General features: G+C 38.6%; 3 protein-coding genes across 6 annotated transcripts; all 3 read left to right on the top strand.

The window, feature by feature from the left end:
• Positions 1-28,752: 28,752 nt before the first annotated feature.
• Positions 28,753-29,856, top strand: LOC149140988 (uncharacterized). Its single transcript, XM_089451119.1, has one exon. It carries the CDS (start codon positions 28,753-28,755, stop codon positions 29,854-29,856), a length of 1,104 nt encoding a protein of 367 aa, XP_089307245.1.
• Positions 29,857-30,898: 1,042 nt separating this feature from the next.
• Positions 30,899-31,297, top strand: LOC149140987 (uncharacterized). Its single transcript, XM_089451118.1, has one exon. The coding sequence runs from the start codon at positions 30,899-30,901 to the stop codon at positions 31,295-31,297; it is 399 nt and encodes a 132-aa protein (XP_089307244.1).
• An 11,375-nt stretch (positions 31,298-42,672) lies between these two features.
• LOC149140986 (nucleoporin) lies at positions 42,673-137,006 on the top strand. Of its 4 annotated transcripts, none has more exons than XM_089453351.1 (10): positions 42,673-43,135; positions 43,686-43,840; positions 44,151-44,897; positions 45,064-51,603; positions 83,671-84,580; positions 84,684-85,369; positions 90,447-90,576; positions 90,712-90,793; positions 90,898-91,017; positions 136,624-137,006. In XM_089453351.1, the coding sequence occupies exons 2-9, from the start codon at positions 43,790-43,792 to the stop codon at positions 90,998-91,000; spliced, it is 9,249 nt and encodes a 3,082-aa protein (XP_089309477.1). In that variant the 5' UTR covers positions 42,673-43,135; positions 43,686-43,789; the 3' UTR covers positions 91,001-91,017; positions 136,624-137,006. The 4 variants fall into 4 exon arrangements, with proteins under 4 accessions (XP_089309477.1, XP_089309476.1, XP_089309478.1 ...); XM_089453350.1 differs by having other exon boundaries at positions 43,569-43,840; XM_089453352.1 differs by having other exon boundaries at positions 43,569-43,840; positions 133,748-136,662.
• The last annotated feature ends 7,173 nt before the right edge of the window (positions 137,007-144,179 follow it).

Genomic DNA, 144,179 nt, shown 5'->3' with positions numbered 1-144,179 from the left:
TACTAGAAACCAGGGGAAAGACATTATCATATGTCAAATGTGGCAAAGAATTATAGTATGAAAATTGATCAATGGTGACAATGCATCCTTCATGCAAAATTTGCATCAGCAAAAAAGCAAAGACATCATGACTTTCATGGCATTCATGTAATCATGCCGAAGGAGAAAGATGAAGTCTCTTAAAGGTTCCACAATTGTTGCAATGACTAAAACATTGTTAATGCCTACCATAATTGGGAGATTAGGCAAAATTCCTACCAATTCACATATTCTACCATTAATGGTCCATTGTAAGTTGGTCTTTAATGGAAATATGGTAAGAAAACCAAATTTCTTTCATGGAAATAAGGACGTGATGAGGAAGGGGCTCTTTTGACCAATATACATTGATGAACAATGAAATTCTCAATGATGACCGTTGTGTGGAAAGGGATGCATAAATGGAGATATAACTCAATAGGGATATTTACATCAAAGATATTGGCTTTAGAATCTGAACTATGCAAGCTTCCATTTTCTTTGTAATGGGTAGGTCTGTAGAAAATGGGAAGTAGAAGTACCCCCCTTGTTTAGATGATTTCAACTTATCAATGAGATGGATTCATTGGGGGGGCTAGTAATGATGTCAATATCCAATTAAAGAGCTCAAAGCAAGTGAAGCCTCAACTTTAAAGAAAAATGTAAATCGGGAGGCAAGGGTTACAATATTGTTACAAACTCTATTGGGGTTGTATGTTTTGGAAATTTGGCTCATAATTATCAAAATTCCACAAGAATAAGACACAAGTGAATGTAATTATTTGTCCATGAATGACATAAGAGTGTTTATCCCTAAACCCTTGTTGAGGTTGTATTTGACCCTAATTGGCACTAGAATTAGCATTCCCCCCTTACTCTCCCCCTCCCCCTGAAAAATTATTAGCAACACCCTCTCATGTTTGAATCCCATTTTTACATTTCTTAGACTTCCTCTATCTCCTCTTGGATGATTCCTAGCTATTAGCTTGGTTTTGATTAGCAGAAAACTTTGGCCATGTTAGGAAGGAAGAGATATGATTAAGTTGTTGAGAAATCTATGGCATTAGCATTAGGTGATTTCTCTTTGATTAGCATCTGCTTGTGAATTATTTTTACCTATTTAGATTATAATCTTCTTCTTCTTAGATTATTAGTGTTCTTCTTCATCAAACAGTAACCAATGCATGAACATGAATAGACGAGAGACATATAATGTAGGCTATCAGGTAGGACGAAAACCTCTCACTCTTTGAGAGAAAAACCCGTAGAAATTCTTCTTATAGAGATTCCAATTGACGAATACGAAGATCAAGACCCTTGACCTATTAGCCACTCTAAGACCAAGACACTAGTTCTCTTGATTGTATTCTGCTCTTTCACTTCTTCTTCGTTCCTCTTTCCTTTGACCTTCTTATCACCGTGACATCATCATGACACTAAGATCTTCTTCTTGTAGTTGTACTGAGACTGTAATAGACATGAACCATAGCACATAACTTATCAAAGCATTGTCTCCATTATAGCTTCTAATTGTAGCTTATATTATATTCTACTCTTTCACTTCTTCTTCATTCCTCTTTCATTGTCCCTTCATTACTGATCTGAGTTTATTCTATACTTTGTCATCCAAACTGTCTTCTTTTATGTTACTTTAGTTCCTCCTTGATGTCCCTTTAAAATTATTCATTGTCCTTTCATCATGAAAGACCCTCATTGTCCCTTAAACATCTCTCCAAGCTTCATCTGAACTTTCCTCTTCTCTGTGATCGAAATTTCTAAGGATGCGAAGAGCCTTCACCTAAATTTATAGTGGTTGCCTTCTATAAATAAGTCAACATGAATATCTGAATAGGTGTGTCTTTCATAAGGTGAGTCAACATGAGTTCTGCTTCATCTTGAGGCCAACATACGAAGAGGAGGACTAGTGTTTGTCGTTGGAGGGATTGTAGACACCTTTATAGACATATATATATTCCATACATGACATCAACTCTATTGCAACTCCTAAAGGCTCACAATGGGAGCCATCAAAATAAAATCCCTTGCTCATGAAACCCATGAAGAAAGTCTTACAAAAATAATTTTATTTTCCTTCTTTACATCGTTTAAAAAAAGTCATAGTTACATGTCATTATGAATACCGAACCTAGTTATACTTTCCAACACTCCCTCTTAACTAGTGAGGTATTCATAATGGTACATAGTCATTCTCAATCTAAAGAATTTCTCATAAGAAGAATCAGATTGGTAACCCATCTATATAACATCATATCAACCAACATTGTTACATAGAAAGGCCTTGACTAACAACTCTATCCACGTGATCAAAGCACAATTTTGGCGAGACCAATGATTCATAGACACCATAATCATTGTCTCTCAAGGTACATTCTCCACCCGGGTGTTCGCAGAGTATGACCTACTTTGGACTATTCTTACCTTAGGTATCCAATCCTCAAAGAATATCAGTCCTCTATGACTACTCTTATCTCTCTTATCTTGGATGCCCTATCCCATCTTCAAAGAGCATTAGATTCCAGATGTTTACCCTATTATCAACCAGGCTAGTGGGGGTTGGGCTGTGTCAACCTGTCAACTTAGAGTAACTATTTCAAACCAGATTTTGATTGGAAGTTAGCCCTTCCAATCTGAGAGGGATCTCTCAATTTTTTTTAAGAATGCAGATGGCTAACTCTCATTTTCTATTTGATTTTTCAGGTGAAAGAGTGTGAGGGCAGCTACCGTTGGGCATGGAGTCAGTTAAAGAAAAACAACAGCAAACAACATTGTCTTATGGAAGCTGAGGAGTCTTTAGTTTACTAATGTGGATAGGAGATTCACAGTAATCATAGCAAATTGAAGGAAGTTGGAGAAATACAACATTAAATTCCAAGTAATCAATAAACTATGAAAACTAATAACAACATAGGAGTAGGATAGGATGGGACTGAAACCGAAATGAATCTCGGGTTAAAACAAAGTATGCAACAACTGATATTTCTATCAACTGAAAACAATACAACAATTGTTCTCACATCATCGATCCCCCCTTATGGAGAGTCAAAAGTATACCTATTTATAGAGAAGAGATCCCTTTACATAATATGCCACCTGGGCTAGATCCGATCAATAACTATGAGAATTATTCCTATCTGATTAATTAAAAATTTGAGACTTCATAGTATTTTCTGTTACAACAGAGTTCGAATACAAATGGGATTCGTATGAACTGTTACAATAATTTAAAGTGTGGCACTGTGTTTGTGGAAACTTGAACATCTGGCCCTTCGAAATCTGTTGTGTTGTTTGTTGTTGAAATGTGATAAAAGTGCCTCATTGTCTTTGTGTCTTGTTTCCCTCTTGGTTTTGTTGCCTTATGTGTCTTGCTGCCCCATTTTCTTCATGTTCTGTTTAATGACCATGCTGCTGGAAATACGTCGAGAAACACCTTTGTTGTCTCATGGAGCGGAAGCGGAATGGATATTTTAACATTTGTTGATCTGGGCTTATTCAATCTGGGTCATTGATCCTAGCCTTTTTCAACCTGAGTCATTGTTCTGAGCCTTTTTTACATCATAATCGCAATAGAAAAGAGGGTCCCCTTAACATTGATTTCATGGAAGTTCCCTGACGATCCGTACGTGACTGTTTATAGAATGTGTTACATAAAAATATCACATCTAGGAGGGTCTTCGCATATCGCAATCACAATACGGAAAGGATTTCGGGGAGCAGGAACTAAGACTGTGCGATCATCGATTGCGATATCGCAATCGAGAGGCGGAACAATATATCGCAATCGGCGAGCGGAAAATATCACAATTGGTGGAATGTGGCGATATGTGATATCAACGAAAGGTTTTGCGATATGCGATATCAGCAGAGGGTTGCGATATGCGATATCGGTGGAGGGTTGTGATATCGCAATCGATGGGAGATGTAATATCGCAATCGGCTAGTGGAGGAGGACTATGATATCAGCGAGCAGAATGATTTGCGATATGCGATATCGCAATCGCAAGGGAAGGGGGACGGGTGGAGATGAATGTAAAAGGGAAAAGGGATGATAGCAATGTAATTTGCGGGTCCAGCCTTACAAAGGATTGCGGCATTTTTATTAAGTATTTCAAAGGGGAATGGGTCACGGCTAGAGTTTGGAAATGGATTAAGTGAGAGAAATGGGTTTGCGGCTAGAGTAGGAATGACAAAGGATGAATGCGGTTAAAGGGGAATGGGTTATGGCTAAGGTTGGAAATGGATCTGCAGATGAAATGGGATGAGAATATCGGAATATGGGAATTTATCCAAAACAATTAGAATAGACCTGTCCTTCCTTATTTAATCTCCAAATGTGAAGCACAAAAACCTCTTTCAGAAAAATACAGATAGATACAAAGATCAATGATGGAAAATCTTGAATAATAAAACTAAAATTTATTTGTGAACCGCTCTCCTCTGCTGTTGTGCTGAATGCGTGACCTAACCTGGGGTCACACTGCTCACAGCCGCCCACCAGAGGCCTCTTGCCACATCAATGGAGCAAATGGACTCTCCAAAAGATGGAGATCCATCATCAAACCATCAACAGGAACATGAAGACTCTGCAAATGCATTTGCATCCCTCATCTCAGTAATGGGACCTCCAAAAAATAGGCCATCATTAACCAAGTTTGTAAAGAGATTGGATGATATTCCTGAGATCTCCCTTCCGCCGACTCTCCCTCGATAAGAAGCATTGTCCCTTGCAGAACGTGGCTTGGTTGGCCAGTTCACAGGTTTATGGCCATCACCCAAATCTGTTCAGAAATGGGTAGAAAGAAACTGGACATCGTCAATCAATGGGAAAATCTCCATAAGGTTTTGTGGAAGAGGGTATTATACCTTCCATTTCGAAACAAAAGAAGATCGTGATTTAAACTTCAAGAATGGCCCATACTTCATGGACATGAGAGGATTATATTTAAACCAATGGACTCCTGATTTTGACCCTGAAATGGATGTCACCAGCGTTGTGCCAGTATGGGTCAGATTACCACGTCTTCCTCTTCACTACTGGGGAGATGAATCAGTAAAAGATATTGGGAATGCAGTGGGGAAATACATTGATAGATGTGAACCAAAGGAGAACATGCATGTGTGTGCTAGGATCTGCGTAGAAGTGGACTTAGGGGAAGGCCTCCTCGAAGAAATGAAGATCAAAGTCGACCAATGGATGCATATACAACAGTTGGACTACGAACAAATCCCCTTCAAGTGAAAGGTATGTCATGAATACGGTCATTTTGCAAATAGATGTCCAAAAAAAGAAAGAAAATGAAAATGCAGAAGAACCCAAAAACAAATGGGAACAAGTCAAGCAGAAGAAATCATCCAACAAACAACCCCTTCCTTCCTCATCACAACCTCAAGCATCCATTGAACCTTCCCCGTCCTCACCTAACACAGAAATCCCCTCATCCCTTATAAACCCCAACCCCTTTGGTCCCTTAGAAGAGCCCTCAGCTCCCCCCTCTCCACGATCCCCCCACATCCACCCAGCTCCCCTATCATACCATCAATCCCTATAAACCTCCGCTCTCCCCCTCCCCCATCAGTGGATCGAATATTAACCAGAAACCAATCCAAGGAGTCCCTCCAAACCTTTGAACACCAAAAAAAAGCAAGAAGAAAATCTAACAAGGAGCTGACAGATGAAGCAGAAGCTAAGGAGATGGCACTAGGCACGCAGCAACCCATGGATTCCTTCTTTGGAAAAAGCTCTAGGAGTAATGAAAAAAATCAAAATCAGCATAGAGGGAAAGGTCGCTCATCCCATCAAACAAACAAGTAATGATCGTGGTCTCCTGGAATTGTTGTGGATTGGGAACACCCTTCAAAGTGAATGCAGCAAGAGATATATTAGCAAAATAAACCCCAAATATATTTATGATCCAGGAGACCAAAACAAACAGCCAAGAAAAAACAAACAAATAAACAAACAAAACAAAAGCTATGAAGAAACGCCAGTACAGGCCATAAGGGCCTCAGGAGGAATCTATACACTATGTAAGAAAGGAAAATGGAAAATGATGCAGCAAAAAAAGGAGTAACATTGGATCCGAACAGACCTAAAGGAAATAAACACCAAGAAGCAATACAACTTTATCAACATTTATGCCCCAAACCACTATAGGGAAAAAGAACAATGTTGGAGCACAGTGCAACAAACTCTAAATGAAACTCAAAATAAAAAAGTGAGCTTGGGAGGGGACCTTAACTTGGTTCGAAATATTGAGGAGAAATTTGGAGGGTCCTACCATGAAGATCCATCCAGGGAGGCTTTGGAAACGATCATGGAATAGAACAAGTTAATTGATATCCCACCAAGCAATATAAAAGAGAGGTTGGACCGTATATTGGTTCAAGAAAACATCATCTCAAGTTTCAACTCAGCAAGATCAAAAATTCTTCACACCACGGCATCTGACCACAAGTCGGTGGCAATCATTCTGGGAAAAATGGATAACCAAGGGCCTTTACCTTTTAAATACTACCCAATATGGGACAACAATGAAGATTTTAGAAATCTAATTTCAGAAGTGTGGGCACAGAAGGTCACAGGTTCGCCTCACTTTGTGTGGGAAACCAAATTAAAAAATTTGAGAATAGAAGTGAAAACTTGGGCAAGGGAAAATGAAAAGAAAAATAAAAAAAGAAAAGTTGAGCTGATTAAAAAAATGGACAGCATGCAAGAGGCAAAGGAAAATAAGGAGGAGGATAAACAAGACTATTTACAAGAAAAGGAACTTTTTTGGGAAATTTACAGAGAAAATAGAAAAGAAGAAGAAGAGATGAGATTGAAATCAAGAAGTCTTTGGCTGAATGCAGGGGACAAAAACACAACATTTTTTCACAATTCCATGCAAATAAGAAGAGCAAGAAACCAAATTGACAAAATCCAAGTGGATGGACAAGAAATTAAGGGAGCGGAGGAGCTGAAAAAAGCAACACATAATCACTTTAAAAACCTCCTGACAACGAATGAAGAAACAACAGACTATGAGAATTTCCTACAGCACACTCAAAAAAAGATAAGAGAAGGACATAATGCAGAAATAATGAAAGAAATCTCAGAAGAAGAAGTAAAGGCAGCAATATGGAGCCTCCACCCAGATAAGGCACCAGGCCCAGATGGATTCACAATAGCCTTTTATAGGCAGCACTGGCAAACTATAAAAAAAGACTTCTTAAGAATGGTAAGGAACGTATTCAAAAAAAAAAAATGGAGGCAACACAAAATCTTCTTATCTGGCATTAATTCCAAAGGAATCCAATCCCTCCACTTTCAGTAGATTTCGACCAATCTCCCTATGCAACTCTTCCTATAAGATAGTAACAAAGATCATAGCAAATAGAATCAAGAAAGTGCTTCCGGAAATAATATCGGAAAATCAGGGAGGCTTTGTTCCAAGCAGGAAGATCATCGATAATGTTATTGTTGTCCAGGAAGCCATTCACTCAAGCATGCAGAGAAAAGAAAAAGGAATTATCATAAAACTAGATATGGCTAATGCTTTTGACAGGGTCAGCCTACCATATCTCATGGTTGTTCTAAAGAAATTCAGGTTCTCAAAAGAAATTATAGAGGTCATCCAGACATGCATCACGAACCCTTGGATAGCACCACTTATAAATGGAAGACCAAGTGACTTCTTCCAAAGTTCAATAGGATTGAGACAGGGGTACCCTCTATCTCCTTTCCTCTATATCATAATGGCAGATACTCTAAGTAGAGCACTGGAAAGACAAAGGAGAGAAAGAACCATAACTGGACTACAAATCTCAAAAGGAATCAAAAGCATTAACCACTCTCTGTTTGCGGATGACACACTCTTGTTGGGAGGTGCCTCAAGCATAATTTCTCGAAGATTTAAAAAAGTTTTGGTTTTTTTTGCAGATCTCTAACGGTCTCTTAAACAATACTAAGTGGAGAATTTATGGCTGGAATAACTCTCCCAAAACCATGCAACAAATCTCACAATACCTTGAGATCCCTATCCAAGAAAGATGGACTCACTTCTTTTATCTTGGACTACCTATCTCAAAAGAGAATCTAGAAGTAGAGCTATGGATCAAACAAATTGAAAAAAAAGAAAGAGAAAATCCAAAAGTGGGGTATGATGTGGCTAAACATGGTAGGCAGGGTAATTCAAGTTAAAGCCTTACTCACAGCGCACCCAATATATCAGTATGCTACAATTTTGGCACCGGAAAGTGCACATAAGCAAATGGAATTAATAGTAAGAGGCTTTCTCTGGCAGGGAGGGAAACAGGAGAAAAAAAAGTTTAGTTTGGTAAAATGGGAGCAAGTAACTTTGTCGTATGAAAAATGAGGCGTATCTATAAGACTGCCTGGCCTAATGAATGTTGCATTAGGAATGAAAATCATATGGAGAATGATAACGAGTAAGGAGAGCTGGTGGAAAAAATCTTTAGCCGCAAAATACATGAACCACCCAAGAACAAATTTACTGACTGAAAACATTCCAACAAGACCATGCACACAAGTTTGGCAGCTTGTGAAGAAGATGATACCTCTAATCAGCAAACATATCTCTAAAATCCCAGGCAATGGTAAAACTGTCTTGATATGGGAGGATATAATTATGGGGAAGGAGTCACTATCCCTCCACTCGGGCCATGGGGACATTCAAATGGATAAATAATAGAGGCCTGAAAACTCTAAATTCAATCTCCATATGGGAAAAACGAAATTGGCAAGAATGGCACATTACAAGAGTTCCCCCAAATCTGAAAGGTCAATGGGATAGCCTTCGGTAGCACCAACAAGCATTGAGCAAGAAGTCACTTTTGCATGGGATCCAAGTGGAGGATGCTACACAGTTAAGACAGGCTACACAACCCTTCAAGAACAGCAAAACCAACAAGAGTGGACACCATGGAAGTCAGTATGGAAGATTGAAATCCTCCCTAAAATCAAAATCTTCATATGGACCCTGTTAAAAGGGAAAATTCTCACCACTGAAAACCTTAAAAAAAAAGGTTTCTATGTGTAGGTTTTAACCCCGTATAGAAATTACGTGCATACGAATTCTAAAACACAGAAAATAAACAATGCGAGAGCATAACACATAAAACACATATGATCCCAAAACCGTGACTACCAACTTGATTTTTCATTATGTTCCTTTCAATGTTACAATACATATTTATACATGCCGAAGCATCCAATACCATGGACCGAAAACCATCGCGTCCAAAACCATGGACCGAAAACCATCGCGTCCAAAACCATGTGCGAAAATCATGCACAAAACCATAGGTAGGTCCGCCCAGCCTAATATAGAGGGGGGTTACCTGCACCCCTCAAAACCCCTATGACCCCCCCCCCCCGCTACGCAATCGGCACAACGAAGGGGGGGCTCCACACCCCCCCCCCCCCCCCCCTCTAACCCCCCGGTTAACTATGTGGGCTAGTCGTGGAAAGAATATAACACAATCCAACACTATGGTCCATCCAAGTGTCCAATGTGCCTGAAGGAAGAAGAGACTATTCAGCATCTCTTTCTGGACTGCATGGTAACAAAAGAGTGCTGGAAACAACTATCAAGCCCCTTGGAAATCAACCTAAATTTCTCCAAAAGAAAATTTGATTTCTTCCAAGAATGGAAAAAGACATACCCCTACTCGACAAAGAAAAAGGCAATGATAAATAGGTTCTGGGAATGTCTCCCAGCAGTTCTTTGTTGGCAAATTTGGCTCTCAAGGAACAAGAGCATCTTCAAAGATCAGGCACCAAAAATAGGGAGAATATTATAAAAAACATGGGGTCTTACATCTAAATTCCTAAATATGAAAGGCACTACAACAATTGACAACAATCTCCTACAGCAAGAAGAAAGGGACTGGATCAGTAAAGCAACAATAAAAAACAATGGAAATAAAAGTCTCAGGAACACTCCTACAGCCTAGAACTGGGAGATCCGACTAAATGAAGAAGAATTTACAACCTGGAAAGAAAACCAAAAAATATTTTGCTTGTTCTTTTATGGGGCATCTAAAAATAACCTGGGGAAAGCAGGTGCTGGAGGTATTATAATTGACCCCTGGGGGGAAACAATGGTCTTCTATGAATGGGGACTGGGGGAAACTACAAACAACAAAGCATAAGCCTACAGTTTGTTGTTGGGCTCACAAATACTTAAAAAAAGAGCCATCAAAGACCCAATAATATTGGGAGACTCAGCGATCATTATTGAAGCAATGGAAAGCAATAAAAATCCCACAAATGCAGCCATGAATAGGATATTTAAACAAATAAGGAACAACGTGGACAATGCAGGCAAGTCACATTTAAGCATATATTAAGAGAGCATAACAAAACAGCAGACCATTATGCTAATAAGGCAATAAACAAAATGGAAGGAGATATCAGAGAAAATGAGGAGTTCTATCACAATTCAATCACTTAGTTCTATCAAATCAGTTATCATGATAAAAGACACACACCCCAAAAAAAGTTAGAAGATCAACAAAAAGATTATTCAAAGGACAACAACAAATCTGTTCAAAGATATTCCAGTAGCTCGCTCCACAAGGAAATCACGTGAACCACACTAAAAAATCTTGAGAGTATCCAACTTTGATATCAGTCCAAAGACTAAGGTGGATAAGCATCTTGTTCACTCGCACGCACGAATCATTTTCTCCATGAAATTCATTGTTGTAGGCTCCCCTCTTTAACTCACGAGCATTCCCCTTCATCTCTCAATTACAGCCTTGTCAAAGAGAAATCTGAAGCCATTGTTTTTCATCCCTCTCATCAACCTCAAGAAATATTTGCCTCACATTCTCCCCATTTGATTAATACTCTGAGACCCTCCCCCATTAATTCCCATCCATCAATTCATCGCAAAGAGCCTTCCTCCATAAGCATATAAACTAGATATATTTCTCTGTGTGCAAAGGATATTAAGAAGGGTTCATATGTCAGTCATCTCCACTGCCCTCCCTTTTCAAAGCACAAGATTTCCCCTCCCTCACTCAACTGTAATTACGCTAAGGAGATCATTGTAGTCTCTATTTCTAGTTTGCCCCATCGACTCCCCGGATCCTTAATACATAAAAATTTGAGCTCCTCTCCCATCTATCCTCTTTCAATCATCCATATCGACCATTCTGCCTCTGTGTGATAATGATATTAAGAAAGAGCTCTCTTTCAATCTTGAAGTCTTCAGGGTAGCTCAATTCAAAGCCAGCAGAGCTCCTAAGCCCAACAGTAAGTAAGTTTTACAACGCTCTTCAACAGCACAAAGGGAGGGGAAAAATAAATCAGATAGCAAAAAGTAGAGGAAGAGTCACCATTTCAAGGGAAGTGAAAAAAGACTAAGGAACAACACACACAGGAAATACAGGAAGCATTACAAAACCACAAAGAAACAAGCTGTAAAGATGGAATTTAATCCGGTGGAGAAAGCTGCTAGGAATGACAGTTGTGCCACCTGCAAAGCCAACAAATTCATGATAAGCAGGCTCAAAGAAACGATACAGGATCTTAGATCAGAGATGAAGATGGAGATTAGCTACCAAAAGAAGAACTTTGAAAACCAGAAAGCAGAAATCATTGCATTAAAAAACAAGTGTGTGCATCTGGAAGAGGTTGTGGCTTTCATAAAAAACTCCACTCTGAGTCAGGAGGGAGAAAACTCAGTTTGTCAAGGCAAAAAGCAGAGATCCTATCAGGAGCACTCAGTAAACCAAAATTAAGCAATTTCAAGCACTACAATAGATATCAAGTAATATGTTTTGTAAATTTGTCTTGTTAGCAGGCCAATATGTAAGGCAATATGCCAGAATAGTCTTAGGCACTAAAAGAATTTTGGGATTCAAGCACTCAAGTATCAGGGACTACACTCCCATTTTCCTTCTAAAGCTTGACTCCAAGCTCTCTCGAATGTAACAGGAGCACGCTCCTCTTTTTCTTTTTGGAAATACAAACTTAACTGATATTAAAAAAAATAATATATATATATATATATTAGTGAGTTATCATGGATAACATTGGCTCCAATAGGGATGTTGCGCCCCTGTGGTGCAGTAAAGAACCAGCAGACCAATTGCCTGACCATTGGGCTGATCCCAATATGAAGACTACATTCAAACCCACGTCACCAAACTGGAAAGAAAATTGCAAACCAACTGGAACTGTGAACTGCAAAATGTAACCTAAAACTAAAGGAAATGCTTGTTCAACAAGCGTATTTCTGTCCTACTCTAACATCTGAAAATCCACCTGCTTAATTCAAGTAACATAAAATCTCCAATATAACCAGTCAAACAACAGATTTGACGCTTGGGCTTTTTAACTGTGATTGAACAACATCAGTAGTGGATCATATATGGGCAACTTAGAATAAAAACTGAATCCATCACCTGAGCTTGTAAATGGAAGAGACCTCACCTTCATTGATGACTGGAATAGACTTGTGGTAGAACTCATCTTGAAAAGTCTTCAAGCTACTGATCTGTAAATAGTGGAGTCACCATGAAACTTCAATCTTCAATATCTTTTAAGAGTGGAGTTGCCAGGGTAATATCACAACCTTTAGAACACTCTAATTTCATGTTATCATCAAGAATAAAAAAGAAGAGACTCGAAGAGAATCCTGGAAAAAGGAGCTTTTTCGGCTCTTGGCAGACGCACCAAAATGTTATCAACTGGGCTGGTGGGGGTTGGGCTATGTCAACCTGTCAACCCAGAGTAACTATTTCAAACCAGATTTTGATTGTAAGTTAGCCCTTCCAATCTGAGAGGGCTCTCTCAATATTTTTTAAGAATGCAGATGGCTAACTCTGGTTTTCTATTTGATTTTTCGGGTGAAAGAGTGTGAGGGTAGCTACCATTGGCATGGATTCAGATAAAGAAAAACAACAACAAACAACATTGTTTTATGGAAGATGAGACATCTTTAGTTTACTAATGTGGATAGGACATTTACAGTAATCACAACAAATTGAAGGAAGTTGGAGCAATGCAACATTGAATTTGAAGTAATCAATAAACTATGAAAACTAATAACAACACAGGAGTAGGATAGGATGGGACTGAAACCGAAATGAATCTCGAGTTAAAACAGAGTATGTTGCAACTGCTATTTCTATTAACTGAAAATAATACAACAGTGGTTCTCACATCATCGATCCCCCCTTTGGAGAGTCGAAAGTCTACCTATTTATAGAGAAGAGATCCCTTTACATAATCTACCACCTAGGCTAGATCCGATCAAAAACTATGAGATTTGTTCCTATCTGATTAATTAAAACTTTGAGACTTCATAGGATTTCCTGTTACAACAGAGTTCAAATAAAAATGGGAGTCGTATGAACTGTTACAATAATTTAAAGCGTGACATTATGTTTGTGGAAACTCACATTTGGCCCTTCGATATTTGTTATGATGTTTCTTGTTGAAACGTGCTGAAAGTGCCTCACTGTCTCTGTGTCTCGCTGCCCTCTTGGTTTCACTGCCTTCTGTGTCTCGCTACCCTTTTTTCTCTGCATTTTGTTTAATGACCATGCTGCTAGAAATATGCCAAGAAACACCTTCGCTATCTCATAGAGCGGAAGTGAAATGCATACTTTAAAATTTGTTGATATAGGCCATTGATCCGGGCTTATTCAATCTAGGTCGTTGATCCCAGCCTTTTTCAACTTGGGTCATTGATCCGAGCCTTTTTTACATCGCAATCGCAAACAAAAGAGGATCCCCTTAACACCGATTTCATGGAAATTCCCCGACGGTACGGACGTGACGATTTATAGAATGTGTTACATAAAAATATTGCATCCATGAGGGTCTTCGCATATCGCAATCACAATATGGAAAGGATTTTGGGGAGCAGGAACTAAGAATATGCAATCACTGAATGCGATATTGCAATCGGCAGGCAGAGGATTATCGCAATTGGCAGGAAGAACAATATATCGCAATTGGCGAGGAGGGGGGATATCGCAATCGGCAGAATGTGGCAATATGTGATATAGACGAGAGGTTTTGCAATATGCGATATCGTCAAAAGGGTTGCGATATGCGATATTGGCAGAGGGTTGCGTTATGCGATATTAGTGGACGGTTGCGATATTGCAATAGACAGGAGATGTAATATCACAATCGGCCAGCGGAGGAGGACTGTGATATCGGGGAGCGGAATGATTTGCGATATGTGATATCACAATTGCAATCGGGAAGGGGGATGGGCGGAGATGCATGTAAAATGGAAAAGGGTCAATAGCGATGTAATTTGTGGATCCAACCTTATAAAGAATTGCGGCATGTTTTATTAAGTATTTCAAAGGGGAATGGGTCATGGCTAGAGTTTGGAAATGGATTAAGTGAGAGAAATGGGTTTTTGGCTAGAGTAGGAATGACAAAGGATGAATGCGGTTAAAGGGGAATGGGTTACAACTATAGTTGGAAATGGACCTGCAAATGAAATGGGATGAGAATATGGGAATGTGGGAATTTCTCCAAAACAATTGGAATAGACCTGTCCTTCATTCTTTAATCACCAAATGCAAAGCACAACAACCTCTTTCAGAAAAACAATAGATAGATACAAAGCTCAGTGATGGAAAACCTTGACTAATAAAACTAAAATTTATTTTAGTGAGTTATCATGGATAACATACCCAATCCTCCATTCTATCTTCCCAGGTGAAGACTAGAATGATGTGTCTATCTCTGCCTCTCAATTAGGGAGGACATATCAATTCCAATAACGGAATGTACTCATTCCTACGGAAGGAATGTACCTAAGCTCCCTCTTGGCTTAGGAATTTTCAAGTTTCTTCCAAGTAAGAAACTTGTTTTTAGGCTCCCTCTTAATTATGGACCTATAACAACTCCTCAACCAACTGCTTGAAGAGATCCTTCCTTCGATGTCATGAATTTCTTTGTCAAGGAGTCTTCATCTTTTGTGGCTTCTTCATAGGGAACAGACCATCCATGGGTCAGTCATGTCATTATTCCTTTCATGAGAAAGTGATCCATTAATCTCCATCTGGCCTTGCTTCATGTCATGCTGCCTTCTTCATGCCATGTTTTCCGAAAGGATATTACATCCTTTTCTATGGTCCTCTGGGAAGACATCCACAGTTCTTCCTTTGGCAATCCTGCATAAGCCCATTTAGATATTTGTTCAAAAATAAGAAACGAACACTTAAATCAAAATTACCTTTGTGATGGTTTTTCATCAAGACATCTTCCAGTTTGCATCAGCGTCCTGCATACATGTTGACATATATCCTAAAGATATTCATTGACAAGGGTATCCATCTTTTTCAAATTTCCATGAGAGTCTTCATATCTTTCTAGGAGATTTCCTAGTGAAGTCTTCTTGATCTTCTGGATGTTCATTTCCTTTACCATGGTTGCATATCTCACGATCTCTTCCTTCCTTTCTTCAAACATTTCGTTCCCAAGAGATTACAATCAGAGTTCCTTAATTGTAGTCACCCACCTCATACTTCATATGAGGTCATATTATGTTGATTTCATCTAGTGTAACTCACGTCTTCCGACATCCTTTCATAGGAGGAGATTCCTTTCTTTTGATCATGCTTCTCAAGATAGAGCAATGATCCATGTTACCTGCAATCATACAACATGACTTTATAATATTAAAAACAAGCATACAAACCTCATTTAACTTTAGGTCATCTAGGCTTCTTTCAACAGCGTCATTGATTGAAAAGAGCTTCAATTCCTTGATCTGTGTCATCTCTTATCTCATCATACCATCATCCCAACACTTGCTTCCACTCTAGATTGGTGAACCTTCCAATTCCATAAGATAATCTTGAGGATCTTGCATATCCCTATCCAGCAAATGTTAAATTTTTTATGTATGATGAGCCTTGTCCTCGATGACTTCTTCCTTTTCTTAGGTTTTTCAATGAGGTTCCCAAGAGATATATCCTTCATAGTTGACTACCATCGATTTTGTTCCAGACATCCTTCATGTTTCCTATGGTTATGTCATGAGCTCTTACTTCTAATGCTTTTCTTCTTTCTTTCAGCTTCCTCCACTTCTTCGGTGAAATGGACTTATTTTCTATCTTCCTTGTTATTGCCTTTCTTGAGCTTAGGACAATCTGTAACGCTCATAAAATTGAATCTTAGCTATGTTCTTCTTTCCTTTCAACAAATGTCTGGATTCTTTTTGCCCTCAACTTGTCTTCTCCTATCTTGCATAGAGACCATACTTTGTTGAATGGGATGGCCTCCTTATGCTCATAGACATTTGTTACATTGTTCACTAGTTAGTGTATTTAGAACAATGAGGATTATCTCTCCTAGATCTTGCAATTGAGATCTTATGAAGATAACCCTTTATCCTTTGATACCTTCAATTTGTGTAGATCAGATCTAAGTGATGTGACCATCTTATCATTTATCTCTTTTGATGTATCCAATTTTTCTATATAGGGAATGAAGGAACCTTTAACTGATTTCATAAGAATCACTTGAGCCCTTTGATCCCTTTCCATTTTATTCAGATAATTCTTGACCTTCGAATTGTTTGGAAACTTTTCCATAGATATGTTCAATGACTTCATTTTCTTTGAGGACTATGTCTATCCTCCTTTCCCATGGAAGGAAGTTCGATGACCCAACCAACTTATAAATCTCCTTACAAAATGAAGTCATTTTACTATAATAGATTATAGAATAAAATATACTTACTTGACAAGTGAAGATTGAATCTTCAACTTGATTCCTTTGATGAAGATGTATTAGTGTCCTTTTGGATGATCTTCTTTCAAATGAAATCCCTTCTTCAATAAAAGGATATTGTCCCTTTTATGATGACAATGTCTTTGATCTAGCTCCCTTTGATGATGGTGATTGATGGAGATGCCTTGATGCTTCCTCGGATGATCTTCTTTAAGGATAAGGAGGTCCTTGCTTCAATTGGAGGGAACTTGCCTTATAACCTTTTTTGACTTCAAGATACTTCGACTTCTCGGTGGTGAATGAGTGCAGATCAAAAATGTTTCTAGGATTTTGACTCTTTCCAAGTTGATGTGATCTTAGTCCTAGAAGTTCTTCTCTTGAGTGTATGTACTTTGGGCTACCTTGCTTTGTAGATCTCTTCAACTTGATGAGGGTCTTTGTGGTCTTTTGATAGTGACTAGAGGATCCAACACTTTTGCTGGTGTAGACTCATAGTTGCCTTGATTTGATTGATGATCCCAAGACTTCCTTGAAACTCGGTCCTTGACTGTCTCTTTGATTAGATTCCCCTCCTTAACTGCTACCTTAGCTCAGATTCCATGTTGAGAAATCTAGGGCATTAGCTTTAGGTGTTTTCTCTTCGATTAGTAACTGATTATGAATGATTTTTACCTATTTAGATTAGAATCTTCTTCTTCTTAGATTATTAGGGTTCTTCTTCATCAAACAATAACCAATGCATGAACATGAATAGAAAAGAGACACAAAATGTAGGGTATCAGGCAGGGCCAAAACCTCTCACTCTTTGAGAGGAAAACCCTCACAAATTCTTCTTATAGAGATTCCAATTGACGAATACCAAGACCGAGACCCTTGACCTCTTAGCCCCTCCAAGACCAAGACATTAGTTCTCTTGATTGTGTTCTACTATTTCACTTCTTCTTGATTCCTCTTTCCTTTGACCTTCTTATCACCATGACATCATCATGACACCGAGATCTTCTTCCTATATTTGTACCGAGACTGTAATAGACCTGAACCATAGCACATAACTTATCAAAGCATTGTCTCAATTACAGCTTCGAACTATACCTTATATGTACCCTCATTCGAACTGTGTTTCTCTTTATGACCGAGACACTTTCTCAGACATCTGAAGTCTCTAAAATATCTTCATTGTCCCTTCATTACTGATCCAAGTTCCTTCTATACTTTGTCATCCAAACTGTCTTCTTTTATGTTACTGTCCATTCGAAATTCAAAGAGACATCTAAACTATCTTCTGTAGTTCCTCCTTGTTGTCCCTTTAAAAGTATTCGATGTCCTTTCATCATGAAAGACCCTCATTGTCCCTTAAACATCTCTCTGAGCTTCATCCAAACTTTCCTCTTATTTGTGATCTGAATTTTAGAGGAATCCGAGCTTGATTGATTGTCCAAAATGTGAAGAGCCTTCACCTATATTTATAGTGGTTTCCTTCTATAAATAAGCCTACATGAATATATGAATAGGCGTGTCTTTCATAAGGTGAGTCGATATGAGTTTTGTTTCATGTTAAGGCCGACATAGGAAGAGGAGGACTAGTGCTTGTCGTTGGAGGGCTTCTAGACACATTTATAGACTTATATACATTACATACATGACATTAACTCTATGACAATTCCTAAAGGATTGCAATGGGAGTCATCTAAAATAAAATCCCTTACTCACGAAACCCATGAAGCAAGTCTTACAATAATAATTTTATTTTCCTTCTTTACATCATTTACAAAAGTCATAGTTACATGTCATTATGAAGGCCAAACCTAGTTGTACTTTCCAACATAGTTTAATATTTGTTGAAGTAAAGGGATGAGGATTGGGTTTGATTTAAGATAGAAAGTACAATTGAAAGTCTTATGGTCAAGTTTGGGAGGTTTCCAGATAGCCATGATAGGAGCATAAATATTTTGAGGTGGTGGAAGATTGGTATTCCCCAAAATACTAGCTATGTTACAATATGGGACACTACTACAAGGTGCCTATTCATAGGGGAAAGTTAACCAAATTGTAATGATTAAGCTCAGGAGACAACATGAACTTTATGACAATATGAAACTAGTTTGTTAACACTATCTGATTAAGGAAAAAATGGTAAATGAATGAATTAATTAAATAATGGATGAAAATAGGCACCAAGGCACAAGTATGATCCTAATATTATAAGTAAATAATCTATAATCGAACTTTGAAAAGAAGAATTCAATCAAGGACCAATAGTACTAATCCAATGCCAATTACAAGGAATTCAACTAACGAGGACAATATAACCTAGACAATTAAGCCTCTAGATCAAACCCCAATAGAAAATGTGTCATGGTTGATAGGAGTATATTTATTTGAAGCTCAAAAATTGACATTGATACCTCTAAGGACGAATGCACCTCTTCAACCTCCAAGCCTAATTTATTTAAAGGAGTCAAATTCTCATGCTCGATGGGAGTGAAGATTGGGAGAATGGTGGAAGAAACCTTATAATGCATTTGCAAATGATATTTTTCCAACCATATAACAAGAGTAGACTCAATACTATAAACCAAGGGAAAGACATTATCATATGTCAAATGTGGTTGAGAGCTATAGTACAAGAATTGACCAATGGTGGAAATGAATCCTTTGTTCAAAATCTGCATCAAGCAAAAAAACAAAGACGTCATGACTTTCATGGAATTCATGTAATCATGCCTAAGGGGAAATATGAAGTCTCTTGAGGTTGCCACAATTGATGCAATGACTAACACAACTTTAATGCCTAACATTACCGGGAGATTAGGTAAAATTCATACCAATTCACATGTTCTATCATTAATGGTCCATTTCAACTTGGTCATTAATAGAAATGTGGTGAGAAAAACAAAGTTGTTTCATGGAAACAAAAACATGATGAAGAAGAGGATCTTTTGACCACTATACATTGATTAATTACAGAATTCTTAAGGATGACCCTTGTGTGGAAAAGGATGGACAAAAGGAGACATAACTTGACATGGATATCTAAGTCAAAGGTCTTGGCTTTAGAATCTGAAGGGTGCAAACTTCCATTTATTTATAATGGGTAGGTTTGGTGGAAAATGGGCTACTAGAAGTGGAAGTGTACCCTTGTTTAGGTGATTTCAACTTATCATTGAGATAGATTCATTGGGGGGGTTAGTAATGATGTTGGTAGCCAATTAAAGAGATTGAAGCAAGTGAAGCCTAAACTTTAAAGCAAGAGGTCAATGGGGAGGTGAGGGTTAAAAACATGTTACAAACTCCTTTGGGGTTGTATGATTTGGAAATTGGGCTCATAATTGTTAAAATTCTACAATATTAAGACATAGGTGAATCTAATGATCTTGTCCATGACTGAGATGAGAGTGTTTAGCTGTATGCCCTTGTTTAGGTTGTGCTTGACCCTAGTTTCCACCATAATTTTAATTCCACCCCACCCTCCCCTTCCCCCTCCCCCCAATTTTTTTTTTATTAGCAACACCCTCTCACGCTTGGTTCCCATTTTGACATTTCTTAGAATTCCTCCTTTTCATCTTTGATGATTCGTAGTTACTAGCTTGGTTTTGATTGATGGCTAACTTTGGCCATGTTATGAAGGGAAGAATATGATGAATTTACTATTTGGTGAAGGAAAGGGATGAGTATTGGGCTTGATTTAAGGTAAAAAAACACCATTCAAAGTCTTAAGGTCAAGTTTGGGAAGTTTTCAAGTAGCCATAATAGGAGCGGAAATATTTTGAGGTGGTGGATGGTTGGTATTTCCCAAAACACTAGCCATGATACACCGTGAGACACTAATACAAGGTTCCTATTCATAGGGGAAATCTCACCAAATTGTGGTGATCAATATCAAGAGACAACATGAAATCTACGAGAATATGAAACTAATATGCTACACTAGTTCACCACTAGTTGATTAAAATAAAATGGTAAATGAATGAATTAATGAATTAATCTCATGGTTCCTTAATGTCTTGAGGTTAATTTAATGGTAAAAAAAATCAATTGATCTCGTATTCACACAATTAGTTATTGAACATATAGATCAATAACCTAAAGTTATTGTCTAATCTAATCCTAGTCTTTTGTACTAAACAACACGCGTGTTGTTTTTATTAATTCAAGTAAATTTTAAGGTTTGTTATTTAACAAATATTGTACAGTATCATGTTTTTCGTGCTTTCTTATGAAACTCATGCCATGACGAGATCATAAACCAAGAACATTGAAATATTTTACTTAATAAGGTATGTGATGTGTGCTTTTGATGTGCGATGTTATGGAAAAAATGCACCTAGAAGTCAAACATCGAAATTGAAAAGTCCTTCAAAATTAGGCAAAAAAGCCTTTCATTTTCCTCCTTAATCTCTAATTTACAAAAATTGAAAAAGAAAAGAATAGTAGGGAGCACAAGTAGATCTATTTTAGGAAACATAGATATTTCCTAAAAAATGTTTATTTCCTACTTAAAACTCTAAATACTACTCAATATCATGGGACAAAGGTGCTACAATGTTGGAGTAGACCAAAAAATAGCGCCACTAGGTAGATAGACTACAAGAAAGTGAAAAAAGTCCCAAAATTTATTTCCCTAGTTCACGAGTGTTGACATCATTGATTTTCCCAATGATGAGCATTGTAGCACTAAATAGGTTGAAACGACAATGCTACTAAGAGAAAACTAATAAAAATAAAATTTAATTTCAAGGAACACTGACACAACTTTTGGTTGCCATAGATTCTACACAATAAGAGATTAATGATAGAAAACCAAAGAGAAATTTCACACAAGATTGTTCTCAAGACAATATAAGAAAGATATTGAAAACAAAAGAAGCTCTTCGGTAGTGGAGCTATCATTATATTCTTGGGGTTTTTCATACTTTATGTACTACTCCTACTACTGCATTGGTATACTCATGATAAACAACACATAAATAATGTTATACTCTACTAAACAAGATGGGAAAGAAAGTTAGCTAGGGATTTGAAAGAATAAGAGAAGAGAAGAACATGTAGCATGGACATGTGCTTCTTGATGGACCATCAAAACTTGACATGGAAGAGAAAACAAAGGAGTATTAGCTCCAAAAACTCTACACATAAAACAAGAAAAAATATTTTCCCTACTCTACAATGGAAAAAACTTTGGATCAAACTCACAAATCATAGTAGAGACCCTTTTAGATATCGTTGATTTATTCAATGAAAGAAAAACATAAAATGTTACATTAAACTAGTAATAAGTAAGTTTGGCAAGGGTTTTTATTGAGGGGGAAGTTTGGGGGGGGGGGGGGGTTTGTTTTACAAGTAGAAACAATTACGATAATGGATCCATACCTTACTATCATGATATGGCTTCAAGTATTTTCTCCTTGGGGTTTATTCCTTTGAAGGTTTTTTTGTCTAATGGTCTTCAAGGTCTTCAATGGTTTCCTCTCAATCCTCCACAAGCAAATTGAGCAAGTGTAGACAAAGGTATAAATTGGTCATTCCTTTGCATGAACAGAAGAAGTAAACTATCATAAATTTGATGCAATGTTTATCCAAAGAATGAGGTGCAATCCTTAGCCTCGTGCAAAAGAGACATGCTTATATACCTTCTTGTCCTTCTAGGGTTTTTATATGAAGAATAAATCCAAATTCTAAATATTTATTGAAATATTTGTGCTTTGGACGCACCACAAATGATCAACTTTGACAAAATCAACTTAGGGAAGTGTTATGATCAAGTTCAACCTAGTTAACAAGGGCATCATTGTAAATGGCCCAATATGAGCACTAAAAGTGACCATGAAAATGTGTTAATTTTCTATATTTCTAGATCATGTCGGTACCTCCACGCTAAATAAACCATGTGGTAGGGGATTCTTGGGTTTGGACTACTTGGTACAAGTGAGATAAAGTCCATTAATAGCAAGACTCGTTTCCATTGATGTTGCTTCCATTTTCTATCACTTAATCTCCTTTTCAAGGGATTTGAATTAATCCTTAGATAATGTTCCTAATTATTTTTATTTTTATTTATTTATTTATTATTATTATTATTATTATTATTATTATTTTAACGATTTTAACTATTAAACAGATAATTCTAAATAACTTGTCATCCCCTCCCCCTCCTTTGATCTTTTTCCTTTGTGTTCCTTTTTTGCTTCTTCTTCAATTTGTGAACTATGAATTCATGGGTCTTGGTTGCCTCGTTCGAGCTTGATGGAGTAGAGATATCGACTAAAGAATCCATTTATCCTCTTTACTTCTCAAGTTGATCCTTTAGAGAGGGGCTATTTGCAATATGTTCTTCATTTGGCTTTTGATTTTTAGCTCATTAAGATGTCCCCTTCTTCACGTGATTTTCTCCTTCATTACTTTAGAGAATGGCCAAGGTTTGGTACCAACTAACATAGAATTTCGAGATTGTGTATCTGAACTTGTTAAGCCCCTAGCTCTAGCCCTCATTATTATCATTATATTAATTATTGTTTAGTGGGCTTATCACTATATGGTGCCTCCTAACCTCTTCATATCCCATACATACATCAAGGATATTCACTTGAATAATCATCTTGTATTATGCATTTGAATATCTTGTAATATGAGGTTGCCTCATCAAATAAGTTTCTTATTTCTTCACTCTTTTTCCTCGCCTGGGCATGACATCATTGAATTGAGGGTTTCCTATGATTATTTAGTTCATAAAACTTAGTATTAAAGTAGAATATATTGGTTGGCACATTAAAAAACAACGACTTGTACACTTTTCACTACAAATTTTGCAAGGGAACTTAAAATCAAGTCAAATTCCAAGGATAGGAAAGAGGATAGGTTGAACTACATATAGTCGAAATTTTACAAGTAGAGCTGAAAAAAATTGGGAGAGATGCTTCGTACAAATTCATGCTTTGGTTTAGTTCTAAAAGAAGGTTAAAGGTCACAAAGTTCACAAAAACGAGCATATATTGAGATAGAAGTGAGAGTGGTGTTGTTGGAAAGAGAACATTATAGGTTATTACATGTGTGAAAATTGCATAGGTTAATGTGAAATTGGAGGAATTTATATTTGTACAACTTAGCTCTCTAAAAAAGGGTGGAAATCAACAAGTTTTGGTACATTGGACATAATATTTTATTGGAACATCTAAATTGAGTGGGACATATAATAATGGGACAAGACAAATCAAGTTGTTGCAAGATGAAATTCAAATTCGTTGATGCATAAACTTTGGAGATACATCAATTATAGGGTTGGCAAGAAGTTCCCAAATAATGGCTCAAAAGACATAAGAATTTAAATTTGACATAATTATTATTATTATTATTATTATTTTTCGATGAAATATCCAGGCAGATCCACCCGAAGGGATCACATCCTGTCAGCTTATTAGCAAAGCCTAACCCTGAGGATGTCAAGGAGAGTTGACCCTATGACCTCCCATTAGCAAGGTGCATTAGCAACGGGAACTCGACCAATTAAGCTAACCCTCAGAGCTTGACATAACTTTTGATTGGAAGACTTGATTGATGTGATTAAAAAAAAAACAATTAGAAAGATAAAATAGAGGAAAATAATATTGATATACTTTTCTTTTATAGTGGGGATTGTGACACCCCTTTTTCATTTCTAAATATTTGTGATGTAATTAAATACTTGTAATGTTGGGTTATTGGGATTTATATTATGTACTAAACTTTATTATGTGATGTATTGTTCTATTTTATTAATAAAAATTCTAAATCCAAAGGAAGGGAATAGCCAACAGGTCATGATGCCTTCGGGAGGGGAAAAACTTGACTAGGGAGGAAAACATGAGGCGGGTGGGAGAAATCCTAACCGTTCTTGAATAAAAATTATTTCCCCTTTATGTGATTGTTGGTATTCCCAATAAGCTTCTAGTAAAAGATTGGGAAGATGAAGGGTTAAGGTGTGATTATAAAAATAAGAAGGAGAAATCTTCAAGGAGTTCTTGGTTCTTATCTTCTCCTTAGCTTTTCTCTCATACTCTCTCACTCATAATTTCAATTTGGCAAGAGAAATGGTGGCATAACCTAGAGAGGTTTGGACCTTGTGATTGGTTAAGAGCTATGAGTGGTAGCCTATGTGAGAGAGACTGAGTTTTTCCTCTGTGTGTAATGTCTCTTTCTAACTTTTAGAGGAAAAGAGAGGTCGAGCCTTAGCCTATATAGATCCCTTAGGCTATTGATAGGAAAAATAAAGGGGTCGCCATAATAAAACATATAATAATTAAATAAAAAGGGTAAAAAGTCGATTTCTAGGAAACTAAGTGACCCGTGGTATTACCCATTAAAAGGGGAAGGAGATTAAAGGAGGACATGAGAAGAATTATTGGGAATTTGACAAGGAGATTTAGGAGTTGTCAAGTAAAGGGGAAACCCTAATATTCACCAACTTCGGTATTGAGAGATATACACTAGTTGTAGATCGTTGGCTTCAGAGTTGAAAGACACTCCCTGTCCAACTCTTGTATTCCAAGTTAATCCCGTAGCCATGAAAGCTAATCCAAAAGAACAAATTCCCATTTTCCTAAGGCCAAGTTGATTAAATTAGTAGAGATCAAATCATTAGTTTGAAGGGGCTAAGATTTTTGAATTCATAGGCCAAATTGAATATTGCAAAGGGATCAATTTCAACTTTAAACAATTGATTTATGAGGGTTGCATCCCTATGTGTTACGTGGCCACAATTTGCATGAGTAGGGGCTTAATCTATTATCAACCTCAAGGGGTTGAGCTTGTTGATCGTGAGGGAACGAGTTCACCAATTCCTAGGCCAAGTTGTCAATCAAATCGCACTAGTGAGATAGAAGACATCATGAGTCCCTTTGCTAGGAAATCAAATTTAATCATGGTTTCTCTAGAGGTCAACTGCCATTCGTATGGAGGCCAAGTTATATCTATTACGATCCATCTTTGAAGACTGAGTATGATCTAATAACAATAAGGGGCCAAACTGAACCTAGCCAAGAAGCTGATTTTCAATATTAAATAATTAATTCAAGAGAGATGTGTTGTATCTGTTGCATGGCTAGGGCCGAGTTACTATCAATTTCTAGGGCCGAGCATATTGTTCATTAAAGGTGGAATTCCTCAGTTTGTTGGGTCTAACAATCTTCTCAAAACCCAAATCAGATGAGTGGGAATAAAGGGTTGAATTAAATCCATTACAATGGTCAAGTTTCAGCCAATATCATTGACACAATGGAGTCACATTGTTGTATGTAAGGAGGTTGATATTATAGATTTCACAAGGGTCGTGTTCTAATAATTGAGTTCTCCAGTTTCGAGGATGAGTTATAGCTAGAGGTTGGGTTGCCAGTCTATTGAAGTTGAAAATTTGGTGCAGTTGGTGGATGGATAGTGGGGGATATCAAGAGACCAAATCAGTGGCTAGGAGAGATGGGGTCATGAGCCGCACTATCTGACTGAGTTTCTAGTGAGAAGGGTATCAAGATTCAACACATTTGGTTAACAATTTCTCGGAAGCCCATTATGAGGTTTCGTCTCAATCAATTACGTAAATTCCTCACATGAATTCCTAGAATAAAAACTAATATTGGAGTTGCATATCTAGGGTTTGCACAATTTTGTTGTTGGTATTTCTTATTTTGAGAAATTATGTGGGTTTTGGATTTTTTATTTATGATATATTTCTCATAATATAACTTTTAAAAATTAAAACCCTTGAAGTTACTGTAAATTAAATAAGGGAATATTAGTGTGAAGGAGAATGACCTTCATTTTTTTTAAATATGGTTTGACAACTATGTGCTAAATCCTTGAGTTTAGTTTTCTCGCAAGGCATTAAGATCTAGCATGGGGGTGCCCAAATATGAGAAAAATTGTAGCATGGTTGAGCCTACAGTGGGGTGGAATGTGGCTCACCCTACTTCATTTCCAGTGTTTTATGGTTACAATAGATATGTGTTTATTTATGTATTATTGATATTTCTTGCATGAATGATTTAGTGATATGCAGGAATTATTGTTGTTGTTATATTAATACAATAAAGTCTAGAGTAGTGGGTTTGAATTCACTTGGCTATGGAATTTCAATGAATTGGGATGCATAGGAAATGCATGATAATTTTGGGTAAGTGTATGCATTTCTTGTTAATTGCATGCCTTCCCCGTTAATTGCATGATTTCCTTGTTAAATGCATGTTGCATTTGATTTAATTTCCTCTACAGGTTATAAGTGATTTCATGGAGTTTTATGGTGGAATCCCAAACCGCGATTTATGGGGTAAACAAGTCACCTTGGCATTTTCAGTATAACTTTTCTTCTAGGAGGTTCTAGAGGTTGAAACTTGGATCATAGTGAGGGGTAATCTCGTTTATCATCACGTTCAGTTTTTAGATCTTGGTTCACTATATTTTCCAATATATGATATGAGGAAGTTAGACTTTCTGGATCATAGTGAGGGAAAAATTCCACTAATTACCCAGTTCAATTCTCAGATCTTGATTCACTATATTTTTGAAGTTATGCTCTAAGAAAATCGATCTTCGTAAGTGCTCTTGAAATAAGGTCGGTTTGGGGTTTTGAGTTTTTGTGCTTTTTTCTTTTTCTTTTTCTTTTTTCCTGTTGCGCTGGTCCGCTGCAGCTCCCGCGCGCGCCCTTGACCTCCCAGCGATCTGCTTGCGACTGCCTGGGGCCATGGCCCCCGTATTGGACCCCCCGGACCCCCCTTCGGAAGGGATGGATCCTCAAAGCGTGTTTCTGCTCTGGTTAAATCGCTGCCTCCGCAACGCCCCAGGCCTACCCTCTCTAAATTTGTGAAGAAGCTGGATGGGCTCCAAGAGGTTCAGTTACCCCCAGTCTTGCCCCGCATGGCCGCTCTGTCTCTGGCTGAAAAAGGCCTCATAGGTCAATTCACAGGCCTCTGGCCTTCTCCTAGAACCGTTCAAAGATGGGTGGAGAGAAATTGGACTGATAAAATTCAAGGGAAGATTTCCATTAGGTTTTGCGGGAAAGGATATTTCACATTCCACTTCGAATCCAAAGAGGACAAGGATTTAATTTTCAGAAACGGACCCTACTTCATGGACTCCAGGGGCCTCTACCTCAACAAATGGACTCCAGATTTTGACCCTGAACTGGACGTCCCCAGTGCTGTTCCGGTTTGGGTTCGTCTTCCCCACCTCCCACTCCACTGCTGGGGAGACGAATCTGTTCGTGCCATCGGGAATGCAGTTGGCAAATACATCGACCGTAGCGAACCGAAAGAGAACATGCAGGCCTGTGCGAGGATCTGCGTCGAAGTTGATCTTGGCAAAGGACTCCCCGAAGCAATAAAACTGAAGGTGGACGAGTGGAGCCATATTCAGCAGCTCGACTACGAGCAGATCCCCTTCAAATGTAAGGTATGTCACGAATACGACCATTTTTCCAATCGATGTGCTAAACTTGTTGATGCAGAGAGCGGTGATCAAGAAGGCCAATGGGAACCTGTCAAAAAGAAGAAGTCCGCCCCGGCATCCAAAGCTCCTCTGGAATCTGACCCTCCTGTTCCTCCTGCTCCCCGTCCTGCCTCATCATCCCCTCCCCCTTCCTCCCATCCCCCTCCTGATCCGCCCCTCCCCTCCTCTTCTAACCCTTTCTTTGTCTTATCATCCCTAGATCCTCCCCCCGAGGATCCCTCTCTGCCCCCCTCTCTTCCCTCTGATCCTTCAGATCCTTCCCCCCTCCAAATCACCCATTCGCAGGCATCCCTCGATCCCCCCTTTCCTAGGCTCACAAGAAGCTCGTCCAAAGATCATGGTTCCTCCTGTGACTCCTTCAAGAAATCAGGTCCTGGTAGAAAATCTGCCAAGCAGCATAGAGACGAGAACGCTCAGAAAGACATAGCCATGGGCACTCAAACCCCTATAGAAGCTTTCATCCTGGGGCAACACGAGAAGGAGGCAACTCAAGAGAGGCGAGCACCTCTCCGTAAGCCAAACATCCAATGATGAAAATTCTATCTTGGAACAGTAGGGGTTTAGGGCATCCCTCCAAAGTTTTAGCCCTCAGAGAACTTATATATAGCGAAAAGCCAGAAATTATTTTGATTCAGGAGACAAAACTTGAGCAGCAAGATATAAGAGGAATAATAGATCAGCAGAAACACTATATAGGTTGTACCAGCGACTCAAGAGGAGCTTCCGGAGGTATAGCTACCCTTTGGGCTCACAGCAAATGGAACTGCATTTCAGAAAATCTACACCAGCATTGGATCAGAACGGTCTTGGAAAATAAAATAGACAATCAAACAGTAGTTATCTACAATGTATACGCTCCCAACCAATACAGAGAAAAGGAAAGTTGTTGGGACGATTTGAAGGCAAGCATCGATGGGGAAACAACTATAAATATTATAGTGGCTGGCGATTTCAATCTAATACTTCATGCCAATGAAAAAGGAACGGTCTTGGAAAATAAAATAGACAATCAAACAGTAGTTATCTACAATGTATACGCTCCCAACCAATACAGAGAAAAGGAAAGCTGTTGGGACGATTTGAAGGCAAGCATCGATGGGGAAACAACTATAAATATTATAGTGGCTGGCGATTTCAATCTGATACTTCATGCCAATGAAAAAAGGGGAGGATGCTTTTCGCCTGACCCCTTCAGAGGCCGTTTGGAAGCTATCATTCGGGACCATGAATTTGTGGATGTTGTTCCAAAAAATCGCAGGTATACCTGGAGTAACCGTAGGCTTGGATCTGGCAACATAATGGAGCGGCTGGACAGGTTCCTAATAAATGTTTCGTTCCTCTCCTCCTTTTCTGTGGGGTACGCTAACATTCTTTCCACCTCTGCCTCGGATCATTACCCCATAATGCTCACTTTGGAAACTCACTGCCCTCTAGGGCCAATTCCGTTTAAATTCAGTCCGCTCTGGAGTTGGGACCCGGCTGTCAGAGATATTATCCAAAGATCCTGGAACCAACACGTTGAAGGCTCACCAGGTTTCATCTGGGAAACCAAACTAAAGAGAACCAGACAGGCCATCAAAGAGTGGGCACGAGCCAATTACAAAGAACCTGAAGAGATCAAAAAAAAAAAATGATCTTGAATGCATCCAAAGAACGATAGAGGTTCATGGTCTCTCTCAACAGAATAAGGAGCAAGAAGGTGCCCTTTACGCAAAGCTGAGCCATATAAACAGAGAAGAAGAGATAAAATGGAGACTAAAGTCAAGGCAGCTCTGGCTACAAGATGGTGACAAAAATACAGCTTTTTTCCACAAACAGGCCACGGCTAGAAAAATCAGGAACAATGTTAGCTCAATTTTGGACAATGAAGGCAATCAGCATAACACCCAAGAGGCCATCAGAAGGGCTGCCACGGATTACTATAGAGAGCTTTTAAAGGAAACCAAAGGAGAAGAGAATTACACTGACTTCCTTCAATACATGCCCAAGGGAGTTACCAAAGAAATGAATGACAGCCTGGTAAAAGAAATAGAAGAGGAGGAAATCAAAAGAATGATCTGGGCTATGAATCCTGATAAGGCTCCCGGGCCTGATGGATTCCCCATTTGTTTCTATAAGGCCTTTTGGGGTGTAATAAAAAAAGACTTGACTAAGATGATCAGATGGTTTCAGAGAAAGGGCAAAATAGGTGGATATACCAATGCCACTTTTTTGGCTCTCATCCCTAAAGAAAACAGGCCCACTTCTTTTGCTCGGTTTAGACCCATTTCCCTCTGCAACTCCTCATACAAAATTCTGGCTAAAATCCTTGCTGCTCGACTTAAGCCCCTCCTCCCCTCCTTGATTTCGGACAACCAAGGAGGATTCATGGCCAACAGACAAATTACTGACTCCATCCTTTTAGTTCAAGAAGCCATCCACTCAAGCCTCTCTAGGAAGGAGAAAGGATTTATCCTCAAACTCGACCTCACCAACGCCTTTGACAGAGTTAGACACTCCTACCTTACTGCTGTTTTAAAAAAGATGGGTTTTGAGTTGCCCTTCATCAGCCTAATCACTGCTTGCATCTCTGGGCCTTGGATTTCCCCATTGGTTAATGGTAGACTGGGTGAAGCCTTTCAATCCTCCAGGGGTCTCAGATAGGGCTGTCCCCTCTCCCCGTATCTATTTATTCTTATGGCTGAATCTTTTAGCCAAGCTTTGGACTACAACAGAAGAATGGGCCTCATAACTGGAATCAAATTTGGAAATGGAGCCAAGAACATCAATCATTCTCAGTTCGCCGACGACACCTTGCTTATTGGAGGAGCCTCCACCACCATAGCAAGGAGGTTCAAGACACTTCTGGACAAATTTATGGGGTACTCAGGAGGTCTGGTTAACCAGTTGAAAAGCTGTATTTATGGATGGAATGCTTCAAATCAGGTCATTCATAAGATCGCTAATATCTTTGGCGTCACTTGCAACCTTGAGTGGATGCATTTTTCCTATTTGGGCATGCCTGTGAGCCTAAAACCTCTGAAGGCAGGAACTTGGGACATCATCATTGACAAAGTGAAGTGGAAAGTGCAGTAGTGGGGTTCAGTATGGCTTAATCCAGCAGGACGGCTCATCCTCCTTAAATATGGTATTTCTTCTCTCCCCCTTTATAGATTTTCTCTGTATCAAGCCCCTTCTTCTTTTCATAACAAAATGGAAGTTATCCTCTGTCACTTCCTTTGGCAAGGAGGGAAAACTGATAAAAAGAAATTCAATTTAGTCAGCTGGAAACAAGTCATTCAAACCCAGGACAGAGGAGGTCTCGGTGTCAGATCCCCCAAATTTCAAAATCTTGCCTACGGGGGGAAGATAGTCTGGAGGCTCATCACTGGCCCTTCAACATGGTGGAAAAGGGTTTTGGAAACCAAATATCTGAACTGCCCAAGACAACAATTGCTTGATTCGGTCATACCCAATAGAGACTCTTCAAAAATCTGGAGCCTTTGTAAAAAAGCTATTCCGTTCATTGCCCAGAACATATCCAAAGTGCCCAAGGGAGGAGACAGTATAAATATTGGAGCTGATAAAATTCTGGGACAACAACCTATAATAAGTCATGAAGAAACCATCCCTATTCTCTCCTTTCTCAGCAGCAAGGGTATCCATTTTCTGGATCAGATTTCTAGCTGGGATCCTCTATCCCACCTTTGGCTGGGATGGTCCTTCCCTGATGTTCCCACCGCTCTCAATCCTAGCCTTGCCTTTCTGCAGTCTTTCCTTCACAGCAAAGCCCCCATCAAAAAGAATGAGAGGGATGGCTTTCGTTGGGACCCAACTGGCTCTGATTTCTCAGTTCGAGCAGCTCACCAACAAATCTGCCTCAGCACTTTCCCTATGCCAATATGGAACTCCTGGAGAATGGTTTGGAAGTCAGAGCTCTGCCCAAAATTAAATTTTTCATCTGGACCTTACTAAAAGGGAAAATTCTAACAGCAGAGAATTTACAAAAAAGAGGTATCAACGGTCCATCTTGCTGTCCCAACTGCTATGCTGCGGAAGAATCTATGCAACACCTCTTTGTAGACTGTTCTTTTGCTATTGATTGCTGGAAAGAATTGTATCCAATTGATACCCCTTGGATCTCCCAACACTCCATAGGTGAAGTGATACAATACTGGAAAAAGAAATGTCCTTGGAAAAATAAGAACTGCAATTTAGCGCAGAGGGTCTGGAACATTCTTCCATACACCATGTTATGGAGTATTTGGCTGGTAAGAAATAGAAAAATATTTAAGGATAAAAATTCGACCTCCAGATCAGCCTGCAACAAGGCAAAAACTCTAGCTCTTGAAACTATCTCTGTCAAAGCTCATAGCAATATTGATGCAACAGAGTATAGTGTGGAAGAAAGGAACTTCATCAGCTACATCTTGGACAAAAATCACAGCATTCAGAATGGAAAAACAATGAGAGCTCAGAGCAGACAGGGAACCCACAGTTGGAAGATAAGGCTCAAAGAGGAGGAGTTCGCAAGTTGGTTGCAAAAATGTAACTGTTTCTACCTCTTTTTCGATGGAGCATCCAAGTCAAACCCAGGTATTGCAGGGGCAGGGGGTGTGATCTACAATGCCAATGGGGAATGTGTCCTCTTCTATGAATGGGGCTTAGGGAACATCTCCAATAACAGGGCAGAGGCGTTGGCCCTTTTTCAAGGTCTTAAACAACTCAGCAGACTTGGTATAAGATCAGCGAAAGTCTTTGGTGATTCTTCTATAGTCATTAGTTTAATGGCTCAAAAAAAAAATTCTCCGAACGCTCTCCTTCAGCAGGTCATACAGCGCTGCCAATTCCTGCAAATGACAATGGGAACACTGCAGTTCCACCACATCCTTCGATCATTGAATAAGCAAGCAGACAGGCATGCAAATAAGGCCTGCGACAGGACAATCGGCAATCTGTTATGCAATACAGAGGAATCGCTTCAGTCTTTGCCATGAATCATTTCAGTCCTTCCAGCATTTATCCTGACAGCTCTACCAAGTGGAAACAGCATCAGATCCTCCAGGCTTGCAGCAGGATCAGTTTCAGCGATCGAATAAGGCAGAGAAACGCTCCCTTTCTTAAACTTCTGTCTCTAATTCACTTCACTTACTCCTATCAGAATCGTATCTTTTCGCTCCTTGTCAGCGCAGGCTCCAGGCTCCAATGCGACCTGGACGAATTCATTTCTTTGTAAACAACGACATCAAATGGGGATGGCCCTCCCGCTGCTGTTATTGTATCTTAGATGACTTGCAAATGTCAGTTCTTAGGCTTTCAATTTGTTAGAATTTATTCTAGCAAAGACTCTCTCAAAACCGGAACAAGCAGGACTAAGGAGATAATTGCTCTCTGTATCTTCTTAGATCCAGAGCCTCCTCTGCTTCGCATGTATCACAAGAACCTATGTTCCCATTTTTTCTTCTTTTTTTTTTTTTTTCAGTTTTTAATATAACAACCGATTCTGTCAAAAAAAAAAGAAATAAGGTCGGTTTGGCATTTTTGTTATAACTTTTCTTCTAGGTGGTTTCAAAGGTTGAAACTTGGACGATATGTAGGGGAAATCCCTAGGAAATTTTGTAGAGATTTCAGATTTGTTGGTTGTATATTTGATATATGCCCTAAGGAAGTTGGGTCTACTCAAAGCTCCTAAAATCAAACCTCAAAATAGGTTAGCTTGGCATTTGTACCATAACTTTATTTTTGAGAGGTTCCAGACTATGAAACTTGGAGGAGATAGAGAAAATATCTCAAGGTACTTGTGGTAGAAATTTCAGATTTTAGGCCTCTATAATTTCAGATATATACTTCATGGAAGATTGGAGTTTGAGAGAAATAAACAGTGCACACAAACTATTTGATGAAATGCCTCCACAAAATGTGGTTTTGAGGTTGGTTATTAGACAATGTGTGGGAATTGTTTTATAAAATGCTTTAGAGGAAATGTGATGCCCCACGACCCTAATGAAGCATTAAGGAGTTGGGTGCGTTACAAAGTGGTATCGTAATATATTGTTAAGCTCATGAAGAAGAAGAAAAATTGGTACCTCGTATCCTTAATTAAGCATTAAGGCACCAAGTATGTTACAAAGTGGTATCAAAGCATGGTTCAACACTAGACCTAGATGGGCTCAAGAACATATGAAATGGGAGCTCTAATACTATGTTACAAGTGGTATTAGAGATAAGGTTCAACATTGAACCTGGATGGACTCAAGTATAGGAAAGAATTTAAGTTTTAAAATAATATTTATGCATGCATGTGTACTTATGTGAAATTATTTTGATGTATATATGAATACATTGATGCTACTTGAATACCGACTTGAGTTTGATGCAACAAGATAAACATGCAAGCTAATATAGGCATATGAACAAATGAAGTAAAGGCAATAGACATTTTTAATTGTTATTATTTTAATGGCACTAATAGTTGTGTGTGTTATTTCAATAGATAAGAAGACTTTCCAGCAGTGAAAAGAAAGAGAAGGATGTCCAACAAAAAGACACAACTCAGTACTGAAATGATCTCCTCCAAGGAAAAGGGGAGAGAAGAGGGAACATCTCCCAACATTATTGAGACAATGAAGAGTTTGAAGGAAGACCTTCGAAGTTGCAAAGAAGATAATGAAAGACTCATTAGAGAACAAGAAGAGCAGACAAAGCTAAACACAATACTGCTACAAAACCTGTCATACATGCAAGGGTTGTTGCAACATGGACCAACCTCTAGAGACGAAGAGGGGTATCATAATGAAAAGATCAAGGAATTTCACGAACTAAGAATAGGATAACTCACTTTAGACGACTAAGCTAACTAGTTCATAGCATTATTGGAATATGTGTCATTTCTTAAAGATGAAGAGATGAAAATACAATATTTTCTCAATGGATTACCAAGACCATTTCAGGATAAGATAAATTTTGAGGAGCCCAAGACACTTGATGACATCATTCAAAAGGAAAAACATTGTTATAAGCAATTAAAAATCGAGGCAAAACCCCATAAGGATTGGAAGAAGGAAAGTCCATTGGAATGTTGGCGTTGTGGAGGAGAACACCTGCTCCATGAATGCCCTCACCAACAAAAAATGAAGGATAGCCCATTTAAACTCCAGACACATGGGCCAACAACCAAAAATACAAAAAGAAGTAAATCAAAGAGGAAGACTTTGAAATGTTGGGGTTGCAAAAAGGAACACCCACTTCGTTACTACCCTTATAGGCAGCATGAGGGCAGTGAAATCTCTGTTGTCCAAGACACTACCTCAAAGAGAAAAGCATACATAAGTGCATTATAGATTGGTACAACAATGGGAAATCAAAATGAAGAATCCTTAGTAGTGGCAATACAGCTTGCCAGGAGTTGGCGGGTGCCTGGAGAAATTAAGAAGGATGAGTCACCCACCTTTGGTGGTGAGGTGAAGAGAAATGAGGGAGCACCCCAAGCTCTCTAATATAATTAAGAACTCAATGAGAGACTCTCATTAAATTTTGTGCATATGATAGTATGTTAAGTTCCCTTGTTGCAATAATTGTAGAGGGAATATTTTGAATAGGTAAAACCAAGTGTACATGTGGGTAGATAGAGAATATGTATATGTGGTGGGTTCTTGGATGAGAGAGGAATATCTGGTCTATCATGATGTGAAGTAGCTCCTGCCAAGAAGTGTAAAAGGGTAAGGTTGCATTACAAAACACCATAATCATGAGAAGGTTTGGTTTGTTGCAAATATCTAATATATAATTGACATACTAAAATCAAAATTTAATAAGATTGAATTGGTTGTTGAATTGAGATGTTATAGCTCATGCATAAATTAATTAACTAACAATTGATGTGTGTATGAATGGCATGGAATATGTGCAAGTATGACACATGCATGACAATATGTACATGTTTGGGTGCATGATTTAAGGCTGTGCTTGAATGCATGAATTGGGTACATAGTGTAAGTGTCCTTTTTGAATATTCGTTGAAATTTGTATGTAAGTAAGATGAAATGATTATATTGTGACTAACATGTGAGATTGAGATTGTTTCAGGGGTTGTTGAGTGTTGCAACATCAAGTATGCTAAGGTAGTCACATGAGAATGGACCTCATGGAAATTCTATTGAGGGGGCACAATTATGAATGATGAAGATAATGATAATAGATGCAGGTCAAGAAAATCATAGATGGAGCCAGTTGGACTCCTTGAAAAGATTTTAGCTGAGAATGCATGTTGATGGTAGCCAAGTAAGTAGGGAAAACAACAAGTGAAACTAAAAATGTAAAGGAATTGGGTAAGAATTCTTTTTAGTTGAATTTGATATCTTTTGTTTATTCAATTTAATGCATGTATTGCGTGGATGCCCAAGAAGGGGTATGGTTAAGGCAGAAAATTGTCAGCACATAAATATTTAGTAAAATCTTACTAATATGTGCATGCATTGAGTTGCCATGTTGAACATAAATTAAATGAATGAATAATACACTCATGAGATAAAATATGTTTGGTAATGCATTGAGAGATTGCATGAAAATGTGGGAGGTATGAAGTAAATGTAGGGACTGCATTGTGTTCATGAGTCCATGAGTATTGGCCCAATAGTTTCTAAGCTTAAGACAAGTGATTCCATCATATAATGTTGAGTTTGTTGATAAGGAACATGTAGTTGAAGGATTGGTTTTTCCTAGTCAATGTGAGAATTGTATGGAATTGTTGATATATGAAAGCAAATTTGTCATTAATACCTAGTGGATTATGACAAAGACAAGAAGCCTTTAGTCTGTAAAGATCACTAGAATCCTCATGATGCATCCATGAATCGCTACAATATGATTTGTTCATGACACTCATATTATGAATCATGATGATACATATGCTTGGTGCATTGAGTGCATGCATGCTTGTATGGAACAATCAATTGCATGATTGAATGTCATGAAAGGAAATAACTTCTAATACTCTTAAGGAATTTTTGAGTAGTGAAATGAGTGGCATGAATCCCTCATCTTGCAAAACAAAGTGGAAACTAATTACTCATGAATTTAGAGATATGTATCTTAGTGGAGAAAGTGGTTATGTAACTCTCAGTTTTGACCCTTTGGGTTGCTGGAATAAATGTTTGATTGCATTATGAAATGCTTAGAATGATTGTGATGCAAATATATAATGCAATGATAGTTTCATTTCAATCTATCTGAAATCAATTGAAAGTGATAGAATTATTATGTGTGTAATAATTCTGAGATCACTTTAGGGGATGTTGTAAATTTTTCAATGAAAAGATTTTATGTATGAACACTTACCACTATTTGGTTGATTGAAAGTTTAGATTGCAGGTAGAGTGTTGGAATGGGGTGTGAGATAGAAGCCACTATGATAGATAAAAATATCACCACTTGCAAAGGAGCCCAACATCATAACTAAAAGTCTCATGTTTGTGAGATCTGACTTTTGAATGAAGCAAATTTGGGCAATTAAAATTTATGATTTGATTTTTTTTAGTATATTTCATGGGAATTGAATGTTGTGATACACATGAAATGAAAAAATAAAGAGCCTTGGAAGAAGGCCACTGTGGTGACATTACAACCCTATGATATAGTTTGATTACCCCATGGGAGCAAGTCATAAAGGGCACCTTAACTATAAGATTGCATGAGTGATGTAGTGTAATTTGTATTAGAGTGCGCCATAAGGGAACTTGCCTATAAAACTCTAATAATATCTTCAATAATCCCATACAAGAAATCCCTGAGACAAATAGATCACCCAAGGATGGCAGTTTCCTAGCACTGGAAGGGTGAGTAGCTGTCGGGAGAAGAAATTTGTCACATGTTCATTGGGATGTGAGTGTGAGAGGGCATGCCCAATGCAGACAATGAGTTGAACTTGTTACATGTGGAGGCAATGGAGGCAAAGAATAACCATACAGATAAGTATTGGTTTAAAACCTTACCTGCTAGAAATTCAACTTATTTTGGGGAAAAATCCAAGTTTCCTATAGAAGGATTACTGGTTGAGCAAGAAAATGAATTGTAACACATATGTGATGTTGATCTTTTGGTGTAGGTACTAAATGGAACATTGTTGGAAGTAAGCATGTTGATACACAAGAGTAGAGAGGCATTATGTGCCTAAGACTATAAGCAATGAAACAATGGTTTTCACATATAAAACTTATGATGTCATTTTGCAATACTGAACACTGCTAATATATATTTTATTGCAAGAAAATTTGGTCTTGTACAAGGAAATTATATAAGGTCCAAAGGTAGCCAAACCAAACATAACATACACAATGATAAAAGGAGAACAATTGAAGAGAACCAGATTTTTTATGTAGCTAAGGAAATGATGAACATTGTTATTGTAGCGAAATACAACGCCTAGGCTGGTGCTGATGAGAACACCAAGGACAATGTTCCTTTAAGGGGGAGGGGATTGTGACACCCCCTTTTCATTTCCCCAAAATTTATGATGTAATTAAATACTTGTAATGTTGGGTTACCAACATTTATATTATGTACTAAAATTTATTATGCAATGTATTGTTTTATTTTATTAATAAAAATTATAGAGTTGAAGGAAGGGAGTAGCCAATAAATCACGTTACCTTGGGGAAGGGGAAAACTTTACTAGGGAGGAAAATATGCAAGGGGGTGGGACAAATCCTAGCCTTGTTTGAATAAATATTATTTTCCCTTGATATGATGGTTGGTATTCATAAGAAGCTTCTAGAAAAAGATTGGGAAGATGAAGGGTCAAGGTCTAATTATAAAAATAAGGAGGATAGATCATCAAGGGGTTCTTGGTTCTTATCTTATCCTTAGCTTTTCTCTCATATTCTTTCACTTAGAAATTCGATTTGGAAAGAGAAATGGTGGTAGAACCCAAAGAGGTTCAGACCTCGTGATTGGTTAAGAGTTGTGAGTGACAAAGACTGGTTTTTTCCAGTGTGTGAAGGAGAGTGGCCTTCACTTTTTGTGTTAAATCTGGTTTGAAAACTTTATTTTCCCCCAAGGCATCAAGATCCAGCATGGGGGTGATCAACTGTGATAAAAATTACAACACAACTGAGCCTAACGCAGGGTGGAATGTGGCTCACCCTACTTTAGTTCCAATATTTTTTGGTTACAATAGATATATGCTTATTTTTGTGTTATTGATATTTCTTGCATGGATGATTTAACGATATGTAGGAATTATTGTTTTTGTCATATTATTTCATTTATGATCATTTTCCTAGTTACGATAGTAAATTATGGAGCAGTGGGTTTGAATTCACTTGGATATGGATTTAAAGGAATTGGTATGCATGATAATTTTGGGTAATTGCATGCATTCCCTAGTAATTGTGTGTTGCATTTTCTTTAATTTCCTCTACATGCCATAAATGATTTCATGGAGTTTAATGGTGGAAGCCTATAATGAAATTTATGGGGTAAAAAATCATCTTGGCATTTTTCGCTATAATTTTTCTTCTAGGATGTTGTAGAGGCTAAAGCTTAGACCATAGTGAGGGGAATTCTCATTGATCATCTAGTTCGATTTTCAAATCTCGATTTGCTATATTTTTAGATATATGATTTGAGGAAATCAAGCTTCCTAAATGCTTCTTCAAACAAGTCATTTGGGCATTTTCACTATAAAGTTTATTTTGAGAGATTTTAGAGGTTAAAACATAGATCATAGTGAGGGGATATCTTGTTGATCTTTACATTCAAATTTCAGATCGTGGTTCCCAAGATTTTCGTAGTTATGGTCTAAGAAATTCGAGCTTCCTGAATGCTCATAAAATAAGGTCAGTTTGGCATTTTCGTTATAATTTTTCTTTTGGGTGGTTTTAGAGGCTGAAACTTGGACCATACTGCGGGGATCACGAGGCAATTTTGGTAGATATTTCATATCTTGGAACATTTAATAAGGTTTTTCTTAGGAGGCAAGGAAATTAAAGTGAAAGGTGTTCAAGGGAGACCATCCAGAGTGGTAAGCTCCAACAACATCACAAAATTGATAAAAAAAATGGACACCTAGGGGTAATAACACATCAAATGTTCAATCATTTAAGCCCTCTTTTTCCATTGATCTCCGTAGAGTTATTGATTGATAATCATTCGAAGGATTTTGTTAAGATGCCCAAAGGTCTTCCACCTCCTCGAGAGCATCATCACAATATTCAACTCATTCTATAGGGCCTCCCTCCTAATGTCCAACTTTATAGATGTCCCTATACTGAAAAGAGAGATTGAATGCATAATCCAAGAAATGCTAGAGGTTGGCATCATTCCACCAAGCCAAAAATATTTCTCTTCTTTAGTGGCGATGGTTCACAAAAATTATTTTTCATGATGCATGTGTCTAGATTCTCGAGAACTCAAGAAATTCACCATCTCTGAAAACTCTCCTATTTATGTAATTAATGAATTTCATGGAGTAGTGTTCTTTCCTATCTTGGGTATTCTTTCATGATATAAAAAATTTGAATCAAGAAACATTTTGTACTAAGTTTCGATGCTATAAAGTCTTTCACCTTCCCTTTTGCATTTATTAAGTCCCAAACACTTGCTTAGTTAACCAAAAGCCCAAATTCTAAATATGATTGCATGGTCTTGCATAAATTGTATATATTGTTTGATTCATGTGATATTATTAAGAAACATAGGTTTTTCAACAATTATTGACTTTCCTTCCATGGAGTATCACACCTCTTTGGTTATCTAACAAAATTGAAGGATGTTTGCATTTTCCTTTAATTACCACAATGCTATAAGAAAGAGGGCTCCATCATTGCTCTCTCCTCCCCCTCAATATGGAAGCCATTAACAAGATTGCTCATCTCAAAACTCTACCACAAAAGTATATTACATTCTCTTTCAATAGTCATACATGTCAATATAAAAATTTATCTACATCACTAAAATAATAAGATACATTCTTACATACCCATTTATTATAAAAACAATAAAATATCATATTAATATATGCAAAGCCATTTAGCCCATCAAAACAATCCCTTTTTATTATAAAAGAAATAAAATATCTTAAACCTTTTCCCACATACAAAAAAGCTTTCAAGGGCCTAGAGTATGCCCTAAAATTGCTTTTGCTTAGCTAAGAGCTCATCTTCCTCATACATAAGGAAGCATGTTAATGACCCAAGACATAGAGGCATTTGGAAGGAGTAAAACTCTGTCCCTTACAAACAACGAGTAATTCCAAGTGACATGGTTTTTCCATTTTGTAATATTGTATGTTAATTAGCATTAGTAAATAACGTTAAAAAAGACACATGATTGAGTAATTCCAAGTGACATGGTTTTTCCCTTTTGTAACATTGTATGTTAATTAGCATTAATAAATAACATTAAGAAAGGACACATGATTTATAATTCTATTATGTTGAATTTTTTCACTTTGTAAAAGAACACTCCCTATTCCTAGTAGTGCTTAAGTATAAATTGTTTGTATAATGATATTCAATCTTAGTCACTAAATAACAACATAAGATAATATAAGATAAGATAATTATATTTATGTCTAACTAATGACCACAAAGTAGGTCAAAGGCACTGTTGAGTACAATGGTGTCCATAAAATGCGGGAGAACCAAACGGTCTCCTATAAAAAAAAATACAGTGCATGAATATAAAAGGTACAATGTAGGAACATAAAAGATACAATGTATGGAATGCCCTGACGAAGAAGATCCAGGGGCTAATGGGTCTGAGGAGCAGACCCATCTCTCCTAACATCTGAGGCTGATTGAAGAGCACTAAAAAAATTCCACAAAGTTTGTTGCCCTCATGAAGGGTCACTGGGAGGTGCACACTGCCCACTAACTCGTTGTCTGGGGGAGTTTGTGCACCGCTGAGGTCTAAAGGACCTAGTCCGTCTCCAGAGAGGATAGTAATATAAATAAAAAAAAACCAGAGGGGGTAGAGCATGTATGCCTTAATAGCCTTAGCAGTCAAATTACTACGCAGAAATAGATACCTTGTCCCATAAACAAGAAAGTACCACTATAATATTTGACTGGACTATAACCTTAAAATAAAATACAATAATATAAACTTATAAAATCATATTTGTGCTGACCAAACCAACGATAACTAACCGAAATCGTATTAGGATTTCTGATTTGATGCTGTGTGAAAGTGCTCCTGCAACGAATGATGATAAAGTTGTTGAAATAAAGCAATCCAAATCAGAATGTGAAAGGCAACCATCCCAACCACAATTCCACGAGTGAGAAAATATTTTAAAAAAATTGCCGCTTTGAGACCCCTTAGCATTTCTTTTTGTTGCGTAACAGCTGCTGTTTCTGTGTTTTTCATCATGGTTATTATAGTTTGAGTTGTCTTAAGTGTTTCATTGATAGGCATATCATTCGCTGTTTGGTGTATAACCTTTTTTTATCAATATCTTCTCCTCTATCCATATTCCTCGCGGCGGGTCAACAAGTTTCCATTGGTGGGCCTTTCTACTTCTGTCCCACTCTTCATGTCCAATTTTCTCCACGCACCGGTTTCGCGTGTTCTCCGATTCCCCGGTTTATATTTCAACCCCCAAACCTTCAAAATAGCAATGGATGGGGTAATGGGCCGTATAAACAGGCGTGGGTGTTCAAAATCAGACTGCTCTGCACTCAATGAAGAAGTATCAGGGAATCACTAAAGTTAAATGAGGTGTCATGCAAGGATTCCCTGTTCTCTCTTGAGTAATAAGCTGGAGAGGGATTTGTAAAGCATCGGAATCGAACTGGCTATTCATGTTTGGAATCGAACTGGCTATTCATTTTTATAACCCTGGCAGGCTAATTGTATATAAAAAACATCAGGGCATTGGATCAGCTCGGACCCTATCAGCAGTCCAGACTGCAATTTTGATCTCAATTCACTGGAGTCAGTATCAAGTCCCTGACCTCTGATTTTAAGTTTGTTTATCAGATCTAACAATTGGACATACATTAATTTGATCTTTCTTTTATTATTTTTATTTTCAATTTGATGGGATTGTCTCTTCCATACATTTAGCCCATCGGCATGGTCAGTGTGGTGGGCTTCTTTCAGCTTTAGGGTTTGGGGCAAGAATTGTGCTAATTGATGCATTTGTAAGGGATACATTGCACACTCGCACCAAATTCATATGTCATTGATCCAACCTGGATGGTTATAATAATTTGGCTCTATGATCGATGAAATTAGGTGTTTTGAATAGGCGCTGACTATATTTAGAAATTGGTTGCAAGCTGGCATTTGTAGAGTATTTTCGACGTCTTTAACGTTTATTCTTCTATCACATATTGATCGACGCAATTAGCTGTATTAAATGCAGGCCCTAGCTTGATGCGTGGTATTTGCTTTCCTTGATTGCAAATGCACAGTTTATGATCCCTTTGGAACACAGTTGCGGCGTCGGGATCACATTTAGTTTATTTATTTGGCTAAGCAGAAGGCATGATCGTCCCTATTGGTCATTTCTTTTGTAAGGATCTAGTGCCTTGTTTTGCCTGTGAAGTGGGTGGGTGAAACACTTCGAAGGCTTGATTCGAAGCAATGGATAAGCAGAAGAGCAAAGTTGATTTGCGAGCCGCTGGTAAAAAAAGAGTACGTATTGCAATGTTTTTCTATTTTGTAAGAAATGAAATGGCACTGAGAAGAGAAATAAATATACAAAAACATTTAATAGAATTTAGGAACCGAAAAGAGCCTATTTTATTTTTTTATTTCAATCAAATGTCTGATATTCTTGTGGAAATTGGAAATGTCATGTAATCTTTTGTAACCTTCCACATACAGCTTGATGTTGTCGATAACAGTTGTCTTGTTCTTTATTTATTTCCGGTCAGTACGGGGATATTTGATATTCTACTTCTTAGTCATGTGTTCATTTTCACATTTGTTTGTGTCTTACCAGCTTGAGGAATTCAGGCAGAAGAAACAGAATAAAGGAAGCCATACTAAGTCTTCAGATAAACCTAAAAATTATGCAGAGGTAACATCGATGGAAACTACCTTGGATCCGGATCATAAACAGGATTCTGAATTGGAGGCTGGCGTTCCTTCCAAATTACCTGAAGATGATGATAATTCCAATACGGGAGTGGATACAAGCAGGATGGAACAGTTGGGAGATGAAAAGGGTACACGTTTGGCCACCGCTGGGCTTTCCACAGATGAGGTTCTATCAAGCGGTGAACCGGTTGGTTTAGATGGGTTGGTTGATGGTGTTCAGCAGGGAAAGTCAGAACCTAGTGAAGGGCATGGGAATTCGACAGCGGAGACTATTGCCATTGATGCTGGTAGGGCAGACTCTGTGAACAATGCAGTTTTCTTCCTTAATCGAGAGGAAGCACATGGAAGTTCAGCTGTTGATCCCCTGCCTGAACATGGGATCTCTTTAGTAAGTTCTAACATGATCACAGTTACAGACCCAGAGAGTACACAAACTGATCCTAGTCACCCTGATCAAGAGAACCTTGGAAAATCTGCTGTAAAGGAGTCTGACCATGAGCTTGTAACTTCTGCATCTGATGCCCTGCAAGAAATAAGGTATATATCCCCTGGTGATGGTGCTTCTGTGGAAAGCCAAGATGCTGATTTTATCGTCAACGAAACCTTCCATGACGGCAAAAGTTTACATTCAGGAAGTCCAAGTAATCAGGTAATAGGGATATCACTTTCAACCAAATAAACCCATTATGATTTCTGGATGTTTGAAATTAGGCTAGGCTCATTTGGCGTTCTAATTGTCTTCATAGGGTTAAAACTTGTGATGAATTTCTCCGTATAATTATATTCTCAGTTTGTGTTGGTTAGGGCCGGTGCAGGAAATGTGTTCTTCAGAGGCTGATCAACAGAAAATCAGAGAGGGATCTTTACTGCAAGTGGCACAGGTTGATGCTGGAGGACCTTTGCTGGTGTTATCTACGGGTGATCCACAACCTTGTGACATGAGTCTGATGCCTCAGCCGGAAGATGAGAAAAGCACAGTTATGGTACTGAAGAAAGCATTTGAGGATGCTCCAGACCAATTGGCAACTGCAGAAGAGAGAAAAGCAGTAGTAGAAATGTCATGTGAGGGTCCTTCAGAACCAGCAACAAATTTTGAAGGAAAAAATACAAACTCTGAACATGTGAACTCGAAGATTGAGAGTAAAGGTCTTTTGTCTGAACTCACTGCATGCAAGGAGGGTTTTATACAAGCAAGTGAAGAGGATATCCATCTTACGGAGCAATCTAGATCCCATGAGCTGAAGGAGGACCAATTTGCAAAAGAGAAATTACTTTTGGATGCTGAACTTAAGCGCCTAATTGGTGAGAATTTCACTCTTAAAAGAGATCTTGAAGAATCTATTAAAAAGCTGCACGAGACACAGGAGCATGAATATTTGGTACTAGCAGAGCAGAGTGCCAATAAAGGATTGGCGGAGGAAAATGCAAAGCTCCTTAGTGAATTACAACGGTGGAAGCTGAAAGAGGACCAATTTACAGAGGATAAATTGCATATGGAAGCTGAACTCAAGGGGCTAGTTGGTGAGAATATCACTCTTAAAAGAGATCTTGAAGAATCTATTCGAAATTTGCATGAGAAACAGGAGCTTGAATATTTGCTTAGAGCTGAGCAGAATGCCAACAAAGGATTGGTAGAGGAAAATACTAAGCTGATTGCTGAATTGCAACTATTGAAGCAGACACTTGCTGACTTAGAAGAGGAAAAAGCACAGCTGGCTTCTGATTTTCAGGAATTGAGAACCAAGATGCTAGCTGAAACGGAAGCAAAAATGTCACTCCTGCTTGAGATAGAAAGTGCTCAGCAGAAAGTTCATGAACTCCTTGAAGAAAGGGGTGTACTCAAGGGGTCTATAGAAGCAAATAATGTTGAAATGGAAAACATGAGAAAGGAAAGGCTTTTAGCATTAGATGATCTTCAAAAATCCCAAGAGCAGGAGAGCACTTTGATAAATTGCATAAATCAAAATGAACTGGAACTTCTGACTTTGCGGCAGAAGCTAAGAGAAATGGAAGCAGAGAAAGTGGCTGTCTTGTGTAAAATGAAGGATGAAGATCAAATTGCTATAGCAGCAGACTCGTTGAATGTTAAAGAGGTAGACAAGATGTCTAAAGAGCCACAATACAATGAACTCTCTCTCATTTATGAGATAGAGAAATTTTCCAGGGAGGTGAATGAAAGAGAAGCAGAATCACTCAATAAATTGGAAAATCTCAGTTGTCAGCTGCAAATGACTATTGATGAAAAGAATGCACTTTTGATGAGACTGGACGAGCAGGCTAGTGTAAAAATGGAGATGGACAAGAATTATAAGCTAGTGGCTCGTGAAATAATTGAAATGAGAGCATTAATTGATAACGTGCATAAAGAAAAAGATAATTTAGTTGGTAGCATTGAAGAGTATGAGCTAGACACATGTTCCATGCTCATGGAAACTGCTCTGGTTGATGGAGAGCAGATAAAGCAACTTGGGGTTCAGACATGTCAACTTAAAGAGGAGCTCCAACAAATACTTGAGGATAAAGTTAAACTAATGGGTGAACTCGATATATTCAAAGCTTCTCTTGAAAAATTAAGCTGTGAGAAAGAAGAATTAAATCAGGATCTTCATTTGACAAGAGATGAACTAGAGCAAATCAAATGTAAATTTGGCATAAAGGTGAAATTTGAAGGAGAAAAAGGTGAACTTGTTGAAGAGGGTACAACTATCGAAAATGTTAAAGAGGAAAATGACCGTTTATTGAAAGATGTAGAGAATCTAACACATCGTATTAGAGAACTTGAAAGTGAATATGCAGAGATGAAGTTCGAGTACAGTTCAATGCAGCAGGAACTCCATGCACTGGAAGCTGCCAGAGAACAATTGCAGAAGGAATGCTCCAATCTGGTGCAAGACTCAACAGGTGCAAATAATCTGCTGGAGGAATTACAGCAGGAGAATGCAGTTTTAAAACAAAAATGTGAATCACTTTTGAAAGAAGTTGAGGATTCCACAGTTGATAGGGCTAGATTAGATTCCGAAATTCATACTCTCAAAGATCAACTTAATGCTTGTGCAGAAGTTAGCGAGTCAGCAAAGCATGGACTACTGGAAGTAGAGAAAGAGGATGCACAACTTGCCACAGATTTTGAGTCATGCAAGAGAAATTTAGGGGAATTGGATTTTTCAAGTAAGTTGGAGAAAGCTGCATTAAACATTGAAGTCATGGACCTGCAGCAACAGATCACCAAGCAAGATCCTGAGCATGCTGATAAAATGTCAGTTCTGAAAGCACACCTGAATGAGGTTCAATCAACTTCAGAAAAGCTTCAGAAAATAGTCCGGGAAATGCTTACAGATCCAGGTAACTTTGGCAAGGGAAGTGCAAGGGTGCGTAAAGGTGTTTCAAAATTAATTCGGGCTTTTGAGTCCAAGGCCCAGCTTGATGATGTAATACTGGAAACAGAGCCTATGCTAGGAACAGAGGATCGATTGCAAGAATTACATGAAAAGGCTCATGAGGCAAGTGTTTCTAGTTCTGTACAGGATGGAAACATTCTGTTGCAACATCTTAGGGAAGCAGATGGTGAGATAGGATGCTTGAAAGCTACTCTGACATTGATTCAAAGCGATGCCGATATAATTAAGCAGCAGCTTATGGAAGAAGAGCAACAGAAAGGGTATTTGACAACCACTCTGAAGCAGGTAGAGGTTGATATTGATATACTTAAGCAAGAAAAGAAAACACAGGAGGAGAATTTGGCAATATTGGCAGAGAAAAATGAGCAACTCATGGAACAGGTATTGCAAGGTACTTCTCAAATTGATGATTTGAATTGTCAACTAAACAATTTGAAGCAGGATACTTTTGAGAATTCAGCAGCATTGGAGAAACAGTTAGAGGCGTTACAGATAGAATTTGGTGAGAAGACATCTTCATTAGAGGAAGAGAAAAGTTTGTGTGTTGCTGCAATGCTTCATGCTGCAGATAGTCTAGAGGAATCCATCCAACAGGTTTCTTCTGATTTCTGTTCTGAATCAGAATGCTCAACTGTTAATCTCCGCCTTGCTACTCTTGTCAACGCTACCATACAAAAAATGAACAACTTGAGGAGCTTGGAGATAAAACTTGAATTGTGTTGTCGTGAGAATATAGAGATACAAAGATCATTTGAAGAACTCACTCAGAAATTTGAACTCATCCAGCAAGAGAGAGAATCAGTTGTTAGGGTACTTAATAAGATTCACAGTAGGCTTAGAGATTTGATTGGACTACAAGATAGAATGAATGCAGAAAATGGAGAGACACATCATTCTCTAAATGTTGAGACTATTGACACGGAAGGAGATGGACAAAGTGCAGACGCTGTCTTATCTTTTGATATCATGTCTGATGAATTAGATAAATTTGCTGAACAGTTGCAGAAGAGAATTGAAGAAAGATCACAGTTTGAAACCATAGTGGGTGAGCTTGAGTCTGCTTTATGTACAAAGAATAAATTTATTCAAGATCTTAATGCCAACTGTGCAGAGCTGTCTAAAAAGTGCATTGAAAATGAGACAGAATTTGAAGGGAAACGTGCTAGCATGGTCTCCCAACTAGCTGAACTCTCTGTGGAGAAGGAAACTTTGTTGTCAGAGTTGGCTGCTGTTCAGAGGGCATTCGTAGAACGGGAAGAACTGATGAAAGACACTTTGGAGATGCAGTCTCAATCAAAAAGGCACTTGGAAGCCATGTCAGAGAAGTTGGTTACTGCCATTAAAGAAGTTATTCAAGATGAAATCTCTGTTGCTGATCCAGACATGCAAATAATTTCTCCTCTAGAAAGTTATGTACATTTGGTTATTGGAAAGTACAAGGCATCTCTTGAACAAAATGACAGGTTTCAGAGATGTGTAGAAGAGTTGGTATCACGACCTGATGATGATTCTAAGGAGGAAACTCAGTTGCCTCTGGATGTTGCCTTGAGAGAAGCCTTCAATTGCAAAGAGAGGGAACTGTCTCAGTTACGTCAGAGACTTGATGAGGTGGATCCAGTAATATCTCAACAGGAGGAACAAATGAGGGAACTCAGAGAAAAAAATTCATCTCTGAGAGAAAAGCTTAGCATGGCTGTATCTAAAGGCAAGGCATTGGTTCAGCAACGTGATGCATTGAAACATTCATTGACTGAGAAGTCAAATGAGCTAGATATGTGTTGGCAAGAACTGCAGGCGAAAACTGCTGCATTGCATGAGGCTGAAACAAAGATCAAATCATATGGAGAGGCTGGAGAACGTGTTGAGGCATTGGAGTCAGAATTAGCATATATTCGGAATTCAGCAAATAGTCTTCGAGAATCCTTTTTCCATAAAGACACCATTCTTCAGAAAATAGAAGAAATTCTGGAGGAGCTGAATTTACCAGAGCAATTTCATTCCATGGAAATTATTGAACAAATTGAGTGGCTTGCAAGGTCATATTCTGTTGAAAGTGATCCACTTTCTAGGAGCTTGGACCAGAGAATGCCTCGAAGAGATGATGAAGATGATGCCAGTTTTAGGGCATCAAATTCAGAGTTAGATGCTGTCAACTTGAGTCAAAGTCAATTGATTGAAGATTTAAGAAGGAAACACGAGGAACTTCAGGGTAAATACTTAAGTCTGGCTGAACAATCTGATATGTTAGAGCAGTCTTTACTGGAAAGGAATCATCTTATTCAAAGATGGGAAGGGGTCTTGGACAGTGTTGAGATGCCAGCTTCAGTAAAATCACTGGAACCAGAGGATCGAATTGAGTGGCTAGGAAGAGCATTGAATCAAGCTCATCAGGATGTGGCTGATGCTCAACAGCAGATTGAACATGTGCAGAGTGCTAGTAACACTGAACTAGAAGAATTACAGGGGAATATGCTTATACTGGAGGCTAATCTTTCAACAGAAAAGCTCGAGAAAGAGCTTTTTTCAAAAAAAGTTGAGGAGCTTAATTGCAAATATGAGAGTCTGACTGAGCAAGCAGCTAAAGATGTATATGATAAAGAAACATTATCTAAAAACCTTGCTTATTTTGAGGCAAAAGTTCTTGAGCTAGAGTCTAACTTGAAAACCGGTAATTCTGACACAGAAGGTATGATAAGAAGATTGGTTGATATGGTTGGAGAAGTGTTTGAGGGTGAAATTCTGAACGAAATCCCTTCTAGTTACACTACTGAGTATTTGGAAGAATGTCTTAGGAAGCTTGTAGATAGGTTTAAAGTTTTATCTGAAGAAGTTAACATGCTTAAGGTAACTAATCAAGAGGAAGTTGTGGGCACTGTTACTCCTTCACATGATGCACAAGTGCTGTCGAGGCTTCAGGTTGAATTTGATGCAAAGGAGCAAGAGTTATTGGAAGTGCGTAGGAAGCAAGAAGAAGCCACTGAAGCTGTGGCATCATATAAGAGTGAGCAAGATAAGCTCATTGAGGAATGCAGAAAATATTCTGAAGAGATAGAAGTTATGAAAAAGGAAAGAGATGCGTTCCAAATACAGCTTGAGCAGTCTGAGCAAAAAGTGGCTGGGACAAGGGAGAAGTTAAGCATGGCAGTGAAAAAAGGCAAGGGAGTAGTTCAGCAACGTGACAGCTTGAAACAGCTTGTGGATGAAAAAGCAGCAGAACTTGAACAGCTAAGAAGGGAGCTTCAGGTGCGTGAATATGCAATTAACGAGTCTGAACAAAAAATTAGAGACCTATCAAGTGCTCTAGACCACTTTAAAATGTTAGAATCAGAACTCATTTATTCAAGAAAGCATGCTACAGAGCTAGAACAATCTTTGTCTGAGAGCAATGAAATGATGCAAAGAGTGATGACTGCATTAGATGCTATTGATTCTATTCATCAATTTCAGTTTGGGGATCCAGTCGAGGTGATTGAATGGCTCGGTAAATCATTTCAAAACTTGCAAGGTAAAATAGTATCAGCTGAAGAAGATGTTAGGAAATCAAAAAGAGCTGCAGAATTACTGGTCGCAGAGTTGGATGAGGTCCATGGAAGAATGGATACCCTTGAGGATGAATTAGCAAAGGCAGAAAGTGAAATTGTAACTCTTAATAAAGAAAAGAATGCAGCTGAAGCTGCAAAGGAAGATGCCATTTGTCGCCTTGAGCATGCAGTAGCTGCTCAAGCAGAAGAACACAATCAGGCGTCAATTAAAAACTCTGGACTTCTAAACTTATGCACTGGTCTTGAGCAGTTGAGGAAAGAACATGGTTTCTTACTTCCTCTGTTAGCTAATGATTTTCTTAAGAAATTGGAGCTTTTGAAAAATATGGAGGATATTTTGCAAGGAGTCTTTAATCAGCTTGCGGGTTTAGAAGTGCCCAAGGCAACTGGTATATTAACAAACCTGTCTGAAGAGGTAATGTCCTACTAATTGGTTATGTATTTGTTATTAGGTGATTTAGTCATATGGTTCATGTAATTGTGGAGATGCTGTGTAATTATTGTGTTTGCTTGGGAGTTGTAATAGGTTACTGTATCTTTTGTTTGCTTTGTGACAAATGCATGTCCCCTAGTTTTGGTTCCTGGTGATACTTTGGCATGTTTGGGTAAAACCATTTTTTATCACACGTGTGCATTTCAGCTTTTTCATTAGTGTATGTCATACCAAAGTGTTTATATCATTTAAAATCTCTTCAGGTAAATTTAATAGGTCTTGTTTTTGGGTTTATCTTTAGCGGAAGTTTAAGAATGCTCTGCAATTTCATGTCATCTCTGATCAAATGGTGCCTGTGCCTGCCATCCTGTAGAACACCTAAGGCTAGTCTGTTTAGTGCTTCATTGATCTGCCATCTGTCCTGTTTTTCAAAAATGTATGCAGCTTGTGCCTATTAATCCACCTGAGGATTCAAATTTTGATTAGAAATGTACCTGCCCCTGTTTCAACCTTTTTTGCCCCAAAATTATGTCATGCTGTAACAGACCAAAAATTGGCTGAATAAAAATAGATAAAATATTCAATACCCACTCACACAGCAGTGTAATCCAAACCATTAGACAACGAATATTCAAAGTTTGCTCATTATATATGTAAGGGTGCACGTAAACGTAGCAAAATTATATTAAAGTTTCTTTCTCTTGGTGAATGGCTTCAACAGCTATTGCTATTTGATGTTTTAAATTAGTTGGCACCATTAGGCAACATATTGCCAGTGGGTACCATTTGAGCAGCCTATTTCCCTTCTAGGTTTCAATCTTAAAATCACACAATTCCCATCTCAAGTGGTGTAGGAGGAAGGGGTATTTGTTTGAACATCTTGAAATGAGGGTCCACTAAAATTTTAATGTCGAAAATTGAAATCTAAGTTAATCAACATTAACTTTAAGAATTAATAATAATTAAATACAACTCCAAAAGGGAGGTTGAGTGGCTGGCATGATTTGGTCAAAGGTTTAGGAAGGGCCTAAAGTCTAGACCATGTTTTGTGTTTTTAAAGGGGTTATTAGTGCTTTGTTTGGGGCTGTATGGAATTTGCTGGTTCAGGACTGAACAGGCCGGTTGGACAGGTACATAGCTGACTAGTTGGGATGGGGACCAAATTGGTCCAAGATTGGTTTTGGTTCTAATTGGTCTGAACTAGCCATATCTGATAACTATGGTTTGGATTATCTTTGTTAGATTGCAAAACATGGTTATCATTTGTTAGGTTCTAAAGCATGTGGAATATTTCACTGCTCAGATATTTCAGAGTAACAGGGTCCCTGTTTGCTGTATAATGTATCTGGTCTTGGCTTTCTATCGGTGTTTGAGTATTGGATCTCTCAATAGATGTGAATGACAAATCATCTAAAGGAGAGAAATAAATAAATCATTATCCTTCTTTGAACTGGAGGAATGTAAGGTCCTATTGAGTTTTTCTTTTTACATGAAAGCCAGAACTGTAATAGGAAGAGCTGGTGCATGCTCATAAGATAATGTAAACTACAAAATTTTAAAGTTCCTTAAATTTCTGGTCAGCATATATGCCTGAATAGTGAACACTAAAAAAAGTCAATATTTCATTGTCCTTTGAGTCTGGAGGACTCTAACATGCAAACTATTGTTACTGTGAGCTCTGTTGTTGAGCACAATATATGCTTCTTATGTACAGCATGTTTTTAACTACTGTTAACCTTCCCTATTGAGCTTCTTGAACCTTGAAATGGCCTTTTTTTATTTTGAGAGAGGGTGATTAGGAGACTACTGTGGGTCACATGGACAGTAAAGAGTGAAAAGATAAGCAGTAAGAACCATGATGAAATAAGTTTTAAGTGGCCAGTTCGGACTTCCCAATGTGGGTGTCAAATAAACATGCAGTTATGTTTTAACTTTGAACCCCGAGCTTCACCAACCCAAAATGGACAAAATATACAATAACTCTTTAGAATGTGTTGGGAATCATGATTGCTGTTATACCAAAACTCGCAGGTGTTAGTCAACGATCGCATTGCCAGAGATAAGGATCCACGAGAGGCGGTTATTCCATGTCATGAAACACATGGGGAGTGTTGGTTTATCCAATGTCCAACAATCTCCCCCCCAACCCAAGCTGGGTGTGTATCGAACTCATGACTTACGCCCTGATACCACTTGTTAGGAATCACAATTGCCGTTATACCAAAACCGCAATTGTTAGTCAACAATCGCATCGCCAGAGATAAGGATCTACGAGAGGCGGTTAGTCTGTGTCACGAAACACACGGGGAGCGCTGGTTTATCCAATGTCCAACAGAATGCTCAATGTACTGGTATAAATATAGAATGGGAAGAATGGGTTTGCAATGGTTAGTATAGTCACATATGTTCTCATTATTACTTCTCACCATGCACGTACAAGCTTCAAATGATTTTTGTTGGAGTTCTTCACTTGCAGAACTGGAATTTTGGCTGTGAGAAAGCTAGTAACCGGTGGTATCCACTATATGGGTGATAAATTTGGTATTTGTGACTTGCTCTGATTCTGATACATGCAATGATGGCATTGGCGATCTCACACATTGGTGATTAATTTTATATTATTAGCCCCCTTGTTCTGATACATATTTTGAGAGTGCTGACGCCAAAACTGTCAAAGGGGTTTAAAAGAAGTCAAACTATTATGTGTTGAGAAAACAATGCAGATGCAAGTCAACAAAATTGACTATAGTTATCGGTAGAAAGCTATGGACAATACCTTTGCTTTTAAGAGATTGATAAAATAATCCTGACAATTACCTTGACATTACAGGCCTTTATTTGCAATCACCTTTATTATTAGTGTCAAGAGGGTCATCTTCATCGACCTTGGGTTTTAAGTGGCGAATCTTTTATCCATTACTTTTTAAAGAACTGTGAAGATGAGCATTTACAAGCCATTACAAAAATTGCCGCTGGTGTAAGATTCACTTACAGGCATTGACAAAATCTGTTATAACTTATTATGATAATATCACCAAATTCCAATGTGGCCGTTTATTGCTTGTATTTGTTGCAATAATTTGAGGTTTTGAAATTATTGTGATAATTTCAGTAATTATCACAATAATATGGCAATTGTCACCCTGTCCGTGTCAATATCTCCTTATAACCAGATTCTTGGTCTTTTAATGCTCAATTTGCAATAGTGAGTGAGGAGATTGAGCTCTGAAGTTACTGTGACCATTTTCCATCAAGCAAATAAGGGGAAATCTGTAGTTTTCATTACCATGATTCATCTCATGAGATACATTTATTTTTGTTTGACTTTATTTTGTATCATCCTGTCAGGACTTATGGCTCAAGACAGATCATATTTCAGTATCGATGTGTAGTGCACCACTTGACATCTTATATATCAGTTTTAATTTCATATTTATGTAGCATTATGTTTGTTTGACATTGTTGTTCTTTAGATGTTTAAAAAATTGAAAAAAATGATTATTTGTGCATTTTTTAAAGTTTCCTGATAGTTTTCGAGCTTTTCCTTGATATTGCCGATAATTGGACAAAATGTCATTGTTGACTTTGATTTCTTACTTTTATGCTCTAACAATATTCTTAATTAGGCACCAACAATGACATCTTTCTTGGATTATTTTCTAACTGCAGTTACAAGAAGGCCTTTTACAAGCATCTACAGTTATCTTTTTATAATCAACAGTTAGGTATTGGCTAAGGATCTCAATCACATGCATCGCATGAATTTTTATTATATAAATACAACTAGAGGCCTATACAAGCATCTTTAATGAGAACTGAATTAGAAATATCAAGAACTGAATTAGAAGAGGCCTATTCTATTGGAAGTTTTGCCATCAGTCTTCCCTCAAAAGCGTGGACTAGAGTTTGGTGTCTACCTGGTCAAGCCTAATGACAAAACAATTAGTAAATTCTTACATGGACTGAATGTATAACTGAAGGTTGATATTTATATCGTAACACACATGGAATACTTTCCATCAACATCTTCGTAACAACATTTTCTTTTACTAATAGACAATTGGAAATGACTGGTGATTTTTAATATGTGCTACAATGAAAAAAAAACATTTGAAACTACTACCATGGACGATAAAACTAAATGAGAGGATGTCAACATAGCATTACCTATTAGAGTACAGTCAAATTTTGTGGATTACTGAACATATTCCTTCAATACAATATAACAATATAGAAACTTAAGTCACATGACATGAGGACATGAAAATATGAGTATCCAACATGGGACATGTTGACCCTGGAAATAGGACATGGTGGACACTTTACACACAAACATGTAACTGTATATGCATATGTATGTATGCACACACACACACACACACACACACACACATATATATATTTTCCAAGGAAAAAAATCGGCCTCCCTTTCAACGTGAAGGCAATAGTGAGGTTGCTGGTACCAAGCCAGCTCACAGTTATACTCACTCAAGAGTGCTTGTCTCAGGGTCTAAGCCACTACAACAATATTCATGGAGGCATCAAAACTCAACATGTCACTAGCAAGAATTTGAACCTGGGTAGGTAGGATAGTAATCATTCCAAGCAACCGCCCAAGATAACTCCAATTGACACACACACACACACACATCAAATTTTGGGTATTGGGTACCACTTGGGGAAGAAAGTCAGCCTCCCTCTTAGCCCGAAGCCAAGAGACAGGTTGTTGGTATGAAGCCATCCCTCAATATAGACTCACTTAAGAGCACAACAAAGTTACTCTATTCTAGAGTGTCAACATGTCAACTTACGAGACTTGAACTTGGTTAGGGAGGATAAAAAACTATTGCGCCCAACCATCCAAGCTAAACTCAACTGACAAAATTTTTGGGCATTGGGTATCGCTTGGGGAAGAAAGTCAACTTCCCTCTCACCCCAAAGGCAAGAGAGAAGTTGCTGTTACTAGGCTAGCCCTCAATATAGACTCACTTAAAAGCACAACAAAGTTACTCTATTCCAAAGCGTTGGCATGTCAACAATGACATTATGAGACTTGAACCTAGGTGGGGAGGATAACAACTATTGCGCCCAACCGCCCAAGCTAAACTCAATTGACTATATATATATCACAAATACAAAAATGAAATATAAACGTAAAGATCCATATTTTAAAGAAAATAGAACATTTACAAATCACTTAGAATCCATAAAGTCTCAATTTCACCCTTCACTTGCACAATGAGAAACTGTAAGAGCTCTTTCCATTCAGTTGAAAGTGATAAAATAACAATGAAAAAATGCTTTTTAGAGTCAAATAGGTGGGACATGTGTTTGACATGTCTTGTTTTAGGATTGGAGTAGAGAAGTAAGGGTTCTGCTTGCCTAGGTGCTAAGGCTAGTAGAGGGACAGACAAGACAACCGCTTAGCAAAATATTAATTTATTTAACTATTTCCTAAAGTTGGACTTAGGAAAAATTTAAAAATCTTAAGTTAACTTATGACTTACCTCAACCATTAAGAGTGAAGGAGGAGCTTAGGTCGAAATTATAAGAGGAGATAGAGCGAGTAAGTGGCCAAATTAATGAGCACATAGAGTGTGTGATTGGCTTAGCAAGAGGAGGGTTTCAATAGTCAGCAAGAAGATCAAAGATCGAGAGGCAGGAAGGAAGATGGCAAATAGCCTTAGCTCAACTCAAAATCAATGCAACTGTATAGCGAGTGACAATGCACAAAGAGAGATTAACTTGGGCAGCCGTACAATGCACATTTGTGCGCAAAAGAGCAGATCTGCACAATCCTTGCACATGGTTGTCTTGCCTTTGATTTAGTTTGGTTATCGAGTGGAATTTGCTGAAGAATGGAAACATTCCATTGCTGTATAAATCTCTGGAAAATTTATTATATTAGCTTAGTTAATAGAAAACACACAGTTGCAAGTTTTCCCCGAAGTTGAGGTTTCTTGGGTATATCTTGTGTTCTAAGTGTTGAATGTGCTTGTCTTCAGATTTATTATTTATTTTACGCTGTGCATGTTAAGTTAGAAAACTCAGTGTATTTGCAATTTAAGTTTCCAGTGTAGCAGCTATTTGTATTTCTGGTTTTACACTTAGAAAATTGCTAATCAATTACTTGGTTTTAAGGAAATCTAACATGGTATTAGAACATTGCCTATGATAGAAGACCAAACATAATTCTTATCTTCAGGAGCAGGTGCTGTGGTTCATAGGGATAATAAGCTGATTTGGGTGCTAGGGTTTCTTGGCAGTATGGCGTATCGGGGTCTCATATTTGAGGATAGATTGGACGGTATGTCCAACTTCTGTTCATGGCGTGAAAGTAACACAATGGTGCTCCCAACTGTGCGCACTAACTCTCAACAATTGGCTCAACATAACAAGAAGGATTATAAGGCAAGAAGAATCATCTTGGAGGGAGTCAAAGACCACGTTATTCCTCACTTGATTCGGAAGAAGATAGCTATAGGCACGTGGACACCCATCGTTGGCCTCTATTAGGGTTCCAGTGAGGCCAAAAAGATGGTTTTGAAGGACAAGCCCAGGAAAATTAAAATGTCCAAGTCTAATTCTATAGTGTCTTACCTCACCGATTTTACCCAAGGGAAGAGTTGGTTGGTTAGGGTGAGACAATTCCAGATATAGATTTGGTGAATTTTGCCCTTTTGGGTTTCAGTGTTTCACCAAATCTTGGTAAGACTTTACGGATGGGATATGTGCTAGAAAAAAGCTTCTAGATTGGGATCTCCGAGCGATTATGGGGTGACTGTGTTCAATAGGAGATTCATAGACAAGGTCAATCTGGGTCACATGTTAAGATTGAGGAAGATGGATAAATTTTTTCCCTAGCCAACAAAGGGGGCATGTTAAGGGGCAAAAAGAGCAGTAGTAGTGGAGAGTTGAGCTCCAAGAAGAAAAAGGATCTCAGCAAGATCAAGTACTTTTTGTGCCACGGTTCGGGCATTATGCTACTAAATGCCCTAACAGGAAGAAAGGGTCCAAGAAGAACTAAGTAGCATGAGTTCTCTTCTCATTTTGAGGAGTTTTCACTCATTGCTTGCATGGCAAGCTTAGTGGCTACCAATTTATGGTATGTGGACAATGGTGCATCTTGTCATATGACAGGAAATAAGAAATATTTTAGCAAACTGTTAGAAAGGGACATGCAATTTGACATTGAGATGGGAGATGACAGGAAGTACTAGGTTGAGGGCACTGATACAGTCATATTTGAGAGGGAGTCTGGAAACCCTCTGTATCTCAAAGATGTCCTTTACGTACTTGGGCTCAAGAAGAACCTCATTTCAGTTTCAGCATTGGAGAATAAGGGGTACGAGGTGACCTTCAGACAGGGTAGGGTTTTTATAAAACCCTCAAAATCCATTGTGGCTAAGTAGATTGGGGTTAGGCATAAGAGCCTGTACAAACTATAGTTTGAGATGGCCACAACATTAACTAGCGGAGGGAGCCATGACTCAAGCAGGGAGCTTAGGAATTTATGGCATAGGGCATGGGTTATCTGCACCATATTGCGCGGAAGATTCTCAACGAGATAACAACAGGGTTGCCATAGTGCAACGTGGATCAACATGAGGTGTGCAAGGGCTGAACACTTGGAAAGTATGCCAAAACCTCTTTTCCTAGCAAAGATAACAGGGCCAAGGGCATCTTGGACCTTATTCATTCAGATGTTTGTGGTCCTTCATCCATAGTATCCCTCAGTGGGTACAAGAATTATGTCACCTTCATAGATGATCACTTGAGGAAGATCTGGATATTTTTCATGAAAAGGAAAGATGAAGTCTTCTCAAAGTTTTTGGAGTACAAGGCCTTGGTTGAGAACCAAATTGACAAGAAAATCAAGGTGCTAGGGTTTAATAATGGTGGGGAGTACACCTTGCATTCAAGGAATTGTGCGCCAAGGAGGGCATCAAGAGGGAGATGACTACACCATATAATGCTCAACAGAACGAGGTGGCAAAGTGCAAGAACAGGGCTTGGAGTGGCCAAAGCCATGTTGCATGGCTAGGGGCTGCCCAAGTTTCTTAGGGCTGAGGCATGCAATACAACAATATTCTTGTAGAATCAAATCCCACACAGAGTGTTGGGGTGAGTTACACTAGAGGAGGTTTTTACCCAGAAGAAACTGGATGTGTCACTTTTTTGGATATTTGGCAGCTTGGTATACTGCCATGTACAAACAGAGAAAAGGAAGAAGTTGGAGCCCACAATAGATCAGGGCATTTTCATGGGCTACAATGAGACATCCAAGGCATACACAGATATATATACCAACAATAAGGAAGACAATCATAAGGAGAGGTAAAGTTTGAGGAGGAAAGTGCTTTGAGTAAGTCCTTAGAGGATGAGCAGGCTACAGTGTAGGAGGAGGAGTAGGCTCCCAAGCAGGAGGCTCAGCCAACACCTCAGACTACAATTGTACATGTTGATGGGCAGGCCAAGCAACATAAGGACGAGGGGACACACAATTGGAAGAGAGAGTAGATCCCACTTAGGTAGTGACTCTCGACACATGGAGAAGGAGAGCGAGATGGGCAGATCAATTGATCCAGGAGGAATAGGAGCAAGTTGGTGCTCCTAGCACATCCGTTAGACAAAGCAGACGATTAGAGGTGCACAAGATATATGACACTTATGATGAATTGTTGGATGTCGAGCCTTCCAGCTACCAGGAGGTAGTGACTCAGCATGTGTGGAGAGATGCCATGGTGAAGGAGTATGCCTCCATCATGAAGAATGATGTTTGGGAAGTGGTGCCGAGGCCAGAGGGCAAATCTGTTGTGGGTTCTCGTTGAGTCTACAAGATCATGGGGTTGATGGGAGCATAGAGAAATATGAGGCAAGATTTGTGGCAAAGGGGTTCACGCAAGTAAAAGGGATCGATTATGACGAGACCTTTGCCCCAATAGCAATGTTTTTAAAACCGGAACCGGTGACCAGACCGGTCCACCTAATGAATCGGTTTACCAATCGGAACCGGTCTAACCGGGACTGGTTTGGTCTAAACGAACCGGTCTAACCGGGACTGGTTTGGTCTAAACGAACCGGTTTTAAAAAAATACATTAAATAATTAATTTTTAATGAAACAAAACTATTTTTAAGATGTAAAACCATGATTCCAAGCCAATATAGACAAAATATGCAAAGTTTGCTCATTTATATACCATGTAAAGGTGAATATATCAAAATGGCACCGAGTGCAATACATATCATCGACAAAATAGCAAAATACATAAGAAATGAGGCTCTAAATGGCCTATAAAGTCCACAAACAATGTTGCAAGCTATGAGGCCATTGGCCTACTACAAGTCTACGGTGTACACATGATCAATCATCAAGTTCATCACCACTACTAGACACAGGATCATCATCAGGAGCTACATAGACATCATCTGGTTCAGAGTCTGAGGATGCCTCAGCGTGATCTGCAACCTCAGTATCAATGCCACCAATGACAATAGAAGTGGACCTAATGGAAGCACGAGTTTGTCAACCTGCATGACTAGTGCCTTCCATTGGTTCTTTGCCTTTCCTTGATGTCGCTACTGATCCTGGTTCTAACTTCTGATGCCACCACATAATCTGCTTCATCCCCTACTAAAGCCATGCCGATATCAAAATCAGCCTCAAACACAGGTTCTTCAGTCTCCTCCACCCATTCTGATGTTGGATCAATATCGTCCAACACAATGGGATCTAGATCAGGAGTTTTCCTCATCATTTGGAGCTTCGATTGCATTTATTGTTACCCCCAAACCATGAAATCCTGAAAACCATTAAGTTTGTTGAATTTTGAGTGAAATCTAAAATTCTAATTTCTCCATATGAAATCCAATGAGGTCGAAACCACTCTCAAACATCCTGAGTCATTTCATGGTAATGTTAAAAATTTAAGTAAAAGGATGAAAATGAAAATTAAAGGAAATGTCACTTGACATTTCCTTTAATTTTCATTTTCATCATTTTCATCCTTTTACTTTAAGAATTTAACATTACCATTAATTTCCAACATTGTTAGGGTTGAAACACCCTTAGTTTCCCCCCAAAACCCCTAAAACACAGTCAAAAATATGCTTTTTAAACTTTACAGTGGGCATGCCTAAAACCGGCCGGTTTAGGACAGAACTGGCCGGTTTGATACAAACCGGCCGGTTTTCACCGGTTAGGGCAAAAAAATGGTGAAATGGCCTTTCCAACCGGGTTTTTTGGCCAGTTTAGACTGGCGGCCTTGCTAACCGACCGGTTAGACCGGTAACCGGTTTTTAATAACGGTTTTGAAAACACTGCCCAATAGCCAAGTATTCATCTGTCAGGGCTATTGCAACCATTGCAGCTGAAATGGGGTCGAAGATCCACCAGGTGTATGTTAAAACAACGTTCCTTAATGGGGTTCTTGAGGAAGAGATTTATATTGAGAAACTAGAGGGATTTGAGACATGTAGTAGGGATACTCACGTTTGCAAACTTGAGAGAGCCTTGTATGGGCTCAAATAGGCTCTATGGGCATGGCATGCTTGGATTGACAGTTACCTTTAGGGATTGTGCTTCACCAAGAGTGAAGCAAACCCCAACCTCTACTACATTGTTGTTGGAGGTGAGCTTATTTTGGTGTTATATGTGGACGATTTGATTTTGCAGGCACAAACAAGCTCATCCAGGAGTGCAAGAGAGATCTTGTAGGCGAGTTTGAGATGAAGGATATGGGGTTGATGCACTATTTCCTTGGGTTGGAGGTTTGGCAGGGTGATGGAGAGATATTCTTGGGGCAGGGCAAGTACGCCCTAAAGATTTTGAGGAGATTTCACATGCAAGATTGTAGGCCATTGACCACGCCTTTAGTCACAAACTAGAGGAAGGTGGATAAGTCCAGATCAAAGAGAGTAGATGCTTCACTTTACCGACAATTAATAGGGTCGTTGATGTATTTGGTAAACATGCGACCAAACATATGTTTTGCAGTAAACTCTTTGAGTTAGTTTATGGTCAAACCTACTAGAGCACATTAGGTTGTTGCCAAGCATGTATTGAGATATCTTAGCGGGACAATAGAGTTTGGATTGTGGTATAGACCAATGTTTTAAAACTTCGACTCGGGTTCGGAACCGACTGAGGGTCGACTTTGACTTCAACTCCGACTTGGTATCGACTCGACCGATTTGATTTCAATGACTCGGTTGTTGTAAAAAATACATTAAATATTTTTATTTTTTATTTTTTTATGAAAAAACATAATTTTAAAGATTTTCATTCATGTTTCCAAACACAATGCATTAGAATATAGAGAGAAGACAACATATGATCATAGTAGGTTCATGAATATATCCATTATATCAAAATGGCACCTAGTGCACTGTCCAATACATACATGATATAGAGATCAAAACAAAAACACATAACCAAGGAGGCTCTAAATGGCCTCTACAACAAAAGTAAACTGTAAAACATCACTAGGCACCAATACTATTGGCTACTGCTAACCTCCCCAGTGAAGCTTCTGCCTCTAGAGCTTTATAATGATACCTTGGGTTCAGAAAAAACCTAGCTGCATGTGCCATGTATAGGGCAATGGAGTTGATTGTTCCATATTTGTTCAATGATTTCCCAAATGGGCCCATACTTAGCCACTCTATCCTTGTATGCTGCCTTTATTTTCTCCTTTGCTTGATCCATAGCCTCATAATAAAGCCCGCAGCCAATATTTCCCCATCCACCAACCGGAACACCTTAACAAACCGGCCAGGGCTTGGCTTGGTCGGCTCGAGCTGAATACGATTCGGCTCGACCGAATTTTAAAACACTGGTATAGACAGGTTAATGAGGTGAGGCTTGAGGGCTTCACTGATGCAAATTGGGCAGGGAACTCCATAGACAGGAAGAGCACATCAGGGTTTGCATTCAGTGTTGGATCAATTGTTGTTTCTTGGTTCAACTGGAAGCAGAGATCAATTGCATTGAGCTCAGCTGAGGCTGAGTACATGGTTGCTAGTTTGGCAGGGTGTGAAGCTATTTGGTTGAGGAAGCTTCTCGTGGGCTTGTTTGGGATAAAGTTGGAGCCCACCGTGATCCACTATGACAATCAAAGTTGCATCAAGCTCTCTGAAAATCTAGTGTTTCACGATCGCTCAAAGCACATCGACATATGTTATCATCACATTAGGGATATTGTTCAGAGAGGTATAGTTACACTCCAATACGTACCAACAGAGGAGCAGACAACAAACATTCTTACCAAGGGTTTGCTAGGGAGCAGATTTGTTTACCACACAATGAAGTTGGGTGTAGTGCAAAACACCTTCCTCTCTAAGAGGGAGTGTTGATTTGAGTAGAGAAGTAAGGGTTTTGCTTGCGTAGGTGCTAAGGCTAGCAGAGGGACCCACAAGACAACCACTTTGGCATAATATTAATTTATTTAACTATTTCCTAAAGTTGGGCTTCAAAAAAATTTAAAAATCCTAAGTTGACTTATGATTTAATCTCTGCCCTTCATGGCGATTTAATCTCAGCCATTGAGAGTGAAGGAGGAGCTTAGGTCGAAATTATAAGAGGAGATAGAGTGAGTAAGTGGCCAGATCGATGAGCACAAAGAGTGTGTGATTAGCTCAACAAAAGAAGGATTTTCCATTGTCAATGAGCAGATCAAAGATTGAGAGGCAGGAAGGAAGAGGCTGAATAGCGTTAGCCCAACTTAGAACCAGCGCGGCTGTATAGTGCACATCTATGTAGAAGAGCAGATCTGCGCAAGCCTTGCACAGGGCTGTCTTGCTTTTGATTCAATTCGGTTATTGAGTGGAATTTGCTGAAGAAGGGGAGCATTACCTTGCTGTATAAATCTCTGGAAAATTTATCATTTGATGAGCTAATAGAAAACACACACAGTTGCGGGTTTCCTAGGTATATCTTATGTTCTATGTGTTGAATGTGTTTGTCTTCAGATTTATTATTTATTTTATGCTGTGCATGTTAGGTTAGAAAAGTCAGTGTATTTGCAATTTAAGTTTCCAGTGCAACAATTGTTTGTATTTCTGGTTTTACACTTAGAGAATTGTGAATTAGCTACTTGGTTTTAAGGAAATCTAACAAGGACATGCAGGTTATAATAATTAATAAAAGTGCTAGATGCTGATATTTTTGGTGCCAAACAAAGGAGAGAATGGATTTTGATTATTGCTTTCACTTTTGGCTAAGGAGTGAGGGGATCAAGATGTGGACTGTGTCATGAAGCACTGTGAAAGGGTTGATGCATTGACAGATCATATCCGCTGGGGTGTGACCGCAGGTGACGAGTCTCGATTGTATGATCATGGGGAGGAGCACAAGATTGAGGGAGCCCAACTATGGAGACACCTTGAACTTGTCCTTTTGCTGGTTTGGTGGTGTACATAGTGTGCCTTGGATGTTGGAACAACAACCCCTCATTTGTTTCCTTGATTGGATTGGGTGTCCAGGAAGTATGAGGTTATCTTCCTTAAAGCCTCCAATTTAGGAGGGACACACAAAGATTGAGTTCCGTGTTTGAACATTTCTCTCATGACTAGAGTAAGGCATTCCAATATTCCTATTGGGGCGGAAAGAATGGAGAACATATAAAGATGCAAAGATGAAAGAACAAATTTATATTAGAGTTTGCCTGGCCTGCGAATTTAACCAATGAGTTCCCCATAACAAAGTTTCCTCGTAAACGTTCTAGAACTGGATATCATTGTTTTGATCCTAGATTGCCAATAGCTATTGTGAACCCCAAATATGTGATTGATCCTCATTTACAATTGTGTGAAAAATATAGGGTGTCAGAAATTCTTGAAAGCTTGAGCTTATCATCATTGATGCTAAGGATCTTGGACTTTTTGCTGTAAAGTTTCACCTTAGATAAAATACATACCCAAGATATACTTGAATCTTCTTGCTATAATGGTTGAGGCTCCAGCAAGATGTAGAGTATCATCAATGAACTGGAAATGATTGATGTTTTTGGCTTCTTGGACCATTTCAATTCCCAGAAGGGATCTTTTTATTCTTTTTGGCTCAAAAGTTTTGTACAACATTTCTGCCTTGATGATATAGAAAATGGAGAGAGGAGGCATCCATTCTGAATTCATTTGGAAGCTTTAAAGACACGTGAGGGTCTCCATTGACTAGCAGAGCTATCTAGGGTGTGTGTAGACATGCTTTAATCCATTTTATGAGATTTCCCCAAATCCAAAGTTGGATAGGAACTTGAGAAGAAGGGGATTATTGATGCTGTCAAATGTATTTTCCATGTGCAACTTGATTCTGCTATCTTTTCTTTGGGATTTTTTGCCGGAATGGATTGCTTCTCCCATTGACTAGTGGAGCTGTCCATGATGAATTGTATACATGCTTAAATCCGTTGTATGAGATTTTGCCAAAATCCAAAGTTGGATATGTACTTGAAAAGAAGGGGATGATTGACCTTGTCAAATGTATGTGCCATGTCCAACTTGTGTTGAAATTGGGTAGCATTGAGAGGTACTCTCACATGTCCTTGGTGCTAGGCTTGTGGTAGAAACACCCACAAAGATGAGTGTGTGGCCTTTGCACCCAAGTTGTGGGCTTTGTATCCAAAGTGGTGGGGTTTTGTGCCCAGGGAAATTCTAATTTAATGTCAAGGTTGATTTTGGAGGTTGCTTGAAGGAAAAGAGGGCTTCCTAATTGGCTCAAGGACAAGTATAAGTAAGAAACCAATGGAGAGGCTTGAGGACAGGAAGGTGGAGTATTCTTCTTGTGTTGTAAAAGAGGGCTAGAAGAGACCTAGCCATAGGCAGCTAAAGGAGCTGTAGGTGAAAGGAAGCAACAAGCTCGGAAAGGAGGCCAAGCCTTAGCTTGAGGACTTGTTGATCAAGCTGCTGCCTCAACAAGTAGGCCAAGGACAAGAAGGAAGGATTTGAGGTTAAGAGGAGTTGACCGCAGCCTAGAGGAGGCCTAGTAATGCCAGCTGTAGTCAGCAGAGAAGGCGTTGAAGTCTGTTTGGGCAGTAAAGGGCTTGGTGGACATAGCGAAGGAAAGAAGAGGATTGGTCGCATAAGATCTGAGGCATAAGGGAGCATGTCGAGGTTGAATAGGGCTAAAAGGAAGCTGACCAAGGACTAAGGGAGGCCTGTTAGGGTAGGTCGCAGGCTAGAAAAGGAGGCCAAGGAGTTGCTGAGCTGGTTGAGGGTTTGCTGTAGGGTATATGAGGATTTAAGGAGCTATAGCAGCAAGTTTTGGATAGCTGGTAAAGTCTGTGGTGTTTGGGAGACCATATCAAGGATTTTCTGTGGTAAAGGACTGCCACAACAGTGGTAATTTGGGGCAGTTGAGGACTGATAAGGCTCAACCTCAGCCCAGGTAATTTGTACAAGGGACTTGTAAGTATTGTCCTGTATTTGGCATTTTGTATAGGGACACTTTCCTGGTATGGGAACCCAATGGATTTTCTTGTTAAAGGACTAATGAGAAATCAGATTTGGGCATAATTCTTGTGTACTGTGCATTAATATAATTGCTGGTATATTTCGTTGTGCAAAAGTTTTAAAGGTTAGGCATTTTAGTGTGTTTTGTTTACTAGATAAAACATAGACCGAACCCAGGGTGCATGGAATTCTAACATAGTTTCAGAGTGACTTTGAAGAGCAGTTGGGTCAGATTTGTGCACAAGTGGTAGCTCTAAGAGGGAGTTGAGATGTCTTGCTGTTGAAGGAAGGATACATGGTGTCTTGGATATCTAGGTAAGAATCCAATAGAGAAAATGATTTCTAGCTTAAGGTTTGAGGATTGGTTGGAAGGGATATCCGACTACAGTTCATGGAAGGAAAGAATCAAGCTAGTATTGTTGGTGAATGATCTGTGGGATTATGCCAACACCCAAATCAAGGCACTTGATGCAATAATTGTTGAAATTTTTAAGTCTAACCATTAGAAATTTTATCTGTATTCTTCTGGTTTATTTCTCCTACTTGTTAATTACGAACAAGTTATTTCAACATATAAATATCGAAATAAACACAATACAGTCTCAACCATTTGTAGATCAACAGCTGAAAGAATAGCAAACACACAAGTGACACCGTTATTTTTGGACAACTCGTCCCCAGAAAAACCCAACATGGGAAAACTGGTGCAACAATTCATGAGGGTTATTTATTATGCATTATTTCCTTGAGTACAACTGGGTGCCAAACTGGCTCACCCGACATGGATCCTCTCCTCTCTTCTCTTCTCCAAGCTCTCATAAACTCAATGTGAGAAAATGAGAGATGAATGGGGGGTTAAATCCCTTCATTCCTCACCCTAACCCAAGGTGGACCCAATCCAACCTTTAAAAAATAACAAAAAAAAACATCAATTTTTTATGCGCGTGGTGGAAACGGCGGAAGCTGTACGAAATTGCTCGCGATCTGTACTCTTCGTACTTCGAAGTGACACGCTTTGTATGGCCGAAGCGCCATACGAAGCGCGTTTCGCAAAAACCAAAATGCATTTCGGTCACACGCTTCCAAAAATTCCAGGAAGCGTGTTTATTAGCTCGAAACACGCTTCGTACGACGCTTCCCCCATGCATCCATACGGATCGCAGATCGGGGTTTTGATCCGGAGGGGTGGGATGTTCACTGCAACACTGATCCATACATCAACTCCCTCTGCATTCGTGCTACAATTGGTCCTTTCTCCCAACACTGCATCTGCACTGCAACCCCCTCTCATCATGTTGATCGTGCTACTGCTAACTGCTACTGCACTGCAACTCAGTTACTGAGAAGTAACTAACTGATCCACCCAACTACTGCCATCCCTGTCAGGCTAGAAACACTCTCGATGCTGAAGCTCTCTTTGCCGCTATCAAGTGCTCCCTCTATTGCCTCTGCGCTGCTGCAACAACTCCCTATCTCTTGCACCGTTGCAAACCTCTCTGTGCCATCCTGCACTGTTGCAACCTCCTCTGTGCCTCTCGCACTGTTGCAACCTGCTAGCTCTGCGCTGCCTGGGACTACTGCACTGTAGCACTCTTTGCCGCTTCATCCGCATCCGTTTCTACCGACATCCGCCAGTCCTGCTACTCTCTCTTCGGGGCTCCCGTAGCAAGGTATAATCCAAGAGTTTGGGTACCTCAAGGATCTTGCCCCTCATCGCCTGTAGTCTTCTTGACTACAACTCGATGTCTCCCCACCTCTTCTCTAGAGGTACATGAGCACTCATGGCATAATCGTCATCCTCCACTACCTCCTTCTCCGCCTTCGCTGGCGCTGTCTTGGAGTTAGACGCCTCTCCTTTGTTCTTTTTTGTCGCACCCAGTTCCCCACAGTTGAAGTACTTAACCTTGGAGAGGTCCTTTTTCTTTCTCTTCTCTTGATTCCTCGCAGAGGCCAGAGCTACATCCTCTTCCTCTTCCTTCTTGATTCGGACTCCTTTGCTGCTACTTCTCGTCTTGGTCAGTCGTTTGATCTCTTCTTGGCGAAGAGCTGCCCACAATTCTTCCCAATCTGGAAGATTCACCCTGCCCAGTATGTTATGGACAAATGTCTCCCACTCCTCGGAGACTGTGTTTAGTGTGGTCCTCACCATCATCTCTTGATCCGGCGTGGCCTCTATGGAAGTCAATTGGTCCTGGATCTCCTTCAACCTCCCGAGGAAGTGATCTATCTGCTCCCCCTTCTGCATTTGGTATGACCGCAACTAATTCTCAAGTAACATCTTCCTCTGCACGGAAGTATGCTGGTACAACATCTTCAAGGTGTCCCACATCTCCTTTGCCATTTCCTTCTTGGCAATATGCTGGACCACATGATCCTTGACCCCATCAAGGATGATGCATTTCGCCTTGGCCATTGCCTCCTCATACTTCTCATTATCAGCCGGGTCAACTGGGATAGCCACTATTCTCAAGGCGAAGGCCTTGATGCGATGTCTATCTAGAATGGACGGATCCTGGCCTTCTAGACCACAAAGTTGGATGCCCCGTCCGGCCTGTCCTGATCCCTCAGCCCATTCATGGCCATCCCTTTGCTCTTTTGTTCAACTCCTCCGAGTCTCTACTTCCTGCTGGAAGTTCTCTTTTCGACTCCCTTTGAGTCGCTACTTCCCGTTTGGAAGTTCTTTGCTAGACTCCCTTTGAGTCTCGATCTCCCTCCTGGAAATTTGCCTGCCAATCGTCGAGCCGCACCTCTTCGATCTCCTGTGCCCCTGCAAAACTGATCCAAATTCCTTGGCTAGAAATCCGCCTCGGTAGCGACCCCCTCTACCATGGTTTTGCTCGTTAGGTACTGTTATGACTCGGCAACAACAACACCCCACCAGCTTCACTCCCCGCAATCTGCCCACAGCCTCCTATGCCCCAACAATTGAAGGACTGAGCCTCTAGGCTCTGCGCAATCCCGACATTGGCCGAAATTCTCCCTTAGCCAACTACGTCAACCCTCCTCGTCTTTGTGTGGCCCTGCATGAGCTTTTTTTGCCCTCCTTAGCCTTTGCGCTAGCCTATCTCTGGCCCAAACTGATGACGTAGTTCCTTTGCGTCAATCCTTCTCCGCTGCTTTCTGCTAGGAACAACTTTTGTCACTTGGGACAGCTGTTTCTGCTGCAAATGCTTTGCTTCAGCTGGCGCCTTCAACTCTCCTGTGATCTGCAACCACCCTCTAATACCATGTTGAAATTTCTAAGTCTAACTTTTAGAAATTTTATCTGTATTCTTCTGGTTTATTTCTTCTACTTGTTAATTACAAACAAGTTATTTAAACATATAAATATTGAGATAAACACAATACAGTTTCAACCATCTACAGATCAATATAACTGAAAGAATAGCAAACACACAAGTAACACCATTATTTTTGGACAACTCGTCCCCGGAAAAACCCAACTTGGGAAAACCGGTGCAACAATTTTGAGGGTTATTTATTATGCAGTATTTCCTTGAGTACAACCGGGTGCCAAACTGGCTCACCCGACAGAGAAAAATAATCGACAGTAATGCCTCTCTATTCAGAAGTAGATATTCAGAAAACCTGCCCCACGAAACCCTCTCCAGGACAACTGAAGCACTGCGTCATCCCTCTGAGGCACGGCGCAGCCTCTATGGCCTTCTGCGTCACTCCTGTTGCCCTCTGTGTGGATGACGCAGGCCCTCTGGCCTTTTCGTTGTCTCAGCTAGCCTTTGTGTGCCTTGCTCTGGCTTCTGCTTTTGCCTCTCTGCCTTTGCGTTGGTCTCTCGACATTATCCTCTCTGTCCAGTACTCACTGCCCCTAGCTGCAAACTGATCACTGATTCAACTTTTCTTAGCAAACCCTGCTGTAGAAAATCGAATGACTGATCACTCTGGTGTGTAATCTAACTAACCCTCAAGCCTCCTCTTATACTTTTCCTGTTGGTCTTTCAACGGCCGAGATTACATCTCTAATCAACAACTAAGATTAGATTTGGCTTGATCCATGTCTTTTGGAACCTTCTAACCCAGTTTTATATCAATACCCATTAATATTTGATTTTTCCTAAGTTTAGACTTAGGAACTCCATTAAAAATATTAATTATTTTAATATCTCCTAAACCGGGTAGAATCTGCCCAATCCATTTATGGGTCTTGGAGATCTCATGTGCTTTAGCCTATCCACCAATTTTCATGGCTAGAGCACATCCGATGCCACCCCAAATCAATAATAGCTTTGGCTTTGTATAACCTAACTGATGCAAAGGCCAAGTTGATCATTCTTGATGGAGTCAAGGATCACTTGATACCTCACCTTACCAAAAAGGACACTGCATGGCACATGTGGGAAGCTCTAAAAGCATTTTTTCAGAACAAGAATGAGAATTAGAAGATGGTATTGAGAGAGAAGCCTAGGGACATCAAGATGACATGTGTAAAGAACGCGACTTCATATCTCACAAGTTCGTGATGAGCTTGCAGCTCTAGTGGATAATGTGGAAGAATTAGAGTTGGTGAGGACTGCAAAAAAGGGCTTCTCATAACAATGGAAGCCATTCATCAAAGGAGTAGACTCATGAGAGGAACTTCCAGATTGGAACATGTTATGGGATGATTTCATCCAGGAGGAACTTCGGGATTAGGATCTTCAGCAGAAGAGACCTAATGATGAGAACATTGTCCTCACTAATAAGTTGAAGAAGGGTAAATGGGGGTTCAACAATGGAAACAAGAAGGACTTGAGCAAAGTGAAATGCTTTCTATGCAAAGAGCTTGGTCATTATGCAAGCAAGTGTTTGCATAAGAAGAAAGGAGGCAAAAAGAAGAAGCTTGAGATGATGATGGCCGCTCTAGCTATAGTCGACGAGGATGAATTCACTAGGAGATTCAACGAGGAGTTTTCTCTTATCTCTCATTTCTTTGGGAGCACCATTCGTGAGGGTGCTTGGTTCCTAGATAACGGGGCTTTGAAGCATATGACAAGAACACGATAAGTATTTGAGTGTCTGACTGAGTAGGACTCTGATCTACATGTGAAGATTGGTGATAAGAGTCAACATGCAGTCAGAGGAATTAGGACTGTACCATTTAGCATGGAGTCCGGTGGACTGCTGCGAGTCTAGGATGTACTTTGGTTATTGGAGCTTGTTAGTTTTTAGTAGTAACGGATAGGTGTTCTAGTCTCTATGGTGTCTATGAGGCTAGGGAACACATTTTCTCCAATACCCAAAAAAGGTTTCGTGAGAAAACACCTCAATTAGATTAATTGACCAATTATTAAAATTCCTAAGTCTAACTTAGGAAAACTGGTTAATTAAATTGAATTAATCGAGGAAAATCAATTTTTCTCTAGAGTCATCTGGAAAAGTCATTTGATGGAGTCAAGATGATCTTAGCCATTGATTGTGATTAGATCATGGCCATTGATTGATCAACGAGAAATTATAAGAGTAAGTCAATGGGGTTGGAGAGACACACTTGAGCAATTTGACTTACCCAGTTGCAGTGATTCAGCAAGGGCACAATTGAAGCAGAGGGAGACATTGACAACAAGGGCTTTAGCAGAGATTTGGGAGGAGAATTTTGGAGAGGATTTCCACAAATTTTCTAGTGTTTTAGTGTCAGGAAAAGAGGTTGATTTTATTTGCAGGAGGAGGTTGAAATTAGCAGTGTGAGTAGCCAGTTAGATAGTGCAGGTGGTTGAGGAGTTTGTTTCAGTGAGTCAATATTGAATTTGTCACCTAGAGGTAGAGGGAGTGGGCCAAGAGCAATGCTGGAGGCAGTTTGACATGCATGAAGTGATTTCTAGAGGTTGCATAAATTTTCCAGAGAAGGCAGTGCAAATTTTTGGTAGGCAATCCGAATTGCTGGAAAGAGGCCAGATCGATTTGCAGCAAGGGCACAATTGAAGCAGAGGGAGACACCGACAACAAGGGTTTTAGCAGAGATCTGGGAGGAGAATTCTAGAGAGTATCTCCACAAATTTTCCAGTGTTTTAGTGTCAAGAAAAGAGGCTGATTTTATCTGCAAGAGGAGGTCGAAATTAGCAGTGTGAGTGGCCAATTAGATACTGCAGGTGGTTGATGAGTTTGTTTGAGTGAGCCAACAATGAATCTATCACCCAAAGGCAGAGTGAGTGGGCCAAGAGCAGTGCTGGAGGCAATTTGGCTCGCATGAAGTGATTTCCAGAGGCTGCATAAATTTTCCAGAGAAGGCAGTGCAAATTTCTGATAGGCAATCCAAATTGCTGGAAAGAGGCCAAATCGATTTGCAGAGGGGATTTTGTGTCTCCATATTATTTTCCAGTGGAGATTATTATTTGCTGGAGCTTTGCCATCATTAGGCAAGCAGATCATTGTACTCTTAAATTGCTGACTATTGTCCAAAAATCTTGGTGTCCAATTTCTTGTATGTGCATTATTTTCTCAGATCCAATATTTAATTTTGGGAAGATTGCAATAGTGAATAAATCGTTATTTTCCGAATTAAAATTCTGAAGACAACTAATCTCCAGTAGATAGTAGATTAAATTCTGGTTATTACAATCGTGGAAATTTCATAGAGCTTTGATGCAACATGCTTTTAGTCACATCAATTTAGGCAAATGGGTTTGATGTTCTATTCTAGAATGAAAAGGTGATGCTCAAGTGCAGTGGATCTAACTCTTGCCTAGGAGTGGTTCTTGGAGTCAGAGAGAATGGCCTGCATAGGCTAAAGGACAAGCTTGTTGGCTAAGGAAAGAAGAAAGCTTCAGAGACTCAGAGGGAGTCTAGTTCTAGAGGGAGTTTGCCGATTCAGAGGGAGAGTCAACAACCCTAGAAGAGTGCATCGTTAGAGAGAAGAAAGGAGACTTCCATATTTGACAAGAACGAGCCATGCACTAGCTTAAAGGCCTACCGGGAAAAGAAGAAGCAGGATGCTTATAGTAGCAAGGAAACTTCTATGAAGGGTTATGTTCTTACAACAGGTTTTGCTTCTGTTATGAAAGATGAAGCTTATGATGAATGTTGGAGAGCAACCGTGGAAGATGATTGTGTCTTAGTGTGCGAAACAAAGAGACTTCCAAAGTGAAATGTTTTAAACTAGGAAAAATAGTGCTGTGCAAAGCAAACAATAAAAACAACACCATAAAATTGAAACATTCAGTGCACACCCATGAAAAGTCCAAGAATAACCAACAGCTGAGCCATTTTATTATAATCTGGGAAAAGTACAATAATGTGGAAGTGGTGCTTTTGGGCTTACCTCAATGGCAAGCATGATCAAGCCCAGATGGCACAAATAATTGCTGCAATGATGCCCTGCGCTACCCTTGTGAAACTATGCTGTCTGCTGCAAAGGTGGTGCTGGAAACGCCACCTTTGGTGCTAAGAAAATTCCGAGAAATTAACCCCGGACTCTCCACCAAATACCCAAAATAACCCACGAAGGTATTGGCCAAGTGTTGACCTCGAAATTTTGACCCAAATTCCCCCTAGCTCCACTAGTTGTTGGCTGAGTTGGGACCCTTGTTTGACCCTTTAGATCTGCCCAGAAAATTTTGCAAAATTAGTCCCAAGCTTCTCAACCAAATCCCACCAAAACCCAGAAAGGGTTTGGCCTGGTTTTGACCCCGGAAATTCAGCCTCCCAAGAACCGCGCCCTCCTCCAACTGCTGAAATGTACAGCTTGCTTGTAGCTCTAGAATAAGCCCTCCCAAACACACCAAAATGGTTGAGATAATCTTCCCCGAAATTGCCCTTGTCTCTCCCGACAAATACTCTCTCCACCACCGACCCACGAATTCCCATGTGTGCCCAATGATGAGTTCCTATGTTGGCTTTGAGTTCTGGCAATCATGCTGCTCCCAAACAGACATCCCCAGCTCCAAAAATCCTCCTAAAGGCTAGTCTTCCCTTGTGCTTCCTTCTCCAAAACTTCTCTGACAATTGCTCCTCGGAAGGCCACTGAATTATCTACTGCATATTCCACTACTGCGTCCTTCTTGAGTACGCACTGACTAAATGATGGTTGAGTTGGGGGATCTGAATATCCATCTGCAATCTCCCGGAATGATAAAAAGAAACCTCACTAGGGTGGCACTTGTGGTCCACCGAAGAGAGGGTGAGTTCTCTGCTTGGAGAACTCGTGCTAAGCAATGGTTGACCAGGCTAAGCATCTCAAGCAACTAAGGTTGAGTTCAATATGTCCAAAAGATGATGAAATGAGGAGTGTTGCCTTCCTTTTATAGATTTCATGGAGACTTTTTCCCTCCATTTTCCCTCCTTCGTGGGTCCCTCACTAAGCCATCGATTTTCCCTTTCACGCAATTCAAACTATTGGGTGGCCCCCACATGCTACTAATAAAACCAAAATAACTTACTTCTAACTCCTAAGTTTCCTAACAAAATCGAATGGGCTCCATCTCCAAAATTGGCCCCAAAATGTAGAAATTAATCTTGTTCCAAAATAATTTAGGAAGGGACATTACACAAAGAATGGAAGTACCTCCCTCGCTAAGAGGGAGTGTTGTAATTGGGTAGCATCAAGAAGTACTCTCACATGTCCTTGGTGCTAGGCTTGTGAGAGAGAAACACAAAGATGAGTGTGTGGGATTTGCACTCAAGTTGTGGGCTTTGCACCCAAAGTGATGGGGTTCTGTGCCCAAGGAAATTTCAATTTAATGTTAAGGCTGATGTTGGAGGTTACTTGAAGGAAAAGAAGGCTTCCTAAGGGACCTAAGAACAAGTATAAGTAAGAAGCCAATGGAGAGGCTGGAGGACAAAAAGGTGAAGGAGTATTCTTCTTGTGTGGTAAAAGAGGGCTAGAAGAGACGTAGCTGCAGGCAGCCAAAGGAGACGCAGGAGAAGGGAAGCAGCAGGCTGGAAAAGGAGGCTGATCCCTAGTTTGAGGACTGACTGATCAAGCTGCTTCCTCAGCAAGCAAGCCAAGGACAGCAAGGAAGGATTTGAGGTTAAGAGTAGTTGAACAGCCTAGAGAAGGCCTGGTAAGGCCAGCCACAGCCAGCAGAGAAGGGGCTGAAGTTTGTTTGGGCAGTAAAGGGCTTGCTGGACATAGCCTAGGAAAAGGACTGGCCGCAGAAGATCTGAGGCCTAAGGGAGCATGACTAGGGCTAAGGGAGGCCTGTTAGGGCAGGCCATAGGCTAGAAAAGGAGGACAAGGGTTTTCTGTGGGATATCCGAGGATTTAAGGAGCTACAGCAGCAAGTTTTGGACAGCTGGTAATGTCTGTGGTGCTTGGAAGACCACAGCAAGGATTCTCTGTGGTAAGGGACTGCCACAGCAGTGGTAATTTGGGGCAGTTGAGGATTGATAAGGCTTAGCCTCAGCCCAGGTAATTTGTACAAGGGACCTGTAAGTATTGTCTTATATTTGGCATTTTGTACAGGGATTGTAAAGGGCCACTTTCCCTAGTATGGGAGCCCTGTGGATTTTCTTTTTAAAGGACTAATGAGAAATCAGATTTGGGCATAATTCTCATGTACTGTACATTAATCTAATTGCTGGTATATTCTTCTGTGCAAAAATTTTAAAAGGTTAGGCATTTCACTGTGTTGTGTTTTTTAGTTAAAACATAGACCAGACGTTTGGATTTTCTGCTGGCATGAAATTCTAACAACTTGATTATCCTATCCTGTCTTTTGGATTTTCTGCTGGAATGAATTGCTTCTTGTTCCTCTGAAATTATTCTGCTTCAAATTTTCTCTAGTCTCTCTTCCATGACGTTGAACAGATTTTGAAGATTGTAAACTGTTGTTAAAAGTGGAATCGTTATCATGTCCATGATCTATATGAAGCCAAGACTATCAGCACACAGTTTCAATGTTTTTTCAAAGAAATATTGTTTCTTTCTTTGAAAATTAACAAATTCATCTCTGTACTGAAAGACATGCCAGGGTCCTTTGGAGAGGGCTGGATATCTCCTAATTTCATTATCTTTGTCGGCTTTTTATGGACTCAGCAAGACTGTTCAAGGTCTACTTGGAGTATTGCTGATTTTTTACTTATTTATTTATTTGCGATGTGGTTCATGGACCTCGGAGATCAGTGACCGCTTCGTCCACGGAATATTTGTACCAGGCAGATCCACCCAAAGGGATCAACCACGGAGCCTGACCCCGAGGGTGTCAAGAGAATTAAACCCGTGACTTCTCAACAGCAAAGGTGTTTTAAAGACGCGGATTCAACCAATTGAGCTAACCCTTGGGGCTTGATTTATTTTTTACTTCATTTTCTCGATCTCCATTATTTATTTCTCTATTTCTTAGATTCCATGTAATTTAGAAGGAAAATCATTTAGTGATGCACTTTTCAACTTTAAGTTACTTGTTAAATTCTTTTACTATTTGAGAGGGAAACATCTGAGTATTCAACACACTATTTAGAAGCACACCATTAGAGGTGTGTACTCGCTTTGTGCCTGTCTGATTCTTAAACGTTGAAAACACAAATGTCAAATACTTAAGATGTAGATATTCTCATAAATATTTATTTGTAGCTATCTGGAATAGTATATAAATAATAAAGGTTTTACAGAAGGCAATGCAGATCTTGTCCCTGACTCGAGTCGGAGAAACTTTCCATGACTATAAAGATAGAGATAGTGAGAAAACAGTGAACACTGCTTTAAAAGAGTCCATTGGCAAGATCTGGTATTTGGCAACCATAGAGTATTCTCTAATTCTCTATGCCTTTACGGGGATTAACATATATCAAGTTGTTAAATAATAGAATTAAATTTTATGGCCCCTTTGTCCTATTACAGCTCTGTATTACCATTTTCTTCCTGTGTACATTATCTAAGATGGTCATTTTTTTTTTAAAACGCTCAGGTCTGGTTATTCCTTTTTTCCCCAGGTAAAACCTTGTGGGGAAACCCTTGGGCACTTCCCCACTTTTTGTAGATGGTACCCAGTTTAAAACTGTTGGTGAGGATTACAATTCCTGATCTGGTGGGGACATCGAGTGAGGCACACAACAGAGGCAGCCAGCCCAGGTGGAATTGACCCTGAGACCTCCTATATGCGTGGTTATATAACATTTGTTTTCCAACCACCTATATGAGGTTGTAATTTGTAATTGTTATTTTCATTTGGAAGCTCACTTCCCTGCTTTCACTTTTTTGGGTGTAGTTAGTATTTGTCTTCATAATGTAATATTAGGTGGAATCCAAAGTCATTTTATTAGTAACATCATCATACAAGGTTATTATTATGGAGTCTGTTAAGACTTTTTTCAAATTTTCTATGTATGGCTGCCCAACTGCCTTAGTAACAGGTGTTTGTAACACTGATAGATGCTCTACTGCCTAGCATGGGGGAGATGTTATCACATAGCATTAGATAAAAAAGTAAAAAAGTAAAAATTTAATGTCAGCTTAATTAAAAAAATAGAAATACAGGCTTTAAAGTCAATCCAATCTAAATTATGTTTTTGTGTTATAATTAAAAAGAGAAAAGATTGTTAATTTTACCATATCTTGTTGGACACAGATCCCAATTTTGCTCTTTACTCCTGTATCTCCAGCTATTTTCTTGCCATTATACACTGTCCCTATGCGTTATATCCATCTGTGCATTAGCTACGTTATGCACTAATTTTCTGCATGGCCCAGTAGTTTTTGATATGTATTGGCATTGATATATCTCCTGGGGTGTTGGCCGTTTTATTTCAATTAATGAATCCTGTGCGTTCTTTTTGAAGGCTGGTGTATATTTGTTGTTTGTGCTAAAATATGGTACGGTCAAATCTCTGCTGAAAATTCATTCAATGCCCTGAGCATTGGTTTTAAGGGTCGTTCCTTTTTGTGATGGTTGTTGCTCTTAATATGTGCGCTGTATGTGCTGAAGATTAAGGCTCTATTGTAGACAAAGAAATCGGTTTTGTGTATGGCTCATTGATTCATTTGTGTGCTGACTTGGAGCTATATTGGTGTTAAATGGTGCTCTTCATTTGTGTGTTGAATGCATCGAAAACTGTGATTAAAGCTGCCTGCTATTAAAGCTCAGTGTTGAGTTGGACAACCTTCGTGTGCGTTGATTGAGGTCTGACAATCCTTTCCATAATTGTCTTCGGTGAATGAAGCAGTTGGTTTGACCCCTGAAATGAAATGCGTTGGTTCCAGGTTGGTTAGACTACCCGACTATAGCTCAGAAATTATGAACCGCATGTCAGCCATATTTGAGCTAGATTCTCTGCATAAAACCTACCCACTCTGCCCTGTTCTGGCTGTCCTCATGTATCCCCAATTTTAAGTTATTTAAAAACGCCTCATAGAACTTGGCATACTCCTCTTTGTTCTCGACAATCTTGTTAAACAGTTCAATACACTTCTTCACCAAGTGCATTAGCTGAGTAGTAAAATGATGGTTATATGATTCTGTTATTTATACCAAATGTGTGCAAGCCATGGCTTTGGTTTTACCATTTGCTGCCTACTAGATTACCATTTGTATACGGGATTTTTGTAGTTATGGACTCAGTTTTATATTGGTGGAATATTTGTCTGAGAGAGCGAAAGCAGCACCGTTAGCTTGTGCAGAGCTATTAGGAATTGTGAGAGGGTCCTAATTCCACAGCTTGGCAGATTTGCAAAGAGGGGGTTCACAACCATTGGAAGCAGAAGGCTCCGTGATAGGATATTGCGCAGCATTGGGGTTTCTTCTGAAGAAAATCAACAACCTTCTGTAAATTCGACAACAGCTTCTTCTCGCCTTTGTTGGAGTTGACCAGAGACGTTGGATCCATTAATGGCTTCCTAAATAGGCGGGAATTGGTGTTACGCTGGAACCATGGTTGAGATGCGTTGATTGATGGTCAAGATGAAATATGTGACTTTTCTGCTTCACAAGCTATAGTTGATGGTTTATGTGTATCTGGTTCAGATGAAATTATTATATCGGAGTTAAAGAATTCACAATCAATAGTTCAGTTTACAGAGATTGCAAGGATCCCTTTAACTATTTTGCATCCAGACGGAAGGGACAACGTCTTTCATTTTGGAACTTTTATGCTTGATTTTGAAGGAATGAGAGATTTGGTTTTCATCAGAGATAGGCGTAGTAATGAGGTGCTGGTTTATAATTTAAGCCAATTTACATCGACACGGCTTTCCGGATGACCAGATAAGGATGTCGAATAGATCAGCCATCTCCTTGCGAACCAGGAATCTTTTCCTTGCAGCTATTGCTTTAAACATTTTAAACTTATAAATTTCTAGTTTTATCATTCAAATATATATATATATATTTTGAGGTCAAAATAAAGAGTGACTATGAGGCACTAACATATTTTTGCATGGCAACACCAAGGCAGATAGAATTGAAACAAAATCGTTTTGAACATCATCAAAGCAGTCTTTTGTAGAGGAAAGTCATTCTTGTTTGCTGGTTGCACATTGGCTATTTGGTGCAAATTTACAGAGGATTTTGCCGTGTCTTTGTACTGTGGGTGGGTGTTACTTTTCCTCATTAAGTCATAGTTGTGATCAGTTTTTTTTTAATATGGCTCGAATTACTGAAATATTAGAGTTCTTGAAAGCTATGATACATTCCTTTGATCATGATACAATGAAAATTAGCAAGAACACTCTCTGTGATATTAAAACATGTCTAGAATATACACAGGAGAAGATAGAATTTTTGGAGCTTGAATCTTAGCTTCAACAAAAGGAATTAAAATAGAGGAGTCATCATTTTGAACCTGTTTCTGTTCAGAACATTGAAACAGACTCCCATAAGCAGCAAGTTGATTCAGATCGAGTGCCCAATGAAGCAACAGAATTACATGCAGATGCAGAAGTTCAGTTTGCACTTCCCAAGCCCATCATCAGACCTTGGGAAGAGCTTGTCCATGACAAGCATAGAACAAGTCTTGGATATGACAAGGAGGTTTCCTTTCATATTCGAGATTACTCAAAGCCCATCCAGTTTCAGAGTGCTGGATTACTTCATGACAATTCACCTTCAACTATTTTAGATTCTGCCCCTCCTCCACAACAATAGCAACAACAACAACATATTGTGAAATGCCAACACTGTGACTGAGTTGGCCATACGAAAGATCATTGTTTTGATCTTCATCCTTGTAAGCACTGTCATAAAACCAATCATTCTTCAAACAAATGCTTCAGAAAACAAACCTCCTGCAAGAACAAAGATTCATCTTGGATGGATCGCTTCTTGGCAATGGACATCAACAGCCAAGAAGATATTCCAATCACATGTCCGAACTTGTTCTAGAGTATTGAACAGTCTTGTAGTTGAGTTTTCTCCATCATCTCACCTTGTATCTGACAGGGGGGAAATGATGGTCATCTACAAGCTTCAAAGCCACATCAAGCGAGCCTGAGCCACAACCTGCCATACCAGATTCAAAGTTGTAGTCAGAGACAAAGATGCCCCTGAAGATGCCTTCAGTCGGTGATACCTCTTCAAAGAATTGGGAACACTTCCTCTAGCAGAAGGCTTCATCTTCTTGCGAGTTTTGTAAGAGTTCCAGGAATTGCATTAAGCATTCTAGAGTTGTTGGTCATCCTTAAACCATCAAAGGTTGAGACCTCCCTTTTCAGGTTGAGGTTCTCTCTTTTATGCGGGGTGAGACCTCCCTTTCATGGTTGAAGGTTTCCCTCTTCAAAACATTAAGAGCACTTCCTCTAGCAGAAGACCTCAGCTTCATCCCAGAATTGGAAGAGTTCTGGGAACTGCACTAAGCGTTCCTGCGTTGGTGGTCATCTTTAAACCATCACCCTTTATACCAACATTTCAGAGAACACATTTAGCCTAGTGTTGCCATGTTTTTTGCACATTTTGTATTACAACTATCTTCTTGGACTCATACATAACCCTTCGAATTAAGGGGGGGAATATTGGACACCTAATCCTCTATGGGTTGGTGTAGAATGTGAACAACCATGAGAGTCCAAGAGACCTTGGGATGTGGAACCCAACGGTCATATGAATGTACTATAAATGTATATCATTGTCAAATAATAGATGTACTTTCCTGCTTATCTTTCATATTATGATGCTGCCATGTGTGTGTTTAACATATCTCAATACTAATAACAACAAAGATTTACTTTTGATTATGAGTTGGGCCTGCAAATAGAAAAAGTGTCTACTTAATTATTGTAATAAGCAAAGTAATGGATACTTATTTATGTTCATGATTTATTAATGAAAGTAGAAACATGATTTTTTTTTATTAGTTGACAGTGAACAAAAAATATTACTCTATTAATAGTTGATTGCACTGCTAGGTGCTCTGCAGTACAGCATGGGGCCGATGTTGTCACATAATATAATGGGACAACAAAAAAATAATAACAATGTCTGTACCTATCTACATGAAAAAAATTACTTATATACATATGTACATGATAACATTTAAAAACACTAACAAACGTAGATCCATCTTAAACCCAGATCTAAAACAAACCAGCATAGATCCTTTTTTAAACCCAAATCTATCAAGCATTGAGAGGGATCAATTTTTTAAGGTGTAAATTTTTCCATCATTTATTTCCATGTTAGGTATTACTTCATGTTAAATGATAAAAAGTTTACACCTTAAAAAGTTTGATCACTCTTGGTGCTTGATAGATCCAGGTTTAAGATGGATCTATGCTGATCAGAAAATGTAGGTCAATTATTGTATTGCATGTACTACCTAGCAGTATGCCAATGTATGGTTCTTGACATTCTCATTTTAGGACTCATACAGAGTAGACAAATGAAATTGAAATACCTTCAACAGTAATATTTGGTTTATGATGGCAAGTTTGGATATACTTGCAGAAGGTTTTGTTGTTGTCCTGAAGCTAATACATACATATTGTGTTGTACAAAATGGAGTGAACTGAACGCGTCTGAAAGTTATGTCCGTTTTATATCACAATGTAAACTTAATCCTAAGCTAATGCATACATATTGTGTTGTACAAAATGGAAGGAATTCAGCGTGTCTGAAAGTTACGTCCATTTTATATCACAATGTAAGCTTAATCCGTAAGATTTTGTTCTTATTGCATTTCATGACCAATGGCTTGACTGTTGATATTCTTTGCATTTTGGTGTAATAGTATTTGCGTGGAAAACTATATAAATATTATTTTTTGATATTTACTTATAATTTTGTCAAAACTTATAACTACTTTGCAATCTAATTATTTGCTCAGTGAGGGAAAAAAATAATAATGGTATTATTATTATTATTACACAGGACAACCTCACAGGGAATCTCAAGGGAATCTCAAGGGTTGCTGCCCCACATTTGTGGATGGCATCCCTAGTAAACCTGTTACCATGTTAGCTTAGAGTAGCCCATGTAAGCCAGGGGGATATGAACTGGGCTCCTGCTGGCATGGAGCTATCCAAATGGCAACAACCAGTTGAGCTAACCCTTGCTGTCGATGAGGGAAATATTATATGAAGTATGCAGGAAATATAGTTGTGTTCTGCTTGCATTTGTGTATTCGACAGACTATGGCTAGTTTGTCAGGGGAATGCTTTTTGAAATACTGTGAATGTTAGTGCTATTTTTCTATGTGCATATTTGACAGACTTTCATATTCCTTTACTTTTCCTCCTTTTCCAGGGAAAAAAATTGCAGAGTGAGTCTTTTGCAGGGCACCATGAAGAATATGTAGGCAATACAACACAACATCATGGCACACACGGAAGAGAGATGACTGATGAACACTTGCGTTATTTTGAGCATGAGTTGCAAGGATGCATGGCTGATGTTGAGATTCTCAAAAATAGATTGGAAGGGCAGTCAACTGCTTTTAACCAGAAGGCTACAGGTGTGTCACATGTTTTGCAGATTGCAGTGCAGGAAGTTACACATTTCGCAGAATCTTTCGAGTCTCTAAAGCAAAATGCTAAAGTTCTCGATGATCTCACAAAACAGAAGGATGCTGAAATTAGTATGTTACATAGTAGTATTACCATCCTTCATGATGCTTTCAGTAGTGCCATGGCAGAACTTGAGAATATGAAGATTAAGGATGTAGAGAGATCACATTCTGAAGGGCATGTAATGGTAATAACCAGTGGCAACAGGTTGGCATCAAATATTTCTCAACCTCTGCATTCCACAGATCATGTTGATTTTACTGATAAATACAGTGCTGAGATAGCTGAAAACCTGTTGTTGGCTATCAAGGACTTTGTACATATTATGACTCAGAAATACAAATACAAGTTAGATGAGCTCAGATCTAAAGTATCACAGTTAGAAGCAAGCGAAGATGACAAATTAAGGATGTGTGGTGAGCTTCAAGTTCAAATAAAGAATGCAGAAAGTGTTGCTGATAATCTTTCACGTGAAAGGGAAATGGACAAGTCAAGAATTTGTGAGTTAGAGAAATACATTGAAATGCTACAGAATAATTGCGACTCGTTGGAACTCAGTGTTGAGGACTTCCGAGCACGAGAGGCTTCCACAAAGGGGATACAAGAGGAGATAGCATCCTTGCATGATGCCTTGTCAGCCAAGAACCAAGGTAATTTTTTAGTATTTTTCTTTGAGTGTGTGGTTTCAATAAATCTTTAAATATTTTGACTCGGAATCCTTAGCTAACTTATGTGCATGTTCCAAAAATATAGAAGTGGAGGATCTTATGCAAGCACTTGATGTAGCTGACTTGCAATTAGAGAATTTATCAAGTAAAGTAAAGGAACTGGAGAACAATATTCAGCAAAAAGAGGTTGCATTCAAAAACCTTGAATCTTCTCGTGGCAAAGCTGTGGCCAAACTTTCTGCCACATCAAACAAACTAAAAGATTTGCATCAGCTTTCAGAAAGTCTCCTTGCAGAGGTTGAAACTTTGCAATTAAAGTTAGAAAGTCGTGATGCTGAGATTTCACGATTAAGGCAAGAAGTTACAAGGTGCACCAATGATATTTTGGCCACACAGGAAAATGTGAAAAGAAAAGGCACTGAGCTGCAAGAGCTGCAGGCATGGTTGGAAACAATGGTTTCAAAACTTGGAGTGCATGATAGGCTTCTTGAGGATAGAGAAGCTGGGAGAACACATGCACTTGTTGGTTCACTAGAAAATAGAATTTCAGCTATTATTTCTGAATCAGAAAGTTTCCAGGTAGAGTCCAAAAGCAAGGATGTTTTGTTACAAGATACAGGAAATAAGATGCACGAGTTATCAAGTAAGGTGGATCTTCTTGAGGCTTCCCTTCGTGATAAGCAAGCTCAAGTTGAAAGTCTTCAGAGAGAAAGAAGTTCTGCGTTAGGAGCTATTGCTGCTGGTGCAGAAGTGTCAGAAATTGAAGAAATTGTAATTTTCTAAGCTCTTTTTCTTATTTTACAAAAAATTTTAAGTTATCCTTTTTTGTCTAGAATGCCTAGTTAGAAATAAATTGTATATATCAGATACTTAATCTGCCTACAGACATGTTCCAAACTGTGTTTTAGGATTTCTAGAAAACCTTGTAATTGCGAAAAATATGATAAAGTGCTCTCAATCTCCTTAGCTGGAATTTTTAAGTTTAAGCTGGCTAAAAATTATTATCTTGTTGAAGTCCATTCTCAGGGAAATCCTAACATCAATGATGGAGATAATTTCAATTACTAATAAGGAGAGCATGCAGAAAGAGACTATTGCGGACATAGGAACTAAAACATTAGTATTGAAAATGCCAACTGATGGCACTAAGCCACCAACATATTGACTCAAGTGGACACACATTTTCATACCATCTGTAGTGACTGTATAACGACCATGCAGGAGTTTAAAACAGCCGATTAGGATAATAACAAGATTCCAATGTATTCAACAGTCAACTTCCCAATGAAAGTGGAACTTTACTTTAGATAAATGAAATAAATTCAAGTTTTCAACCAGTTTGTTTATAAAATTGGGTAGCTTTATTAACTTCTCCTTTGTATGTACCAGGATTAGTGTATTGCATATTTTTGACATATTTAATATGGAAAACATTTAGTGTTACCCAAGTTTTTCACATGCCTGAATATTCTACCTTCCATTACATGTTATATCAAACAGTTAGCTCCATGTGTTAAAGAATCATGATTGGGAGCTAACATCCTTTTGGGACTTTGCAACATCTGTAAAACATTTTTCGTCCTTGCTCTAGACACTGCAGTTGAATTTTTCAAGAGTAAGTACTTTGGCAACGGAGCTGAAATGCTGCTGCAACTGGATTCTTCACCAGAGACACAATACTTTGGAAACAAAACCCGAGTGCTTTTATTTCTATTTATGTAAGTAGACTATTATTACATAAAATAAGAAAAGTATAACCTCACATGCAAATTGTAGAGAGAATATTGCATCACATATATAATTACCAAAAGCCAAATAAATTGAGAGCAAATAATATACACAACTGAATCATATCAATTCTTGCGTGACAACAATCAAATCATATAATATATGTTTCAACATGTATTGCAAGTAAGTGCTCTGATTGAGGCCTTTTCTTCCATAGTATTACCTGGCTCACTTGAACATGTTTCTTTCCTCCCAACTGATCAATCATCAATGCTTAAACTTCGAATGCATATTTCCCTCTTATCAATATTCCCCATTTAGATTACCACACAAATTATTTATATAATCTTTATCTCTCCTGTTGTCAGCAACAAACTTCACACCATCTCCAGTCTTGCATGTGCTGAACACTATCCCAAACACATAATATCATCCAATTTGCTTGAGAGTTTCTCTAGTCACAAGCATGGATTGTACTCTTGTATTTTATGTCATTGCCTCATTGTTCTTTTTTTCTCCTTTCAGTCTTGATGGAGCAATTATTACAATAATTGCCATCTGTATGTTTCAAATGCCTCTAGTTGAAAAATCAATGGGGTGATTTATGTATACATACCCATTTGTTATTTTCTTATAGTGTCATTGCTCTGCTATACACATGGATGATAATAATTGGTTTGTCCATTACATTTATTATATGATTGTGATTAGAGTTACTCATTGTCATAGCTTTATCTCGTTGGGTGACTTTAGATCAGGATATATTCTTACAGAGGATGAGATATACCTTGTTGAGCTCAATTGCATAGACAATGGATTATGCAAATGTTGGATGGCATATAAGTAGTTGCAATTTTTTCAATCGACATTGTCTTGTACTTGTTAATCTCATTGTCTGTCTATTGTGAACAGATTCACTCAGTTGTTGGGATTTGCAGCTGTTATGCAAAATCTATCATATCCCATGATTCCCTCCTCGTGCTTTCTTTAGTCATTTGGATATCCAAAGCTTTCATCTCCCTCTGTATCTGCATATGTCAGGTCATGCTTATTTCAGATGCAAATTCATTTCAGTGATCACTCTGCACCCCAATAACCACCTGGAGGTTTTCCTATGTTTTTCCACCACAAGGAGATACCTAAGTAATTATATATTGGAATTCATTATGCACTATGGAAGGTTACCCACTGTCACCGTAGTAGCTCTTCCTCACACTTCTGTTTGGATTTTCTCCAAATCAAGGGAGAGACTTTCCTAAAATTAGGATTAAGGCTATAGAGTGAAGGCTCCAGGTGATTTTTTGAAGAGTTAGCCTAAGCAAAACAAATGATTATAGTAAAAGTTGAATACATAAGTAGTGTGGGAAAGGATTATAAAGGTAAAAACCCCCAAGACTAGTGTTGACCAAATGTTGGGCAAAGGGAGTCAAGGAAGATCACTCTAAAGAGGGCTGTTTTGTGAATGAAGGAAGATAGGGCTGCAAATAACATAACACAATCCTAAAAAATAGTGCTGGAAATAACTAAAGAAATGAGTCTTCGAGAGCCCTATTAGTACTACTCTTGAACAAGTTGATGAAGGTGCTGCCATACAATGATTTATTAATTTCAACAACATCTTGTTTGATGATGAAGAATTAATATATGCAGAAATATAACAGCTAAAAGGAAATAAGGAGGATCTCCATACATTACTCCTATTTAAATGGTAGATGCCCCATTACAAGGCCTTCATAACAGATTCCGTGCAAAAGTTTCCTACTGTTATCAGACAACATTAAAAACATGCAAAAAAAAGTTAAGCCTCTCATATGATAGAAGGTACCTCCATTCTTCCATTAAGCTTGCCAAAATGATGTCCAACATAGCACGAGGGGAGAACTACTCAATTTTCAAATTCTCCTCAATTACAATAGAGAGAGGTTCCTATTTTATAGAGTGAATCTCTTCTCTCATACAATGAAATATTGTTATCTTTTAACTAATTCCAAGACAAGTCAAACAAATATCATTATGATAGAGTGGTTAAGTCTCTCCTAAATCCATAATTGACCATGTTACAACATGTGTGAAATAGCCTCCCAAAGGCAACTCATCCCCATCCAAAAATAGTAGTATGCACCAAATAATGCTCATGATGGTGATGCACCATAAAAAATAAACATCGAACCAAGTCAAATGCCAAGTGTCCACCTGGAATGTGCCCTCCAAGAATGTGCACAACCACGCCATATGTGTGAACACCAAGGCAACCAACTCCATGGATGAATCTGCCAGATGCCAAGTAGATGGAGCTTCCCACAAAACAAGATGTAGTAAAAACCCCAAAATAGCAAATGGACCATCTCCACAAAGCAAATCCAAGGAGATAAGGGCAAATTAGGGTTTGACCATGCCAAAACTCCATGAAATAATAATGTCTATACCTCAGAGAATAGCAAGAAATGTTCCCACAAGTGCGCCATCCAAGATTATAAAACAACAAGAAGAAACATTCCACTGGTGCACCGTGCACCCTCCAAGTTTAATCTCCAAAAATAGAAAGAAGACCCAAGTACAAGAGCATGCTAAGTCACATGCATGACTTTCTCATGTGCAACATGCTTCCCAATTACAACCTCCATAACCACCCTAAACAAAAGAATAATACTTGCCAAGAGGCGAGGGTGCTTTCCAATAATGGTAAAAAATATGCTAATTGTCACTAAAATATCCATGCAATAAGGATGAGAGAGCACCTAGAAGAGGTGCGCCCTAGAAAATTGTGGCATGTAACTACCTTGACCACCCAAGAAAACGTAAAATCTTCTCTAAATAAAGTGAACCCTAGGAGAAAGTGTCGAGGTGGTTTGGACTCATCGTTAAAATATTCCTCTGTATGCCATGTCATAAAGTGTCCAACTAACCCAAGAGAGGCCATTTTAGAGAAGTGTGCCAATCGCTCTAAGATATCAATTGAAAGTTGTGCCCAAGAAGGGGGCCACACCACTAGAAAGCTCCATCTAAGTCCAGATAGCCACTTCAAGGGTGAAAACGAAGCATATAAAATAGGATGCTCAAGCTATTAACCTTAATTTGAATAAATTAGATTAATTTAACCATTGAATAGATAAATTAACATCAACATGTGTGCACAAGGATTAATGCTCAAATATATCCATATCCCTCCTCAAAATTAGTTGCCAACAAATTGAATCAGGGTGAACATGTGTGGCATTGAGAGGTCCACTTTAATAAAGTGTTGTACCATGTAAGTAAAAGACGTTCTCTCTAGCAAAACCACTGTATGATAACAACGAAACATAAGATCCAACCTGAAGTGCACAACTACAAAGGGATTATTTAATGATAAATCAAAATCACTATCTAACCTTAGGGGGTGCTTAACAAGCATACTTACAAACTTTGTGGATCTGATGACCTGAATACCTTTGCCTGAAATTAGCACATTATTAGCACTTGCGGCAGTCCTTGGGAGATTTTAGTTACTTTGTGGGTGTCAGAGTCTCAGGTTTTCCCCTGGTTAACTCAATATTTGTTAACAACGTAGCATCAACTCGGACGAGTAACGAAGCATGACTCCTTGTGATTGGTGCATATGTTAGAACTTAGTATGATTATAAGAGCTTGAGATAGAGGAGTGCATTGTCCTTTTTGGCAACTTGACCAATATAGAATGAGATGAGAAGCAATTACTATTGTTCCACAGCCAATTAGGGGAGGTCAGAGCATTTTGGATACTAAACCATGCTAGGGAACCAGAGATAGTTATAGTTCTATCCCTAACTTCTTCATTGGTTCAGACAGGGTGTTCACTGTTGATGGCACCTCCTTAATGGCAGTTAGTGGACATTAGGCCAGGAGTATATACTGGTAACTGAACATCTTCTGTGTCGCATATGCTTGATGACTCATTGAAGGACATTGTTTGACAGGCCATGGAGAAATTTGTAGTTATTCCTGAATGACAGGAAAGGATAACCTGACAAGTTGTCAATGATTCAAACTTCACTCAGCTTTGCAACCATCATGCATCTGTTGTCATCCTATTCATAGTTTAGCCCATGGTTTATTGATTTTGATTTATTCTAATATGATGCCATGTTTTCTCTCTTTGCAGGGGCAAGTAAGCAAGCGTCTTGTTGCACCTCATGTTCGGAGTACACGCAAGATTGCAAGTGATCAACTTACACTTAATATAGATGTGGAAGCTGGCCAGTCAACTTCAGACCTTAAAGATGATGACAAAGGCAAGTTTTAGTGGAACCGATCTTTCTTTTTTACTTGGTTATCTATATCTACATATATGTACTTGACAGGTAAGAAATGATTTCCAGAAGGTAGCTGCTAACAATTTGTATCCATGTACTCTGTTTCAATCAAAGGTCACGTTTTCAAGTCACTTGCAGCATCTAGGCTTATTCCAAAGGCTATGAGACCCATAACAGATCGGATAGATGGTGTTTGGTATGTACTCTGAAGTCTATGGCTTGCAACTTTACACAATACCATCACTTTTATATTTAATATGTATTTCTGAGCTGGAAAATTTCCACTCACTCATGAAACAGGGTCTCTGGTGGGCGAGTGCTAATGAGGCAGCCTACAGCAAGATTAGGTGTTATAGTTTACTGGATTCTACTACATCTTTGGATGATGGCAATGCTGATATAACAAGAAACTTTGCTTTGGTGAGTTTTTACAAATTCTGCTAAAATATTAAGTTTTGGTGTCAGAATTTGTTTCATCCCTGTCAGATTCTTTCATCCTTTTCACTTGAGTAAATAGTTTTTTCTTTTTGTATAGGTTGTCTAGACTGTAAACCAGCCATAAGAATGGAAGTTTAACTAAGACTGTCCTGCATTGATTGTTCAACTTTTGTGTTTAATAACTTATGCTATTGAACCCTTGTTAAAATCCAGATGTGATCCTTGCAGGATCCTTTGAGGATTTGTTTCACTGCTGGATATTTTGATTTAGTCAGATCTGTGATGAGTCCTGAGATAGACCTGACACATATGCATGACTTGAAAATTGAAACAGATTCCACATGGCAACTTCAAAACAGTAAAATGCAACTAATGATTCTAAAATCAGCTCTATTACTTAAAGGATCATAAAAGATAGTTGTAGATGGCTATAACATAAACCTTCAGTCTATCAATCGCTCTCGTCATTTTAAATCATTTGCATTTATTTTCTTTCAGGTATATTTCATGTCTGTAAAATCTTCATAACTCCACTGTTGATGGATTCTCTGATAGTACAATCATGGAATCTTTTTGTTTCCACCCCCAATTTGCACTTGAACTAGTTCCCACACCCATGCTAAAGTCTCTGAACATGGCTTCTTTTGAGCTGAAAATTTTTACATCATCTCATTTGGTGTGGTTTACGATGTCCATCATCCATTATTGATTTATAGATTTACAACCCTGACTTCTATAACAAACTGCTAATGGTAATTACTTGGAAACTAAAAGATATTTTCATGACTGTCTCATAGCCTTTGACGAGGATTGTTTGTTTGGTCCTTTGGATAGGCGAGGCCATCTGCATGGCCTATAACTTCCAAGTGTTGAGCTTATTCTAAACCATAAGTTTCTTGCTTCTATTCATGATTAAACCCAGTATTCAGGATATACTAGTTTCTTTATTAGGGCATGCACAGCATTACACAATCCTACCTCTAAAAATATGCTTGAAGTGGTCATCTTTCTTGTTGACCCTTATAATTGTAGACACACGTATTAGTCATTCTTTCATTGAAAGGATATTAGTGCTTCAATGTTTTGATGGTTTGAATGATCACTAGCTCTATTCATTATTTATTATGTTCTTAAATATTCATTGAATGTTTTGCCAAGTATCTATATCAAAATTCACCGCAGGTGGCTTCCATGTGGCTATTCTCTACATACTATTTTTATATATGGCAAGCTTTTGTTTTTGGAATTGTAACCTTAGATCAATGTCCTTGTGGGCGTCTTCAATGCCATGCCTAGAAGATGCAGTGTTCTAGCAATGATATATATTTGTGCCTATGATGATCCGTGAGTGTTATCACTTTGAGAAGGGTTTGCGCAAATGTTGAGTCCATTATACCATTAATAATTTAATACATATGGAAGACACCTCATCAAGTTAGTTGCAAAATCAAGCAGCCGAATGGAAAGCCTCACTAAGCACTCTAGGTGTAGGGAAACAATGAGATCATCCACCAGTGATATTTGGGGTAGCTCGGATAGGTACTTCTACATTGGCAGTGCCTAACATGTGAAAATGTCTGAGTAACACTCTCTAGATGGTGACTTTATAAAGTGATTTTATAAAGTGTTTTTTATATTAATGACTTTATAAAGTGCCTTTTATATTAACTAGCCTAGATCCATCTTAACTCCAGATCTACCAAGTGCCGAGAGGGATCAAATCTCTTGAAATGAAAACCTATTTTAGAGTGAAAAGAGATTTGATCCCTCTCGACAGTTGATAGATCCGGATTTAAGATGGATCTAGGCTGGTTTATATTGCTGTACTAGTATATGTTGATTTTGGTAGCTGCGGTCGGTATTCTTCATTACAAGTTGTCCCTAAAGGAAAATGAAAAAGAAGAAATTTAAATTTTGAATTTAATTTTTGCCTTCAAAATATAAGGTCGGCTCCACTTGTTTAAGTCGGCCCAACACTAAGAGATGTGCCCCTTGGGGCACCTTAGATCACTATAAAATTATAAATGAATCACTCGACCTCCTCCACTTGACACAATTCAGATCTCACCAAAACCACCTGTCCTCTATTCACACATGTGAAGGAGAGAGAGGAGAAGAAGACAAAAGTTTGACCTGCATTGGCCAAGACTATTTATGTTTTTTTGGATTGAGATTTGGGTAGTTGAATGAATATGTTTTTGGGCAGTTTGACTACAATTGACTAGCGTTTTTGAGGTAGTTGCAGGAGGCCGAAATTTGTCCTATTTGAGTAGAATTTGACCAAGTCGCAGAAGGCCGAAAAAGTGGTATGTTTGACCAAGTTTGACTGGGAAAATTATTTCGTACTTTTGATGAATTGACTAATTTCTCATAAGAAAAAATTGCTAGGTTTTTCCTAGTTAGGGTTTTCCCAAGGTAAAAATTTGTGTCTCTTGTGTTTGGTTGTCTCTTCATGATCCTACTATCATTATTATTTTACTGTTGAGATTTTCTATGTATAATTGCTTAATGATGAATGTGACACAAGAAGGATTAATTAAGAAATCATTGGAAAGTAATTATTAGACTAGAAGATCATGAAAATCAACAATATATTTTTAATTCGAAGATAAATCAATCTTATAAATTTGACTGAAAGTGTATTTTTAGAGTCAATTTCAATCAAAGTTTAGATTGAATTAGTGTTCAACTAGTTCCATAGCTTGGTTTAAGAATTTCTTCTTTACCTAGTGATATATTTCGAAATTCAATTTTAGTGTAATACCGTCGGATGACGTGGAGTCTGTTGGTATACCGTATAACCATTAGAGTGATTTCTCTCATCTTTGATCACTGCTTGTGATGCCTTTTTTCCTTTTCGTACTTATTAGCTTCTTTACTTATTATTATGTTTGTGTATCTTCAAACAACTACCAAAAAAAGAACACAAAATATAGGTTACAAGCCAGGGCCAAAACCTCTCCACTTGAGGTGAAAACCCACAAAATCGCTTCTCTTCTTATAGATTCTTTAATTGACGAATTCCAAGACCTCTAGACCAAGACCAATACCCTCCAAGACCAAGTCCAACCTTTCCAGATGATGTGATTTCCTTGACTAAGTCAAAATTAGTCAAATCTCTTCCATCAGCACAACTTCGACCCCCAACTGTAGAGCATTGGCCTCCACTGCAAATCTGAAATTTTCGGCCCTCCTGTAGTTGCTGCTGCCACATGTGTGAGCTTCTTCTAGCCTCCTGAGGCTTCCTCAGATCCTTGCTTGAATTTCTCTTCCTTCTGGAGCTTGAGGATGACTTATTGTGACCTTCGCTTGACCTTCTTTTCCTTCCTTCTTCAAGATCAACCCTGTAGAAGAAAACCCTAGAACAACTACAAAAACCCTAGCCTTCCTTTGCACGTGTGAGAGAAAAATAGCCCAAAGATAAGTCTCCTTCATCCTCTTCCTTCTTCGATGTCTTCTTCTTCTTCTTCCTCCTCCGCTTGAATGAGAGAGTGATGAATGCGTCTCAAGGAGGTCGAGTTGTATACCTTGCTGTTGGAGCAAATGTCTCTTCATAGTCGATGCCTTCTTGTTGAGAGAAGCCCCTAGTCACAAATCTTACCTTATATTTATCAATACTTCCATCTGCTACATGTTTGATCTTGTAGAGCCACCTGGAAGCTAAGTTGCAGGAAACGTTGGAGAAGGGTTTGATTTCGGCTGGAAATGAGGAAACTCGTACCGTACGGACTGGAAACGCGTTTCTGGCCATACTGGCCTGTTTCCCGTGGAAGAAATGTGGCCAGTACGGCCGGAAATGAGTTTCCAGGCCATATGGCAGAGTTTCCTCTTCTAACTTGACTTTTTCTTGTATTTTATTTTTATTTTTTTCGCTTCTGATTTTTTATTGGGCAACTAAAATATCTTTTGGATGCTTCTAGATTCCTCTCAAGTTATAAAAAAGAGGATTTTTTTGAGTGGGGCAGCCTAATGTTCAAGCCTTTGGCCCTAGTGTTGATATGCAGTTCATGGTAATGTTAAATTCTTAAAGTAAAAGTGACATTCTCCTTTATTTTTCAAATGTCACTTTTACTTAAATTTTTAACATTACCATGAAATGACTCGAGATGTTTGAGAGTGGTTTCGCCCTCATTGGATATCATATGGAGAAAGTAGAATTTTAAATCTCACTCAAAATCCATCAGACTTACCTGTTTTTCAAGATTTCAGATTGGGGGAATTAATGTTTCCATTGGATTTTGTCATGTACTAGGGTATGGAACTTGTATTTAATCAAGAGAACCAAGCCCTCTATGCAGGGGAGACTCCCAATAATCAAGAGCATGTAGGGTACTAGGGTATGGAACTTGTATCTAATCAAGAGCACTAAGGTCGTTCAACTATGTAGGAGGGGACTCCCAATCAAGCATGAGACAAGAAATTAGAAATTTCTCGTGGCTAATTTTGGATATTGCTATTTTCATTATGTGATCATTCATGAGTAAATGTGATGTAAATTTAGAGACTTATAGTTTATGCATTGACAATTGACAATTTAATCATAATGTAATAAATTAGAATTTATCATATATGCTTTATGATTGCACATATTTCTTAATTGTACTAATATATATATATATATATATATATATATATATATATATATATATTGCGTTTCCCCATTTCCAAAATTTGGGGGGTTAGGTTTCGTACCCATGCCCATTTCCCCGTTTCGTGCAACTTAACCTGGGAGTTACCACAAATTTGTCTTCAGGCCTAGCTATGATCTCCCAAATTCCATTCTTCATTATAGATTGATATCTTCATTCATGGCATCTTTCCATTCTTGGTGATTGACAACTTCTTCAAAAGTGGATGGCTTTGCTTCTATTAGTTTTGTCATGTAGGCTGCATACCCAGAATATCATTTGGGCTTCTTGCTTTTCTTGAATGTACCTTGAGCTGCTCCATGACCTTTTGCATCTATAAGTGTAGACTTCAACCAGCTAGGTCTTTTTCTAGATTCGGGGATAGCCACAAGTTGTATAGGTTCATAGGGACCTTCATCTTCATGGTTTGATTCTTCTTCTTCCATAGTAACTTCTTCTTCGAATACTGAAAGTTCATCATCAGAGTCCATAGGGAGATCCTTTGATTTCTTGAATGTAATACTTTCATCAAATATCACATCTCGACTGACTTCTATTTGGTGTCCTTCTTTTATGTATATCCTATAGGCCTTAGTAGAGTTACTGTAGCCCACAAAAGTTCCCTTCATGTCCGATGGATCCAACTTCTTTCTTTTGTCCTTAGGTATATAAATATAGATAGGACAACCAGAAATTTAGAGATGATCTATGGTTGGTTTCTTCCTAGTGAACACTTCTTCGGGAGTCTTGTTATCTAGTGACCTGTGGGCACTTCAATTTTGTATGTATATAACTGTCTTTGTAGCTTCACCTCACAAAAATTTCGGTAAATTTTGATCATGTAGCATTGCTTTTACACTTTCTTCAATGGATCGATTCTTTCGTTTTGCAACTGCATTTTGTACGGGACTATATGGGACTATCAACTCCCTTTTATTCCCAGACTCCTTACAAAAAGCTATGATTTCCTTAGATGTGTATTCTCCTCCATTATCAAATCTCAAGATCTTGATTCTTCTTTCTATAAGGTTCTCTACTTCAACTTTGAATTCTTGAAATTTGGTAAATGCCTCATCCTTGGATTTCATTAAATAAATCCAAGTTTTTCTTGAATGGTCATCTATAAATGTGACACAACATAGATGACCTCCAAGGGATTTAGGAGTCATAGGACCACAAACATCAGAATGAATAAGATCCGAGATTTCTTTGGACTGTGAAGCACTGCTTCCAAATGGTGTCTTAGTGTTCTTACCCAATGCACATCCCTTGCATACTCCTTCTTTCAATTTGGGGATTCCATCTACTATTGAATTTAGAGTTGGAAGGATTTTGAAATGGAGATGACCGAATCTTCTATGCCAAAGTTCACATGGGCTGATTTCAATGTGAACTAAAGCTTGAGCAAGAGGGGATAACAATCTGTAAAATCTTCCTTCATGAATCCCAATCCTCTAGCATTTTTAATGCTTGAGTTTTTACCCCATACTACAACTTTTCCATCAATGAAAACCACTCTATCACCCTTATCTTCTAGACTTGAAATGGAAAGTAAGTTCTTATGCAAACCTGGAACAAATAGGATGTTGTTGAGATGAATATTGCCTCCATTCTCTAGTTCTATCGAGGTTGATCCAATTCCTCTCGTAGTTAGCTCTTGTTGTCAACAAGTTCTACGGAGTAGGAAGACTATCCTTTTGATAATGTTTTTAGTTGCTTGTGATGACCAGTCATGTGTCTTGATGCTCCACTATCGATCACCCAAATGCTCTCATCTTGAAATATGTCAGTGAGTGCTGAGAAGAGTCCTTCGTCCTTTGTCTTGGTCATTTCCTTCTTTGGAGTAAATAGGAGATTTCATACTTCTTTGACACCTTTCATACGATGACTTTCCACCTTTCAACACTTCTTTAGAACCTTATTCAATGTAGTAGAGATCTTCATAATGCCGCTCTGCCAACCTTAGCTCTGAAACCATATTGAGAAATCTATAGGGCAATGATTAGAGTGATTTCTCTCATCTTTGATAACTACTTGTGATGCCTTTTTTCCTTTTCTTACTTATTAGCTTCTTTACTTATTATTATGTTTGTGTATTATCAAACAACTACCAACACAAGAAGAACAATAGCACAAAATATAGGTTGCAAGCCAAGGCCAAAACTTCTCCACTTGAGAGGAAAACCCACAAAATCTCCTCTTCTTATAGATTCTTCAATTGACGATTTCCAAGGTCTCTAGTCCAAGACGAATACCCTCCAAGACCAAGGCCAACCTTTTTAGATGATGTGCTTTCTTTGACCGAGTCAAACCTAATCAAATCTCTTCCAGTAGCACAACTTCGACCCCCAGCTACAGAACTTCGCCCTCCACTACAAATCTGAAATTTTTGGCCCTCCTGCAGTTGCTACTGTGACATGTGTGAGCTTCTTCTACCCTCCTGAGACTTCCTCAGACCTTCGCTTGAATTTCTCTTCCTTCTGGAGCTTGAGGATGACTTATTGTGACCTTCGATTGACCTTCTTTTCCTTCCCTCTTCAAGATCGAACCTGCAGAAGAAAACCCTAGAACAATTGCAAAAACCCTAGCTTTCCTTCGCTCATGAGAGAAAAATAGCCCAAAGACAAGTCTCCTTCGTCCTCTTCCTTCTTCGTTGCCTTCTTCTTCTTCCTCTTGCGCTTGAATGAGAGAGTGATGAATGTGTCTCAAGGAGGTCGAGTTCCCTTGTTTATATAGGCTTCTCAAGGTGGATGTGGCTCCTTAAAATAGGCCGACTTGATCTTGAAGGGTATTTTGACACTTTTAATGACAAAAATAATTTTCTTTACAAGTTACAATGTGCCCGATGGGGTCTTCAACTTATGACAATGTCTCTTTTGACTTCTTGACCTAGGACAAACCCTAGAAGCACTCAATGTGTGCTTGACCTATAAAATAAAAAGTCCTTGAGCATGAAACCAATGCTTCAAAAATAATAATAATAATTTTCTTTCATTTTACAATATACAAGAATCAAAAGTACATTTCATATTTATGAAGACCGAACCTAGTTACACATTTTTCAACGCATAGGAGAGACCCATGTAATACTAGCAACAAGAGGGAGGGCAAGATCTAATCTTGACCATTGAACCAGAAATGGCCTGTTTTGTAATGGAACTGGTCAGTTTGGTATTGAAGCAACCTTTTTCGTTAAGCTGGCTGGTTTCTATTATTTTATCAAAGATGTTCCAAACACAATTAAAAAAAACAAGGATTTTTGACTGAGGCAGTCTAATATTCAAGCTTATGGCCCTAGTATTGCTATGCAACTGATGGTAATGTTAAATTCTTAAAGTAAAAGTGACATTCTCCTTTATCTTTCATTTTCATGTGTCAATATGTTTGAGAGTGGTTTCGACCTCATTGGATTTCATATGGAGAAAGTAGAATTTTAGATCTCATTCAAAATCCAACAGACTTAATAGTTTTTCAGGATTTCAAGATTGGGGGGATTGCAATGTTTCCATTGGATTTTGTCATGTATGAGGGTATGGAACTAGTATTTAATCAAGAGCACCAAACCCTCTATGTACCTTGATGTTAGTGGCATTGGTTGTCGAACTTCTCTATCATGACCCTACTAAAAATGTATCCATCACTCAAACAAAATGTTGACTTGACATGCTACGTTTTTTCTATCTTATTTTAATGCTTAGAAGGTGATATTGATGATGAAGATCCCGATATAGGTAATGGTTTTGATGATATGTAGGTATTTGTTGTAGCATGATGTTTTTTGCATGCTAGAGGCCATTTAGAGCCTGTTTGTTGATGTCTTTTCGGTTCAGAAATGGATTGCATTCGATGTTATTTTCGTTATGTGCACCATTACATGCTATAAAAATGAGAGCTTTTGCTTATTTTTGTAGAAATGGTTTGGATTCATATGGATGCAATGAATATATATGTTTTTCTTTAAAATTTGAATATTTTATGTGTTTTTGGTCGAATGGTTTTTTTGGTTTGGTTTTTTTACCGGTTCTCGGTTCAAAGGGTTTTTTGATTCGATCATCGGTTCGATTTCGTTAACATTGTTAGTGTTATCAAAACCAGACCAAAACCGGTGTAGCTGATCAATCTGATTGGTTTGGGGACTAAACTGGTTCGGTACGAGGTTCAGAACCAAAAATGGTCAATTCGGTGTCAAACTTGCCTTTTTCCATTGAACTAGCTAGTTTTGTACCGAACCGAATGGTTTGTTTAAGTTGACCAAATATGTTTGCAACACAACTTTTTTAAGAAAAAATGAGAATTTTTGAGTGGGGCAGGCTTAATATTCAAGTCTTTGGCCTTGGTATTGCTATGCATTTCATGGTAATGTTAAATTTTAACGTAAATTTTACTTAAATTTTTAACATTACCTTGAAATGACTTAAGATGTTTGAGAGTGGTTCCGACCTCATTGGATTTCATATGTAGAAAGTAGAATTTTAGATTTCACTCAAAATCCAACAGACTTAACAGTTTTCAGGATTTTAGGATTGTGGGGATTGTAATGTTTCTATCGGATTTGGTCATGTATGAGGGTATGGAACTAGTATTTAATCAAGAACACCAAACCCTCTATGTACCTTGATGTTAGTGGCATTGGTTGTCAAACTCCTCTACCATGACCATACTAAAAATGTACCCCACTCAAACAAAATCTTGACTCAACATGCTAATAATGCTTAGAGGGTGATATTGATGTCGAAAATCCCAATATAAGCAATGATTTTGATGATAAGTAAGCATTTGTTTTAGCATGATTTTATTGGGATGCTAGAGGCCATCTAGAGCCTGTTTGTTGATGTATTTTTGGTTCAGAGACGAATTGCACTCAATGCTATTTTGGTCATGTGCACCCTTACATGCTATATAAATAAGAACTTTTTTCTTATTTGTGCATAAATGATTTGGATACATATGGAGGCACATGAATATATATGTTTTTCTTTAAAATTTGAATATTTTATGTGTTTTTGGTCGACCGGTTTTTTGATCGGTTCTCGGTTCAGACAGTTTTCTGGTTCGGTCACCAGTTCGGTTCTGATAACATCGGTGATAATTGACAAATTGTCTTAGGTTGCAAGATGTGATGGTCAAACTCCATCTAATGTTGGTGACAACAAACCCATAGTTGACCAAGAGGAATCTAAAGGCCATGTGTCAAATGTCTTTGGGTATACTCAAGGTAAATAATAAGACCATCCCCCAGCTACATGATATGCTTTAGGTAGAAATATTTCATAGTGCAAAGCAGGGTTGCGGGGGAGCGCTCCCCCCAACGAACCTGCTTCCAATTTGTGCTCCTCTCGGGAGCTAGTCGGGAGCCCGCTCCCTTTAAAAGAAAAACGCTTCCTGGTTTTTAGGTAGCGATTAGGGGAGCTCCCTTGTCTTTTTGGCAATAACATTCCAAATGCAATTTTTTTCAAAGAAACAAATAATTTTTGAGTATTGATATGCGATTCATGGTAATGTTGAATTCTTAAAGTAAAAGTGACATTCTCCTTAATCATCATTTTTATCCTTTTACTTAAATTTTTAACATTACCATGAAATGACTCAGGATGTTTGAGAGTGGTTCCGGCCTCATTGGATTTCATATGGAGAAAGTAGAATTTTAGATCTCATTCAAAATCCAACAGACTTATCATTTTTTTAGGATTTCAAGATTGCAATGTTTGCATTGGATTTTGTCATGTATTAGGGTATGGAACTCGTATTTAATCAAGAGCACCAATCTCTCTATGTACCTCGATGTTAGTGACATTGGTTGTCGAACTCCTCTATCATGAACCTACTAAAAATGTACCCATCACTCAAACAAAATCTTGACTTGACGTGTTATGTTTTTTCTATCTTAGGTTAATGCTTAGAGGGTGATGTTAATGACAAAGATCCCTATATAGATTCAGATGTAATGACAAAGATACCTCTAGATATTAATGCTTAGAGGGTGATATTAATGACAAAGATCTTGATTTTCCATCAAGACTAAAAAATTAGACATTTCTCGTGGCGGCAAGAGGCCCAAGCATTAGCAATAGATAATAGATTTACTTGTCTTTTCTAGTTTCTAGTAGTTTTTATAACCGTTGACTCTTTCATATTTATTATGATATTTTTTTGTAAACAATATATGACAATTTAAATTTGAAGTTTGAAGTTGGCAATTATAACTCATTGGTAATGAATTATGAATATGATGCTTCACGAAAGTTGAAAGTTGTTTCATTTCATTTTATTTATAACATTTCATTTCATGTTAGATATTATTTGTTGTATTGGTTACACTTAGCTTACAAGTACAACTTTGCTGATCAATGATGATAAATGTTATATATTGAATTTTGAAAGCTTGAAACTTTAAGATTGATGAATCATGAGACTCAATATGTTGTGTGTTACTATGTTACTAACTTGTGGACGTGGTTGATGAAGATTATAACTTCTAGATGATTGTTGTTATATGGTTCAGTCTATGTTTTTTATGCTTTTTATATATAATTCATCATTCTACATGATTTTGTTGACATATATGCATCAAAATATAAAAATATATTATATAAAAAATTGCTCCCTGAATCACTCCCAAACTGAGAGCTTCTGAAAATGTCGCTCCCTCCCGCTCCCCGTTTTCACTCCCGCTCCCAAGTAACCTTGCTGCAAAGACCTTAGTGGGGGGAATTGTCTTTTTTTGACCACCCGGTTCAACTCATTCTTGGGAGGTATTAGATGAACATCAACGACAACAATACCCTTCAACAAACATAGGGCCAAATATGGGTACATCTCTCTCCTTAAAGTTGAGTCACTAAAGTGTGAGTCTCGTGGAGGAAGAAGACCATTCATTCATAAAATGCTCTCAAGGCATAAATGAATGGCCCCAAAATCTATCTAGATGATGGCTTAAAAAATTGTCTATTTACAATGAATTAGACATCAAGAAGTTAGGTTTTGAGAGCTTAGAACCGTGAAGATATAGTAGGTTTGATGATCATGTCCAAGAGGCACATCTTGGAAATTATAATTTGGTAATATAATTGAATGCTTTGTCACTTGGGCCAAGGACAGTGAATCATATCCCTTGTTGAGTCAAGGTTGAAATGCATGCATTGAACTAAATTAAGGGTTTGAACATTGTACCCATAGATATGTGGTGTTGAAATTGGCAACTAGGGCCAAATTCCACCTTAGTATAGCTCATATGATGGAGATGATTATTGCACTGGATTCCTCTTTCGGAGAGGTACAATTTTGATATAAAGATCATCTCATTTTGACAAGCAGAAATGGAATTATGAATTTATTTCTCTTATGGACAAATTGTCAAGGTCGACTCCAGTCAAATGTAGGCTCTGTTGAAGAATCTAGGGCCAATGTAGTATTAATGTGATTCTTCTTGACTTGATAACTATTTTTGAGGTGTTTTAACTTTTCTTCTTCACATATTCTTCATTTTTTTTTTTGGTAGGTAAGCACCCAGGGGGATTTGAACCAGTGACCTATCGCAAGGAGTGCCTTACTTGAGTGTGTCTTCGTTATTTCATCAAATAGCTACCAAAACAAAGAGACATGAACACAAGATGTTTGGCTTTTTGCCAGGGCCAAAACCTCTCCCTCTTGGAGAGGAAACCCCACACAAAATTCTTCTTATAGAGATTCCAATTTACGAATACCAAGACCATGACTCTTGACATGTTATGCCACTCCAAGACCAAGACACCAATCCTCTTCTTTGCCACTGCTGAGATCATCATCATCATAGCTGTACAATAATTGCTCCTTCATCTAGATCACTGCTGCACCATGACTGCTCCTTAATCTAGATCATTGGTGGACCATGACTACACCTTACCAAAGATATTCATCACTACTGCGCTGAGATCATTGCTATATCACTGATATCTTCATTGAGACACCATTGAGACCATAATTGCATCTATGCTGGGATCATGACAGTATCTAAAATGTATGTCGAGATATAGTGTATCACTGTGATCACAAAGATCCGAGATACAATGTATCACTGTGTGATCACAAAGATCCGAGATCTTTCTTATCACAAGTATGCATGAGAGTATGACTGCATTATATGCTGAGACAATGAGTGAAAAGATCGAGTCATTATCTCTGCAATACCCTTTTGAAAACACAGACTCTTACCCATTCAAGAACCTGAACTATTGAGCTTGTCCGAAGTGACTGTCCCACTGTACTTGATCGAGATTCTTGTACTCCTGTACCCATCCGAAGTTTTGTGCCTCTTTCATCATTCGAAGTTATAGAGAGATCTACGTTTTTGTGTTTCTTGTGGTGACTTTAGCTGTCTATTTATAGTAGTCAGTCTCCCATATTAGCCGACATGTCCATGTAAATTGATGTGTTTCTTTATTGAGCCAACATCATATTTATGTATACTTTTAGGTCGACATGATTGTCTTCTACCTCCTTTTGCTTGTAGACTGCTTTGTGCTTGTCTTGGAGGATTGTGCTTGTCTTGGAGGGCTGTTCTAGGCTTGTATACATTTTACATAGGCTCATGAAGAGCTCCTTATTCGTGACTTTGACTCTTTGACCTTAAATATAAATCCTAAGGCTCTCAATGGGAGCCATCTATAAAATAAACCTCTTGTTCATGAAACTCATGCAGCAAGGAATAATAAATTTATTTTCTTGCTTTACAAAAATCATAATTACAATGTCATGAAAACTGAACCTAGTTACATTTTCTTCAACACTCCCTCTTAACTAGGGAGGTATTCATGATGGTACTCGGTCATTCTCAATTTGAAGAATTTCTCATAAGAAGAATTGGATTGGTAACCCATCTTTCAACATCATACTAACCAACATTGTTTTTATAGCAAGGCCTTAACTGACAGCTCTATTAGATCAGAGCACAATGTTGGCGAGACCAATGACTATAGACACCTTTATCATTGTCTCTCAAGATACATACCCACCCGGGTGTTCACTGAGTATGACCTTCTAGGACTATTCTTATCTTGGGATCCCAGCCCTCAAAGAATATCGATTCTCTTGCCTACTCTTATCTTGGATGCCCTTCACATCTTCAAAGAGCATCGGATGCTAGATGATTACCCAGTCCTCCATTTTTTCTTCTCAGGTGAAGACAAAATTGTTGTGTCTATCATGTGTCTACATTCCCATTCATGGCCTTCACCTAGACATACGACTATTAGTCCTAGTCTAGTGCATGACACATGAAATGGAAAAACACAATTGTCACTCCTTTTTAATAAGAGGTGATCTAATCCAAGCTCCCTCTTGATTAGGGACCTGTCAGAGCTTCCTCTTAGCTAGGGACTCTTCTATACATCAACAACTTCTTCTTCGTGGGTCCTTCAGTTGCTTGATCAACTTCTCTCCTTGATGTCATGAAAATTAGTTGAGCTTCTTTCTTGTAGTTTGTCATGTCATTCCTTTCTTCATGGAAAGTGGCCTTCTTCATATCTGGAACCTTTGTCATATGACTACTTCTTTCTCATTATGCTTCTTCTATTCATCACATGAATGCTAGTTGTACTTGTAAGTAGCCCTGCATGAACTTGTCTAGATATTCTTCAAGAAATCAAAATATATCATTAAATCAAATCATACCTTACTAAGTGGCTCTTCATTATGACATGTTTTGTAGGTATCAACATCTGCATTTATGTTGACACATCTCCCAAAGATATCCATTGTCAAGGGTCTACATCTTTTCCATCAGAGTCTTCATATCTTTCCGGGAGATTTTTTTTAGTCAAGTCTTCTTGATCTTTTGGATGTTGGTTGCCTTCATCAGGGTTGCATATGTCACGATCTCTTTTGTCCTTATACTTTCCATTCCTAGGTACTTTTAATTAAAGTTTCTTAGTTGTGATTAGCCACCTCATACTTCATATGAGGATACATTATGTTGATTTCATCTAGTGTGTCTTATGTCTTCTTGCATCCTTTCAGAGGAGGAGATCCTTTTTCTCTTGATCATGCTTCTCAAGATAGAAGTAATGATCTATGTTACCTACAACCATGTGGCATGTCATTATAATATTAAACTCAGGCATACTTACCTTATTTTTACCTTCAGATCATCGAGGCTTCTTCCAACAACTTCCTAGATTGAAGAGATCTTCAATCCCTTGATCTGCTTTATGTCATCACATCATTGTCTCATGGATTCCATAGGTTGGAGTTCTAGTTGAAAGTTGAAACACTTGCTTCCTCTCTAGATTAGTGAACCCTACGATGAGGATTCCATTAAAGAATTTTGAGGATCTTGTATATCCCCAACTGGCAGATGTTTCCTTTTAGAATTGATGTATGATGAGCCTTGTCCTAGATGATTTCTTCCTTTCCTTCAATGTTTACTAAGGCTCCCAAGAGCTATATCCTTCATGTTTTGTTTGCCATGGATTTTGTCCTTCATGATTCCCATGGTGATGTCACGAGTTCTTGTTTCTGATGCTTCCATGATGCTACGATGCATCTTATCATCATTGCCATATCTTATAACAGAAGCTTATGATAGGACCCTCTTTCCCAATCATAGAGATGTGTTACTCCCTCTTTCCTTGGCCCTTTTCTTCAGCTTCCTCAATCTATCCGGTGATATGAGCTTCCATAATTTTAGCTATACCTATTCTGCCTTGTTTGAGGACCAAACTTCCCTTTCCTTTCTGCACATGATTTAGTCCTTTACCCTTCAATACTTTTGCCATCAACTTGTCTTTCTCTATTTAGCATAGAGACCATAAGTTGTCGAATGAGGTAACCTTCTTATCCCATGGATATTTGTTACCTTGATTATTTGTTAGTGCATTATGGTTATCTTCCTTTCTAGGTCTTGTAGATGGAAGATATCCTACATCCTTTGATACCCTTTACTTTCTTTCATGTGACCTTCTTCATTGCATCTTTAGAGAATGAGTTTATCATCTACATCACTTTGATGTCTCCAATATTGCTATGTGAGGGGATCTTTCATAAGCATCCCTTTCCATAAATTCAGAGGAGACCTATTGATATGTTTAATAACTTCAGCTTCTTAGAGGACTATGACTATCCTCCTCCTTCATGCAAGGAATTTTGATGACCCATCCAACTTATAGATGTCCTTGCAATCATGAAATCATTTAACCAAACTTGATTATAGAATGAAAAGATACTTACCTGTCATGTGAAGATGAAATCTTCACTTAGATCATGTTTGATGAAGAAGATGTATGAGGGCTTCTTCTTGAATGATCTTCTTTTAAGTGAGAAAGCCTTTCAATAGAAAAGGTTGTCCCTTTTGATGTGGATGATTTGCTGCTTCCTCGGATGGCCTTCTTCTAGGGCAATGAGATGATCCTTGCTTGATTTCATAACCTTGGAGATGACAGTGCCTTCTTTTGTAGTGTAGATCAGGATTACTTCCATAGTGTCAACCTGTTCCAAGGTGAGGTCTTGCTATGTAGACAACTTTTATGAGGGTCTTGGTGGCCTTTTGATGATGACTTGTCAGCATAAATGCTCTTGCTGTTGTAGACTGTCTTCTAGATTGCATAAACAAAAATCCTTTGCTATTGTAATCTGCTGTTGTAGATTGATCTTGCAATTCCTTCAACTTGCTTTGATGCCCTTCTTGAAGACTGGTCGTTGTATGTCTCTTTTGCTTCCCTTCCTTTGACTTCAGCACCTTCGCTCTGATACCATGTTGAAGAATCTAGGGCCAATGTAGTATTAATGTGATTCTTCTTGACTTAATAACTATTTGTGAGGTGTTTTAACTTTTCTTCTTAACATAGTCTTCATTTATTATTATTAGAATGTGTCTTCGTTAGTTCATCAAATAGCACCAAAACGAAGAGACAAGAACACAAGATGTTTGGCTTTTTGCCAAGACCAAAACCTCTCCCTCTTGGAGAGGAAAACCCGCACAAAATTCTTCCTTTAGAGATTCCAATTGACGAATACCAAGACCATGACCCTTGACATGTTATGCCACTCCAAAACCAAGACACCAATTCTCTTTTTTGACACTGCTGTACCATAACTGCTCCTTCATCTAGATCACTGCTGCACCATGACTGCTCCTTAATCTAGATCACTGCTGCACCATGACTGCACCTTACCAAAGATCTTCATCACTGCTGCACTGAGATCATTGCTATACCACTGATATCTTCATTGAGACACCACCGAGACCATAATTGCATCTATGCTGGGATCATGACAGTATCTAGGATGTAAGCTGAGATATAGTGTATCACTGTGATCACAGAGATCCGAGATATAGTGTATCACTGTGTGATCACAGAGATCCGAGATCTTTCTTATCACATGTATGCATGAGAGTATGACTGCGTTGTATGCTGAGACAGTGAGTGAAGAGATCGAGTCATTATCTCTGCAATACCCTTTCGAAAACACAAAGACTCTTACCCATCCGAGAACCTGAACTATTGAGCTTGTCCGAAGTGACTGTCCCACTGTACTTGACTGAGATTCTTGTACTCATGTACCCATCCAAAGTTCTGTGCCTCTGTCATCATCCGAAGTTACAGAGAGATCTGAGTTTCTGTGATTCCTGTGGTGACTTTAGCCGCCTATTTATAGTAGTTAGTCTCCCATATTTAGCCGACATGTCCATGTGAACCGATGTGTTTCTTTATTGAGCCGACATGATATTTATGTATACTTTTAGGCTGACATGACTGTCTTCTACCTCGCTTTGCTTGCAGACTTCTTTGTGCTTGTCTTGGAGGATTGTGCTTGGTCTTGGAGGGTTGTTCTAGGCTTGTATACATTTTACATAGGCTCATGAAGAGCTCCTTATTCATGACTTTGACTCTTTGACCTTAAATATAAATCCTAAGGCTCTCAATGGGAGCCATCTATAAAATAAACCTCTTGCTCATGAAACCCATGCAGCAAGGAATAATAAATTTATTTTCTTGCTTTACAAAAATCATAATTATAACGTCATGAAAACCGAACCTAGTTACAGTTTCTTCAACAAGCTCAGGAAGCCCAACAGACGTGTCTCTTCACTCTCAACGAAGTGTATAAATAGGAGAGACCTTTTCCTCATTTGGAAATCATCTCATCACATCTTCTCTCTCTTGATTGGGTCGTATAGCATTGGAGGCATCTCTACTTCACACGTGTGTCATCTCCCTGTCTCTCTTTACTTTGTATGTGTGGCAGGGGACCGAGTTTTTCTAGGTGAAACAGGTCGCTGATTTCAGGGCATTGACTTTGGCTGATTTGACCAGCATTGACCTTGATTTTTGTGCCAGAAGTTTGATTTTAGGAGGCCACATTTATTGGCACAAAAATCGAGGTGTTTGGGGACAGTTTGACCAACGTTGACTCCAAGTCGACTTCTGTTTTGACTGCAAAAAATTACAGCAGACTTTCTCTCTCCTTTGAATGGGTTTGACTGAAAAATTTGAGCTGAATTTGACTCTCTTGGAAGGTCGATTTGGACTGCTGTTTGGAGGATGTTTTGGGGAAGCTTTGATCACCGTTGACTTTCTTGTTAGGGCTGATTTGACTGCTGATTTGGCAGATCTGTTTTGGTCTTGTATTTGTACTCTCTCTCTCTCTGCTGAACTATTGAAGAATAATAAGAAGATTTAATCAAAGGGTTTCCCCACATTGGGGTTTGTCCCTGGCATCCGCCACATCTTGTGTTCTCTTGTCTTGGCTTATCTTATGCATATGATTTTATGTTCTATCTGCATTTAATGTCTATGTTTATAAGTAAATGTGATTGCCACTGGATGTAATTGGAATTTGTCATTGGGCTGCTAAAGGAACATTGAAGTAAATTGTCTTAAGCATAGAACATACCATTGTTATCTAAAATTAACAGTAGGCCACGATGATCTTAGTCTCACTTCCTTTCAAGTAGAAGCAATAATTAGATAAAGAGATCTTGGACACAAAAAATCATAACCTTAGTTTTATAAGGTTAAGCTTACCAACTATCTAAGATCACAAAAACTTGACAAGGCATCGATTTACCTTTGACAACTCTTAGTGGAGGAGGCTAAGTGGATCACATCGTCGACAAATAAGAGTAAGAAGATCAAGACATGACGTAGGAAACAATTGTTCCCCTCTTGTATGGGCTCCTTGAGAAAAGAGTCCAAGTTTCTATGTAAACCCCAAAAAGTGTATGGAGAGAGAGGGAAACCCTGCTTGATACCTATGTTGCTTTTGATGAAAGAAGAGAGGATGTGAGAAGTACAAGGCCATCTATTGATGGACTAATAGAGTCTTATGATGGCAGCCAAAAGAGCCTTAGAGATGCCAATGTCTTGTAACAACTGGAATATTGCCTCTCTTGGGATAGATTTGAAGCAAGGCCTTTCAAAAGTCAACAAAGAAAACATGATACTTTTGAAGAGTGATGTAGAACCTTTGCAATGATAGCTTAGAGGACAAAGATATTGTTGATAGTTTAGAACTCACGTGGGAAACTTGCATGTCATCTAGTTATACGGTTCTTCTTCTCAAGGTGTTCTATGGCATAGAGCTTTGCAAGAGTGTGCCTTTTTATGATGGTTTGGTAATTATTAGTGTTTGATGTTTAGGATGGTTTGGTAATTATTATTGTTTGATGTCTTCTCGATTTGAAAATAGGGTGGATGATATGATGGGACCATGAAGAAGGACGGGTAAGTGTAATTATTACACTTAGCTTACAAGTACAACTCTGGTGATCAATGATGATAAATGTTATATATTGTATTTTGAAAGCTTGAAACTTTAAGATTGATGAATCATGAGACTCAATATGTTGTATGTTACTAACTTGTGGACGTGGTTGATGAAGATTATAACTTCTAGATGATTGTTGTTATATGGTTCAATCTATGTTTTCAATGTTTATTATATCTAATTCATCATTCTACATGTTTTTGTTGACATATATATATATATATATATATATATATATATGCTCTGGGATTCGCATCAAACGGGAGGTTCTGAAAATGTCGCTCCTGCTCCCTGTTTTCGCTCCCGCTCCCAAGTAACCTTGGTACAGATCAACCCTTAGAGCTAGTGAAGGGCACCATCATGTATGCCATGGAAGGCCGCATTTGAAATGAGGAGTTTTGGAGCAGTTGAGTGGGACAACAGTGATTTATAAGAAGCCCTAACCAGACCAAGCTTCATTAGTTGCATGCCAGTAGCTCAGGAAGATACCATCTGATCATTGTTGATAGAGTGCCAAAATTGTAGTCTTTGAATAGGCTATCTACTTGTCTAGGGCAGTGATATTGGATCTTCAAATTGGCAAGTAATTTTGACTTTAAGTTATTGTACGCTCTCTCTGCTGAACTTTTGATATTAATAATAAAAAGAATTGATCAAGGGCTTTCCCCATCTTGGGATTTTTCCTTGGCTTGAGCCAAATTCTTGTGTCTCTTGTTTTGGCTTGTCTTCTGCATTTATTATGTATGTTCTTTCTTCAGTTACTGTGAATATGATAATGATTCATGTGATTGCTAATGGATTAATAAATGGGCTAATATGGAATATTGAAGTAATTGTCCTAAGCAAAGAACATGTTAACCTAAAATTAACGTGGTATCAGAGCTGAGGAGAGGTCAAGCCCAAGCAAGAGGAAAAGCAATCACCAAAAAGGTTTGTTGACGATTTTCTATGGCCTCCTCCCTCTTCAAAGATTAGACATCTTGAAGTATTGATCAATGTTACCAAACTCGGAATTGGCAATAAATCGGCGAGACAAAAGAGCGAAGAGTTTTAATCAGATCGGGAAAAATCGGAAAAAAATCGATGAATTCAATAAATAAAGATATACACATATATTGAATTAAAAAAAAACCATTTTTCATTGATATTCAATAAAGTCATGTCCAAACAATGCATACTATCAATAGATGTCCAAAATATCATGAATGAATAAGTATCTCATATATGTTATGAGTCCAAACATGATCCAAAGTACTGAGTCCTGACTCCTAACCAATGACTACATAGAACCAGAAGCATCTGCTTCTAAAAGTTTATAAAATACTGCATACTAATTAGTTAAAAGGCAGTAACTAAAATCTCTTGATTGCTGCTGAAATGATACGATAATGGTTTGGTACTGAAATATCTGACAGAGCACATGTTGAAGCTAACATTGGAGCACATTGCACACTACGCCTCTATTACACTACGACTCTATTACGCAGCGTAAACTAAAACTGAAACCATGCCTCTATTACCTTCTCAGTGTTTGAGTTGCGGGCCTAAGCAGTGAGAAGAGAGTTATGGACCGACGTTTAATTTTTAACCTAACTAAACCATGCAAAGAAAAATGCGGGAACCCTAAAAGTTAAAACCCTTGCTCGCTGAGTTGAGCGCTGAAAATCGCGTTAGTCGCTTAGATCACAATTAATTAGTGAGTCGCAAGTCAAAATCATGTTGACCACGAGTCAAACTTGATCAACGCGAGTTTGAATCGCCCAGAGTTGAATCAGAATATTTGAGGGAAGAGCAGAGTTTGATCGCGAGTGATCGGAGATTCATGTTTCACTGGTATTGATCTATGTTGTTGGTCGTAGCAAGGAAGAAAGATCTCCACAGTTCAAGGCTTCATAGACTGAGCTCTTTGTCAAATTATGGGCAGAATGACTACGTGTAGGTTGAAATCTTAACCAAGGAGAGTGATGAGCCCCAAAAATGGGTAATTATATGGGCTCATTTTACCTCTTAATTCGACTTAATCCACCATTCTCATTAATTTATTGCATTTTTTTGATCATATTTATGCTAATAGAGTGAATTGGGTTAGTCATTATGCCAAAAAGTCTAATGTGTGCTTTATGCAGATTTTTGGTCAATTTTGAGACAAAATCAAAGGTTTAATGAGCATTTGGCAGTGAAATTTGTGGAAGAACAAGGGAGAGGATTTGTAGGAGGGTGTCCCCTTCATTTATGAGCCCTTACCTCGAATTCTCCATCAAAAACTCGGAGCACAAAGCCAAGGGGCAGCCAAGCAAGTCAAGTAGGACTGCTGTTATCTTCAGTTCCAGGAAGTCGAGTTCCTTGATTTTAGGAGGACTGTTGGAGGTCCCCATTTGTAAAAATAAGAAGGCTTAGGGCTTCAGTTTTGTTAGTTAGATTTTAGTCAGATTTTAGTTAGTTTAGCCATTTGATAGTCTATTTTCGCACTTTAGTGCAGCCCTGTATCAACACATTTTTGAGCTTCTTTTTGCAGACAATTTGTGATGTAACTATTATTTTTTTGAACAATGAAGATGAATCCAGCTTTGAACCAGCTCTGAGCTTTCTTAGGAGGCTGTAGCTCTTGGGGTTGGGCCCAACCCAAGTGCCTAGTACCTCCTTTGTGTACTTTTATGTGTTTTTACTGCATTCATAGAATAATTTCTATTATATAGGTTAAATCTTGCTTTGTTACTTAGGTTGTTTTTGATGATTAAGATAATTGTTCTTGCTTCAGGTTGATTTGACAGTGTGGTAACAGAAGAAATCCACAAAAAGGCTACCAAGAAGTCCTTGATCTCATTTTTCCCTCCTTGGGACCATGAACTGAGACCAGGGCACACTTGCTGCCACAAAAAACACTGTTTTTGCCTTCCAATGCAATTGCTAGTGTTAGATTTTGAGTTGGAAAAGTTGATATCAGTTGTGTTTTCATGTTTAGATCTGTTCTTGCTCAGTTTCCATAGCTTTCTTGCATGATTTCCTGTCTATAAACTTCTATTCATCATGTTTCTGGTTTTTAGGTCAGATTAGGTCAAAATAAATAAATCTTTGTTCATCTTAGTCTTTGCTTGGATCAGTTTTGGAAAGTAGTGTGCAGAACACCTGTGAGACACTCCAACCTATCCTTCCTCCATCATACAACCTGCTCCAGTCCTTCGCTCAAGATCTCCTTCACTCATTCGCCACACTTTCCCAACTTACCCTAATTTCTACATTTTTGTGCAACATTGCTTTCTTCATCCTTGAACAAGTCCAACCATATTCATCACTCCTGAGCTTCATTTACCAGGTCCTAGACCCTTTAACATCCTTATCCATCCTTCATTTCCACTTTCCCACTGTTTTTCAACCATCAACCCTTTAAAAACCACTTTCGGCCTGTTCCTGTAGAACTTCCTATAGAATTTCCTGTAGATCCCCTGCAGCCTCCTGTAGAAGTTCACGCGAGCGATTTTTCGAGATCTGAACGTGGTGGAAATCTCCAGAAGGGTGCTAGGGAGCCCTTAGGTCCTCTCCACATCTTCCCAACCTCCTGCAAACGTCCACTCCATTTCCTTTCACTAATAAACCTCTGCACAGTCAAAAATAGTTAAAACACATGCATAATAATTCTTCATAAAATTGCTCAAAAATACAAAAAGATGATTTTTCCAGATTTACCTTCAGAAGTAGCTTAAACACATGCATCTTACCTTTTCAATAATCAATGGCATCCATTTCAGTAGCTTACATCTCTTTTCTTGCACAAGTAGGGTTAGTCGGTAAAACTAGGGTTTACTAGGGTTTGAGTTTCCTTTCAGCTTTCATCTTCTTTCTGCAAGTAGACTAGCCTCTTTTGAGTTCGCTTTTGTCCATCACAATTAAAAGCTTCTTCTAAGAACTCATAGAAGTTGGCTTAAGCTCCTAGCGAACTTATGCCAGCTGATCAAGTGATAGCTTGCAGTAAGAGCTAGTACTTGTGCATATAACATCGTCGCTTCCAAGTTTGTTACGAATTACCGGGTTGATAAAAGTAAAGTAGGGAGTCCCAGGAGTTGCAGCAATACTGGAGCGCACCAGAGAGCGAAGATTTTTGAGGGGCATACAAACCCTGATCTGGAAGACCGAGGGGCTGATTCGATAGCCTACACTAAGCCAAGTTAGTTGTCATGGAAATCACAGTCATGGGATCAACACTTAAGGTCTGAAATTAATTCTCTAAGTTTTCTCAGAAGTACGAAATTCAGAAGCACTGTGTATATATTATCTGAATTGCTGATTGGAATATATTTTGAAGTCGCCCTCTCTAAGCTGAGTTGAAAGAATAATTATGAGGGTTTTATTTGAAGTCTTATTCTCTTAGAAATGAAACTGATTCTTCTCCATCAAATTCTGGGCATACGTATTATGTGAAATATCTACAAAAAGTTCTGTCTGTCATCCTAAAGAAGGCTGAGAACCATAAAAGAGAGAGTCCTAACAGCTATTAGGCCTGTTCTAAAGGAAAAATATTCAAGCTACAATTTGTAGCCCTAGATATTAGTGAGGAGGTCGAAACCTAGTGATCGAGTCTTGAGGCACATATTCATACTCGGTCTGAATAGGCTCAGTCATTCTTAAAGTAGACCTTGAAATAGTCTTGTTTTGAAAAGCATACTGACAATGCGACAAGAAGTCGACTTCTATTCGAAAAATCTCAGTGTTATCGTTGTCTCAAGTTTTTTTGGCACTCATGTACTTCACTTAGAGAAGTATTATCTCAATTTTGATCTCCTCAAAGCCTCATTTGTATATCTCAGAGCAGAGCAGAGATTCAGTTAAAGTCATGTTATAGGCAATTGAGAAGGAGTGGTCTCCCTTGAAGCTCAAAGACTTGAAGCGGTCATAAAGTCAAGCATAGCAATTCACTTTTGAACAAAGAGTCTAAAGCAGAAGGGCCATATCAAGAGAAGCAGAACCCTATGAAGTTTCTTGGTTACCTCATAGGTATATGTGGCATCAACACCTCTATGTATGGCAACTCAGCAGGTATGCTATCGCTTATACAACTCAGCATCACTTATGGTCTCTTTTCAGTCCAACATTGAGTATGATATCGTTACAGTCCATAGCAGTGATGATATGTTGCAGCCCCTATAAATTGATAACAGTGTTATAGTCTTGTTCACAAACAAAGTTGTGAACAAGACAAATATAAATAGCTTGATTGTCATCTTTTGAAAGAATTTTCTTCTATGAAGAAGCTACAGGATCTATCAATAAAAGAAATTGCAGCTCCTTTGTCTTTGGCATGTAGGATAAGGGTTATACCACACTTGAAGGGTTCATTCCTGAAGAACAGTTAGAAGAAGAAGCCTAGCACCTTTTTATTTTTTTGGAAGAAAGCTTAGTCCAAGCCTCTGTCATAAAGGAAGAGGTGCCGATGCTTGAAGGAAACCTAGGATGATGGATCATTACCCTGCCATTACATTGAAGCATCTATTCATCCTACTGTAATAAGAATATTTGCTGACCTGTAGTATGAGTCTCTGTGATATGAGATCCATGGTTTGTACCTTCTACAGTGATGTTGTCAGCTCACACACACACACACACACACACAGACCGACCTGATAAGGGCATTTGGATAAGTCATCATTCTTGTTGATATCTGAGCTTCAAAAGAAAAATCTTGGGTGTGCTGTTTAGTAATAAAGCCGAGAGCCTGCAAAGAAAGATCCTCAGTTATAGAAGATTCATATCATCCCTGTATGAAAACGTGCAATGTGAAGAGCCCTATTATGAAGTCCTGTATGTCTAGAAGAAATCTAAATACTCTGCACAACCTACAATGAATGGCACATAGAGCCAAGATTGGTCTTTTGTTGATTGCCATGATACATTATCTTTAAGAGTGCAGATCTGTGATATAAAGGTCAAGATCCTCAGTTCAATTTTATATCTTATATTGAATTAAAACAGTGAGAAGACCGACTTAGAGGGAGTTGGTGCTTTGGTTTGGCCTGTTGTTTGTCCGCTATCTTTTGTAGAAAGGCCGAGCCTCAGCAAAGAAAGGATTTCTATGTTTACAACCCTACTCTGAGCATTCTAGAGATTAAAGTCTGAGGCCCTAATCAAAGGTCAAAGACTGTTAAAAGAGTTCTCTTTAAAGGGGACAGTGTGAAGATGCCTAACAACTGATGAAATCTTGTTGAAAAGATCAGTAGCAGTCATTTATATCCTTATCTAGCAGCTGAAGCAATGGAAGCTCATGTTGGCACCTTTGGGTACCCTTAAAAGTCTGGCAGCTGGGAGAAGAAGTGCATAGCAGTTTGAAGCAGTTCCTTGTAACAACCCTGATGAGCAAGAAAACAGAGGTGCCTTGAAGAATGTAGAAGACCCTGTTTTTTGTGGCATCTTGGAAAAATAAAAAATCATCTTACGGATATAGATGCCAGAATTCGAAATCATGGATTGGGTAATTTGATGTGTTGGTAGCAGTCATCTAGCAAGGAAGGATAAGGCAGTTGTTTTGCGATAATTTCATGAGAAAATTTCTTCTCCCTGAAGTAGGACCATGATGATTCTTCAGAAACTTTCCTTAATGACCTGAAGCTTCCTAGGAGTTTTCTGTTACAGTTGCCACGTGAAAAGTCTCATCTCTCATAAGGGAAGCTCATGATTCAAGGCTAGATGATCACCTGAAGCAAGGTTTTAGAGGGAGCTATAAAATCCCTGATGACTTCTCTTGCCTGATGATTTTTGATAAAGGAAAGTCATGACAGCTGAATATGATGACTCTGATGATGGCTTAAAGGCTGCATATGATGACCCTCTTCTTTATCAATGTAAGAGAAAGTGGAAGTTAAGATGGAAGACCTAGCCTTGATGCACTTAAAGATCTGATGAGATGGAGAAGCTGATGATCCCTGGTGTTCTTGATAAACACCTATCATATGCTTCGCTATAAAGACTCGGAGTGGATCTATGGATAAGCCCCATAGAGGATAGTAGCTGCTTATTGAGTTATTTCTGTGAGTCTATGGTCTGAAGTACATTGCTGAAATTTGTTGGTCTGGCAATATGGTGAATGGAAAGTGCACATCTAGGGGCCATAACTCTTGGAATCCACATTACTTCATGGATGAATCAAACACTGAAATCTGGGAGCACCATTCAGGCTGAAAGCAGTCAGCATGGCTTACAATGAGCCATTTGTGCACATGCTGATAACCACCATTGTATATTAGCAGCCAGAAGCAATCAATCTCCATCATTTCCGGATGAATGTGTAGGTTGCCTCTCCAAGTCTCTTGGTAAGGTCAAGTAAGAGGCGGGGAGTCATGGATAGACCATACTAAGAGGGTCTCGATTGAACATTGAGCTCTGGGAGCTCTTGGGGGCCTGGGGTACTTCTTGGAGCTATGAGTGATTGTAGGGTGAGTGGTTCACCTTCCTTGGTGTTCTCGATAAACACCTACGTATGCCTCGCTATAAAGACTCTGAGTGGATTTATGGATAAGCCCCATAGAGGATAGCTGCTTATCTATGAAACTGGATTCGTTGGATTTTCCTAAAGTGTCCGAATCCTACGAATTGGACATGATTCGCCCTAATTCGAATCCTAAATTGGGGACGCGTCGCGTCCTAACGAGTAACGCTCGAATCCGAGTCGTGCCCCATTAGGACACAACGTGTCTCGAAAACCGGATTCGAATCCTGCGAAAAGGAACCCACGGGTCTTTAAAAACATCGCATTCCTATTTTTATTTACCATTTTCTCTCATTCCTTTTGCAAACAATGAGCTGTGGGTTTGCTGTTAGAAGTTTGGAGCAAGGAGCCAAGGGTTTGGAGCGCTTAGCAAGGAGATTCAAGCACCAGGTAAGTGCATTTCATCTCTATTTTTTTGTATTTGTATTACAACAGTTTGTAGATGCATTTATTTTACAAATTTGTGCATGTTTTGTTTATTTTTTTTAATAGTATTTATGGCTCAATCAAGGCCAGCAGGCAGGGGGCAAAGGAAGGGGAATAATGCCCCATTGGAGATGTCCTTCCTCCCCCAATATCATTAGAGTCTGCTGCAAGTAATGTTGAGGGAAGACTTCCTCCTAAAGGTAACATTGAGAAAAATCCCTTATGGGAATATGTCACAAGAGAGGATGGGCCAAGCACCAAGGGGAAGGGAGGAGGCAATGTGCATTGGAGATGCAACTTTTGCCACAATACTTTCACAAGCACATATGTTCGTGTGAAAGGCCATTTGTTGGCTTTACCAGGTTGTGGAGTTGGAGCTTGTACAACTGTTTCTTTACAAAAGAGGAAAGAAATGGAGAAAGAGTTCACTTTTGGTATGGCAAATGTGGCTGCAAAATCAAGAAAAACCAAGAATGATGACCCCCTTCCATTTTTGAGGAAAGGCACCACCAAATTTCCATTTGAGAGTTCTATTGGGGGACAAGCAACAAAAAGAAAGGCAATTTCACTTGGTCCAATGGACAAGATTTTTCAAAAAGAGAAACGAGAAGAGCTTGATCTCTCCATTGGCTTCCTTTTTTATCAAAATTTCATATCCTGTAATGTTGCACGCTCACCTCTATTTATTGAGATGTTCTAGGCTCTAACTCACGGGTCTCCATCATGGTATGTGCCTCCTAGTTCAGAGAAGCTTAGAACCACATTGTTGACGAAGGCAAAAAAAGAGGTGCAAAAAATGCTTGAGCCTATTAAAGCATCATGGCCAACATCTGGGGTTAGCATTGTTTCTGATGGATGGACAAATCCAACACGACACCCACTCATCAACTTCATGGTGTCTTCCTTGAATGGTCCAATTTTCTTGAAAGCAGTGGATACACTTGGAGAATACAAGGATGCACAATTTATGGGTGAGTTGTTTATTAAAGTTATTGAAGATGTAGGTGTTGATTCTTGTGTGCAAATCATTACAGATAATGCACCTGTTTGCAAGGCTGTTGGCATGATTGTGGAAGCTAAATATCCACAAATGTTTTGGACACCTTGCATTGTCCACATTCATTGAAATTAGCACTGAAATCCATTGCTTCTAATGTGCTTTGGGTTGGTAACATTATTGAGGATGCATGACATATCCGTAACTTTGTGCAAAATCATACAAATGCCCTCATTATCTACAAGGAGTACATCAATCTTTCATTGTTGAAGATTGCTGATACACGGTTTATGTCTTCATTTATCATGTTGAAGAGGTTGAGAGAGGTCAAGACCGCTCTTGGGGCCATGGTTATTTTTGAGTTTTGGTCTTTTTGGAGAAAGATAGATCAAGTAGCCTCTAAAAGAGTGAAGGACACAATGCTAGATGATGCTTGGTGGGAGAGGGTAGATCTAATTATTCAGATCATGGACCCTATCATTTCTTTGCTTCGATTTGCAGATACAGACAAACCCATCCTAGGAGAGGTTTATGAGGGATGGGATTCCATGATTGAGTCTGAGGAGCATTATTCTACAGAGTGAGTGCCCCGAGTATGAGACATCACCAGAGGCCTTCTGTGGTACTATACAAGATATTCTTGTCAGTAGATGGGACAAGAATTGCACACTTTTACATTGTTTGGCTCACTCATTGAACCCAAAATACTACAACCATGAGTGGTTGAATAGTAGAACTTCCTGCAAATTCCCTCTTCACATGGATGGTGAAATCTCACAGGGGAGGAAAGATGCATTCAGGCGGGTTTTTCAGGATAGAGCATTGCTTGATGAGGTGGAGGATGCCTTTGCAGAGTTTTCCATTGGCACTGGTTGATTTGCAGGATATGATGTGATTACAGACAGGGGGGCTAAGAAGTCCTATTCTTGGTGGGCATATCATGGGGCAACAAGCCCTCCTCTTCAGCAATTAGCCATGAGGCTCCTCTCTCAGGTGACTTCATCCTCTTGTTGCGAGAGGAATTGGAACACATATGGGAATTTGTATAGTGTGAAGAAGAGCAGGTTTGAGCAGTCTAGGGCAGAGACAATGGTGTATGTGCACACCAACCTTCGTCTTATTTACAGGCAAAGGGAAGAGTGGTTGAAGGGAAAGACAAAGATGTGGGATGTTTTTCCTGATGATATGGGTCTGGATAGCAGTGTTGAGTTGGCATTGGCCAACATGGATCTCAATGATCTAATGCTAGAGCCTGTTAGATTTGATGACGGTGATATTGTATAGGGGTCATCCTCCACACCAGCAGATGCAGAGGTGACTATGGATACAGGGGAGGAGGAGGATGTAGAGGACAGTAGTGTTGACCATGATGATGAGGACATTGATGCTGATTCTGATGATGACTATGAGGATTGATGACTCATGAGTCATGGGCTACCTATTGCCGTGAGGCTTGTATACCTGTAGTTGTTTTATATTTTCTATTTCTATTTGCCATTGACATTGCACTACCTATGTAACACATTTTGATTTGATGACTTAATGAGAAACCTACAGCTGTCAATGTCTTTGTCTTACTATCTTGTCTTTCTCCTATTGGATCATTGATGAATTGAATATGTTTTATGATTTATCATTTATGAATTTAGAATTTATGATTCATTGATTTATCATTTATGATTTATGTGACATGTATTTGAGTTTTATATGTAATATGATTGCTATAATGTTACTAACTTACTTTGTAAACAATAAAACTAACATCTAGATGAAGATCTATGTTTGAAATCAATGAATTTGTATCATTAATGAGAATTTGTGTAAGAAATATCTAATTTTTAATATATATATATATTTTATTTATTTTTTAATAAAATAATATATAACGAATCCTACGTGTCCTGTTTCGGGGGGTCAACGTGTCTGAATCTGACACTCGAATCCCCGTATCCTACGAATCCCAAATCCCCATGTCAGTTTACTTAGCTGCTTATTGAGATATTTCCATGAGTCTATGGTCTGAAGTACATTGCCGAAATTTGTTGGTTTGGCAATATGGTGAATGGAAAGTGCACATCTAGGGGCCATAACTCTTGGAATCCACCTTACTTCATGAATGAATCAAAGACTGAAATTTGGGAGCACCATTGAGGCTGAAAGCAGTCAACATGGCTTACAGTGAGCCATTTGTGCACATGTTGATAACCACTGTTGTATATTAGCAACCGGAAGCAATCAATCTCCATCATTTCCCAATGAATGTGCAGGTTCCCTCTCAAAGTCTCTTGGTAAGGTCAAGTTTATCTTCCTTCAGAAAGAGGTGGGGAGTCATGGATATACCATACTAAGAGGGTCTCGATTGAACATTGAGCTCTGGGAGCTCCTGGGGGCTTGGGGTACTTCTTGGAGCTATGAGTGACTGTAGGGTGAGTGGTTCACCTTCCCTATATGTGCGTTGTGTATAGTGTGAGTGGTTCACCTTCCCCTACGATTGATGACACGTGTAGGGTGAGTGGTTCACCTTCCCCTATGATTGATGACATATGTATAGGATGAGTGGTTCACCTTCTCCTATGGCATATGTGCAGGATGAGTGGTTCACCTTCTCCTGCGAGTACCCCATGAGATGCATATAGGCATTTGTCGGTTGTCACTTGTGGACATGTCGATGGCACGTGGTTCATCCTTTCCCCACATGTAGGATGCTCATTCCCTATGATAGATGGTTGACATGTCCGTGGGACATGGTTCATCCTTTCCCCGCATGTAGGATCCTTCCTACGATTGTTGGTTGGCATGTAGGTAGGACGTGGTTCATCCTTTCCCTACTCTCGGTGGTTTGCATGCGAGTAGGATGTGGTTTATCCTTTCCCTAGTTGAGGAGTGTTAAATTTGGCAACTAGGGCCAAATTCCACTTTGGGCAGCTCTTTTGAAGAAGATAATTGTGGCATTGAATTCCTCTTTTCGAGAGGACAAAAATCGATCTAAAGATCACCATATTTGGATAAGGAAAAATACATTTTTGAAATTAAGCCCCCTCACGTGTAATTTAACAAGGTCGGCTTGGGGTTATTTAGACACGTGACATCCCTCTCCATCTTATATAAATTGAGTTGTCCTCCAACCTCATTTGTCACATCCAAGGGCTCAAATATATGTCTGAGGTAGCGAGCTCTAGGAGGATGAAGGGATGTCTTGTTTTGGGTTCTTCTTTCACAATAGGGTGGAGATGTTTCAGATAGGACAACTGCAGGTCTTGAGGAGAATTCTGGTCTCTTTGTATGGGCAAATTTGTCATTGCATTTGTGTTAAAGTTGGCAACTAGGGCCAAACTTCACCTTGGACAACTCATATGAGGCAGTTGATATTTTTATTGGATTCCTCTCTCCGAGAGGTGTAGGATTGATCTAAAGATCATCTCATTTTGACATGTACAAATGGAATTATGAATTTATTTTGTTTATGGACAAATTGTCAAGGTCGGCCAACAAACTAATGTAGGCTCAGAAGCCCAATAGTCACGTCTATTCATCCTCAACGTTTGCATATAAATACAAGGTGCCTCCTCCTCATTTAGACACTTCACTCACTCACATATTTCTCTCTCCTTCGTTGATTGGGTACGGATTTCAAGGCAACCTCTCTCACACATGCGAAGAAGAAGAAGCCCGTTTTTTGTGTTGATCGAATTTGAGGGACAGTTTGACCAAGCTTTTACCAACAACATTGACTTTGTTTGACTGTGGATTGTGGGATTCTTTTTGTTTGGGCAGGCCACATTTTTGGGCACAAAAAACGAGGCAGACCGTACTGTTTGACCAACATTGACTGTAGTAAGGTTTGACTGCAGCGTTGACTTTCATTGACCAGGTTTGATTGGATATTTTCAGACTGTTTTTGGGCTGATTTAATTCGCTATTGGACGCTGAGTTGACCAAGTTTGACTGAGCTGTTTCGGAGGTCAAAATTCTGCCTTGTTGACAAGCGTTGACTTTCTGGTTAGGGCTTTTTGTAGCTGCTGTTTATTGGGACAGATTCCATTGTGATTGGGCGAGTGAATATTGCATATTGTACTCTCTCTGCCGAACTTTTGAAGAATAATAAGAAGAATTGATCAAAGGGTTTTCCCACATTGGGGTTTGTCCCTGGCTGGCGCCATATCTTGTGTCCTCTTGTCTTGGCTTGTCTTCTACTATTATTTTTTATGTTCTATCTGCATTTTACTGTCACGCTGATGTGATGGCTAATCTGGATATTAATATTGGGCTAATAAGAAAATTGAAGTAAAATTGCTCTTAAGCATAGAACATACCATTGTTATCCAAAATTAACATGGTATTAGAGGTGAGGTGAAGATAAAGCCCAAGCAAGAGTGAAAAGAGAAGTCACTAAGAAGAGCAATCACTGAGATCCTTTGATCAAGGACAAGATTCAATGGCCTCCACATCCTACTTCAAGTTTGATGATAAGCTTCATGATAAGTCTGATTATCATGCATGGAAGATGTCTCTTGATTTGATTTTAGAAGAGCAAGATGTTATGGATTATGTGCAGGGAAAGATTTCAGAACCTCCTTCTAATGCATCGACTGCTACTAAGACAAAGTACAAGAAGGGTGAAGTCAAAGCAAAGAAGATCATCAAGGATTCTATTCATAAGCATTTAGTTGCTTACATCTCCGATTTGAGCACATCAAAGGAGATATATGATAGGTTGGTTGGCCTGTTCCAATCTAGCAATGCAAACCAAGTTCTCTTTCTCAAAAACAAGCTGAAGGATATAAAGAAGGGAATAGGTGAAGACATTCAATCCTATTTCATGAGGATTACTGAGATAAAAAATGATCTTTCGATTGGAGAAGCTATTGCTGATAGGGAGCTTACTCTCATTTCGCTTGGAGGACTCCCTCGTGAATGGCACGTGTTCAACACCATTATTCTTAACAACAACAAGATTCCAGGTTTGTAAGAATTGCTAACTAGATGTTCTCAAGAAGAAACTAGAATGGTGGAACTAGATATGCCTTAAAATAGGAATGATCCTACTGCATTCTCTGCTCATCCTAAACTGAAGAACAATGCAGGTTCAAAGAAGCAATGTCAAGGAAGGTTGGGTTTCAAAGATGGAAGGAAGGGAAGATGCTTCATTTGTAACAGGTTTGGCCACTATGCTAGGGAGTGTCCTAATAGAAGAGATACACCTCATGATGATGACAACCACAACAACAACAATTTCAGGGGCTACAACAATCAAAGGAATGACAGATTCAACAACCGAGGAAAAGGGAATGCTCTCGCTCCTCATCAAGGAAATGGTCGCCCTCCTAAGAGATCAAGAAATACCAGGTATGCTGAATCTAATCTTGTTGATAACAAGCAAAAACAATTTTATCATATATCTTCCCTCTCTACTACATCTCGTCCGGACACTTTGGGAAATTGGTTGATTGATAGTGGTGCCCCAAGGAACTTCACTGGGTACAAGGAAGCTCTTTCAAATCTGATTGAAAAGGATACAAATTTGGAAATTATCCTTGGAGACAATGCCACCTATCCCGTGAAGGGAGTTGGGAATGTTACTCTTCAATTGAATCAAGGTAACACCATTCATCTACAAGAAGTACTATATGTACCCGATCTAAAGAAGTACCTGGTATTTATCTCGGCGATGGAGGACAAAGAATTCAAGGTGGCATTCATCGATGGAAAGGTATGTGTGTGGAATAAAAATTTCAAAGATGCATTTACACTTGGATTCAGGGTTGATAGCCTTTATCAAGTTGGAGGAAGTCCATTGGGAGCTATGTTTTGCGACACATCACTTCAATCTGAATTATGGCACCGAAGGTATTCTCATCTACATGATAAGGCTCTACCCGATGTGAGGAAGATGGTGACAGGTATGCACGAATTTAAAGTCAAACATGAAGGTGTTTGTCATGGGAGTGTCGAAGGAAAGCATACAAGGGGACCATTCCCCTCAAGTGATAGCAAGACTACTGACATATGGCAATTGGTTCTTTTGATCTATCTAGTATGATCCCTGTGAACTCATTGGGAGGATATTTATATTATGCTATCTTTGTGGATGATTTCTCTCGCAAGTCTTGGATATATTTCTTGAAGAAGGACGAAGTATTCTCATGGTTCTGTTCGTTCAAAGCTTTGGTCGAAAATCAAACTGGGAAGAAGATCAAAATATTGAGGACCGATAATGGAACCGAATATGAATCAAATGAGTTCAATAATTATTGTAGAGAAGTTGGCATTAAGAAGGAGACTACTATTGCAAATACTCCTGAGCAAAATGGTGTTGTTGAAAGGAAGAACTGTTCTATCATAGAAGCCACTCGTGCCATGCATCATGATCAAAGCCTTCCAAAGTTCTTATGGGCCGAAGCTGCAAATACTGCCATGTATGTTCAAAATAGATGCCTTCATCAAGCGTTGGACTCCAAAACTCCCGAAGAAGTTTTTACTGGTCAGAAACCTGATGTTTCTCACTTAAGAGCTTTTGGTAGGCCCGTATATTTTCAAGTGTCGAAAGAAAAGAGAAGCAAATTGGATGCTTTTGGGAAGAAAGGAAAATCTGTGGGCTATAGTGAAAATTCTAAGGCATATAGAATCTATGTGCCTGGTTAAATAGAAGTGGAGATAAGTCATGATGTCACCTTCGATGAGGATGCTGCCCTTGGGAAGATTAGTAACCTTCCTCTTCTAAGGAAGGACAAAGAAGCAGATTCAAGAAAGCAAGGAGAACCCCAGGATAAGCTGATGCCTGATGCTGAAGGACCAATGGATCCCATTGATCCACCCCCTCATGAGCCCTCCTCCTCAAAAAGGAGACCCTCATGGCTTAGGGAGACTCTCGAAGATGCCGAGAGACATGTTGCACCTAGGGGGGCATTTCGTGAAAGCAAGAAGCCGAATAGGTACCAAGGGTACTTAACTACAATGAGCACCATTGTTCAATCTGAGCGTTGCAAATTCAAAAAGTTGCAAAGCACCAAGTTTGGAAGGATGCAATGAATGAAGAGTATGAGTTGATTATAAAGAATGATGTTTAGGATGTGGTCCCTAGACCTAAGGACAAATTTGTTGTCACCTCGAAATGGCTCTACAAGATCAAGCATGGAGCTGATGGAAGTGCTGAAAAGTTCAAGGCTAGATTTGTTGCTCGAGGCTTCTCTCAAAAGGAAGGTGTGGACTATGATGAGATATTTGCATTTGTTGTCTGATATACCACCATCTGTTCGATTATAGCCCTTGCTGCCTCGCAAGGATGGAATCTACACCAGATGGATGTCAAGACTGCCTTCTTATGTGGTTCAATTAAGGAGGAAGTCTATGTAGAACAACCCGAGGGGTTCGAAGTTCAAGATTGTCAGACACATGTATGCAGATTGAAGAAATCCCTCTATGGGTTAAAGCAAACTCCCCAAGCTTGGTATGAGAGGATCGACAACTATCTGATGAAGCTAGGATTTACAAGAAGTGAAGCTAATCTGAACCTTTATTTTAAGGTTGAGAATGAGAGACCTCTCATTTTGGTACTTTATGTGGACGATCTCTTTATGACAGGTGAAAACTCTCTTATTCATCAATGTAAGAGGAAATTGGCTTCCGAATTCAAGATGAAGGACCTAGGATTGATGCATTACTTTCTAGGGTTGGAGCTCTGGCAAAAGCCAAGTGAGATTTTTCTTTCTCAAGGAAAATACATTGTGAAGCTACTTGAAAGATTTGGGATGGTGGATTGCAAGTCTGTGACTACTTCGATGGAACTTAACTTCAAGAAGTTATGCGGAAGTCCTACTAGGCCCGATTTGGGAAATCCTTCTGAGTATTGTCAACTCATGGGGGCCCTGATGTCCTTGGTGAACTCCCGTGCGGACATATGTTTTGTAGTGAATACATTGAGTCAGTTTATGGTCGAGCCTCATCACATACATTGGATTGTTGCCAAGAATCTCTTGAGATATCTTCGGGGCACAATCACTTGTGGACGGAGATACACTGCCAGGAATGTGAGGCTCCATGGTTACTCTGATGCAGACTGGGCTGGCAGTGTGGTGGATCGTAAAAGAACATCTAGATGTTGCTTCTCTCTAGGTTCTGCTTCGATATCATGGATGAGTAGGAAGCAGAAGTCGGTTTCCTTGAGCACCGCTGAGTCTGAATACTTTGCTGCTAGTATGGCCTCTTGTGAAGCTGTTTGGTTGAGGAAGATCTTTAGTGAGCTGTTTGGACATGTGCTGGATACCACCGTGATATTCTGCGACAACCAGAGTGGGATTCATCTTTATGAGAGTCCCGTGTTTCATGACTGCTCCAAGCATATTGATACCAGGTACCACTTTATCTAGGATATGGTACAACGGGGAGCAATAACGCTCCAACACATTGGGACTGATGATCAGGTCGCTGATATTCTTACGAAGCCCCTTGGGAAGGTCAAATTCTTAACCTTCCGTGAATGACTTGGAGTCATGGAGAGACCCTCTTATGAGGGTCCTGTATGAGATGGATGTTGAGCTCTTGGAGCTTTAGGGGGCTTGGGGTACTTCTTGGAGCGATAAGCGACCATAGGGTGAGTGGTTTATCTTCCCCTAATGGTGCAGATGTACAGGGTGAGTGGTTCACCTCCTCCTGTGATACCCCATGTTGAGATATGCATAGGATGAGTGGTTCACCTTCTCCTATGGCATATGAGTGGGATGAGTGGTTCACCTTCTCTTGCCGGCACATCCTACCCATGCAGTCTGGGGCTCATGGGAAGTATCTCTCATCTAGCCAATAAGTAGGGAAATGAGGATAGGGACCATAGTACTACCGATGGACGCATCATGTACTACCGTACTCCTGATGCTAGGATTTTGATATTGATCTGGGATCAATGGAAACTGACTTTGGGTCAATTAAGAGTGGTATGATGCACTCTCGATTTTTGGAGATTGACTTCAGGTCAATGGAGAATGGTATGATACATTTTCGATCATTTCTTCTTTCTTCATGGTTCAATAGAGCAGAGCAGAGACAGGGATGGTACTGATTGTCAGACAATTAGGCAGGTGAAGTTCTCCCTAGCTGAGAGGGAGTGTTAAATTTGGCAACTATGGCCAAACTTCACCTTGGACAACTCATATGAGGCAACTGATTTTTTTATCAGATTCCTCTCTCCAAGAGGTTTAGGATTGATCTAAAGATCATCTCATTCTGACATGTACAAATGGAATTATGAGTTTATTTTGTTTATGGACAAATTGTCAAGGTTGGCCAGCAAACTAATGTAGGCTCTGAAGTCCAACAGTCACGTCTATTCATCCTCAATGTTTGCATATAAATACAAGGTGCCTCCTCATTTAGACACTTCACTCACTCACATATTTCTTTCTCATTTGTTGATTGGGTACGGATTTCAAGACAACCTCTCTCCACACGTGCGAATAAGAAGACTGTTTTCTGTGTTGACCGAATTTTAGGGACAGTTTGACCAAGCTTTGACCAACAACACTGGCTTTGTTTGACTGCGGATTTGTGGGATTCTTTTTGTTTGGGCAGGCCGCATTTCTGGGCACAGAAAACGAGGCAGAACGTGCTGTTTGACTAGCATTGACTACACTAGGTTTGAATGCAGTGTTGACTTTCGTTGACCAGGTTTGACTGGATATTTTCAGACTTTTTGGGCTGATTTGATTAGTTGTTGGAGGACGAGTTGACCACGTTTGACCAAGCTGTTTTGGAGGTCAAAATTCTGCAATGCTGACCAGCGTTGACTTTCTAGTTAGGGATTTCTGTAGCTGTTGTTTGTTGGGACAGATTTCATTGTGATTGGGCAAGTGAATATTGCATATTGTACTCTCTCTCTCTCTACTGAACTTTTGAAGAATAATAAGAACAATTGATCAGAGGGTTTCCCCACATTGGGGTTTGTCCCTGGCTGGCGCCATATCTTGTGTCCTCTTGTCTTCTACTGTTATTGTTTATGTTCTATCTGCATTTTACTCTCATGTTGATGTGATTTCTAATCTAGATATTAATATTGGGCTAATAAGAAAATTGAAGTAAAATTGCTCTTAAGCATAGAACATACCATTGTTATCCAAAATTAACAAGGCTTGATTTCAAGAGTAGAAAGGTAGTCCGAATTTGTGGGCTGGCTTGTGGACAATGTGAGGCAGAAACTCCCTCCTGGTAAAGTCACACTTCAAATATGTTGCTTCAGAAAGGGCCGTAGGCATATACAAGCATAGATAAGGAGGCCGAGATGCCTAACAAGGGTACAAATCAACCCTTGAGCCAGCGAAGGGCACCATCATGTATGCCAAGGAAGGCCGCAGCTGAAATGAGGAGTTTTGGAATAGTTGAGTGGGACAACAGGGATTTATAAGAAGCCCTAACCAGACCAAGCTTCATTAGTTGGATGCCACTAGCTTAGGTCACTGTTGACAAAGTGCCAAAATTGTAGTCTTTGATTGGGCCATCTACTTGTCTAGGGCAGTGATATTGGATCTTCAAATTGGCAAGTCATTTTGACTTTAAATTATTGTACTCTCTCTGCTGAACATTTGATATTAATAATAAGAAGAATTGATCAAGGGTTTTCCCCATCTTGGGGTTTTTCCCTAGCTTGAACCATATTCTTGTGTCCTCTTGTCTTGGCTTGTCTTCTGCATTTATTAATATGTTCTTTTTTCAGTTACTGCGAATATGATAATGGTTCATGTGATTGCTAATGGATTAATAAATGGGCTAATATGGAATATTGAAGTAACTGTCCTAACCAAAGAACATGTTAAGCTAAAATTAACACATGTTAATAGCCATTATGAATACCTCCCTAATTAAGAGGGAGTGTTGAATTTTGTAACTATAGCCAGTCTTCATAATGTATATTGTCATCATTTATGTATTTATTATAAGCATGTTCTTCATTCTCAAAAGAAAATTATATTATTTGTATTTGTCAAAGAAAATTAGAAGGCATGCTCTTCATAACCTTCTCAAAAGAAAAAAATGAATTTTGGATTTTTATTTTCGACTCCACAAGATGACCAAGTCGACCCTCTTATGTTCAAGTTGGCTCTGCCCCAAAAGGCACCTATTCAGACCCATTCAAATGTGTATAAATAGGTCATTCAACCTCCATCCAAAGGGAAATTCGGATCAGCAAGAAATAGTATCTTCTGTCTAGCCATATGAAGAAGTCTAAGGAGCAAGTTGAAGGGATAAAGGAGCAAAACAAAGTGTCCAAGAAGCAGACTAATTCTCTGAGAAAAACGCGGAAATTTCTGAGGAATATTCTCTGTGCAAAGAGCGAAATCTCCGAGGTCGAATCTCTGTGAAATGGCCGAATTTTCTGTGGTTTCTCCTTGTGGTCAAGCCCAAACTTCTGTGGAAGATAGGCTGAATTTCAAAACCTTGTTGCTGAGCTTTGACTGAGTTTTTGTGGGGGGTTGACTTGGCTCCTTGGTGGATTGCTGAGGTTGTCATCTTGCTGGTAAAGTTGTCTATAATCTTGACCTTGATGTCTCTCTTTTGAATTGATTCTATAAGGAAAGGATTGCTGGGTTTTTCCCGCATGTGGGTTTTCCCAGGGTAAATTATTGTGTTATTGTGTGGCTGTCTCTTTATGCTTTTTATGACATTTTTGTTTTACCGTTGAGCTACTCTGTGTAATTACTTTATGATGGAAAACATCACAAGAAAAGGATTAACCTATCTAAATTCATAAGCAATTATCAGAATAGAGGATGCCCTAAAAATCATCATACATGTCCATAACCCATAATCAAAAAAACATTTGTGAATTAAATTGATTCATGGGTGATTAACTACCACATGACAAGTTGGGTTTAAGGCCCGAAGTGTGGGGTAGCACATAGATCTTAATGCCAGACATTTTGAAATAAAGGTTGTGCATGTCTTTTACATTTTGGAGGCTTGAAAATCATACAGGGGCTGAATCTGTTGTTTTAACAGCAGATTGTCATGCTATGTTTGCAGTTCTGGTTGCCATATCATGGATGGATTGTTCTCTGGTGTTGTTTTTTTGAAGAGCATTACTCCTTTTCCTGGAGTTTTCTCATTGCTATGCTATCAAAATATACTCATGCTGAGAAAACAGTTTCACACATCTTAGCTGTGTTTGATGCTTGCTCGCTCCTCATCTCCATGATTTTAGCTGAGTTGTAACCATGTTGCACAGTATTGGATTGATGACTGATGCCCATTTACGTTGTAATGGATATCGTTACCTATCTATCCAGTCCTCAACAGTTTGCTATCCAAGGTATCGAATACTAGTTGGTATGCTAGAGCTTCCTCTCTGCTCCAGTAGGTGAATCTGAATACTGAAAAGCCTCCCCTTCAGAATTCTACATTCATGCTTATTACACTCACTGAGAGGGATATTCGCATAGGTATCAAGAGAGAGTCATCAAGAGAGAGAGTCTATGAAGCTTATCTGAAATCCAAATGGATTGTATTAGCCAATGCTAAAGCATATTCTTGTATAAGATATTCACACAAATTGGCTGGAAAGAAGATCTGTGTTGACCAGCGCTGAAGCAGATTCTTCTAGAAGACCTTTACAGGAAGATTGAACTTTAAAGTAATTCGATGTGGCAAGATATTTTGTACGAACCTATTTGTTTGAGTCTGAAAGAAGAATGGGTCACTTAGAAGGTTTGTAGATTCAATATTCAATGATGACATCATTGACTAAAAATACAGTTTGAAGAATTGGTGAAGTAATTGGCAGGAGGTATTTCATCGAGTAGGGTACTATAAAATATGGAATTGATTTTGAATACATGAACACAAATATATGATTATGCCTTTTTGAAAGGGAGAATATTTAACACTAATGTTTGTATATATGGAAGTCACAGAGGATCTCTACTCTGTTTTTATGGTAGGACATGATTATATGTTTCATAGTACACTAATAAACACAGAAATCTCCTTATTACAAAGGTAGGTAGAAAATAAATTCAACTACATTCAGCAGAACATTTTATATTCCCTACATAAAAAAATGAGACTGTTCTATCATCCAACTTAAGAGGGGCAGTCTCTAAAAATCATACTCACATTTAACAAAACACATGTATTGAGTTCGTTTATTTTCTAAAGTAAATGTTATCATTGGTGGTCCACTGCTGAAAAAACTTGAAAAGCAGGTGAGACAGGAACATGTTGGATTTTTGTAGCTATGGTCGGTCTTCATAAATTGTCTTAGCCCTCCAAAATTAAAAGGAAATGACAAATATGATTTGTGACTCAAGTCATCTCCAAATGAAACAAAATTTGAATTTCAGATTGTGAATTTTGCCTCCAAAAATGTAAGGTCGGCTCCAAGAAGTTCATGTCGGCCTGCTCTATAGACACACCACTTTGGGTTCATCCATTCAATATATATATATATATATGACATTTCACTCTCGATCTCAAGCAAGAGAAATTTCTGATCACTTGTATATATATATGACATTTCGTTCTTGTTCTCAAGCAAGAGAAATTTCGGATCACTTATTGTATTCTTCTGTTCAAGCGAAGGAGTAAAGAGATGGGCAGACCAAGTTCTGGGCAGACCGAAATATTGGGCAGATCTAATTCTGCGAGGCAGAAGACCTAATCCCTGAAGAAGACCGAACTTTTCTGAGGCTATCACAGCAGGCCGAGTTTATCTCCATTTGACCTGGATTTGTTTATGGTCAGATTGACCTTGTTTTTGTACGATAGATCAGAATGTATCTCTTGTTGAATTGGACAAATTTCTCTAAGAAAAGGTTGCTGGGTTTTTCCCCTGGTTTGGGGCTTTCAAAGGTTAATTTTTCTGTTGCTTGTGTTTGGATGTCTCTTCTTGATCCTACTGTCATTATTTTTTACTGTTGAGGTTTTCTATGTATAATTGCTTGATGATGAATGTGATACATGAAGACTTGAATAATGGATATATCATTGGAAGTAAGTATCAGTCTAGAAAATCCCTTTGAAAAATCAACATGGTATCAGAGCCAAGGTTTAAGAGCAGCCATTGAAATGTCTTGAAGAAGCATAGGCATCAAATCATCATAAGAACCTCTATGCTTTTGTGGATCATCCGAGTTCAAAGTGGGAAGAATATAGGCCTATTCTGAGGTTCCATTAGCCCCTGTAACAAGCAATCTGCAGCGCCTTTTTAGGACTGCCCTGAAGCCTTAACTCGGTCCTGTAACAAAACCCTGAGGCCTAATTCGGCCCCGCCCTAGGACAAGTTCCTGAAAAGAATTTGACCCAGGTTAGGGCTGTCTTGAGGTCACATTTGGAGATTTTTTTTGATGCCTAGCAGACGCAAATATTTGCCTTCAAAGCAGACCCTTAGTGCCTGACCACATGTTCTAAAAATTGTAAAAGGATGAAGGAGAATTGAAGATGACATAAGTCCTGTGTTGTAGACAGAATTGGTGAAGGAGGCCGCAGGCAGTAGGAAGCCAAGAGACCTCAGGAGGGTGATCACAAGAAGCTGAAAAGGCCTGGGAATACAGGCCCGAGATATATCAGTCCAGTGGAGAGGCCAGCAAAGTTGTAATAAGTTTGCTTAGGTATGAAGTTTAATGTTCCTTAAATTGCAATCTTTAAAGCGTGAAGTATGTATCATTGCTTCACAGTGATCTCGTTTGGATCGAAGTTCTTTTGACAACAATTTTATAGATTTCAACTACCTTCTTGATCCAAGAAGAAGAATATGTGATGCTCATTCAATAGCTCTATCAATAAGGACCAAGTATAGGCCTGGTTGAAAAGTCTGGAGCTGTTAGGCTTGATTTCCCTCAAAGTTTCAAAACTTGTGCAAGATGTGTCCCGGAAGATTAAATAGGATTGAGAACTGCTCCTTAGTCAGATAAAGTTGAAAAGACTGTCAAAGTTCTAAAACTGTTGAAAAGATGTGCATTGTATGATGGGATCCTTGAAGAAACTATTATGGACAGTGACAGATTCGGATCCTTGTAGAAGTTCCTTCCTCTCATATAATGATGTCAGTTGCTTCGGATTGTTTGTTCTAGTACATATTGGTATGACAACATCTGTGCCTCAAACCCTTAACAATACAACACAGTGATGCCTCAGAAATGATGTTGCAAATGATAATTCTTTAAAGAGGTTATTCAACCTTTGTTTGAAGAAGAAGCTTGAAGTATTGGCTATAAACACCGCTAAATCTAAAGCAGACCTTTTGAGGTCTCTTGTTGAGACAGAATGTACTCTTCTGATAAAGAAATACTGATGATTGAATTCAGGTTCATGATTTGAATTTGAAAGCAAGAAAATTCATGTTTATCATTATACTGATCATGCACAGAAGCAGAATTCAATTTTGTTGACATGGTCGTTTACAACAAAGAAGAGGCCGAGCTCCTCATCATCTTTAGGGACTAAAATTCTCTTGTAAAGGCTGAGTCATTTTCAGAACTGAAGATTATCCTTTTAAGGGACAAATTGTTACTATTGTTACAATTGTTTTGAAGAGGCCGAATTACCTAGTTTGAAAGGAAGCAATCATCTCTGTACAAAATTTGCTAATGACTCTGAAGGAAGTCTGGACCGTGCTCACACCACTTGAAGAATGTTCTTGATGGAGCAAGTTCTCTTGTAAGATGCTGGAATGCCATTTCCTCCTTGGCGATTTGTGTCTTTGACTCGGCCTGCTATATTTGTCCTTGATGATAGTTGGAGGATACCAACCCTACAAAAAACTATAATACTTTTGCTTGGACTGATATCAAGATGGATCACCATTAATTGTTTGATGACATGATGGATTTCATGAAAACTCTATGGTTTTAGACATTTGGATAAGGATGTATATGACAAAGTTTGTTGCAAAAGACTTGAAGTCTTGGATGTGAAAGCCCTAGGGTTTGTAGATAAAACCCTAGAGCTGGACTAAATCAATGTTTCCACTATCAATGTTTCTTTTGGGGAATTGATATTCACATCAGCTATCATTTAGATCTTTTCCTTGGGGATGGTAGTTAATATGCAGGCTAACTACTCTTTGGATTTTATGTTTGGGATCTCTACTGTCAGCACGGTACTCTGTATTTTCTGCACGAATCTGTGCCATGGATGTGCTTGCACTAAACAATGCTTTTCATTGTAATAGTTGTAATCAAAGAAGTTTCAACAGAAAGGGTAATTCATTGGAGGGGCATATCATGTTGCTCGATATCGATGGGAAAGTCAAGTCAGAGTTAATTTTATCATGGTCAAACAACCATTATAAATGGTAGTGGAACTACTTTGAAAGTTTCAACTCTTCACCAAAGAATTTAGCTTTCACCATTTTTTATTGGAAAGAAGCTCTAGAAATTAATTATGAGATGTTAGAATTTAAAGTCTAATTAAATGAACAAAATGCAGCAAGAAACATTTGCTAGGTTTTGGAATGGTACTTACTAATGCTGAAGCCAAAACATAGTGCTCAAAGAGAATTTAGGTTGCGAGACGGTTTATGTGTATCAACTGTAATAAAACCTTAATAGCATAGTTTATCAAATTATCTTTCAATGTGTATTCATGATTTGTTGTTACCGATTCCACAGAATTGTCGCGAACACACATACTTATAATGTAGATAGAACACTATTATGTTTTAAAAGGTATGCATCCTGTCTAGTTTAGCATAGCTTATCTTTCAATGTCTGGTCACGATCTGTTGTTACCAAGTAAATAGATTTGTTGCAAACACAGAGATCTGTTGTTACCAATGCCATGGAATCCTTGCAAACGCACAAGGTTGTGTGTTAACATACTAGATATACATATATGCACATAATCTACAAAGTCCGTAATGGCATTCTGCTAAAAATTGATAGGACACTATTATGGTTTAAAAGACATGTATGTTAGCAAACAGTTTGGCCCATGTGAAAGTCTTTTATCTGTATATGGTCCAAAGCTTGAAGATTTGAAAAACATCCTCAACATTTTACAGCACATAATACAAAATGGGTCCTATGTTATCAACGGTGCTTTGTTCCATGAATAAATAGAATCAAGATCGAATTAAAAAATCACAAACATAGAATAGAATCTTGCGTCAGTTTTCATTATCGGCTTTTCAAGTATTTCTCCTTGACCGAAGAATCTCCGTGGAGTTTAATGACTATTTTCAGTTTTTATTGCAGATTGTTGGTAAAACTTCCCCGGTAACATGTTTACAATTATACGTTTAATAGAAATATCTTTCTACAGTGTTTGCTAAGGTGGTTGTCATTGAAGAAGTAACATAATTGTCAGATATTAACTTGCATCATATGTTTCTGTTTTTGCAGGATCATTACGTATTTTTCATTGAAGGTGCTATAACGGCACACTGTTTCCACCTCCTTTTTTAACTTCTGTCTTCATATGTGGAAGTATTCGTGGGCATTCTTTTGTACAACCATGATTCTTTAAAGTTCTTATACAAGTTGTAAGACGAGATTTTTTGGCCTCTAGGGCAGCTGTGATGGTTATTTTCTTCGTTAATCCCAGTTAGCCTTGGTTGTATCTAATAAGGAATGACGGTCCATGCGAAGTTCTTTTCGTGGTTCAAGGAACTTCAATTCACAAGTCGTTTATCATAATATTTTCTACCAAAGTTTTTGTTCCTTTGTTCTTTATTCCTGTTACAACTTATAAAGAGCTCAATGTTAGAGAGACATTTCAGCAAAAACACATCATTTCATCAACAAAAATGATTTGTAGATTCTACACAATAAACATTACAACATATTAAACCACCACAGCATTGAAAGAGCTACCATCTGGCACTACCAATGTCATGAAATAGATAGAGGAATCAAGCTTTGGGTGAACTTTACAAACCATTATCTGTAGGGGTGACTATCATTGGTCCCCATGGATTGTGTAATCCTGGACACTCTTTCTTCCTCCCTAATGATGCTCCATTGTTTACACCAACAAAAAAATTCTTATTATTTATTGTTATTATGGTAATGATAGTTGCCATACATCCTTCTTTGAATGTTTTATTCTTTTATGATGAAATTGCTTATGCTTCTCAACTGAATTTCTGCACCGATTTAATCAAGCAAACGAATGTCTATCTTAATTTACGAGGCTGTTGGACATGCACAGTTCGTGCAATGCAAATTATATTTAGTAAATTTTTGCAAATTCAAATAAAACGTGACAGAGAAAAATATTATTTATCACTGCAACAAGAATCATTCCATATTTAAAACGAATAATTTTTCTTTCAGAATCAAATCTTTGAGATTCAGAAGAACAACTTCTGAAAGTACGAATAACTATTTGAAACCATGAAAATATGTTAAGGTAACAACCATGCAACTTAAGTCGACCTTGAAGAATTTTTTAGTACTAAGGATCATTTGGATGTATCTTCATTGCTAGGGATAACTAGATATGTTTATATGTTAGCTGCATGTGGAAGTTTGAGGGTATCTTCAAAAAAAATCAGACCCAAATAGCAACGGTAACATCTGCAACTATATGTTTCCTTCTCATGGCCAGTCGAACAACTTTTAGTAGTTGTAAAAGCTCCCTATAGCCATATGATCCTATGCATTAACAAAAGATCTGGAGAAATATAGGGGAGCGCTATACAATTTTCAAATGACTTCCATGGTATCCATGGTTTTAGATGCATACTATACATCATTTGAAATTTTTGCCCAGTCAAATGAGTGATTGAATGATCAAAGTTGTGTAATATAGCAACACCGTGCCCTACTTCGAGTTTGAAAATGTATCTTCTTAATTCAGAGGGCAGAAAGAGACAAGTTCCATAAATATATGAAAATATCTCATTGACCTATGAAATGGATCTCTAGCAAAGTTTGATTTTGTCCTCATGACAAAGTTATGAAGAAAAGTGCAATAAGAGGTCAATTGCCACAGTTCAAGGATCAAAGGTATGTAATAGAGTTTTTTACTTTGTAGTCGAAGGATCAAAGGTACGTTAATAGAAAAACATTGTGCCTAACATTAAAATTATGAAATGCATTTTCTTACTCCATAGGACATAGCGAGACAAGTTCTATGTATCTATGGAAATGGACCTTTGATAGAGTATGCTTTTATCCTTTGTAGCAAAGTTATGAACAAGTTATTGTGTTGTGCTATTATGGTATTAGTGTCAGTGTGAGTCGCATCACCTCAACATGATGGCTGGGGATGTTACATTATCTAGAATAAATCTTTGGATTTGCTCCAAAATGAATTTCTTAGTGTTGTGATGGTATGTTATCTTTTAATCTTGGCTCGAGAAAGTTAGTTTCATAATAGGTTATTAAGAAGAACAATAGCATGATGAATGTCTTCTTGAAAGGCCTCAAGGATGAGAAGTAAGAAAATTTTGTCGAGGGCTTGCCTTTCAACTTAACAAGAGGGGACCAAAATAATTCCCTTAACATAGGGTAAATACAAACATTGATGTGGGCAACAACCACGACGTGAATGAGACCATGGAAGGAGTAACCAACCAATATTGGACTGGGGACAATAGACGAGGGAATTTTCAATAGAAGGTGGAGTAACAAAAACTCAAATGATGGTGATGATGTGGAGGGACATAAATGGTTGACAAAACACAGATGCTTTACTCAAGGTTGGCATGTATCACTGTCTAGACTCACTGGTACTTAAGAATGAAAGAATCATGAGAGGAGGTAGGGCTCAAGTTGCAAGAAAAATGGGCTGCAAGCACACAAGGAAACCTAATATTCAAAGAAAACAAAGCAACAAATGGGAAACAAATAATAAACACCCTAGCACATGCTTCTCCTAAGATGACAATGATTTGTATGCATGTGGAGTGTTAGAGCCTAATAACAATGAGAAATACAAGAAAGTGACCAACAAGTAGCAAAAGTGTAACAATAAATGAATGGGTGGATCTTGTGAGTGGCTAGAATTGGAGAAGAGTGGAGAATGAGGCTCAAAATATAGTTTTGGAATACTAACACCCCTAGTCCTATGAATCAAATTTGAGATGGGTGCCAAACTCCAATGAGGTGCTTATCTAGGACAACCCATCATTGGAATTCTCAACTATTGGACTATAGTGAAGAAGACGACATGGGAGGGGTCATATCACCAACATCCATTGGGTGGACCTTGTGATGACTTTGGGTGGTAAAATGTTTAAATACGGTGTTTTAGAGGGAAAAAGTAAACCTAGATGCCAATTCAATAATATATTGGGCAATTCCAATGAATCCAAGATAACATTCCTTAATTAAATTGTGGTCCAATAAAATCCCAACATCTATAAAACAACCATTGGAAAAGCTTGTTAGATTTTTTTATTTTTTATTTTTTTTGTGTTCTTACCTTTATGGGAGTGCAATCAATGTTGATATTGTTGAAAATCTTTGACTTAGAAAAAATATTGATGATTAGATTCCTAGTAATAGAGTCCAAGTTACTATTTTCAATATAGGTGGTGCTAGCAAAGAGGTTTGGAATTGATCAACATTACCAGCTCAGGGGACACTTTGGGATCATTTTTTTAATGGTACAACCTAGGAAGACCATCTAAACGGAAGAATGGATACTTATGATGAAATTCATACTAAGGGACATTTGGGGTCGCCATAGCCTTCAGAAAATCTTCATTAATGAATATCATTTTCAAAGAAGCACCTAGATTAGGTGATGCAATTGAGTGAAGATGGGGGAAAGCTATATTGTTCTTGTATGAGAGTAAACTTGAGAAGCATTTGCATGTGAGGATAAACAAGATAGTTCTTGTTCCAAAGGATTTTACTGGATGGGAGTGAAGGCTAAGAACAATGTTTTAAAACTTGGACTCAAACTTGGAATTAGTTGAGGGTTCAATTTGACTAAGATTGATCTAAGATTGGTTTAGCGTTCATGAACTAATTTACTAAAAATGATATAAAACATTAAAATTATAATTAGAAAATATATTTTAAAATTTCCAAACTACGAGACAAAATATGCAAAGTATGCTCATATATATACCATGTAAGGAGGGCGAATATAACAAAATGGCACTAAGTATGATATATATCTGAAACAAAATGCATAATTAATGAGGTTCTAAATAACCTCTAGAATTCAAAAAACAACATGCTACAAGCTACCAACTTTCTACTTATTACTGATCAACATGATCAACCATCAAACTCATCATCATTGTTGGAATGGGACCCTTGGCACAAGCTACTAGGCCATGCTTTGTTTTAAATTCATCAACAACTACTCCAAGCTTCTAGATGGGTCATAGCCTCTTAATTTAGATGCCAAATCCACTACAATGAGCCCATGGGATTGCTAAACAAGCTCCAAGTTCACTCTAAATTATAACTAATCGATGCTGCTCTCAAAATCCAAATGATCACGAAAGTTCAATGAGATAGATGTGAATGTTAGGCCAAGAAGGTAACTCTTGATTGTGTATTTCCATTAATGTGAACATCATTATATACATTAGAGTGGTGACATTTGGGATTCCAATTCCAAGGTCTTTTCCAACTTCTCAAATAACTCTATTTACATATTTACGTATTTTCGCCCAATCCTTGAGGATTAGGTGTGTAACATTCCCCCCCTTAATTTCAAGGGGTTTTTGTCAGTACAAGCAACATTCTGAATCTTTCGAACTTTTCTCTTCCAAGTGCTTTGGTGAAGATGTTTGCAATTTTCTCATTTGTGGACCAGTGTTGTAGGTGAATAGTTTTGGCCCTATATGATGTTGAATCAAATGATACTTTATGTTGATTTGTTTGGTTTGATCATGAAATTTGGGATCCTTGGCCAATTTAATGCATAAGTATTTTCAATTAGAAGAGGAGTACAATTCGCTTGTTCTCCTACAAATCTTCAAGAATTTTCCTAAGCCACACATTCTCCTTGGTTGCTTCTGCAATTGCCACACATTCTGCCTTTATTGTGGATTCTACTGGAATTGACTATTTGCACGACCTCTTAGAGACAACTCTTGATCCAAGACTCATAACATAGCTTGAAGTAGGCACACCATTTTCCTTATCTCCATCAAAGTTTGAATTAAAATATTTCATCAAGCTGAAGTCATCCGCCTGTGGATATTTGAATCCAAAGTCTTGAGTTCCTTTCAAGTAGTTTAGAATTCTTTTTGCAACAAACCAATGTCATTGGCAAGGCTTTTGCATAAACCTAGAAATGATTCCAACAACAAATGATATATTTGGTCTAGTATTAGCGAGGTAGATAAGACTTCCCACAAGTGGCCCATACTTAGTTGCATCCTCAAATTTATTTCCTTCTTTAGATGCAAGCTTCAGATTTTGTTCCATTGGAGTGGACAAAGGATTTCATTAATCCATGCCAAATTTATTCAATGGTTCTCCAATGTAATTATTTTAAGAGAGGAATATATATATCTTGGATGTTGGGTCACTTCAGTGCCCAAATAGTATGAACATGTTGTAAATCTATCATCTCAAATCCTTTCTTCAATTCTTTCTTTATGGATGCAATATAATTTTCATTGTTCCCTGTTATAAGATAAAAATAAAATTTTCCAACTTTCTTGACAAATAAAGATGCATCATCAAGATTAAAGTGTTTGAAATTTAGTTTCAAAAGATGCTCAATTAATTTTTCATTCCAAGCTCACGGTGCTTATTTTAGTCCATACGAGGATTTGATGAGTTTGCATACTTTTTGTTTTCGTCCCTTCACAACAAAACCTTTTGGTTGAGACAAAAATAATTTCTTTCAAGTCTCCATTCAAGAAAGTAGTCCTTGAATCTATTTGATGGACTTTCCATTCATTTTGAGTTGCCAAGGAAAAGAGAGTTCAGATGGTGGCCTATTTTGCTGTGAGGGAAATGGTCTCTTCATAATCGACACCTCCTTTCTGTCCAAATTTTTTTTCCACAAACCTTGATTTGTGCTTGTCAAGTGAGCCATCTAATTTATACTTGTTCTGGAAGACTCACTTGCAATGAATTGGTTTGGTTCCAAATGGAGTGCCCACTAGATTCCATGTTCCATTGTTTATGAGAGAGTCATATTCCTTTTGCATTGTTTCTTTCCATTCATCATGAGAATAAGATTTTTCAAAGGAAGTTGGTTCAAAATTAGTAGACAAATTTAATTCACAATCATAAGAAACATCCATATCATCAAATGAATCAAAATCATCTACATCACCTCCATTTTGTCTGGTGGAACTTTTAGTTCCTGTCTTTCCAACCTCATTAGGATGAACACTTAAATGAGCAATTTTGGAGGAACATTTTGAGATGGTCCAAGCTTCTCTTTAGATTATGATGGGGTTGCATGAAGATTTAGCATTCCAATCCTCTCACTCACATCACTCAAAGGGTCTCCCTGATCTAAATAAGTGGTTGGAACTTCATGAGGGGGAGAGAGTGCTTAAGAAGGAGATTTCATTGATCCAAAATAGGGATCCTCCCTTTAAGATGTGGAATCTCATTATCGAATTCATGATAAGTTTTTACATGATTGAATCTTTCCTAACGATCAAGCCGCTGTTCAACGATATTGTTAGTCTTGGAAAATTCAAGAAAAATCACACCTCTAGACAATATAAACTTCTTATTTACCTCATCCTAGAGACAACATGCTTTGGTGGTATCAAAGTACCCCAAAAAGATGCACTTTCAACTCCTTGCATCAAGATTGCTTCTTTGTTTGATGGGAATCAAGGCATAACAAGTGGAACCAAATATCCCGAGATGCCTTACCGAAGGAATGTTTCCATGCCACATTTCACAAGGAGCCTTGTTTTTGAGAGCATGAGATGGACATTTGTTTTTGATATATACTGCACATAGAATTTCATCAATGCAAAACATCGACTTTGCATTTTTGAAAACCATCATTGAGTGAACCATATTTAAGATAATCTTGTTCATTCTTTCAGCTACACCATTTTGTTGTTCAAGTTGTTCAGTATTGAGTTGAAAAATGATGACACTCTTGCCTTAGCATCAGAAGTAAGATCGATTATGCATGACATGGATATTCCTCTCATAACTTATGTCAAGGAACTATATCCCACCTATTCACATTATCTTGAGTCATTACAAGTAAGTGGTAACCTTAAAGATATTACCTTTTACTCCCTTGAGAAGAATTTTGTTGAAAGAGAGAAGGATTTTGGGAAGAAGACAACTCCTTAGTCTACTGAAGAAGCTGTGTGCCTTGCACAAAAGGAGAAGAATCATGCACAAGATTCTTCTAGAGGAAGAGGTGGCCGAAGAGGAAGAGGAAGGAGGAATAGAGGCAGGGGAGCAGACAGTTCCAAAGAGAAAAGTCTGATCTTCATTGCATATGATACAATAGATATGGACATGAGGCTTCCACTTGTAAGTTTCCTTGGGACCAAATTGAGCAAAAAAGAAATGAAGGGAAAGGTAAAACAACTGACAAAGGGAAAGGTAAAGCACCTAAGTCCGTTGATTATGTTGTGGAATATTGCAACATTGGAGTAACTAAAGACTTATTCAATACTTCATGTGCGTCTTGGAAATATGATTGGTTTCTTGATTCAGGAGAAACTTGCCACATGACTTTCAAGAGATATTTCTTTAAATAATTCACTCGCAATGTTGATGGAGCAATATATCTGTAAACAAGTCAAAACTCAAGCCATTAGGGCTTGACACCATCAAGCTCAAACTGCATGGTCGTCCAGACTTTCTCCCAGAGCTGATGATAAATGTTTTGTCTTTGGTTTACATCTGCCAGTGAGGGCACTCCATTCACATATTTGATGGCAAGTTTGAGGTTAGAAAAGCGTCATATCACTTACTTGTCATGACAAGGATAGAAAAGGAAATACTTCTGAAGCTGCAAGGAACCTCTGCTCATGAACAAAACT

Source organism: Pinus tabuliformis, chromosome X (assembly GCF_031772625.1).
Source record: "Pinus tabuliformis cultivar Carrire ecotype Pingquan chromosome X, CPIR1, whole genome shotgun sequence".
Lineage (NCBI taxonomy): Eukaryota > Viridiplantae > Streptophyta > Pinopsida > Pinales > Pinaceae > Pinus > Pinus tabuliformis.
The sequence above is the reverse complement of the archived record's forward strand: the minus strand, read 5'-3'. Positions and strand labels throughout refer to the sequence as shown.

Excerpts from the sequence above, each read along its gene's own strand:
- LOC149140988 (XM_089451119.1), top strand. The coding sequence starts at position 28,753 with ATGAAAATTCTATCTTGGAACAGTAGGGGTTTAGGGCATCCCTCCAAA.
- LOC149140987 (XM_089451118.1), top strand. The coding sequence starts at position 30,899 with ATGGCTGAATCTTTTAGCCAAGCTTTGGACTACAACAGAAGAATGGGC.
- LOC149140986 (XM_089453351.1), top strand. The coding sequence starts at position 43,790 with ATGGATAAGCAGAAGAGCAAAGTTGATTTGCGAGCCGCTGGTAAAAAA. Across the intron at positions 84,581-84,683 it reads CTTGTCAGCCAAGAACCAAG|AAGTGGAGGATCTTATGCAA; the intron begins GTAATTTTTTAG and ends CCAAAAATATAG. Across the intron at positions 85,370-90,446 it reads TGTCAGAAATTGAAGAAATT|GGGCAAGTAAGCAAGCGTCT; the intron begins GTAATTTTCTAA and ends CTCTCTTTGCAG.